The sequence below is a fragment of the Rissa tridactyla genome, chromosome 22 (assembly GCF_028500815.1).
Source record: "Rissa tridactyla isolate bRisTri1 chromosome 22, bRisTri1.patW.cur.20221130, whole genome shotgun sequence".
NCBI classification, from domain to species: Eukaryota; Metazoa; Chordata; class Aves; order Charadriiformes; family Laridae; genus Rissa; species Rissa tridactyla.
Window position 1 is genome coordinate 4523093 of NC_071487.1, and position 120762 is coordinate 4643854.

Sequence of the window (120762 nt, forward strand, 5' to 3'; positions counted from 1 at the left end):
TAAGGTTGGGAATCAGCGCCTTTCCTCTGTGTTGGGCAGTACGTGGCTTTTGGCAGTCCCTTTCCCGGTCTCCTGGTCCAGGTTTGAAAATCCTTTATGTCGTTGGGGAGAGGTCTCCTAATGTTGTGGGTTTCTGCTTTGTTTTCTCTCCTGTACCTTGGCAGGCTGCTCTGAGTACCTGGTTTTTACTTGAATATAAGCGTTTGTGGCCCGTCTTCTGTGTCTGGGGGTGACTGCGAGGGCTGGTTGCCCAATGGGAGCCCCATGGGGTTGTGTGTGGGGAGCGAAGGACCTTTGCTGGGTACATGGGCTGCAGCCCCAGGGGAATGGCCTTTCTGCAAACCAGGGCATGAATTTTTGGTGCTGGCTGAGCTGAGCCTGGGCTGCTGTGGGACCCTGGCATCCATTCCTGCATTTTGGTGAGCCCCTGGCGTGGGTGGCAATGTCACCTTGGTGCTGTTGCGTTGGCCCCCGTAGGGGACACTGTCAGCTTGGTCACTGTGGGGTTACATGAGGGGTTTTGGGGGCAGGGGGAAGTGGCCATGTGCACCCGGGGCCATAAGGGTGGCAGAGCGTGCCGGGGGCCTGGGTAACTTAGGGCAGGGCTTCAGCATCACCTCTGAGCCTTTGCCCCGGGCTGCTGGTGGTTTCGGCCTCTTCCCGATTGATGATGCCGCTGTTCTGCATCAGCGCAATAATTTCAGAGGGGGGCTAAGTCAAGGCTTCCTTTCCAATGAAAAAACCCGTCTTCTCCTGATCTTAGGGGCCATGCCATGAGGCAGCCCAGCCGGGTGGTGAATTTTGGCTCTGGGTGCCTGTTGTCTGGCGAGCCCCGCTTTTACAGCTCCTCGTGCCCATATCGACCACCGCTGCTCCTGTTCTCGACTCCAGCTCCTCATTTGAGGAGGAGCTGGAGGAGCTGGTGCTCACGGACCCCAGGCCTTCGTGGTCCTGGTGGTGTCTCAAATCCGGCTTCTTTTGCCATGGGAATATGCAAGGAGCTGATAGAGAGAGAGGTGAGATACCTGTTTCGTTTCTGTGCGGAGATGGGTGCCAGGTGCTTCATGCACAAAGCCAGCACGCCTCAGGCTGGCACGCAGTAAGCATTTATACATTTTCAAGCAAAAGCAGCCGTTATCAGTAGTTTCCAGTTACACTTAGCCATCCTCATTCCCGTCGGTTCTTGCTGTGCCTTGGCTCTGCTTGAAGTCACTGTGTCCTCTCTTTTCAGGGGGGGCTTTTGTTAGCAGGGGGCTTTCCCTACCCGAGGGTGGGTTTCTTACTGTGTTAATTAGGATCGTTCACTCATGGTTCAAGTGACTTCTTTGGCGTTAGCAGTTCTGTTCCCCTTGAGCTTATCTTGGTATTCCCTTATTTTGGCTAATGTACGGTATTGCCCTGTTCTTTCCCCAGGGCCACATCTCGTTACCCATTTACAGGGGTTAATTGTACCCTTTACTTCTGCTGTTTCTCCAACACTGGTGACATTCGGCGGGGTCGGGGGCCGGGGGGGAGCCCTGTTCCTAGAAGGCCCTGGTCTCCACTTTGGGGAGCCCCCACCCCGTGGTCCCTGCAGAGCTGGGCAGCAGCACGCTCCCCCCAGGGGAAACCCAGCCTGTGGGGAGCCCCCCCCACGACCACCCCCCGAGTGGGTTTGGGCGGAATCGTTGACAAAGGGAACTGACACCATGGGGGGTGAGGTGGTGGCACTGGGTCCCTGATGGCTACTGTGTGCCCCGGGGTCTCACCAGACCACCCCCCCTGCGGTCTGCCCCAAAAAGGACAGAGACCCTGAGCCGCCCTTTACCCCCTCCCCGCCCTTTACAAACAGGGCCGAATCGCTCAGGTTTTGTCCTGTGAAACCTCCAGGGTGTTTTATCCCAGTGAAACGGGGCCTTTCCCAAAATGGGTGGGTGGCGGACCCCGGAGCGGTGCCGCGGACACGGGGGCGTCCCTGGGACCAGGGGCTGCATTTGCAGCACGAGGCGTCGGGCTGTTCGCTCAGTCTCGCGTGAAAACCTGGGCTTTAGTGGTGCTGGGTCACGGTCCTGGGCTGCAGCAGGGCTCTTCGGAGCTGCTAAGAGCAACTGGAAAATGGTGGTTAAAGGGACCGGGGAGGCACCTCTGGCCCCTGCGACGGGGTTTTTTTTTGCCTCTGTGTCCTGAGAAAGTTTAGTAACGCCACGGTGCTTGATGGTGCCGTCTGCTTTTTGGCAGGAGTTCGGTGGAAAAGCGAATGGCGCTGCCCAGCTCTGGCTCGTGTGTCCTGGGTCGGGGTGGGTGGGGGGGAGGCGGCTGTTTTGTGGTCTGGTTTTGGGCTGGTTTTATTATTGTTTCTTGTAATGCTGTTTGGCCAGAAGCCAGCGCCCCGGGGGATCCTTCATGGGGTGCGGTGTGCCCAGAGCGGCTCCTTCGTGGCTGTGGTTACGCATGCCCGAGAAAAACAGCGCCTCGGTTCCTGCAGGGCTCATCACTTGTCAAATCCTGTGTAATGGGCTGGCTGGAGGTGACGGCACCATGCAGCCTCTGCCCCCGGGGCTTCACCTCCGCTGGCGATGGGCATTGCTGGGCTGCTGTGGCTGAGCGTGGGGGGGTTTCCCTCGGGGCTGTTTAAGGCCTGGGTGACACCACGCAGCGGGAGGGGACGGGACGCTGCGGGCCGGCGGTTGGCAGGGTGGCTCTGGCCTGCGTTGGCAACGGGGAGAAACGTTGCATCTTCCTCAGTGCTCCTTCTTGCACTGATGCATTGGGCAAGCTGTAAGCTGAAGCATAAAAATATAATTTCTCAATTTTCTTTCTCCCGCTGCCCCTAAATCGGGCGCTTTTGGCTGGAGAGGAGCAGGAGTGCTTGTGCGGAGGAAAGGGCAGCCGTCAGGCCCAGCAGCGGCTCAGGGGCAAATCTGTCTTTGCTTCTTGTGGCCTGGGGAGGGGGGAAGCGGGTGGGACATGACAAAATTCAGCAATTGTGGCGTTGACAAAGTGAAGTTTTTGCTCCTGATAAAGTAACCATTTCACAAACTAAATTCCCGGTTGGGCGCAGTGTGGGTCTCCTGCTGGCTGCCCCGGGCTCAGGTCCCCAGGGGACCAAGGCAGGAGAAAGGCTGATGAGGCGTAATTAGTGACGAGGCAAGGAGGGGGGCGAGCAGGAAGGATGTGCCCTCGCCTGTGGAGCTGTAAATCCCAGCAGCGAAGCCGGGGCCGGGCACTATCGGTGCCTGCGCGTGGGGTGGGTGGTCTGGGTCCTGCTCTGGACAAGGCAGCTCGGGGTCGTCAGGTTCTCCTCCCTCAGCGGTGGAACAGGATGGGGTTCTGCCCTTGGGAGGTGGTCCTGGGTCGATGCTGAGAACAGGAGGCTAAAGAGGTCTGAACGTGTGCCCTTGCTGCGCAAAGGGCTTTTTGATGACTGTTTCCAAAGCAGACGGGGCATTTTTCTATCTAAGAGCCAAATTGAACAGCAATTGCTGGGGAGAATGATGAGAAGCAGCTGAATCTTTTATTGCTGCAGTTCAGACTTGTTTCCAGTGTTTGGCACAAAATGTTTAAAGAGCTGAAAAGGAGACCGACAAACTCGCTCTTGCTGAGCAGCAACCACCAAGGCGTAGCGCCGAGCTGGGAGAAGAGGGGCCCAGGTGCTGCCAGATGCCAGTTTGCACACTGGTAGCAGCGGGGGCCAGGGGAGAGCATGAAGACAAGTAGAAGGACGGATGCTGGGGAACAGCCCCGATGCGTCTGCAGTGCACGGGGGGGAGTAGAGGCAGCGGGAGGCCAAAAATTTTCAGTGGTGCCCAGCAACAGGCACAAAGTGAAACATGGGAAGCTCCATCTCAACACGAGGAGGAACTTCTTTGCTGTGAGGGTGGCAGAGCCCTGGCACAGGCTGCCCAGAGAGGTGGGGGAGTCTCTGTCTCTGGAGACATTCCAACCCTGCCTGGACGTGTTCCTGTGCCACCTGCTCTGGGTGACCCTGCTGTGGCAGGGGCTTGGACAAGATGATCTCCAGAGGTCCCTGCCAACCCCAGAATTCTGTGATTCTGTGGCTGGTGCTGTGGGAAGCGGCCATGGAGGGTGCTGCTGCAGGTGTTGGTGGAACCGAGTCCAGGACAGATGCCTGAGGTCAAGCTGAGCCTCTTCATCTGCTTACTCTGCCCTTCCCCAATCCCAGCCCGGGGCCAGGTCACCGTGCCAGAGGCTGAGCCACCTGCGTCACTGCCGAGCTGGCCTGGCCCCCGCTTGGAAACAGCGGCTCCATAGCAAACGCAGGCGGGTGTCCAACCATAACATGGAGCGCATTGCGACACGGCATAGGGGATGCTGAGAAGCGCCGTGGTATGTGAGGGCTCCTTCCTCTTGGAAAGCAGCCCCGTGGGGAGGCTTGTGGGCACCAACCACCCCATAGTGTGCTCGAGCTCGGCCTTTTCTCCCTGCAAGCTGCTGCTGCTTTCTCGGCTCCTCAGCCCCTTTTCCCCTCTCTGCTCTCTTGGTGCCCCTTCCTCGGTGTGTTTCAGCTTTAGTTTTGGATCTTTAGTTTTGGGAGACCAGCTGCTGGGGCTGGGGTTTGACTCCCCTGCCCGTGGTGGCAAAGGTGTGTGGGGTCGGATGCTCCCAGCGCATCCCGGTCTGGCAGCGAGCGCCGGTGGCTGTGCCAGGGAGAGGGGGATGCTCGGCCTGGGCGGCTGCAGAAAGTCACGTTTGCAACAGCCCCTTCAGAAACGGGGTCTCCTGGTGTTGCTGGGAAGGTTCTCTGGGCTCTGTGGAGCCCCCGCGAGCAGGTTGGGCAGAGCTGGGTGCTGCTGTGCTGCTTCTAAGCTGAAGCTTTTCTAAATTAATTAGACCAGCCACGTGTGCCCTTCTGTTGCGCAGATGCAAGTTTTTCCTGGGGCTTGTGGTGGTGCCTGGAGCTCCCCTGGGAAACCGCTGTCCCTTCTGCCTTCCCTTTTGTCCCCAGGGCCGCAGAGGGCAGCGGTGCCAGCCCAGGGGCTGCCGGTCTGTGCTGTGCCATGTGCGGAGGGGCTTCTGTTCCCAGCAAACCCATGGGGAGGAGGAGGTGGTGGCGGTGGAGGCTCGTGGCGCTGAGAGGCAGCTCTTCTGTGGCCATGGTGTAAAAATGGAAATTCGAAGCCTTTAGAAAACAGCTCTGTAAAATAGCACCTTCCTCTCCCAGCGTGTTCTGGCTGACACGTCTCCCCGTCCTGCGCTGTTATTGCCATCAGTTGTGTTTTGGAGAGGATGGTGAAGGGGGAGCAGGGCAGGATGAAGGTAAGGGTGGCGCAGCAGGGACAGTCGCCTGAAGATCCGGGGCTTTGCCCGGCGCTGCCAAGTCAGGAGCTGGTGCTCCAATGGCCAGACCCCCCCCAGCTCGCTCTGCCGAGCAGCTTTTCTGGAGTGCCTGCGGCAAAGCCCGGACTGGGAAGTCATTACTGCTCTCAGCTCCTCTGTCCCACAGGGGCTGCTGCAGCCAGGGTGTGCTGGGTGGGATGGAAACCTGCAAAGGTCTCTTGCAAGCAGCTGTGAAAGCTTTTAATCTGATGTCACTGACATAATATTGGGTGCTTGAGAACCTTTGTTTGATGGAGCAAACAGGTTTCTAATCCTCTGCGTAGGAAACTCCGCTCTGCGCCGAGGAACCTGGCCTGGGGCATGAACCGGTCCAACCTGCCATGGTGGAGCTTTACTGTGACAGTAAAAAGACAGTTTGATTGCCGGTGGAAACGTTGCCTACAGTGGAAGGATTAATGACTAATCGTGGTTTCATTAATTCTAGAGCTTTCACTTTCAGCAAGGAGTTCATCTAATGATAGCATCAACTAATTACCTAGAGAGGTATCAACTAATTACCTGAGAGATCAGCACCATCTCCTGTGCTCGGTGGAAAATTGAGGCTCTTGGCCAAGTCTGGAGGGGCAGGAAAAGGTCCTGATCCCTGTAAGGTCAGACCCTGCGCTATGGGATGCCCGGGAGAAGGGAGGAGCCAGCGCTCAGGGGTTGCAGTAGGGCAAAAGTAGTTTCTGATTTGGGATGGAAAGTCTCACTGCAGAGGAAAGAGAAGGAAATGCAGTTTCATGGCAATAAACACGGCATTTATTCAGCTGAAATCAGCATCAATCTGAGAAGACGCAGGGCGGCTGTGTCGCGCTCAGGTTTAGCAATCTGCCTTTACAGAATCTGTTGACATAATTTTAAACATATGAAATGTTTTAATCAGGGTAAGATGTTTACATTTTAGAAGACAAATTGGGGGGGAAAAAGCTAAAATCTAGATGAAGTTTACAGTAGCCAGTCCCCCAAAATCTATAAATGAGTATAATTTTAAGCCTTTTCCAGAGAACTGACACTAACACTGAAGAGCCCTGCAAACTGCAGTTCCTGGTAGTCTTTATTTTCTGTTGGTTGTGTAATATTTGTATAAAATACTGCAGTGCCTTAAAAAAAAATATTTTCCTCAACGTCTGCATCGTTGGCAGCTGCCCATCGCATGGAAGTGGTTGTGGTAATAGTGCAAAGATTTGCCTCCAGACAAGAGAAAATGCCAAACACAATTTATTAAAGAAACATTTTTTCTAGTACATGTAAACATTTTTCCTTCATCGGTGGACAAACAGGTCCGAAGACAGACGTCACCTGTCGTGTTAATGCACTTTTCTGGTGTTCAGGTGTGGGAAGTACACCCCGTACATGCCTTGTTGAACCTGGTATAGATGTGACTTTCTTCTTAGGCAAAAGATGATCTGGTGGGAAAAAGAACAATGTTAATGGCAATAAATAAATAAAAGTCTTTACCCTTCCTTAGATGCCCTCAAACCATGTTGCCAGGTGGGGATGAATAAATCCCTCTGATTAAATACTTGCCTAAAGCTGCCTAGGCAGAGACTAGCACAACCCCCAGTTCTGAATCCGAGGTTTTTCCTCTTCTAAATCTTGCTGACTGTAACTTTCACTCCCGAACCTCTAAGGACAGTATCCCGTGTGCTCTGTGGATTTAGCTGTTCTCTTCTAGCTGGTGCCAAGCAAACGCAGCTGCTCTTGAAACAGTGCTGTTAAGGTGCTGTCCCCCGTCAAATGCCCAGCAGAGAGCAGACGCGGGCCTGCTCCTGCGTGCAGCCGGAGCCCTGCGAGGCTGCTGCACTCTGTTAAAAGCATTGAATACGACATTCTGAATGCGATTCCTGCGGGCTATTAGAAACGTGGTTTTCTGCACTCCCTTATCTACAACCTGATCCTTCTGCAGTCATTTGGACAGGGAAAAGGTTTAAATGCTGCAGGAGATCCCCCCCCAATTCAACCTGCTCGTCCCCTTGGCCTTACCTTTGGTTTTCTATTTTTCTCTCTCATTCATGATCCCGTGCTTCCCTTCCTAGAAATCTACTTTTAGGTGACTATAAATACCCTTCCCCAGCCTCCTGTGCACAAGTCCTAGCTTTCAAGCCGGCAGCAGCTGGAGGTGGGTTTGGCATGACCACGCGTGTCAGGTGCTGCTCCCGCTGGGCTGCTGGCGGATGTGGCCGAGTGTCCCTCCTGCAGGTCCCCGGGTGGCTCAGCCCTGCTGGAGCCAAGTTAGAAGTAGGGCGGCGAAGGGGCCACTTACCAGGAAGCATAACAAGAGGAGGAGAATGAAACCAATCAGGGTGAAAACGCAGATGAGGATAATTGCCCAGAACTGAAGCTCTGCAAAGGCAAAATAAGAGCACGTCAGTGTTTTTGGACTCCTGTATGTGGGACAGAGAGAGGGAGATCTTGCCCCGGTGAAGTTCGAAAGCGCTGCATAGGTGAGGCAAAACTGCTGAAAGGCAGCATCTGGCCTTCTCTGGCTGCGGGGGAAACGTGCCCTGGCAATGGGAAGACAGGCGGGATGTACAGAAACTTTGGTAAAATGGAGCGAGGGTCCAAGGATCTACAGCTTTAAATGCCACCTCGGTGAGCGTCAGAGCCCTCCCGTGGTTTCAGGGATGTTCAGAGAGACAAAGTTCAGGTTTTTTGGAGAAGGGGACAGGGCTAAGGGTGTCAGTAAAAGCTGTAGTTACTTTTGCCAGCATGTTTGTGGTGCTTGGAAAAGCAACAGTTCAGACTAATGATTTTTTTTTTCCTCCTGTTTACTGTCAGTTCCGGGGTTGTGGCTAGTGCTGACAACACTGTAGCTGGATTTTTTGGTAAATACTGCAGTTATCAAAGTTTAGTGGTGCCAGAGCTCCAAAAAAGCTTTCCAAATTGTATTGCTTTTGCCTGTCCTTCACTTCCATTTGCCTCAGGGTGGCTGGCTCTGATGGTACCTGTTCTTTGCTGCCAGGCTACCAAGAGCCCTGGATTTCTGGGCTGTTGCACGGGTCTAGTCGCCGTTTCGAGGTATGTGATGTTAACTTGCTACAGTTCAAGTATTCAGTGGCTGTGGGGTCGATCCCTCCCTAAAAGCACTTACCAGATCTTCCGGACTCCTGTTCATCTGTCTCGACTGGAGAGTAACCTGGAAATAAAGGGTGGGACAGGTGAGAAAGAGCGCTCTAGAGGTGACTAAAACACAACTAACAAACACGCATAGACTCATGGAATGGTTGGGGTTGGAAGGGACCTTAAAGATGATGGAGTTCCAACCCCCCTGCCCTGGGCAGGGACACCTCCCACCAGCCCAGGTTGCTCTGAGCCCCGTCCAACCTGTCCCTGAACCCCTCCGGGGATGGGGCAGCCGCGACCTCCCGCAGAGTCAGGGCAGGAGCTCTCACCTTCAACAACCAGGCTCTGCTCTTCCAGCTCGTAGCTGGGGCCCAGCTTGGTGAACCCGTGCGTCAGGCGTTTCAGCTCCTCGTACACCTCTTGCTTTTGTAAAATCCTCAAGAAGGGGTCCAGTGTGAATTTGCAGGTGGAGGTGACACTTGTGTAAGCTTTCCCACGGACAGGCCTGGGGGACGACAGCCAGAATCATCATTATGGGAGAAGGAGAGGAGCCGGGGGGGAAAGGTAGAGCTGAACAGAGGCAGGGAGAGGGATTCAGAATCAGGCTCGGGTTTTGCAGATGTCTAAGCGATGGGATCAGGGGGTTTTTTTATTAGCATGGGATCAGTTTTTTGCAGTTTATGCTAGATGAAACCGGAACTCATGCAGCCTTGTGAAATCCGTCCCCTGATTTAATCCCAGGCAAGGCATTTCTACGAGGTAAATCAGCTCAGCTTCTTGTGTTCCTCCAAAGAAGTGTTGGAGAAGGACACACGGAAGTAGATTTTGTTCTCAGGCTGGTCAGTTTGGATGAGTTTTAGCTCCTTCGGTATTTGTTTTACTCTGGAGTTGTTTATGCACGAAAACAGCTTTGCTAGCACGGAAACCAAACCACCTCTCATTTGGACAGAAACCTTTTGTGGCGAAGGCAAAACTGAGAGTGAATGAAGGTGCCTATGTGTCATCCTGAGCACAAAGGCTGGCAATGAGGCATAAACGCCATTCTGCGGCTTCGAACGCCTTCTCTGCTAACTGCTCTTTTGGGGACGCAAGAAAAAACACTTTTGGAGCAGGACTTACCCAAAGTTCTCAACAGTACACCCAGCGAAGTAGTCCTTCAGGCTGCTAGTTCGGAATACGTCAAGCTGGTGGGAAGAGACAAAACAGTGGAAAAATTGAGTAAATTTCATACATCTTTGATCTGGACAGGGAAATCAAGTTATTGCTGTTAATGTTTTACCCCTTTCTCAATTTTCTCTTTGTGTTCTCGGTACATCGGTGACCCGGAGTCCTGCAGCTCTGGGGAGTAGGGCAGGTTGGAGATTCTGAAGTTTAATCTGAAGTTTTCTTTCCCAGACTTGAGGGGTGTTTTGTGAGTTGCTGCCTCAATCGCTAGTTCCAAGCCTGGAAATTTAGAGGAAAAGTCAGTACAAATTCCAGCAGAGAGAAACAGAGGCTCTTCTGCCAAGCAGCACTGATCTGCAGGCTTTTAGCTGGGGAAACTTGAAGTCTTAACGGATTAACAGAACTTGCATTTGGGTTTGACGACAAATTCCCAGTCTTCCCTTTGAATCAGTCCTTCAGCAATGTACTTGGCCACTTATTTCTTTGGGAAGCTGTACATTTGAAAAAAGCTAAAAGCCTGTTTAAATGCTTGAAGTTGTGCTGAATAGTTACCCTTTCATTTTCTTATTATTGAACATCAAGACCTTAAGCCATTGAGGACTAAAGAGCTACACTGAGCCAGGCTGAAAGTGGCAAAGGACTTGTCCAACTCTGACCTGAGTTCAGTGATTTGACTTGATGACGTCGCTGTATTTCCACACACCCACAACACCCCCAAACACAGCCTCTGATAGAGAAGTTGGGGAATTCTGTGGATGCCATGGCCGAGCGGGTTGGTCTGGGTGGAAACCGGGCAGCTGTGGTTTGAGCTCTACATACCGTCTACTGCGAATCCTTGCAGCTGGTAACTGCTTCCCAGCCATAGTCCCGTTGCATTTGAAGTCCCGTCTTGAAAAGTCCTTTCAACCACGGCCCTGTTGATGCTGGGCTCTGGCTGGAAGAAGCAGTTGCAGTCGACCACTATGGATCCCGTCCTGTGGACAGAGAAACAGAGGTTCTGAGATAAATAGGCTGATGATCATAAAACTTCTTTGCGTGGGAAAGGGTTTCCTGAAGGGTTCCTGCTATTCTGTTAAGAGTTTTAAGCTAAGGTGATGCTATTCAGAGATGTGGAACAGGCTGCTTTGGGCGCTTCCTTTGGCCAGGGACAGCAAATGCAATACCATGAGCTCGTCTCTCTGCAAACTTCAGTTTTACTGCACACATACAATGAACGATCAGCACTTTTTTTAAAAAGCTTTCACCCTGTCTGAGGGTCCCTTGCCCAAGGCTCTTCCCATCTAGAGAGGGACACTCCAGCTATGCCTGGAGCCCACTTTTCAAACCTCGTGGAGCCCAAGTGGGGAGGAGGAGAGCAGAGGTTGCAGGATCACCATTTGGTCCTCATTAAGAGCTAAGATTGCTGATGGTAATTACTGGGATATTCAGAGACCTAAGAGTGCCTTGCAGAAATCCTGACTGAGCCTTAGAGAAATGTCGGTCCCTACGAAGTCAGGAAAAATTCAAACATGAATTCTGGGAAGCCTGGAAAGGGCTTCTCAGGGCATGAGGCAAGTAATTCCCAACATGAGAATGGAGGGGAGGAATTCTGCAGAGGACAGTGGCACTTGGCCATTAGGGAATGGTGCCAGGGTGTGGCAACCTTTCAAACAAAATCAGGTTGTGTCACAGACCTCAGCCCGGTGATACTGCAGTTCAGGAACTGGTCTCGCAGGTTGCTCTGACGGTACAGTTGATTCATCTGAAATAAAAATGTCATGTTAAATATTAATGAGCTCTGGGCCTCGTGGTAGATGCTTTAGGGCAGCAGAAGGGCCTCTAACTTTGGACGTAGACCAGATTATTTTGGGGGGGCTAGTTGGATTTCACAGGAGTTGGTTTTCACTTCAGAATATGCCTTCTGGTGGTGGAGTCTGACTTCCAGCGTGGCAAGCCTTTCTGTCTTATCTGAGCAAGCTGCCCGCGTTAAACAGCACGATCTGCTGACTGACGGCTGTTGCCTTCATCCACATGTCACAGGGCAGCCTCGGAACTCCAAGTACGGAATGTTATGGCTTCGTCTAAAAAGCAAAGCCTACCTAATTAGGGCTTTATTGGGTTGATATGTTGGCAGATTGGCGCTGAAGATTCTCGGCAATGAAATGTGTATGTGCTGACCTCTCAGCTGGCAGAGGTTTGTCTGCACCTCTGGAGACGGGACTGAAGTGCTGAGTGAGTGTGCATTTAACGGACGACCTAAACCTCTTTCATGTTTAAAATGTGTTTAAAACCCCCCACGTTTTTGTAGTGCACATCTTTGGAAAGAATTTCTTAAGATCACATGTAAAATAACAAAACCAAAAGTGATTCAAAGGCCAGTCTCATCTTTTTAGATTCTAGAACTTTTTGTTCTCAAATGCTGATTATTTTTTTAATTAAAAAGCCTATGGCAAGTAGATCAGCAAAATTCACCTGGTGCAGGTGTGACGGTATTTGAGCTGCATCTCCTTACCTTGTTACCGATGCTTTCCACTGCTGCTTTGTACTCCGGAGACTGAGGGTCTGGGTTAGTTAGATTTTCATTGACTATCCTAAAGCTCAGTCTGTAGCCCAGTTTGGCTGGAGCTTCAGTCACAACAGGCTTTCTGGTGTTAGCTGTGTCTGTGAGGGGGAAACCTAAACGAAAAAGGTAGAGTGCATTGATTTTTTTACGTCAGATCTTTCTGTACCCCAAAAGTAATATAGGAACCGAATCCCTGTTCAGCTTATATATGGTTTAAGGGACGGAAATGCTTCTGGAATGGCAATATCATGCTGGATTGGTTTTGTTATAGTATCAAACCCTACAGAATACCAGCAAGCCAAAGGTGAAGTTCATTGGTGCTCAAGCCCTGCTGCAGTGGAAGAATGAGAAGTGATCTCCGGGTGATCCCAAAATTACATCTTGATACTGGTCACGGATGCTTACCGTTGACGTACAGGCTGTTCCTCTCCAGGCTGTAGTGCCCTAGTTTGGTGACACCGTTTGTCATGGTGCTCAGCTCCTGATGAACCTTTTCTCTGTCAAACGTGGCAAGGCTGTCATTGGTTTTGTAGCTGCAGACAGCGTCTACGCCTGTGTTATCCCTGTCTCTCCCAGACCTAAGGAAAAATGTCAGATGTGTTCTTCAGGCCACTGCTGACGCTTACAGAACAAACACCCTCTGTAACTTGTATGCCCAGGAACAACAGGCACTGAAAGCTGTCGGTGCAATTGGGCACTGACACATCTTTCAGCAGATTCTCATGAATATTGTGGCAATGACATTTAGATACGGAAAGGATACCATTTAGATACCAGCAAGAAAATCATGAACGCACAGGGAGGTGTCACTGGCTTCTGTTTTCTGACATCAGAACATCTATTGTGACTTACCCAAATTTAAGGTGTATAAAAGCAGATAAAGAAACGGTTCATTCAGGAATCTTACCGAAATCTCATCACTTTGCATCCTGTGTAGGCAGAGCTTATGCTGCTGCTTTTGAAAAGAGGGTCAATCTATCAGAAAAAAAAAAAAAGTACAACTGAGAACTTGAAAGCATGTCCTGAGTTTAACGTGGGCAGATTAAGATCCCCACCGTAACACAAAACAGGCAGAACCAAAGCCAGACTTACGTAATGGTTGATAACTTTCACTGTGGAAATGAATTTGCGGGAACTTGGTGTCTCCAGATCCGCAGTGTAGCGGAGGTTGGTCAAGGTGAAATTCAGTGTGAAATGCCTGGATGTTGGGCTCGGTGCGGTAGTTATGCTCAGAGCTATAAGCAAAGGGGAGAAGGATTATGATCTTGCGATACAAAAAGCTATCGTCACTTTCAAAGCCATTCCCAACGCCAGCACACTTCAGGGCTACTCTGGAGAATCTCTTCCCCTCTTGTTTTTTTTGGAGTGTACCACTCCTTTGATAGCTTTCTCTGGAATGAGTTTGGCAAAACACTTACATGATCTCTCAAGTGGTTCGTTGTAACCTGGAAAGGAAAGGCAAGAGAAACCTTAGGTAAGAGAACTGTGCACTTAAGAGAATGAAAGAGAAGAGGGGATGATTACATGGATGGCTTGGGAATGAATCATCAGAACCTGTCCCCAAGGGTGTGAATCTATTAAACAAACAACCTACTGCTTAAACACAACAAGGCGCTTTCATAATAGTGAAGGCTACAGTGAGAAAATAGATGTGCTGCTGTTTAAATTAAATACTGGTGGGATAGAAATCAGGTGAAATGCTCATATGCAGGCGAGTGACTGAGGTCAAGGCTAAAGTTAAGTCACTCTTCCATGTAATAGAGAAATTAAAATCTTCAAAAATGTCCATGTGAAGTTGTTCTTGGAAGCATAGGCTGCATCTTATGCACATAAGTTATGCAGTAAACTTCAGTGGGACCACCTTTTTCTTAAGGTCAATATTTTTTTTTTTCTACGTTGACGTGCTCCCTGATGCCCAAGGTAGCCCCAAACTGCCCTAGTGCCTGGAGGAATGAGCAAATCAAGCACTTGCCATTGATATAGAGGCTCTTGTTGTCCAGGTCATAGATTCCTAACTGGGTGATGCCATTTGTCATGCTCCTTAGCTCTTGGTAAACCTCAGCTTGGTCAAACTTGGGCACTCGGGAGCCGTTTCCATAGTTGCAGATGGCGTCTACTCCTGTGTTATCCCCGTTCCTCACTGACCTGAGGAATTGAATATCATGAAGGTTCTGTTAGTTATTCCAAAAATCTGTGGTGGTTTTTTTTTTCTGATGTGATTAAAAAAAAAAAAAAAACAAACCCAAAACCAACACAACCCAAAACATTGCGAATCTGCCCATAGTTCTCAGAGATGAACTGCAGAAACTACTGAGATATGGTACTACAAAGAAAAAGGCTTTGTAAGACAAGGACCATACAAAAGCGCATAGAGCCTTTATTATAATGATACTGACTTCTTGAAAAAGGAACTCGTATTAGTTGTTTAAGTGTCAGTGAAACATAAGGAAACCCATATGCTAAAGTTCAAAGTTAATCTTTCAGCTACGTCGCTCACCTGAATCCTATCACTTTGCAGCCAGTGAAACGGGGGCCGATGCTGCTCTTCTGAAGCAGGGGCTGAATCTGGCAAGGAAAGGTCTTTGTGAGTACAGGGAAACCCAAAATACGGGGTGATTTCAGTGAAAAACAGTGTGACTGTGGCTTACGTAATGTTGCATTATTTTCTTAGTAGAATTGAATCTAGCAGAATTTGGTGTCCCCAGGTCTGTCGTGAACCTGAGGTTGGTTATTGTGAAGTTGAGTGTGAATTGCTCTGGTTTTGGTCCTGGGCTTTGGGTGGGGGTTGACTTCCCTGCTGTGAGACAGGACAAAAGTTACACTGATAAAGTAAGAATCTTCATATGACACAGTATTGTTACTGTTTTACCTTTGTTTAGAGCCGGAAAACACATGAACATGCTGGCGCATTTCGGATACTTTGTAATCTTATGAGCGTTTCCAAATCAGGGAAACAAAATCAACTTCTGCATTTGAGGAGCTTTAATGTGTATCTGTTTTTAAATACACTTACCTGACAGACTGTGTGGTTCGTTGTAATCTGAAAAAGAAATGAACAAATATTAGGAAAATAATCCAAGAAGGTCTTGGGAGGACTAGGCACATGTTTTGTTTTGTTTTTTTAATTACAAAAGATTCAGGATCATGATCACTAAATTCTAATTTAGTAACCTAAATTAAATCTAAACTAAATTACATGACTGTGTTAACTTAGTGACTCTGATTTTTTTGTCCTCTACTTTTTGTTATCTGTTTTAAGAGGTGTGCTTGATCCTCTTCTCATTCCAAAAGACTCTGTGTCAACATAAGGAGTGGTGCCTTGAGGCGGTCTCGGTACCGTTAACGTAGAGGCTCTGGCTGTTAAGGCTGTAGTGTCCCAGCTCGGTGATGCCATTTGTCATATTGCTCAGCTCGTGGTAAATTGTCTCTCTGCTGAACTTGGGATCTGAAGGCTCATCTCTGTAGCTGCAGATGGCATCTACTCCCGTATCATCCCGGTCCTTCTTTGACCTAGGGAATGAGGCATCGTTTTAGGATGTTTTGGTCATTATTGAGAAGTCTGTCTTCACTTTTAGAAGATCAAAGACGCATATAGGAAAACGACGAAGTGACATTACATTAATGTGTTGGATGCTGGGAAATGGGAAACAACTTCTTAAGAAGAAAGTAATGCAGACTTTTCCCAGACATGACTCTTACCTGAATGCCATTACTTTGCAGCCAAGATAAGCAGGGCCAATGCTGCTTTTTTGCAGTAAAGGATCAACCTAGAAATTTAATAATAACACTTAAGTAAAATGTCGTGGCAAAGGTAAGAGATTAGAGATATTAAAAGAACTGTGCCCAAGCAGGGCATCATTTTGCCGGACTCACATAATGGTACATGACTTTTTCTGTTGACTTGAATCTTTTAGAATTTGGCGTCGCCAGATCTGCAGTGAACTGGAGGTTGGTTATAGTGAAATTCAGTGTGAAGTTCCTCACTGCTGGTGCCAGAGGTTCTGTTCCTTGACCAACAGCTGTAATGAACAAAGCAAATTATTGCTTGAAAATACAGTTTATGATCGTCATCCCTAGAGGAAACGCTAAAAGAAAATACTCGGGTATTCTAGCGTGCTTCAGGGTCATAGCAGTTGCAGTTCCCTAACAGGCTCCCAGTTCCTTTTAACATTGTTTTATAAGTCTAGTAGTGCTCTTGGTTGGTTAGTCAACCTTCTTTTTTGGCTATTGCGAACTAGAAAATCTTCTTGCCCTTTCAATTGCTCTTTAAAGGTACTTACCTAGTCCAGGCTGCAGTTCATTATAACCTGTGAGGGGAAGAAAAAGGACAGTATTTGAGAAACTGGCTTACAATTTGGAAGGTCTGGCACACAGTGGAATGCAGAACTTGAATCACTTTTGTCTGAGAGATCCTGTGTAAACGTTTACCAAGAAGGACTGATTTGATGGCTGTCTAGGCATAAACGTACATTCATACCGCTGTATGTTGTTGGCAAGGTGCTGCTTTTCTTAGATAGTAGCTAACAGAATTCTCCCTTCCTTAGGGATGTTGAGAGGGAATTTACCTATGCTCTAAATCCAATTTAACTTCTGCACGGACAATTTAAGTATGACTTTGTCAGGTGGTGTCCAGTTCTAGTGCTGTTCCTCTGCAGGGGAACGCATTCCATAGTGCACCGGGAGTGGTCAATCCTTGTATTTTGTGGGGAATGACCTATGGTTTATTATATATTGTATTTGGCAAAGCTAGTTCAAAAGAATAACAAGGTGCGAAGGCTATGAGTGACAGTGCCTCCCCTGCTTCACTGACCATTTGCTCTTGCGCGCTCTCCAGATTTTATTGCTTCTGTGGTTATGTAGTAACTCAGTTCCTCCTAATATATCAGCAGTCAGGAGAGGATTCCCTCCTGACACCAGCTCAGACACTTACCACTAACATAAAAACTCGCTGCATCCAGCCTGTAGGGTCCTAGCTCAGTGCAGCTGGCTGTCATCTTGCTGACTTGGCGATAAACCTTGATTCGGTCGAATTCCGGAGTGGTAGCATTGGCTCTGTAGGTGCAGACGGCATCCATGGCAGTGCCCTCTCCGCTCTTCACAGACCTGAAAAATCACACGTGTGTTTGCAGGCCTGAATGATGCTTCTCTGCATTTGAGTTTGCTTGCACACTACCATGGAATTGGATTTCCCCTTCAAATAATGTAAAACAATGTAATTAAATGAAAGAATGCCCTCGAATTCTGGAAATTTAGTACTATGCTGGTTTATACAATTGGAACAGCACTTTTCTGATCTAACTGAAATGCATTTAAAATTAGTCAGATTACCCTCTTTAGTGCAAAATTGGTGTGAAATCAATGCAGGCATGATCAGAAGAGATTAAGCAATAACCACCTCATCACAAGGGATCATAAATGAGCTGTGATTCTACTTGTCGCTCTCTAGAACTTAACAGGCTCTACCAGGCCAGGAAGAAACAAAATCAGGAAGGAATTATATGTGAAGGAAAGATTTCTGCATAATCCTATTGTCAGCCCAAATTTGGATTGCTCTTGTCTTCCATAACACTTCCAGGATGTACCTACCTTAGTGCCACCACTGTGCATCCAGTGTAAGCAGGGCTAATGCTGCTGTTCTTGAGCACGCGATCAAGCTGCCAAGAAAAGAAGCCATTGATAAGTCACAGTGAATAAACACGAAAACCAACAAGAACATAGCCACAGGAGGAACCTGACTGACGCTCACCAGGTAGCCCAGAGTTTTTCTGGTAGCAATGAATTTTTTAGAATTCGGATTTCCGAAGGCTGATGTGTAGAGGAGGTTGGTCACAGTGAAGTTCACTGTGAACTGGCCCTCTCTTGCAAGAGGAGGAGGTGGAGATGTTGCTGCAAGAAAAGCAGAAGATTTGTGGCGATGAGAGAGGGGGGAAAAAAAAAATACTCATGAACCTGCTAAAGCCAAGGATAAGGAAGTTCTTGTCAGCTGAAATGGATGGGCACTACACTGAACAGCTCGGTATGGAATGATGATGGCAGCAGCAGCGCAGGGCATAGATCTGTGGAGCAGAGGAGGACTCTCCAGCTCATCCAGAGCCCTCCAGGAGGCCAGTCATAGCAGGCTGTAAACAGGTACCCGACCACTTCAGGTGAGGAGCTGAGGTTAACTCCAGCTCCCCTTTTATCCTGCTGGGTACAAACCCTCATGTCCTTTAACCACACTGGCCTGACGGTCTAGCTTTTTCAACCTCGGATTCTTTTTACACGTAGTGTTGCTGTTGGGAAAGACTGAACTGCGTGTCGCCGTCAGTAACCCTCCAGCCTCCCAAGAGTGTAACTGTGTGTTCCTGCAGACAGGTCTCCTCACACAGTTCCTGCTGACCTGATCTAATTCAAATGCTTCGTGAGAAAATTGATACCGATGGTGCTTAGTAGATAATTCCTCTGACTGTTAAATGTTTGCATTTTTACTTCTAGTTGCATTAAAAGGCTAAAAAAGACAAGATACCTGTACAGCCATTCATCTCTTTCTTGTATATTGACACTTAGGGCATTATGGCTTTTTAATTACTTAGAAGTACTTACGAGGCATGAGATGAGCTTCGTGGTAATCTAGAAGGAGAAAGGACAAAGTAATAATGAATTATGCTACTAATGAGAGACGGTTGAGTCAGATTATTGTACAGGTGAACAATGCCACAGAAGGACAATAGATTTGCTATTTCCAACCAGTCACTTAACCTATTTATGATAGTGCAGCAAGGTGTTATTTTGAAGAAGACTCCTAACTACTAGTGGAAGAAGGTTTCCAATTCATGCTGAAATTAGTTGCCTTTACTTTTAAGGTTTATATGCTGCTTAGCATGTTTTGGTCGTTTATCAGATGTTGTTTAAAATTTTTTAAAAAAAAAGCTGCAACTGACAATGCAACACCTCTGAAGGTAAATGGTGGTAGTTCGAGAAGAATTTGTGTAGGTGACAGCTTTGGGAATTCTGTACCACGTGCGTTGAGCCCAAGCATACGTGACGCAAATGCTGCTCCATCTGCACACTAGTCACGACTGTGCGTTAACTACAAGACAGCTGTGGACTATTAGCCAACGAATATCCCCACACCAACACTGTACCATTGATATACAGGCTTTCCTGGTCCAGGCTGTATATTCCCAAGGTGGTGATGCCGTATGTTTTGTTGCTCACTTCGTGGTAAAGAATCACTTGATCAAATTGGGAAGCAGCAGAATCTGGTTCGTAGGTACATACAGCATCTACTCCAGTGCCTTCAATTTTTTGTGCAGGTCTAGGGAAATTAGGATAATCCTGTTTTGTTCCAGAAGTCAATATTCATGACACATCATTGCCAGGTAGAAAAGAAAATATTACCCCACCCCCACCCCGATGATTCTTTCAAGCGTGTTATCAAAATGTTGAGAACATACTTGACCTTTCAGATGCTGCAAGCCTGAATTCAAGTAAGTTTATAAAGACGTAGTTGACAAAAAAGGTTAAAGATTTCTTGGCTTGCTTGACTCAGGTGATAAATTAAACGATGTAAAAGTGAATTAAGGGATTTGCGTATCACACTATGTCATGAAAAGGAAAAAATATATTTTCTAAATCTACATAATTATGCTTACCTGAAAGCCATCATTCTGCAGCCTGTATACACAGAATGAATACTAGTTGTCTTGAACAGCTGATCAAGCTGAAAAAGAATGCATTTTTAAAGTTAACCATATTTAGATGAGCAACATGGCATATCACAAAGGGGGAAAAAAAAAAAACAAACCCAAAACCCAGGAATATATCGCACTAACCAGAGCAGTCAGGACTCTTGCTGTAGCACTAAACTTGGTGGAATACGGATTTCTGAGATGACTAGAGTACTGCAGATTGGTTATGGTGAAGTTCATTGTGAACTGCCCAGTTGTTGGAGATACAGCTGTAGCAGGAAGCAAAACACAAGGAAAAGCGAATGACAAATTGATTTTCATTTTTCTTCTACAGTTAAGGAGTAGGATAATCATATAAAAAAATTAACATAGCTATTTAACATACACCATTTCAGTGGAAACACAGTGTCACTGCTAGGAAAAGGTATGACAAATGCTGAAATTTACATGCCACAGAACCAGTTCATATATGGATAATGAATATTTCATAAATTTACCTGGCAAAAGATAGGCTTCATGGAACTCTGAAAGGGAAAGACAAGTTCATTAAAGGAAAATGAAAACAAAACAAAGGGGGTCAGAGGCAAAAAAAAAACCCACAAAAAATGGAGGGGGAAAAAAAAGTTGACAGATAAAATAAGTGTAAGAAAAGATAGGTATAATGCAACAAGGTCAAATTTCCTGTATCAATGCTAAAACATCTATTGAGGAATATCAAATACTAAAACAGTAGGTGACACCTACCTAGTAACACCTACCAGAGAAAACTAAAGATACTGCGGACTCAAAGAAAAATAAAACCATATAGGTAAAAACACAAGTCCTTAATGATTAGAGGAAGAAATGAAAAAAATTATCTGCATAAGAAAACAGGAAAAAAAGATACTCACCGTTGACGTAGAGGCTGTCCTTGTCCAGGCTGTAGGGGCCCAGCTGCGTGATGCCTCTGGTCTTGTTGCTCACTTCGTGGTAAAGGCCCACCCTGTCCAAGGGCAGGGCGGAAGGCTCCTGCCTGTAGCTGCAGACGGCGTCCACCCCCGTGTTGTCCCCTTGCCTCACTGGCCTGGAAAACATAGCGCCGTGCCTGAGCACCCCTCCCCTGTGCCGTCCCGCTTTCAGGCCAGGCCTTGGGGCACCCGCAGCCATCTCGGCAGAGGATCGCAAGCCCGGCACTGCCAGCCCGTGTGTGCGTGGTGGCCGGCCACTGCTCTCCTGCCTGCAGTAACGCCCTGGGGGTGCTGAGGAAGCGCGGGGCCAGGCAGGGCTTTAGAGTCGTCTTGGGGCTGTGCCATCACTGTCCCAAGGCGAGAGGGCAGGAGCGAGGGGAGGCCGTAAGGCAGGAGGGAATCAGGGAAAAGGTCCAGAGGGAAAGGGGCATCAAGGAGAAGGTGCTAAGGCAGGAGGGGATCAGGGAGGAGGTCTAGAGGTAATGGGGCATCAAGGAGAAGGTCCAGAGGGATTGGGGCATCGAGGAGAAGGTCCGGAGGCATTGGGGCATCGAGGAGAAGGTCCGGAGGCATTGGGGCATCGAGGAGAAGGTCCAGAGGGAATGGGGCATAAAGGAGAAGGTGCTAAGGTAGGGGGGCACAAGGGAGAAGGTCCAAAGGGAATGGGGCATCAAGGAGAAGGTCCAGAGGGATTGGGGCGTCAAGGAGATGGTCTTAAGGCAGGAGGGAATCAAAGAGAAGGTCCTAAGGCAGGAGGGTATCAGGGAGAATGTCCAGAGGGAATGGGGCATCAAGGACATAGTCTTAAGGCAGGAGGGAATCAGGGAGAAGGTCCAGAGGGAATGGGGCATCAACGAGATGGTCTTAAGGCAAGAGGGCATCAAGGAGAAGGTCCAGAGGGAATCGGGCATCAAGGAGATGGTCTTAAGGCAGGAGGGAATCGGGGAGAAGGTCCAGAGGGAATGGGGCATCAAGGAGATAGTCTTAAGGCAGGAGGGAATCAGGGAGAAAGTCTGAAGGCAGGAGGGCATCATGGAGAAGGTGCTAAGGAAGGAGGGCATCAAGGAGAAGGTGCTAAGGAAGGAGGGCAGGAGGGAGAAGGTCCTGCCTCTGTAGGCTAGGTGGCCACCTAGTGTGATGGGCCCCCTGATCTGCTTGTGGCACCTGGAAAGGGAGACTCACGCGCAACCCATACCTGAAGGCTGTGGTTTCACATCCAAGGAAAGCGGGGCCAATGCTGCTTTCCTTCAGAAGGCGATCCAGCTGCCGAGGAGAGAGGTTTCACAGTTAAGTCCTGGCCATCCCCGTGCGCTCCCACCAAGTTTATGGGGCCAGCGGGGGCACTGCCATGGCCCTGTGGTGGGCTGCTTACCAAGGTGGCCATGACCCTCCTCGTAGTGCTGAACTTTGCCGAGTCAGGATTTTCCAGGTCGGAGTTGTAGGGGAGATTGGTGATGGTGAAGTTGATGGTGAAATGCTGGAGGGGTCCAGGTGTGGTTGGTGGGTGGCTGGGAGCTGCAAGAAGCACAGATGGGGAGTGAGGAGGTGCAAGAGCCAGGGTGTGAAGGCTCGGGGTGGAGAAAAGCAGAGGTCTTGTGCCAGCCACCCCTCCTTGGAGGCCCTGGTCGCAACGGGGAAGGCTTTCAGGCTGCCCGCTTCTCGCAGGGAGCACGAGCCCTGTCCCGCAGCAAGCTGTGCCCAGGAGAAGACCCCCGCAAGGCACTTGCTGCCTTCTGAGCACAGCCTGCTCCTGCAAGGTACTCACCGGGCAGGACTGGCTGTTCGTTGTAACCTGGGAAGAGAGAGAAAGAGAGAGGGGTGATGAGCTGGAGGTGGGGACAGGGAGGGAGCAGGGCTGGGGAAGGCTGCCAGGGGAGAGCAGAGGAGGCAGAGAGAGGAGCATGGGTCACCGTTGACGTAGAGGCTGTCCTTGTCCAGGCTGTAGGGGCCCAGCTGCGTGATGCCTCTGGTCTTGTTGCTCACTTCGTGGTAAAGGCCCACCCTGTCCAAGGGCAGGGCGGAAGGCTCCTGCCTGTAGCTGCAGACGGCGTCCACCCCCGTGTTGTCCCCTTGCCTCACTGGCCTGGAAAACATAGCGCCGTGCCTGAGCACCCCTCCCCTGTGCCGTCCCGCTTTCAGGCCAGGCCTTGGGGCACCCGCAGCCATCTCGGCAGAGGATCGCAAGCCCGGCACTGCCAGCCCGTGTGTGCGTGGTGGCCGGCCACTGCTCTCCTGCCTGCAGTAACGCCCTGGGGGTGCTGAGGAAGCGCGGGGCCAGGCAGGGCTTTAGAGTCGTCTTGGGGCTGTGCCGTCACTGTCCCGAGGTGAGAGGGCAGGAGCGAGGGGAGGCCGTAAGGCAGGAGGGAATCAGGGAAAAGGTCCAGAGGGATTGGGGCATCGAGGAGAAGGTCCGGAGGCATTGGGGCATCGAGGAGAAGGTCCAGAGGGATTGGGGCATCGAGGAGAAGGTCCAGAGGGATTGGGGCATAAAGGAGAAGGTGCTAAGGTAGGAGGGCACAAGGGAGAAGGTCCAAAGGGAATGGGGCATCAAGGAGAAGGTCCAAAGGGAATGGGGCATCAAGGAGAAGGTCCAGAGGGATTGGGGCATCAAGGAGATGGTCTTAAGGCAGGAGGGAATCAAAGAGAAGGTCCTAAGGCAGGAGGGTATCAGGGAGAATGTCCAGAGGGAATGGGGCATCAAGGACATAGTCTTAAGGCAGGAGGGAATCAGGGAGAAGGTCCAGAGGGAATGGGGCATCAACGAGATGGTCTTAAGGCAAGAGGGCATCAAGGAGAAGGTCCAGAGGGAATCGGGCATCAAGGAGATAGTCTTAAGGCAGGAGGGAATCACGGAGAAAGTCCGAAGGCAGGAGGGCATCATGGAGAAGGTGCTAAGGAAGGAGGGCATCAAGGAGAAGGTGCTAAGGAAGGAGGGCAGGAGGGAGAAGGTCCTGCCTCTGTAGGCTAGGTGGCCACCTAGTGTGATGGGCCCCCTGATCTGCTTGTGGCACCTGGAAAGGGAGACTCACGCGCAACCCATACCTGAAGGCTGTGGTTTCACATCCAAGGAAAGCGGGGCCAATGCTGCTTTCCTTCAGAAGGCGATCCAGCTGCCGAGGAGAGAGGTTTCACAGTTAAGTCCTGGCCATCCCCGTGCGCTCCCACCAAGTTTATGGGGCCAGCGGGGGCACTGCCATGGCCCTGTGGTGGGCTGCTTACCAAGGTGGCCATGACCCTCCTCGTAGTGCTGAACTTTGCCGAGTCAGGATTTTCCAGGTCGGAGTTGTAGGGGAGATTGGTGATGGTGAAGTTGATGGTGAAATGCTGGAGGGGTCCAGGTGTGGTTGGTGGGTGGCTGGGAGCTGCAAGAAGCACAGATGGGGAGTGAGGAGGTGCAAGAGCCAGGGTGTGAAGGCTCGGGGTGGAGTAAAGCAGAGGTCTTGTGCCAGCCACCCCTCCTTGGAGGCCCTGGTCGCAACGGGGAAGGCTTTCAGGCTGCCCGCTTCTCGCAGGGAGCACGAGCCCTGTCCCGCAGCAAGCTGTGCCCAGGAGAAGACCCCCGCGAGGCACTTGCTGCCTTCTGAGCACAGCCTGCTCCTGCAAGGTACTCACCGGGCAGGACTGGCTGTTCGTTGTAACCTGGGAAGAGAGAGAAAGAGAGAGGGGTGATGAGCTGGAGGTGGGGGCAGGGAGGGAGCAGGGCTGGGGAAGGCTGCCAGGGGAGAGCAGAGGAGGCAGAGAGAGGAGCATGGGTCACCGTTGACGTAGAGGCTGTCCTTGTCCAGGCTGTAGGGGCCCAGCTGCGTGATGCCTCTGGTCTTGTTGCTCACTTCGTGGTAAAGGCCCACCCTGTCCAAGGGCAGGGCGGAAGGCTCCTGCCTGTAGCTGCAGACGGCGTCCACCCCCGTGTTGTCCCCTTGCCTCACTGGCCTGGAAAACATAGCGCCGTGCCTGAGCACCCCTCCCCTGCGCCGTCCCGCTTTCAGGCCAGGCCTTGGGGCACCCGCAGCCATCTCGGCAGAGGATCGCAAGCCCGGCACTGCCAGCCCGTGTGTGCGTGGTGGCCGGCCACTGCTCTCCTGCCTGCAGTAACGCCCTGGGGGTGCTGAGGAAGCGCGGGGCCAGGCAGGGCTTTAGAGTCGTCTTGGGGCTGTGCCGTCACTGTCCCGAGGTGAGAGGGCAGGAGCGAGGGGAGGTCGTAAGGCAGGAGGGAATCAGGGAAAAGGTCCAGAGGGAAAGGGGCATCAAGGAGAAGGTGCTAAGGCAGGAGGGGATCAGGGAGGAGGTCTAGAGGTAATGGGGCATCAAGGAGAAGGTCCAGAGGGATTGGGGCATCAAGGAGAAGGTCCAGAGGGATTGGGGCATCGAGGAGAATGTCCGGAGGCATTGGGGCATCGAGGAGAAGGTCCAGAGGGATTGGGGCATCGAGGAGAAGGTCCAGAGGGATTGGGGCATAAAGGAGAAGGTGCTAAGGTAGGAGGGCACAAGGGAGAAGGTCCAAAGGGAATGGGGCATCAAGGAGAAGGTCCAGAGGGATTGGGGCATCAAGGAGATGGTCTTAAGGCAGGAGGGAATCAAAGAGAAGGTCCTAAGGCAGGAGGGTATCAGGGAGAATGTCCAGAGGGAATGGGGCATCAAGGACATAGTCTTAAGGCAGGAGGGAATCAGGGAGAAGGTCCAGAGGGAATGGGGCATCAACGAGATGGTCTTAAGGCAAGAGGGCATCAAGGAGAAGGTCCAGAGGGAATCGGGCATCAAGGAGATGGTCTTAAGGCAGGAGGGAATCGGGGAGAAGGTCCAGAGGGAATGGGGCATCAAGGAGATAGTCTTAAGGCAGGAGGGAATCAGGGAGAAAGTCCGAAGGCAGGAGGGCATCATGGAGAAGGTGCTAAGGAAGGAGGGCATCAAGGAGAAGGTGCTAAGGAAGGAGGGCAGGAGGGGGAAGGTCCTGCCTCTGTAGGCTAGGTGGCCACCTAGTGTGATGGGCCCCCCGATCTGCTTGTGGCACCTGGAAAGGGAGACTCACGCGCAACCCATACCTGAAGGCTGTGGTTTCACATCCAAGGAAAGCGGGGCCAATGCTGCTTTCCTTCAGAAGGCGATCCAGCTGCCGAGGAGAGAGGTTTCACAGTTAAGTCCTGGCCATCCCCGTGCGCTCCCACCAAGTTTATGGGGCCAGCGGGGGCACTGCCATGGCCCTGTGGTGGGCTGCTTACCAAGGTGGCCATGACCCTCCTCGTAGTGCTGAACTTTGCTGAGTCAGGATTTTCCAGGTCGGAGTTGTAGGGGAGATTGGTGATGGTGAAGTTGATGGTGAAATGCTGGAGGGGTCCAGGTGTGGTTGGTGGGTGGCTGGGAGCTGCAAGAAGCACAGATGGGGAGTGAGGAGGTGCAAGAGCCAGGGTGTGAAGGCTCGGGGTGGAGTAAAGCAGAGGTCTTGTGCCAGCCACCCCTCCTTGGAGGCCCTGGTCGCAACGGGGAAGGCTTTCAGGCTGCCCGCTTCTCGCAGGGAGCACGAGCCCTGTCCCGCAGCAAGCTGTGCCCAGGAGAAGACCCCCGCAAGGCACTTGCTGCCTTCTGAGCACAGCCTGCTCCTGCAAGGTACTCACCGGGCAGGACTGGCTGTTCGTTGTAACCTGGGAAGAGAGAGAAAGAGAGAGGGGTGATGAGCTGGAGGTGGGGACAGGGAGGGAGCAGGGCTGGGGAAGGCTGCCAGGGGAGAGCAGAGGAGGCAGAGAGAGGAGCATGGGTCACCGTTGACGTAGAGGCTGTCCTTGTCCAGGCTGTAGGGGCCCAGCTGCGTGATGCCTCTGGTCTTGTTGCTCACTTCGTGGTAAAGGCCCACCCTGTCCAAGGGCAGGGCGGAAGGCTCCTGCCTGTAGCTGCAGACGGCGTCCACCCCCGTGTTGTCCCCTTGCCTCACTGGCCTGGAAAACATAGCGCCGTGCCTGAGCACCCCTCCCCTGTGCCGTCCCGCTTTCAGGCCAGGCCTTGGGGCACCCACAGCCATCTCGGCAGAGGATCGCAAGCCCGGCACTGCCAGCCCGTGTGTGCGTGGTGGCCGGCCACTGCTCTCCTGCCTGCAGTAACGCCCTGGGGGTGCTGAGGAAGCGCGGGGCCAGGCAGGGCTTTAGAGTCGTCTTGGGGCTGTGCCGTGACTGTCCCGAGGTGAGAGGGCAGGAGCGAGGGGAGGCCGTAAGGCAGGAGGGAATCAGGGAAAAGGTCCAGAGGGATTGGGGCATCGAGGAGAAGGTGCTAAGGCAGGAGGGGATCAGGGAGGAGGTCGAGAGGTAATGGGGCATCAAGGAGAAGGTCCAGAGGGATTGGGGCATCAAGGAGAAGGTCCAGAGGGATTGGGGCATCGAGGAGAATGTCCGGAGGCATTGGGGCATCGAGGAGAAGGTCCAGAGGGATTGGGGCATCGAGGAGAAGGTCCAGAGGGATTGGGGCATAAAGGAGAAGGTGCTAAGGTAGGAGGGCACAAGGGAGAAGGTCCAAAGGGAATGGGGCATCAAGGAGAAGGTCCAGAGGGATTGGGGCATCAAGGAGATGGTCTTAAGGCAGGAGGGAATCAAAGAGAAGGTCCTAAGGCAGGAGGGTATCAGGGAGAATGTCCAGAGGGAATGGGGCATCAAGGACATAGTCTTAAGGCAGGAGGGAATCAGGGAGAAGGTCCAGAGGGAATGGGGCATCAACGAGATGGTCTTAAGGCAAGAGGGCATCAAGGAGAAGGTCCAGAGGGAATCGGGCATCAAGGAGATGGTCTTAAGGCAGGAGGGAATCGGGGAGAAGGTCCAGAGGGAATGGGGCATCAAGGAGATAGTCTTAAGGCAGGAGGGAATCAGGGAGAAAGTCCGAAGGCAGGAGGGCATCATGGAGAAGGTGCTAAGGAAGGAGGGCATCAAGGAGAAGGTGCTAAGGAAGGAGGGCAGGAGGGAGAAGGTCCTGCCTCTGTAGGCTAGGTGGCCACCTAGTGTGATGGGCCCCCTGATCTGCTTGTGGCACCTGGAAAGGGAGACTCACGCGCAACCCATACCTGAAGGCTGTGGTTTCACATCCAAGGAAAGCGGGGCCAATGCTGCTTTCCTTCAGAAGGCGATCCAGCTGCCGAGGAGAGAGGTTTCACAGTTAAGTCCTGGCCATCCCCGTGCGCTCCCACCAAGTTTATGGGGCCAGCGGGGGCACTGCCATGGCCCTGTGGTGGGCTGCTTACCAAGGTGGCCATGACCCTCCTCGTAGTGCTGAACTTTGCCGAGTCAGGATTTTCCAGGTCGGAGTTGTAGGGGAGATTGGTGATGGTGAAGTTGATGGTGAAATGCTGGAGGGGTCCAGGTGTGGTTGGTGGGTGGCTGGGAGCTGCAAGAAGCACAGATGGGGAGTGAGGAGGTGCAAGAGCCAGGGTGTGAAGGCTCGGGGTGGAGAAAAGCAGAGGTCTTGTGCCAGCCACCCCTCCTTGGAGGCCCTGGTCGCAACGGGGAAGGCTTTCAGGCTGCCCGCTTCTCGCAGGGAGCACGAGCCCTGTCCCGCAGCAAGCTGTGCCCAGGAGAAGACCCCCGCAAGGCACTTGCTGCCTTCTGAGCACAGCCTGCTCCTGCAAGGTACTCACCGGGCAGGACTGGCTGTTCGTTGTAACCTGGGAAGAGAGAGAAAGAGAGAGGGGTGATGAGCTGGAGGTGGGGACAGGGAGAGAGCAGGGCTGGGCAAGGCTGCCAGGGGAGAGCAGAGGAGGCAGAGAGAGGAGCATGGGTCACCGTTGACGTAGAGGCTGTCCTTGTCCAGGCTGTAGGGGCCCAGCTGCGTGATGCCTCTGGTCTTGTTGCTCACTTCGTGGTAAAGGCCCACCCTGTCCAAGGGCAGGGCGGAAGGCTCCTGCCTGTAGCTGCAGACGGCGTCCACCCCCGTGTTGTCCCCTTGCCTCACTGGCCTGGAAAACATAGCGCCGTGCCTGAGCACCCCTCCCCTGTGCCGTCCCGCTTTCAGGCCAGGCCTTGGGGCACCCGCAGCCATCTCGGCAGAGGATCGCAAGCCCGGCACTGCCAGCCCGTGTGTGCGTGGTGGCCGGCCACTGCTCTCCTGCCTGCAGTACCGCCCTGGGGGTGCTGAGTTAGCGCGGGGCCAGGCAGGGCTTTAGAGTCGTCTTGGGGCTGTGCCGTGACTGTCCCGAGGCGAGAGGGCAGGAGCGAGGGGAGGCCGTAAGGCAGGAGGGAATCTGGGAAAAGGTCCAGAGGGAAAGGGGCATCAAGGAGAAGGTGCTAAGGCAGGAGGGGATCAGGGAGGAGGTCTAGAGGTAATGGGGCATCAAGGAGAAGGTCCAGAGGGATTGGGGCATCGAGGAGAAGGTCCAGAGGGTTTGGGGCATCGAGGAGAAGGTCCGGAGGCATTGGGGCATCGAGGAGAAGGTCCAGAGGGATTGGGGCATCGAGGAGAAGGTCCAGAGGGAATGGGGCATCAAGGAGAAGGTCCAGTGGGAATGGGGCATTACGGAGAAGGTGCTAAGGTAGGAGGGCACAAGGGAGAATGTCCAGAGGGAATGGGGCATCAAGGAGAAGGTCCAGAGGGATTGGGGCATCAAGGAGAAGGTCCAGAGGGAATGGGGCATCAAGGAGATGGTCTTAAGGCAGGAGGGAATCAAAGAGAAGGTCCTAAGGCAGGAGGGTATCAGGGAGAATGTCCAGAGGGAATGGGGCATCAAGGACATTGTCTTAAGGCAGGAGGGAATCAGGGAGAAGGTCCAGAGGGAATGGGGCATCAACGAGATGGTCTTAAGGCAAGAGGGCATCAAGGAGAAGGTCCAGAGGGAATGGGGCATCAAGGAGATGGTCTTAAGGCAGGAGGGAATCAGGGAGAAAGTCCGAAGGCAGGAGGGCATCATGGAGAAGGTGCTAAGGAAGGAGGGCATCAAGGAGAAGGTGCTAAGGAAGGAGGGCAGGAGGGAGAAGGTCCTGCCTCTGTAGGCTAGGTGGCCACCTAGTGTGATGGGCCCCCTGATCTGCTTGTGGCACCTGGAAAGGGAGACTCACGCGCAACCCATACCTGAAGGCTGTGGTTTCACATCCAAGGAAAGCGGGGCCAATGCTGCTTTCCTTCAGAAGGCGATCCAGCTGCCGAGGAGAGAGGTTTCACAGTTAAGTCCTGGCCATCCCCGTGCACTCCCACCAAGTTTATGGGGCCAGCGGGGGCACTGCCATGGCCCTGTGGTGGGCCACATACCATGGTAGTTAGGACCCTCCTCGTAGTGCTGAACTTTGCCGAGTCAGGATTTTCCAGGTCGGAGTTGTAGGGGAGATTGGTGATGGTGAAGTTGATGGTGAAATGCTGGAGGGGTCCAGGTGTGGTTGGTGGGTGGCTGGGAGCTGCAAGAAGCACAGATGGGGAGTGAGGAGGTGCAAGAGCCAGGGTGTGAAGGCTCGGGGTGGAGAAAAGCAGAGGTCTTGTGCCAGCCACCCCTCCTTGGAGGCCCTGGTCGCAACGGGGAAGGCTTTCAGGCTGCCCGCTTCTCGCAGGGAGCACGAGCCCTGTCCCGCAGCAAGCTGTGCCCAGGAGAAGACCCCCGCAAGGCACTTGCTGCCTTCTGAGCACAGCCTGCTCCTGCAAGGTACTCACCGGGCAGGACTGGCTGTTCGTTGTAACCTGGGAAGAGAGAGAAAGAGAGAGGGGTGATGAGCTGGAGGTGGGGACAGGGAGGGAGCAGGGCTGGGGAAGGCTGCCAGGGGAGAGCAGAGGAGGCAGAGAGAGGAGCATGGGTCACCGTTGACGTAGAGGCTGTCCTTGTCCAGGCTGTAGGGGCCCAGCTGCGTGATGCCTCTGGTCTTGTTGCTCACTTCGTGGTAAAGGCCCACCCTGTCCAAGGGCAGGGCGGAAGGCTCCTGCCTGTAGCTGCAGACGGCGTCCACCCCCGTGTTGTCCCCTTGCCTCACTGGCCTGGAAAACATAGCGCCGTGCCTGAGCACCCCTCCCCTGTGCCGTCCCGCTTTCAGGCCAGGCCTTGGGGCACCCGCAGCCATCTCGGCAGAGGATCGCAAGCCCGGCACTGCCAGCCCGTGTGTGCGTGGTGGCCGGCCACTGCTCTCCTGCCTGCAGTAACGCCCTGGGGGTGCTGAGGAAGCGCGGGGCCAGGCAGGGCTTTAGAGTCGTCTTGGGGCTGTGCCGTCACTGTCCCGAGGTGAGAGGGCAGGAGCGAGGGGAGGCCGTAAGGCAGGAGGGAATCAGGGAAAAGGTCCAGAGGGATTGGGGCATCGAGGAGAAGGTCCGGAGGCATTGGGGCATCGAGGAGAAGGTCCAGAGGGATTGGGGCATCGAGGAGAAGGTCCAGAGGGAATGGGGCATAAAGGAGAAGGTGCTAAGGTAGGAGGGCACAAGGGAGAAGGTCCAAAGGGAATGGGGCATCAAGGAGAAGGTCCAAAGGGAATGGGGCATCAAGGAGAAGGTCCAGAGGGATTGGGGCATCAAGGAGATGGTCTTAAGGCAGGAGGGAATCAAAGAGAAGGTCCTAAGGCAGGAGGGTATCAGGGAGAATGTCCAGAGGGAATGGGGCATCAAGGACATAGTCTTAAGGCAGGAGGGAATCAGGGAGAAGGTCCAGAGGGAATGGGGCATCAACGAGATGGTCTTAAGGCAAGAGGGCATCAAGGAGAAGGTCCAGAGGGAATCGGGCATCAAGGAGATAGTCTTAAGGCAGGAGGGAATCAGGGAGAAAGTCCGAAGGCAGGAGGGCATCATGGAGAAGGTGCTAAGGAAGGAGGGCATCAAGGAGAAGGTGCTAAGGAAGGAGGGCAGGAGGGAGAAGGTCCTGCCTCTGTAGGCTAGGTGGCCACCTAGTGTGATGGGCCCCCTGATCTGCTTGTGGCACCTGGAAAGGGAGACTCACGCGCAACCCATACCTGAAGGCTGTGGTTTCACATCCAAGGAAAGCGGGGCCAATGCTGCTTTCCTTCAGAAGGCGATCCAGCTGCCGAGGAGAGAGGTTTCACAGTTAAGTCCTGGCCATCCCCGTGCGCTCCCACCAAGTTTATGGGGCCAGCGGGGGCACTGCCATGGCCCTGTGGTGGGCTGCTTACCAAGGTGGCCATGACCCTCCTCGTAGTGCTGAACTTTGCCGAGTCAGGATTTTCCAGGTCGGAGTTGTAGGGGAGATTGGTGATGGTGAAGTTGATGGTGAAATGCTGGAGGGGTCCAGGTGTGGTTGGTGGGTGGCTGGGAGCTGCAAGAAGCACAGATGGGGAGTGAGGAGGTGCAAGAGCCAGGGTGTGAAGGCTCGGGGTGGAGTAAAGCAGAGGTCTTGTGCCAGCCACCCCTCCTTGGAGGCCCTGGTCGCAACGGGGAAGGCTTTCAGGCTGCCCGCTTCTCGCAGGGAGCACGAGCCCTGTCCCGCAGCAAGCTGTGCCCAGGAGAAGACCCCCGCGAGGCACTTGCTGCCTTCTGAGCACAGCCTGCTCCTGCAAGGTACTCACCGGGCAGGACTGGCTGTTCGTTGTAACCTGGGAAGAGAGAGAAAGAGAGAGGGGTGATGAGCTGGAGGTGGGGGCAGGGAGGGAGCAGGGCTGGGGAAGGCTGCCAGGGGAGAGCAGAGGAGGCAGAGAGAGGAGCATGGGTCACCGTTGACGTAGAGGCTGTCCTTGTCCAGGCTGTAGGGGCCCAGCTGCGTGATGCCTCTGGTCTTGTTGCTCACTTCGTGGTAAAGGCCCACCCTGTCCAAGGGCAGGGCGGAAGGCTCCTGCCTGTAGCTGCAGACGGCGTCCACCCCCGTGTTGTCCCCTTGCCTCACTGGCCTGGAAAACATAGCGCCGTGCCTGAGCACCCCTCCCCTGCGCCGTCCCGCTTTCAGGCCAGGCCTTGGGGCACCCGCAGCCATCTCGGCAGAGGATCGCAAGCCCGGCACTGCCAGCCCGTGTGTGCGTGGTGGCCGGCCACTGCTCTCCTGCCTGCAGTAACGCCCTGGGGGTGCTGAGGAAGCGCGGGGCCAGGCAGGGCTTTAGAGTCGTCTTGGGGCTGTGCCGTCACTGTCCCGAGGTGAGAGGGCAGGAGCGAGGGGAGGTCGTAAGGCAGGAGGGAATCAGGGAAAAGGTCCAGAGGGAAAGGGGCATCAAGGAGAAGGTGCTAAGGCAGGAGGGGATCAGGGAGGAGGTCTAGAGGTAATGGGGCATCAAGGAGAAGGTCCAGAGGGATTGGGGCATCAAGGAGAAGGTCCAGAGGGATTGGGGCATCGAGGAGAATGTCCGGAGGCATTGGGGCATCGAGGAGAAGGTCCAGAGGGATTGGGGCATCGAGGAGAAGGTCCAGAGGGATTGGGGCATAAAGGAGAAGGTGCTAAGGTAGGAGGGCACAAGGGAGAAGGTCCAAAGGGAATGGGGCATCAAGGAGAAGGTCCAGAGGGATTGGGGCATCAAGGAGATGGTCTTAAGGCAGGAGGGAATCAAAGAGAAGGTCCTAAGGCAGGAGGGTATCAGGGAGAATGTCCAGAGGGAATGGGGCATCAAGGACATAGTCTTAAGGCAGGAGGGAATCAGGGAGAAGGTCCAGAGGGAATGGGGCATCAACGAGATGGTCTTAAGGCAAGAGGGCATCAAGGAGAAGGTCCAGAGGGAATCGGGCATCAAGGAGATGGTCTTAAGGCAGGAGGGAATCGGGGAGAAGGTCCAGAGGGAATGGGGCATCAAGGAGATAGTCTTAAGGCAGGAGGGAATCAGGGAGAAAGTCCGAAGGCAGGAGGGCATCATGGAGAAGGTGCTAAGGAAGGAGGGCATCAAGGAGAAGGTGCTAAGGAAGGAGGGCAGGAGGGGGAAGGTCCTGCCTCTGTAGGCTAGGTGGCCACCTAGTGTGATGGGCCCCCCGATCTGCTTGTGGCACCTGGAAAGGGAGACTCACGCGCAACCCATACCTGAAGGCTGTGGTTTCACATCCAAGGAAAGCGGGGCCAATGCTGCTTTCCTTCAGAAGGCGATCCAGCTGCCGAGGAGAGAGGTTTCACAGTTAAGTCCTGGCCATCCCCGTGCGCTCCCACCAAGTTTATGGGGCCAGCGGGGGCACTGCCATGGCCCTGTGGTGGGCTGCTTACCAAGGTGGCCATGACCCTCCTTGTAGTGCTGAACTTTGCCGAGTCAGGATTTTCCAGGTCGGAGTTGTAGGGGAGATTGGTGATGGTGAAGTTGATGGTGAAATGCTGGAGGGGTCCAGGTGTGGTTGGTGGGTGGCTGGGAGCTGCAAGAAGCACAGATGGGGAGTGAGGAGGTGCAAGAGCCAGGGTGTGAAGGCTCGGGGTGGAGTAAAGCAGAGGTCTTGTGCCAGCCACCCCTCCTTGGAGGCCCTGGTCGCAACGGGGAAGGCTTTCAGGCTGCCCGCTTCTCGCAGGGAGCACGAGCCCTGTCCCGCAGCAAGCTGTGCCCAGGAGAAGACCCCCGCAAGGCACTTGCTGCCTTCTGAGCACAGCCTGCTCCTGCAAGGTACTCACCGGGCAGGACTGGCTGTTCGTTGTAACCTGGGAAGAGAGAGAAAGAGAGAGGGGTGATGAGCTGGAGGTGGGGACAGGGAGGGAGCAGGGCTGGGGAAGGCTGCCAGGGGAGAGCAGAGGAGGCAGAGAGAGGAGCATGGGTCACCGTTGACGTAGAGGCTGTCCTTGTCCAGGCTGTAGGGGCCCAGCTGCGTGATGCCTCTGGTCTTGTTGCTCACTTCGTGGTAAAGGCCCACCCTGTCCAAGGGCAGGGCGGAAGGCTCCTGCCTGTAGCTGCAGACGGCGTCCACCCCCGTGTTGTCCCCTTGCCTCACTGGCCTGGAAAACATAGCGCCGTGCCTGAGCACCCCTCCCCTGTGCCGTCCCGCTTTCAGGCCAGGCCTTGGGGCACCCGCAGCCATCTCGGCAGAGGATCGCAAGCCCGGCACTGCCAGCCCGTGTGTGCGTGGTGGCCGGCCACTGCTCTCCTGCCTGCAGTAACGCCCTGGGGGTGCTGAGGAAGCGCGGGGCCAGGCAGGGCTTTAGAGTCGTCTTGGGGCTGTGCCGTGACTGTCCCGAGGTGAGAGGGCAGGAGCGAGGGGAGGCCGTAAGGCAGGAGGGAATCAGGGAAAAGGTCCAGAGGGATTGGGGCATCGAGGAGAAGGTGCTAAGGCAGGAGGGGATCAGGGAGGAGGTCGAGAGGTAATGGGGCATCAAGGAGAAGGTCCAGAGGGATTGGGGCATCAAGGAGAAGGTCCAGAGGGATTGGGGCATCGAGGAGAATGTCCGGAGGCATTGGGGCATCGAGGAGAAGGTCCAGAGGGATTGGGGCATCGAGGAGAAGGTCCAGAGGGATTGGGGCATCGAGGAGAAGGTCCAGAGGGATTGGGGCATAAAGGAGAAGGTGCTAAGGTAGGAGGGCACAAGGGAGAAGGTCCAAAGGGAATGGGGCATCAAGGAGAAGGTCCAGAGGGATTGGGGCATCAAGGAGATGGTCTTAAGGCAGGAGGGAATCAAAGAGAAGGTCCTAAGGCAGGAGGGTATCAGGGAGAATGTCCAGAGGGAATGGGGCATCAAGGACATAGTCTTAAGGCAGGAGGGAATCAGGGAGAAGGTCCAGAGGGAATGGGGCATCAACGAGATGGTCTTAAGGCAAGAGGGCATCAAGGAGAAGGTCCAGAGGGAATCGGGCATCAAGGAGATGGTCTTAAGGCAGGAGGGAATCGGGGAGAAGGTCCAGAGGGAATGGGGCATCAAGGAGATAGTCTTAAGGCAGGAGGGAATCAGGGAGAAAGTCCGAAGGCAGGAGGGCATCATGGAGAAGGTGCTAAGGAAGGAGGGCATCAAGGAGAAGGTGCTAAGGAAGGAGGGCAGGAGGGAGAAGGTCCTGCCTCTGTAGGCTAGGTGGCCACCTAGTGTGATGGGCCCCCTGATCTGCTTGTGGCACCTGGAAAGGGAGACTCACGCGCAACCCATACCTGAAGGCTGTGGTTTCACATCCAAGGAAAGCGGGGCCAATGCTGCTTTCCTTCAGAAGGCGATCCAGCTGCCGAGGAGAGAGGTTTCACAGTTAAGTCCTGGCCATCCCCGTGCGCTCCCACCAAGTTTATGGGGCCAGCGGGGGCACTGCCATGGCCCTGTGGTGGGCTGCTTACCAAGGTGGCCATGACCCTCCTCGTAGTGCTGAACTTTGCCGAGTCAGGATTTTCCAGGTCGGAGTTGTAGGGGAGATTGGTGATGGTGAAGTTGATGGTGAAATGCTGGAGGGGTCCAGGTGTGGTTGGTGGGTGGCTGGGAGCTGCAAGAAGCACAGATGGGGAGTGAGGAGGTGCAAGAGCCAGGGTGTGAAGGCTCGGGGTGGAGAAAAGCAGAGGTCTTGTGCCAGCCACCCCTCCTTGGAGGCCCTGGTCGCAACGGGGAAGGCTTTCAGGCTGCCCGCTTCTCGCAGGGAGCACGAGCCCTGTCCCGCAGCAAGCTGTGCCCAGGAGAAGACCCCCGCAAGGCACTTGCTGCCTTCTGAGCACAGCCTGCTCCTGCAAGGTACTCACCGGGCAGGACTGGCTGTTCGTTGTAACCTGGGAAGAGAGAGAAAGAGAGAGGGGTGATGAGCTGGAGGTGGGGACAGGGAGAGAGCAGGGCTGGGCAAGGCTGCCAGGGGAGAGCAGAGGAGGCAGAGAGAGGAGCATGGGTCACCGTTGACGTAGAGGCTGTCCTTGTCCAGGCTGTAGGGGCCCAGCTGCGTGATGCCTCTGGTCTTGTTGCTCACTTCGTGGTAAAGGCCCACCCTGTCCAAGGGCAGGGCGGAAGGCTCCTGCCTGTAGCTGCAGACGGCGTCCACCCCCGTGTTGTCCCCTTGCCTCACTGGCCTGGAAAACATAGCGCCGTGCCTGAGCACCCCTCCCCTGTGCCGTCCCGCTTTCAGGCCAGGCCTTGGGGCACCCGCAGCCATCTCGGCAGAGGATCGCAAGCCCGGCACTGCCAGCCCGTGTGTGCGTGGTGGCCGGCCACTGCTCTCCTGCCTGCAGTACCGCCCTGGGGGTGCTGAGTTAGCGCGGGGCCAGGCAGGGCTTTAGAGTCGTCTTGGGGCTGTGCCGTGACTGTCCCGAGGCGAGAGGGCAGGAGCGAGGGGAGGCCGTAAGGCAGGAGGGAATCTGGGAAAAGGTCCAGAGGGAAAGGGGCATCAAGGAGAAGGTGCTAAGGCAGGAGGGGATCAGGGAGGAGGTCTAGAGGTAATGGGGCATCAAGGAGAAGGTCCAGAGGGATTGGGGCATCGAGGAGAAGGTCCAGAGGGTTTGGGGCATCGAGGAGAAGGTCCAGAGGGTTTGGGGCATCGAGGAGAAGGTCCGGAGGCATTGGGGCATCGAGGAGAAGGTCCAGAGGGATTGGGGCATCGAGGAGAAGGTCCAGAGGGAATGGGGCATCAAGGAGAAGGTCCAGTGGGAATGGGGCATTACGGAGAAGGTGCTAAGGTAGGAGGGCACAAGGGAGAATGTCCAGAGGGAATGGGGCATCAAGGAGAAGGTCCAGAGGGATTGGGGCATCAAGGAGAAGGTCCAGAGGGAATGGGGCATCAAGGAGATGGTCTTAAGGCAGGAGGGAATCAAAGAGAAGGTCCTAAGGCAGGAGGGTATCAGGGAGAATGTCCAGAGGGAATGGGGCATCAAGGACATAGTCTTAAGGCAGGAGGGAATCAGGGAGAAGGTCCAGAGGGAATGGGGCATCAACGAGATGGTCTTAAGGCAAGAGGGCATCAAGGAGAAGGTCCAGAGGGAATGGGGCATCAAGGAGATGGTCTTAAGGCAGGAGGGAATCAGGGAGAAAGTCCGAAGGCAGGAGGGCATCATGGAGAAGGTGCTAAGGAAGGAGGGCATCAAGGAGAAGGTGCTAAGGAAGGAGGGCAGGAGGGAGAAGGTCCTGCCTCTGTAGGCTAGGTGGCCACCTAGTGTGATGGGCCCCCTGATCTGCTTGTGGCACCTGGAAAGGGAGACTCACGCGCAACCCATACCTGAAGGCTGTGGTTTCACATCCAAGGAAAGCGGGGCCAATGCTGCTTTCCTTCAGAAGGCGATCCAGCTGCCGAGGAGAGAGGTTTCACAGTTAAGTCCTGGCCATCCCCGTGCGCTCCCACCAAGTTTATGGGGCCAGCGGGGGCACTGCCATGGCCCTGTGGTGGGCCACATACCATGGTAGTTAGGACCCTCCTCGTAGTGCTGAACTTTGCCGAGTCAGGATTTTCCAGGTCGGAGTTGTAGGGGAGATTGGTGATGGTGAAGTTGATGGTGAAATGCTGGAGGGGTCCAGGTGTGGTTGGTGGGTGGCTGGGAGCTGCAAGAAGCACAGATGGGGAGTGAGGAGGTGCAAGAGCCAGGGTGTGAAGGCTCGGGGTGGAGAAAAGCAGAGGTCTTGTGCCAGCCACCCCTCCTTGGAGGCCCTGGTCGCAACGGGGAAGGCTTTCAGGCTGCCCGCTTCTCGCAGGGAGCACGAGCCCTGTCCCGCAGCAAGCTCTGCCCAGGAGAAGACCCCCGCAAGGCACTTGCTGCCTTCTGAGCACAGCCTGCTCCTGCAAGGTACTCACCGGGCAGGACTGGCTGTTCGTTGTAACCTGGGAAGAGAGAGAAAGAGAGAGGGGTGATGAGCTGGAGGTGGGGACAGGGAGGGAGCAGGGCTGGGCAAGGCTGCCAGGGGAGAGCAGAGGAGGCAGAGAGAGGAGCATGGGTCACCGTTGACGTAGAGGCTGTCCTTGTCCAGGCTGTAGGGGCCCAGCTGCGTGATGCCTCTGGTCTTGTTGCTCACTTCGTGGTAAAGGCCCACCCTGTCCAAGGGCAGGGCGGAAGGCTCCTGCCTGTAGCTGCAGACGGCGTCCACCCCCGTGTTGTCCCCTTGCCTCACTGGCCTGGAAAACATAGCGCCGTGCCTGAGCACCCCTCCCCTGCGCCGTCCCGCTTTCAGGCCAGGCCTTGGGGCACCCGCAGCCATCTCGGCAGAGGATCGCAAGCCCGGCACTGCCAGCCCGTGTGTGCGTGGTGGCCGGCCACTGCTCTCCTGCCTGCAGTAACGCCCTGGGGGTGCTGAGTTAGCGCGGGGCCAGGCAGGGCTTTAGAGTCGTCTTGGGGCTGTGCCGTGACTGTCCCGAGGCGAGAGGGCAGGAGCGAGGGGAGGCCGTAAGGCAGGAGGGAATCAGGGAAAAGGTCCAGAGGGAAAGGGGCATCAAGGAGAAGGTGCTAAGGCAGGAGGGGATCAGGGAGGAGGTCTAGAGGTAATGGGGCATCAAGGAGAAGGTCCAGAGGGATTGGGGCATCGAGGAGAAGGTCCGGAGGGATTGGGGCATCGAGGAGAAGGTCCGGAGGCATTGGGGCATCGAGGAGTAGGTCCAGAGGGATTGGGGCATCGAGGAGAAGGTCCAGTGGGAATGGGGCATTACGGAGAAGGTGCTAAGGTAGGAGGGCACAAGGGAGAAGGTCCAGAGGGAATGGGGCATCAAGGAGAAGGTCCAGAGGGATTGGGGCATCGAGGAGAAGGTCCAGAGGGATTGGGGCATCGAGGAGAAGGTCCGGAGGCATTGGGGCATCGAGGAGATGGTCTTAAGGCAGGAGGGAATCAATGAGAAGGTCCTAAGGCAGGAGGGTATCAGGGAGAATGTCCAGAGGGAATGGGGCATCAAGGACATAGTCTTAAGGCAGGAGGGAATCAGGGAGAAGGTCCAGAGGGAATGGGGCATCAACGAGATGGTCTTAAGGCAAGAGGGCATCAAGGAGAAGGTCCAGAGGGAATGGGGCATCAAGGAGATGGTCTTAAGGCAGGAGGGAATCAGGGAGAAAGTCCGAAGGCAGGAGGGCATCATGGAGAAGGTGCTAAGGAAGGAGGGCATCAAGGAGAAGGTGCTAAGGAAGGAGGGCAGGAGGGAGAAGGTCCTGCCTCTGTAGGCTAGGTGGCCACCTAGTGTGATGGGCCCCCTGATCTGCTTGTGGCACCTGGAAAGCGAGACTCACGCGCAACCCATACCTGAAGGCTGTGGTTTCACATCCAAGGAAAGCGGGGCCAATGCTGCTTTCCTTCAGAAGGCGATCCAGCTGCCGAGGAGAGAGGTTTCACAGTTAAGTCCTGGCCATCCCCGTGCGCTCCCACCAAGTTTATGGGGCCAGCGGGGGCACTGCCATGGCCCTGTGGTGGGCCACATACCATGGTAGTTAGGACCCTCCTCGTAGTGCTGAACTTTGCCGGGTCAGGATTTTCCAGGTCGGAGTTGTAGGGGAGATTGGTGATGGTGAAGTTGATGGTGAAATGCTGGAGGGGTCCAGGTGTGGTTGGTGGGTGGCTGGGAGCTGCAGGAAGCACAGATAGGGAGTGAGGAGGTGCAAGAGCCAGGGTGTGAAGGCTCGGGGTGGAGTAAAGCAGAGGTCTTGTGCCAGCCACCCCTCCTTGGAGGCCCTGGTCGCAACGGGGAAGGCTTTCAGGCTGCCCGCTTCTCGCAGGGAGCACGAGCCCTGTCCCGCAGCAAGCTGTGCCCAGGAGAAGACCCCCGCAAGGCACTTGCTGCCTTCTGAGCACAGCCTGCTCCTGCAAGGTACTCACCGGGCAGGACTGGCTGTTCGTTGTAACCTGGGAAGAGAGAGAAAGAGAGAGGGGTGATGAGCTGGAGGTGGGGACAGGGAGGGAGCAGGGCTGGGGAAGGCTGCCAGGGGAGAGCAGAGGAGGCAGAGAGAGGAGCATGGGTCACCGTTGACGTAGAGGCTGTCCTTGTCCAGGCTGTAGGGGCCCAGCTGCGTGATGCCTCTGGTCTTGTTGCTCACTTCGTGGTAAAGGCCCACCCTGTCCAAGGGCAGGGCGGAAGGCTCCTGCCTGTAGCTGCAGACGGCGTCCACCCCCGTGTTGTCCCCTTGCCTCACTGGCCTGGAAAACATAGCGCCGTGCCTGAGCACCCCTCCCCTGCGCCGTCCCGCTTTCAGGCCAGGCCTTGGGGCACCCGCAGCCATCTCGGCAGAGGATCGCAAGCCCGGCACTGCCAGCCCGTGTGTGCGTGGTGGCCGGCCACTGCTCTCCTGCCTGCAGTAACGCCCTGGGGGTGCTGAGGAAGCGCGGGGCCAGGCAGGGCTTTAGAGTCGTCTTGGGGCTGTGCCGTCACTGTCCCGAGGTGAGAGGGCAGGAGCGAGGGGAGGCCGTAAGGCAGGAGGGAATCAGGGAAAAGGTCCAGAGGGAAAGGGGCATCAAGGAGAAGGTGCTAAGGCAGGAGGGGATCAGGGAGGAGGTCTAGAGGTAATGGGGCATCAAGGAGAAGGTCCAGAGGGATTGGGGCATCAAGGAGAAGGTCCAGAGGGACTGGGGCATCGAGGAGAATGTCCGGAGGCATTGGGGCATCGAGGAGAAGGTCCAGAGGGATTGGGGCATCGAGGAGAAGGTCCAGAGGGATTGGGGCATAAAGGAGAAGGTGCTAAGGTAGGAGGGCACAAGGGAGAAGGTCCAAAGGGAATGGGGCATCAAGGAGAAGGTCCAGAGGGATTGGGGCATCAAGGAGATGGTCTTAAGGCAGGAGGGAATCAAAGAGAAGGTCCTAAGGCAGGAGGGTATCAGGGAGAATGTCCAGAGGGAATGGGGCATCAAGGACATAGTCTTAAGGCAGGAGGGAATCAGGGAGAAGGTCCAGAGGGAATGGGGCATCAACGAGATGGTCTTAAGGCAAGAGGGCATCAAGGAGAAGGTCCAGAGGGAATCGGGCATCAAGGAGATGGTCTTAAGGCAGGAGGGAATCGGGGAGAAGGTCCAGAGGGAATGGGGCATCAAGGAGATGGTCTTAAGGCAGGAGGGAATCAGGGCGAAAGTCCGAAGGCAGGAGGGCATCATGGAGAAGGTGCTAAGGAAGGAGGGCATCAAGGAGAAGGTGCTAAGGAAGGAGGGCAGGAGGGGGAAGGTCCTGCCTCTGTAGGCTAGGTGGCCACCTAGTGTGTTGGGCCCCCGGATCTGCTTGTGGCACCTGGAAAGGGAGACTCACGCGCAACCCATACCTGAAGGCTGTGGTTTCACATCCAAGGAAAGCGGGGCCAATGCTGCTTTCCTTCAGAAGGCGATCCAGCTGCCGAGGAGAGAGGTTTCACAGTTAAGTCCTGGCCATCCCCGTGCGCTCCCACCAAGTTTATGGGGCCAGCGGGGGCACTGCCATGGCCCTGTGGTGGGCTGCTTACCAAGGTGGCCATGACCCTCCTCGTAGTGCTGAACTTTGCCGAGTCAGGATTTTCCAGGTCGGAGTTGTAGGGGAGATTGGTGATGGTGAAGTTGATGGTGAAATGCTGGAGGGGTCCAGGTGTGGTTGGTGGGTGGCTGGGAGCTGCAAGAAGCACAGATGGGGAGTGAGGAGGTGCAAGAGCCAGGGTGTGAAGGCTCGGGGTGGAGAAACGCAGAGGTCTTGTGCCAGCCACCCCTCCTTGGAGGCCCTGGTCGCAACGGGGAAGGCTTTCAGGCTGCCCGCTTCTCGCAGGGAGCACGAGCCCTGTCCCGCAGCAAGCTGTGCCCAGGAGAAGACCCCCGCAAGGCACTTGCTGCCTTCTGAGCACAGCCTGCTCCTGCAAGGTACTCACCGGGCAGGACTGGCTGTTCGTTGTAACCTGGGAAGAGAGAGAAAGAGAGAGGGGTGATGAGCTGGAGGTGGGGACAGGGAGGGAGCAGGGCTGGGGAAGGCTGCCAGGGGAGAGCAGAGGAGGCAGAGAGAGGAGCATGGGTCACCGTTGACGTAGAGGCTGTCCTTGTCCAGGCTGTAGGGGCCCAGCTGCGTGATGCCTCTGGTCTTGTTGCTCACTTCGTGGTAAAGGCCCACCCTGTCCAAGGGCAGGGCGGAAGGCTCCTGCCTGTAGCTGCAGACGGCGTCCACCCCCGTGTTGTCCCCTTGCCTCACTGGCCTGGAAAACATAGCGCCGTGCCTGAGCACCCCTCCCCTGTGCCGTCCCGCTTTCAGGCCAGGCCTTGGGGCACCCGCAGCCATCTCGGCAGAGGATCGCAAGCCCGGCACTGCCAGCCCGTGTGTGCGTGGTGGCCGGCCACTGCTCTCCTGCCTGCAGTACCGCCCTGGGGGTGCTGAGTTAGCGCGGGGCCAGGCAGGGCTTTAGAGTCGTCTTGGGGCTGTGCCGTGACTGTCCCGAGGCGAGAGGGCAGGAGCGAGGGGAGGCCGTAAGGCAGGAGGGAATCTGGGAAAAGGTCCAGAGGGAAAGGGGCATCAAGGAGAAGGTGCTAAGGCAGGAGGGGATCAGGGAGGAGGTCTAGAGGTAATGGGGCATCAAGGAGAAGGTCCAGAGGGATTGGGGCATCGAGGAGAAGGTCCAGAGGGATTGGGGCATCGAGGAGAAGGTCCGGAGGCATTGGGGCATCGAGGAGTAGGTCCAGAGGGATTGGGGCATCGAGGAGAAGGTCCAGAGGGAATGGGGCATCAAGGAGAAGGTCCAGTGGGAATGGGGCATTACGGAGAAGGTGCTAAGGTAGGAGGGCACAAGGGAGAATGTCCAGAGGGAATGGGGCATCAAGGAGAAGCTCCAGAGGCAATGGGGCATCAAGGAGAAGGTCCAGAGGGATTGGGGCATCAAGGAGAAGGTCCGGAGGCATTGGGGCATCGAGGAGATGGTCTTAAGGCAGGAGGGAATCAAAGAGAAGGTCCTAAGGCAGGAGGGTATCAGGGAGAATGTCCAGAGGGAATGGGGCATCAAGGACATAGTCTTAAGGCAGGAGGGAATCAGGGAGAAGGTCCAGAGGGAATGGGGCATCAACGAGATGGTCTTAAGGCAAGAGGGCATCAAGGAGAAGGTCCAGAGGGAATGGGGCATCAAGGAGATGGTCTTAAGGCAGGAGGGAATCAGGGAGAAAGTCCGAAGGCAGGAGGGCATCATGGAGAAGGTGCTAAGGAAGGAGGGCATCAAGGAGAAGGTGCTAAGGAAGGAGGGCAGGAGGGAGAAGGTCCTGCCTCTGTAGGCTAGGTGGCCACCTAGTGTGATGGGCCCCCTGATCTGCTTGTGGCACCTGGAAAGGGAGACTCACGCGCAACCCATACCTGAAGGCTGTGGTTTCACATCCAAGGAAAGCGGGGCCAATGCTGCTTTCCTTCAGAAGGCGATCCAGCTGCCGAGGAGAGAGGTTTCACAGTTAAGTCCTGGCCATCCCCGTGCGCTCCCACCAAGTTTATGGGGCCAGCGGGGGCACTGCCATGGCCCTGTGGTGGGCCACATACCATGGTAGTTAGGACCCTCCTCGTAGTGCTGAACTTTGCCGAGTCAGGATTTTCCAGGTCGGAGTTGTAGGGGAGATTGGTGATGGTGAAGTTGATGGTGAAATGCTGGAGGGGTCCAGGTGTGGTTGGTGGGTGGCTGGGAGCTGCAAGAAGCACAGATGGGGAGTGAGGAGGTGCAAGAGCCAGGGTGTGAAGGCTCGGGGTGGAGTAAAGCAGAGGTCTTGTGCCAGCCACCCCTCCTTGGAGGCCCTGGTCGCAACGGGGAAGGCTTTCAGGCTGCCCGCTTCTCGCAGGGAGCACGAGCCCTGTCCCGCAGCAAGCTGTGCCCAGGAGAAGACCCCCGCAAGGCACTTGCTGCCTTCTGAGCACAGCCTGCTCCTGCAAGGTACTCACCGGGCAGGACTGGCTGTTCGTTGTAACCTGGGAAGAGAGAGAAAGAGAGAGGGGTGATGAGCTGGAGGTGGGGACAGGGAGGGAGCAGGGCTGGGGAAGGCTGCCAGGGGAGAGCAGAGGAGGCAGAGAGAGGAGCATGGGTCACCGTTGACGTAGAGGCTGTCCTTGTCCAGGCTGTAGGGGCCCAGCTGCGTGATGCCTCTGGTCTTGTTGCTCACTTCGTGGTAAAGGCCCACCCTGTCCAAGGGCAGGGCGGAAGGCTCCTGCCTGTAGCTGCAGACGGCGTCCACCCCCGTGTTGTCCCCTTGCCTCACTGGCCTGGAAAACATAGCGCCGTGCCTGAGCACCCCTCCCCTGCGCCGTCCCGCTTTCAGGCCAGGCCTTGGGGCACCCGCAGCCATCTCGGCAGAGGATCGCAAGCCCGGCACTGCCAGCCCGTGTGTGCGTGGTGGCCGGCCACTGCTCTCCTGCCTGCAGTAACGCCCTGGGGGTGCTGAGGAAGCGCGGGGCCAGGCAGGGCTTTAGAGTCGTCTTGGGGCTGTGCCGTCACTGTCCCGAGGTGAGAGGGCAGGAGCGAGGGGAGGCCGTAAGGCAGGAGGGAATCAGGGAAAAGGTCCAGAGGGAAAGGGGCATCAAGGAGAAGGTGCTAAGGCAGGAGGGGATCAGGGAGGAGGTCTAGAGGTAATGGGGCATCAAGGAGAAGGTCCAGAGGGATTGGGGCATCAAGGAGAAGGTCCAGAGGGACTGGGGCATCGAGGAGAATGTCCGGAGGCATTGGGGCATCGAGGAGAAGGTCCAGAGGGATTGGGGCATCGAGGAGAAGGTCCAGAGGGATTGGGGCATAAAGGAGAAGGTGCTAAGGTAGGAGGGCACAAGGGAGAAGGTCCAAAGGGAATGGGGCATCAAGGAGAAGGTCCAGAGGGATTGGGGCATCAAGGAGATGGTCTTAAGGCAGGAGGGAATCAAAGAGAAGGTCCTAAGGCAGGAGGGTATCAGGGAGAATGTCCAGAGGGAATGGGGCATCAAGGACATAGTCTTAAGGCAGGAGGGAATCAGGGAGAAGGTCCAGAGGGAATGGGGCATCAACGAGATGGTCTTAAGGCAAGAGGGCATCAAGGAGAAGGTCCAGAGGGAATCGGGCATCAAGGAGATGGTCTTAAGGCAGGAGGGAATCGGGGAGAAGGTCCAGAGGGAATGGGGCATCAAGGAGATGGTCTTAAGGCAGGAGGGAATCAGGGCGAAAGTCCGAAGGCAGGAGGGCATCATGGAGAAGGTGCTAAGGAAGGAGGGCATCAAGGAGAAGGTGCTAAGGAAGGAGGGCAGGAGGGGGAAGGTCCTGCCTCTGTAGGCTAGGTGGCCACCTAGTGTGTTGGGCCCCCGGATCTGCTTGTGGCACCTGGAAAGGGAGACTCACGCGCAACCCATACCTGAAGGCTGTGGTTTCACATCCAAGGAAAGCGGGGCCAATGCTGCTTTCCTTCAGAAGGCGATCCAGCTGCCGAGGAGAGAGGTTTCACAGTTAAGTCCTGGCCATCCCCGTGCGCTCCCACCAAGTTTATGGGGCCAGCGGGGGCACTGCCATGGCCCTGTGGTGGGCTGCTTACCAAGGTGGCCATGACCCTCCTCGTAGTGCTGAACTTTGCCGAGTCAGGATTTTCCAGGTCGGAGTTGTAGGGGAGATTGGTGATGGTGAAGTTGATGGTGAAATGCTGGAGGGGTCCAGGTGTGGTTGGTGGGTGGCTGGGAGCTGCAAGAAGCACAGATGGGGAGTGAGGAGGTGCAAGAGCCAGGGTGTGAAGGCTCGGGGTGGAGAAACGCAGAGGTCTTGTGCCAGCCACCCCTCCTTGGAGGCCCTGGTCGCAACGGGGAAGGCTTTCAGGCTGCCCGCTTCTCGCAGGGAGCACGAGCCCTGTCCCGCAGCAAGCTGTGCCCAGGAGAAGACCCCCGCAAGGCACTTGCTGCCTTCTGAGCACAGCCTGCTCCTGCAAGGTACTCACCGGGCAGGACTGGCTGTTCGTTGTAACCTGGGAAGAGAGAGAAAGAGAGAGGGGTGATGAGCTGGAGGTGGGGACAGGGAGGGAGCAGGGCTGGGGAAGGCTGCCAGGGGAGAGCAGAGGAGGCAGAGAGAGGAGCATGGGTCACCGTTGACGTAGAGGCTGTCCTTGTCCAGGCTGTAGGGGCCCAGCTGCGTGATGCCTCTGGTCTTGTTGCTCACTTCGTGGTAAAGGCCCACCCTGTCCAAGGGCAGGGCGGAAGGCTCCTGCCTGTAGCTGCAGACGGCGTCCACCCCCGTGTTGTCCCCTTGCCTCACTGGCCTGGAAAACATAGCGCCGTGCCTGAGCACCCCTCCCCTGTGCCGTCCCGCTTTCAGGCCAGGCCTTGGGGCACCCGCAGCCATCTCGGCAGAGGATCGCAAGCCCGGCACTGCCAGCCCGTGTGTGCGTGGTGGCCGGCCACTGCTCTCCTGCCTGCAGTACCGCCCTGGGGGTGCTGAGTTAGCGCGGGGCCAGGCAGGGCTTTAGAGTCGTCTTGGGGCTGTGCCGTGACTGTCCCGAGGCGAGAGGGCAGGAGCGAGGGGAGGCCGTAAGGCAGGAGGGAATCTGGGAAAAGGTCCAGAGGGAAAGGGGCATCAAGGAGAAGGTGCTAAGGCAGGAGGGGATCAGGGAGGAGGTCTAGAGGTAATGGGGCATCAAGGAGAAGGTCCAGAGGGATTGGGGCATCGAGGAGAAGGTCCAGAGGGATTGGGGCATCGAGGAGAAGGTCCGGAGGCATTGGGGCATCGAGGAGTAGGTCCAGAGGGATTGGGGCATCGAGGAGAAGGTCCAGAGGGAATGGGGCATCAAGGAGAAGGTCCAGTGGGAATGGGGCATTACGGAGAAGGTGCTAAGGTAGGAGGGCACAAGGGAGAATGTCCAGAGGGAATGGGGCATCAAGGAGAAGCTCCAGAGGCAATGGGGCATCAAGGAGAAGGTCCAGAGGGATTGGGGCATCAAGGAGAAGGTCCGGAGGCATTGGGGCATCGAGGAGATGGTCTTAAGGCAGGAGGGAATCAAAGAGAAGGTCCTAAGGCAGGAGGGTATCAGGGAGAATGTCCAGAGGGAATGGGGCATCAAGGACATAGTCTTAAGGCAGGAGGGAATCAGGGAGAAGGTCCAGAGGGAATGGGGCATCAACGAGATGGTCTTAAGGCAAGAGGGCATCAAGGAGAAGGTCCAGAGGGAATGGGGCATCAAGGAGATGGTCTTAAGGCAGGAGGGAATCAGGGAGAAAGTCCGAAGGCAGGAGGGCATCATGGAGAAGGTGCTAAGGAAGGAGGGCATCAAGGAGAAGGTGCTAAGGAAGGAGGGCAGGAGGGAGAAGGTCCTGCCTCTGTAGGCTAGGTGGCCACCTAGTGTGATGGGCCCCCTGATCTGCTTGTGGCACCTGGAAAGGGAGACTCACGCGCAACCCATACCTGAAGGCTGTGGTTTCACATCCAAGGAAAGCGGGGCCAATGCTGCTTTCCTTCAGAAGGCGATCCAGCTGCCGAGGAGAGAGGTTTCACAGTTAAGTCCTGGCCATCCCCGTGCGCTCCCACCAAGTTTATGGGGCCAGCGGGGGCACTGCCATGGCCCTGTGGTGGGCCACATACCATGGTAGTTAGGACCCTCCTCGTAGTGCTGAACTTTGCCGAGTCAGGATTTTCCAGGTCGGAGTTGTAGGGGAGATTGGTGATGGTGAAGTTGATGGTGAAATGCTGGAGGGGTCCAGGTGTGGTTGGTGGGTGGCTGGGAGCTGCAAGAAGCACAGATGGGGAGTGAGGAGGTGCAAGAGCCAGGGTGTGAAGGCTCGGGGTGGAGTAAAGCAGAGGTCTTGTGCCAGCCACCCCTCCTTGGAGGCCCTGGTCGCAACGGGGAAGGCTTTCAGGCTGCCCGCTTCTCGCAGGGAGCACGAGCCCTGTCCCGCAGCAAGCTGTGCCCAGGAGAAGACCCCCGCAAGGCACTTGCTGCCTTCTGAGCACAGCCTGCTCCTGCAAGGTACTCACCGGGCAGGACTGGCTGTTCGTTGTAACCTGGGAAGAGAGAGAAAGAGAGAGGGGTGATGAGCTGGAGGTGGGGACAGGGAGGGAGCAGGGCTGGGGAAGGCTGCCAGGGGAGAGCAGAGGAGGCAGAGAGAGGAGCATGGGTCACCGTTGACGTAGAGGCTGTCCTTGTCCAGGCTGTAGGGGCCCAGCTGCGTGATGCCTCTGGTCTTGTTGCTCACTTCGTGGTAAAGGCCCACCCTGTCCAAGGGCAGGGCGGAAGGCTCCTGCCTGTAGCTGCAGACGGCGTCCACCCCCGTGTTGTCCCCTTGCCTCACTGGCCTGGAAAACATAGCGCCGTGCCTGAGCACCCCTCCCCTGTGCCGTCCCGCTTTCAGGCCAGGCCTTGGGGCACCCGCAGCCATCTCGGCAGAGGATCGCAAGCCCGGCACTGCCAGCCCGTGTGTGCGTGGTGTCCGGCCACTGCTCTCCTGCCTGCAGTACCGCCCTGGGGGTGCTGAGTTAGCGCGGGGCCAGGCAGGGCTTTAGAGTCGTCTTGGGGCTGTGCCGTGACTGTCCCGAGGCGAGAGGGCAGGAGCGAGGGGAGGCCGTAAGGCAGGAGGGAATCTGGGAAAAGGTCCAGAGGGAAAGGGGCATCAAGGAGAAGGTGCTAAGGCAGGAGGGGATCAGGGAGGAGGTCTAGAGGTAATGGGGCATCAAGGAGAAGGTCCAGAGGGATTGGGGCATCGAGGAGAATGTCCAGAGGGATTGGGGCATCGAGGAGAAGGTCCGGAGGCATTGGGGCATCGAGGAGAAGGTCCAGAGGGATTGGGGCATCGAGGAGAAGGTCCAGAGGGAATGGGGCATCAAGGAGAAGGTCCAGTGGGAATGGGGCATTACGGAGAAGGTGCTAAGGTAGGAGGGCACAAGGGAGAATGTCCAGAGGGAATGGGGCATCAAGGAGAAGCTCCAGAGGCAATGGGGCATCAAGGAGAAGGTCCAGAGGGATTGGGGCATCAAGGAGAAGGTCCGGAGGCATTGGGGCATCGAGGAGATGGTCTTAAGGCAGGAGGGAATCAAAGAGAAGGTCCTAAGGCAGGAGGGTATCAGGGAGAATGTCCAGAGGGAATGGGGCATCAAGGACATAGTCTTAAGGCAGGAGGGAATCAGGGAGAAGGTCCAGAGGGAATGGGGCATCAACGAGATGGTCTTAAGGCAAGAGGGCATCAAGGAGAAGGTCCAGAGGGAATGGGGCATCAAGGAGATGGTCTTAAGGCAGGAGGGAATCAGGGAGAAAGTCCGAAGGCAGGAGGGCATCATGGAGAAGGTGCTAAGGAAGGAGGGCATCAAGGAGAAGGTGCTAAGGAAGGAGGGCAGGAGGGAGAAGGTCCTGCCTCTGTAGGCTAGGTGGCCACCTAGTGTGATGGGCCCCCTGATCTGCTTGTGGCACCTGGAAAGGGAGACTCACGCGCAACCCATACCTGAAGGCTGTGGTTTCACATCCAAGGAAAGCGGGGCCAATGCTGCTTTCCTTCAGAAGGCGATCCAGCTGCCGAGGAGAGAGGTTTCACAGTTAAGTCCTGGCCATCCCCGTGCGCTCCCACCAAGTTTATGGGGCCAGCGGGGGCACTGCCATGGCCCTGTGGTGGGCCACATACCATGGTAGTTAGGACCCTCCTCGTAGTGCTGAACTTTGCCGAGTCAGGATTTTCCAGGTCGGAGTTGTAGGGGAGATTGGTGATGGTGAAGTTGATGGTGAAATGCTGGAGGGGTCCAGATGTGGTTGGTGGGTGGCTGGGAGCTGCAAGAAGCACAGATGGGGAGTGAGGAGGTGCAAGAGCCAGGGTGTGAAGGCTCGGGGTGGAGAAAAGCAGAGGTCTTGTGCCAGCCACCCCTCCTTGGAGGCCCTGGTCGCAACGGGGAAGGCTTTCAGGCTGCCCGCTTCTCGCAGGGAGCACGAGCCCTGTCCCGCAGCAAGCTGTGCCCAGGAGAAGACCCCCGCAAGGCACTTGCTGCCTTCTGAGCACAGCCTGCTCCTGCAAGGTACTCACCGGGCAGGACTGGCTGTTCGTTGTAACCTGGGAAGAGAGAGAAAGAGAGAGGGGTGATGAGCTGGAGGTGGGGACAGGGAGGGAGCAGGGCTGGGGAAGGCTGCCAGGGGAGAGCAGAGGAGGCAGAGAGAGGAGCATGGGTCACCGTTGACGTAGAGGCTGTCCTTGTCCAGGCTGTAGGGGCCCAGCTGCGTGATGCCTCTGGTCTTGTTGCTCACTTCGTGGTAAAGGCCCACCCTGTCCAAGGGCAGGGCGGAAGGCTCCTGCCTGTAGCTGCAGACGGCGTCCACCCCCGTGTTGTCCCCTTGCCTCACTGGCCTGGAAAACATAGCGCCGTGCCTGAGCACCCCTCCCCTGCGCCATCCCGCTTTCAGGCCAGGCCTTGGGGCACCCGCAGCCATCTCGGCAGAGGATCGCAAGCCCGGCACTGCCAGCCCGTGTGTGCGTGGTGGCCGGCCACTGCTCTCCTGCCTGCAGTAACGCCCTGGGGGTGCTGAGTTAGCGCGGGGCCAGGCAGGGCTTTAGAGTCGTCTTGGGGCTGTGCCGTGACTGTCCCAAGGCGAGAGGGCAGGAGCGAGGGGAGGCCGTAAGGCAGGAGGGAATCAGGGAAAAGGTCCAGAGGGAAAGGGGCATCAAGGAGAAGGTGCTAAGGCAGGAGGGGATCAGGGAGGAGGTCTAGAGGTAATGGGGCATCAAGGAGAAGGTCCAGAGGGATTGGGGCATCGAGGAGAAGGTCCACAGGGATTGGGGCATCGAGGAGAAGGTCCAGAGGGATTGGGGCATCAAGGAGAAGGTCCAGAGGGATTGGGGCATCGAGGAGAAGGTCCAGAGGGAATGGGGCATCGAGGAGAAGGTCCAGTGGGAATGGGGCATAAAGGAGAAGGTGCTAAGGTAGGAGGGCACAAGGGAGAAGGTCCAGAGGGAATGGGGCATCAAGGAGAAGGTCCAGAGGGATTGGGGCATCGAGGAGAAGGTCCGGAGGCATTGGGGCATCGAGGAGATGGTCTTAAGGCAGGAGGGAATCAAAGAGAAGGTCCTAAGGCAGGAGGGTATCAGGGAGAATGTCCAGAGGGAATGGGGCATCAAGGACATAGTCTTAAGGCAGGAGGGAATCAGGGAGAAGGTCCAGAGGGCATGGGGCATCAAGGAGATGGTCTTAAGGCAGGAGGGAATCGGGGAGAAGGTCCAGAGGGAATGGGGCATCAAGGAGATAGTCTTAAGGCAGGAGGGAATCAGGGAGAAAGTCCGAAGGCAGGAGGGCATCATGGAGAAGGTGCTAAGGAAGGAGGGCATCAAGGAGAAGGTGCTAAGGAAGGAGGGCAGGAGGGAGAAGGTCCTGCCTCTGTAGGCTAGGTGGCCACCTAGTGTGATGGGCCCCCTGATCTGCTTGTGGCACCTGGAAAGGGAGACTCACGCGCAACCCATACCTGAAGGCTGTGGTTTCACATCCAAGGAAAGCGGGGCCAATGCTGCTTTCCTTCAGAAGGTGATCCAGCTGCCAAGGAGAGAGGTTTCACAGTTAAGTCCTGGCCATCCCCGTGCGCTCCCACCAAGTTTATGGGGCCAGCGGGGGCACTGCCATGGCCCTGTGGTGGGCCACATACCATGGTAGTTAGGACCCTCCTCGTAGTGCTGAACTTTGCCGAGTCAGGATTTTCCAGGTCGGAGTTGTAGGGGAGATTGGTGATGGTGAAGTTGATGGTGAAATGCTGGAGGGGTCCAGGTGTGGTTGGTGGGTGGCTGGGAGCTGCAAGAAGCACAGATGGGGAGTGAGGAGGTGCAAGAGCCAGGGTGTGAAGGCTCGGGGTGGAGAAACGCAGAGGTCTTGTGCCAGCCACCCCTCCTTGGAGGCCCTGGTCGCAACGGGGAAGGCTTTCAGGCTGCCCGCTTCTCGCAGGGAGCACGAGCCCTGTCCCGCAGCAAGCTGTGCCCAGGAGAAGACCCCCGCAAGGCACTTGCTGCCTTCTGAGCACAGCCTGCTCCTGCAAGGTACTCACCGGGCAGGACTGGCTGTTCGTTGTAACCTGGGAAGAGAGAGAAAGAGAGAGGGGTGATGAGCTGGAGGTGGGGACAGGGAGGGAGCAGGGCTGGGGAAGGCTGCCAGGGGAGAGCAGAGGAGGCAGAGAGAGGAGCATGGGTCACCGTTGACGTAGAGGCTGTCCTTGTCCAGGCTGTAGGGGCCCAGCTGCGTGATGCCTCTGGTCTTGTTGCTCACTTCGTGGTAAAGGCCCACCCTGTCCAAGGGCAGGGCGGAAGGCTCCTGCCTGTAGCTGCAGACGGCGTCCACCCCCGTGTTGTCCCCTTGCCTCACTGGCCTGGAAAACATAGCGCCGTGCCTGAGCACCCCTCCCCTGCGCCATCCCGCTTTCAGGCCAGGCCTTGGGGCACCCGCAGCCATCTCGGCAGAGGATCGCAAGCCCGGCACTGCCAGCCCGTGTGTGCGTGGTGTCCGGCCACTGCTCTCCTGCCTGCAGTAACGCCCTGGGGGTGCTGAGGAAGCGCGGGGCCAGGCAGGGCTTTAGAGTCGTCTTGGGGCTGTGCCGTGACTGTCCCGAGGCGAGAGGGCAGGAGCGAGGGGAGGCCGTAAGGCAGGAGGGGATCAGGGAAAAAGTCCAGAGGGAATGGGACATCAGGGAGAAGGTCCAGAGGGAATGGGTCATCAAGGAGAAGGTGCTAAGGCAGGAGGGCATCAGGGAGAAGGTCCAGAGGGAATGGGGCATCAAGGAGAAGGTCCAGAGGGATTGGGGCATAAAGGAGAAGGTGCTAAGGCAGGAGGGCATCAGGGAGAAGGTCCAGGTGTAATGCGGCATGAGGGAGAAGGTCCAGATGGAATGGGGCATCAAGGAGAAGGTGCTAATGCAGGAGGGCATCAGGGAGAAGGTCCTAAGGCATGAGGGCATCAGGGAGAAGGTGCTAAAGAAGGAGGGCAGGAGGGAGAATGTCCTGCCTCCGTAGGCTAGGTGGCCACGTAGTGTAATGGGCCCCCTGATCTGCTTGTGGCACCTGGAAAGGGAGACTCACGCGCAACCCATACCTGAAGGCTGTGGTTTCACATCCAAGGAAAGCGGGGCCAATGCTGCTTTCCTTCAGAAGGCGATCCAGCTGCCGAGGAGAGAGGTTTCACAGTTAAGTCCTGGCCATCCCCGTGCGCTCCCACCAAGTTTATGGGGCCAGCGGGGGCACTGCCATGGCCCTGTGGTGGGCCACATACCATGGTAGTTAGGACCCTCCTCGTAGTGCTGAACTTTGCCGAGTCAGGATTTTCCAGGTCGGAGTTGTAGGGGAGATTGGTGATGGTGAAGTTGATGGTGAAATGCTGGAGGGGTCCAGATGTGGTTGGTGGGTGGCTGGGAGCTGCAAGAAGCACAGATGGGGAGTGAGGAGGTGCAAGAGCCAGGGTGTGAAGGCTCGGGGTGGAGAAAAGCAGAGGTCTTGTGCCAGCCACCCCTCCTTGGAGGCCCTGGTCGCAACGGGGAAGGCTTTCAGGCTGCCCGCTTCTCGCAGGGAGCACGAGCCCTGTCCCGCAGCAAGCTGTGCCCAGGAGAAGACCCCCGCAAGGCACTTGCTGCCTTCTGAGCACAGCCTGCTCCTGCAAGGTACTCACCGGGCAGGACTGGCTGTTCGTTGTAACCTGGGAAGAGAGAGAAAGAGAGAGGGGTGATGAGCTGGAGGTGGGGACAGGGAGGGAGCAGGGCTGGGGAAGGCTGCCAGGGGAGAGCAGAGGAGGCAGAGAGAGGAGCATGGGTCACCGTTGACGTAGAGGCTGTCCTTGTCCAGGCTGTAGGGGCCCAGCTGCGTGATGCCTCTGGTCTTGTTGCTCACTTCGTGGTAAAGGCCCACCCTGTCCAAGGGCAGGGCGGAAGGCTCCTGCCTGTAGCTGCAGACGGCGTCCACCCCCGTGTTGTCCCCTTGCCTCACTGGCCTGGAAAACATAGCGCCGTGCCTGAGCACCCCTCCCCTGTGCCGTCCCGCTTTCAGGCCAGGCCTTGGGGCACCCGCAGCCATCTCGGCAGAGGATCGCAAGCCCGGCACTGCCAGCCCGTGTGTGCGTGGTGGCCGGCCACTGCTCTCCTGCCTGCAGTACCGCCCTGGGGGTGCTGAGTTAGCGCGGGGCCAGGCAGGGCTTTAGAGTCGTCTTGGGGCTGTGCCGTGACTGTCCCGAGGCGAGAGGGCAGGAGCGAGGGGAGGCCGTAAGGCAGGAGGGAATCTGGGAAAAGGTCCAGAGGGAAAGGGGCATCAAGGAGAAGGTGCTAAGGCAGGAGGGGATCAGGGAGGAGGTCTAGAGGTAATGGGGCATCAAGGAGAAGGTCCAGAGGGATTGGGGCATCGAGGAGAAGGTCCAGAGGGATTGGGGCATCGAGGAGAAGGTCCAGAGGGATTGGGGCATAAAGGAGAAGGTGCTAAGGTAGGAGGGCACAAGGGAGAAGGTCCAAAGGGAATGGGGCATCAAGGAGAAGGTCCAGAGGGATTGGGGCATCAAGGAGAAGGTCCAGAGTGATTGGGGCATCAAGGAGATGGTCTTAAGGCAGGAGGGAATCAAAGAGAAGGTCCTAAGGCAGGAGGGTATCAGGGAGAATGTCCAGAGGGAATGGGGCATCAAGGACATAGTCTTAAGGCAGGAGGGAATCAGGGAGAAGGTCCAGAGGGAATGGGGCATCAACGAGATGGTCTTAAGGCAAGAGGGCATCAAGGAGAAGGTCCAGAGGGAATGGGGCATCAAGGAGATGGTCTTAAGGCAGGAGGGAATCGGGGAGAAGGTCCAGAGGGAATGGGGCATCAAGGAGATAGTCTTAAGGCAGGAGGGAATCAGGGAGAAAGTCCAAAGGCAGGAGGGCATCATGGAGAAGGTGCTAAGGAAGGAGGGCATCAAGGAGAAGGTGCTAAGGAAGGAGGGCAGGAGGGAGAAGGTCCTGCCTCTGTAGGCTAGGTGGCCACCTAGTGTGATGGGCCCCCGGATCTGCTTGTGGCACCTGGAAAGGGAGACTCACGCGCAACCCATACCTGAAGGCTGTGGTTTCACATCCAAGGAAAGCGGGGCCAATGCTGCTTTCCTTCAGAAGGCGATCCAGCTGCCGAGGAGAGAGGTTTCACAGTTAAGTCCTGGCCATCCCCGTGCGCTCCCACCAAGTTTATGGGGCCAGCGGGGGCACTGCCATGGCCCTGTGGTGGGCTGCTTACCAAGGTGGCCATGACCCTCCTCGTAGTGCTGAACTTTGCCGAGTCAGGATTTTCCAGGTCGGAGTTGTAGGGGAGATTGGTGATGGTGAAGTTGATGGTGAAATGCTGGAGGGGTCCAGGTGTGGTTGGTGGGTGGCTGGGAGCTGCAAGAAGCACAGATGGGGAGTGAGGAGGTGCAAGAGCCAGGGTGTGAAGGCTCGGGGTGGAGAAAAGCAGAGGTCTTGTGCCAGCCACCCCTCCTTGGAGGCCCTGGTCGCAACGGGGAAGGCTTTCAGGCTGCCCGCTTCTCGCAGGGAGCACGAGCCCTGTCCCCCAGCAAGCTGTGCCCAGGAGAAGACCCCCGCAAGGCACTTGCTGCCTTCTGAGCACAGCCTGCTCCTGCAAGGTACTCACCGGGCAGGACTGGCTGTTCGTTGTAACCTGGGAAGAGAGAGAAAGAGAGAGGGGTGATGAGCTGGAGGTGGGGACAGGGAGGGAGCAGGGCTGGGGAAGGCTGCCAGGGGAGAGCAGAGGAGGCAGAGAGAGGAGCATGGGTCACCGTTGACGTAGAGGCTGTCCTTGTCCAGGCTGTAGGGGCCCAGCTGCGTGATGCCTCTGGTCTTGTTGCTCACTTCGTGGTAAAGGCCCACCCTGTCCAAGGGCAGGGCGGAAGGCTCCTGCCTGTAGCTGCAGACGGCGTCCACCCCCGTGTTGTCCCCTTGCCTCACTGGCCTGGAAAACATAGCGCCGTGCCTGAGCACCCCTCCCCTGCGCCGTCCCGCTTTCAGGCCAGGCCTTGGGGCACCCGCAGCCATCTCGGCAGAGGATCGCAAGCCCGGCACTGCCAGCCCGTGTGTGCGTGGTGGCCGGCCACTGCTCTCCTGCCTGCAGTAACGCCCTGGGGGTGCTGAGGAAGCGCGGGGACAGGCAGGGCTTTAGAGTCGTCTTGGGGCTGTGCCGTGACTGTCCCGAGGCGAGAGGGCAGGAGCGAGGGGAGGCCGTAAGGCAGGAGGGAATCAGGGAAAAAGTCCAGAGGGAATGGGACATCAAGGAGAAGGTGCTAAGGCAGGAGGGCATCAGGGAGAAGGTCCAGAGGGATTGGGGCATAAAGGAGAAGGTGCTAAGGCAGGAGGGCATCAGGGAGAAGGTCCAGGTGTAATGCGGCATGAGGGAGAAGGTCCAGATGGAATGGGGCATCAAGGAGAAGGTGCTAATGCAGGAGGGCAGCAGGGAGAAGGTCCTAAGGCATGAGGGCATCAGGGAGAAGGTGCTAAAGAAGGAGGGCAGGAGGGAGAAGGTCCTGCCTCCGTAGGCTAGGTGGCCACGTAGTGTAACGGGCCCCCGGATCTGCTTGTGGCACCTGGAAAGGGAGACTCACGCGCAACCCATACCTGAAGGCTGTGGTTTCACATCCAAGGAAAGCGGGGCCAATGCTGCTTTCCTTCAGAAGGCGATCCAGCTGCCGAGGAGAGAGGTTTCACAGTTAAGTCCTGGCCATCCCCGTGCGCTCCCACCAAGTTTATGGGGCCAGCGGGGGCACTGCCATGGCCCTGTGGTGGGCTGCTTACCAAGGTGGCCATGACCCTCCTCGTAGTGCTGAACTTTGCCGAGTCAGGATTTTCCAGGTCGGAGTTGTAGGGGAGATTGGTGATGGTGAAGTTGATGGTGAAATGCTGGAGGGGTCCAGGTGTGGTTGGTGGGTGGCTGGGAGCTGCAAGAAGCACAGATGGGGAGTGAGGAGGTGCAAGAGCCAGGGTGTGAAGGCTCGGGGTGGAGAAACGCAGAGGTCTTGTGCCAGCCACCCCTCCTTGGAGGCCCTGGTCGCAACGGGGAAGGCTTTCAGGCTGCCCGCTTCTCGCAGGGAGCACGAGCCCTGTCCCGCAGCAAGCTGTGCCCAGGAGAAGACCCCCGCAAGGCACTTGCTGCCTTCTGAGCACAGCCTGCTCCTGCAAGGTACTCACCGGGCAGGACTGGCTGTTCGTTGTAACCTGGGAAGAGAGAGAAAGAGAGAGGGGTGATGAGCTGGAGGTGGGGACAGGGAGGGAGCAGGGCTGGGGAAGGCTGCCAGGGGAGAGCAGAGGAGGCAGAGAGAGGAGCATGGGTCACCGTTGACGTAGAGGCTGTCCTTGTCCAGGCTGTAGGGGCCCAGCTGCGTGATGCCTCTGGTCTTGTTGCTCACTTCGTGGTAAAGGCCCACCCTGTCCAAGGGCAGGGCGGAAGGCTCCTGCCTGTAGCTGCAGACGGCGTCCACCCCCGTGTTGTCCCCTTGCCTCACTGGCCTGGAAAACATAGCGCCGTGCCTGAGCACCCCTCCCCTGTGCCGTCCCGCTTTCAGGCCAGGCCTTGGGGCACCCGCAGCCATCTCGGCAGAGGATCGCAAGCCCGGCACTGCCAGCCCGTGTGTGCGTGGTGGCCGGCCACTGCTCTCCTGCCTGCAGTAACGCCCTGGGGGTGCTGAGGAAGCGCGGGGCCAGGCAGGGCTTTAGAGTCGTCTTGGGGCTGTGCCGTGACTGTCCCGAGGCGACAGGACAGGAGCGAGGGGAGGCCGTAAGGCAGGAGGGAATCAGGGAAAAGGTCCAGAGGGAATGGGACATCAGGGAGAAGGTCCAGAGGGAATGGGTCATCAAGGAGAAGGTGCTAAGGCAGGAGGGGATCAGGGAGAAGGTCCAGAGGGATTGGGGCATAAAGGAGAAGGTCCAGAGGGAATGGGGCATCAAGGAGAAGGTCCAGAGGGATTGGGGCATTAAGGAGAAGGTCCGAAGGCAGGAGGGCATCAGGGAGAAGGTCCAGGTGTAATGCGGCATGAGGGAGAAGGTCCAGATGGAATGGGGCATCAAGGAGAAGGTGCTAATGCAGGAGGGCGTCAGGGAGAAGGTCCTAAGGCATGAGGGCATCAGGGAGAAGGTGCTAAAGCAGGAGGGAAGGACGGAGAAGGTCCTGCCTCCGTAGGCTAGGTGGCCACCTAGTGTGATGGGCCTCCTGATCTGCTTGTGGCACCTGGGAAGGGAGACTCATGCGCAACCCATACCTGAAGGCTGTGGTTTCACATCCAAGGAAAGCGGGGCCAATGCTGCTTTCCTTCAGAAGGCGATCCAGCTGCCGAGGAGAGAGGTTTCACAGTTAAGTCCTGGCCATCCCCGTGCGCTCCCACCAAGTTTATGGGGCCAGCGGGGGCACTGCCATGGCCCTGTGGTGGGCTGCTTACCAAGGTGGCCATGACCCTCCTCGTAGTGCTGAACTTTGCTGAGTCAGGATTTTCCAGGTCGGAGTTGTAGGGGAGATTGGTGATGGTGAAGTTGATGGTGAAATGCTGGAGGGGTCCAGGTGTGGTTGGTGGGTGGCTGGGAGCTGCAAGAAGCACAGATGGGGAGTGAGGAGGTGCAAGAGCCAGGGTGTGAAGGCTCGGGGTGGAGAAAAGCAGAGGTCTTGTGCCAGCCACCCCTCCTTGGAGGCCCTGGTCGCAACGCGGAAGGCTTTTAGGCTGCCCGCTTCTCGCAGGGAGCACGAGCCCTGTCCCGCAGCAAGCTGTGCCCAGGAGAAGACCCCCGCAAGGCACTTGCTGCCTTCTGAGCACAGCCTGCTCCTGCAAGGTACTCACCGGGCAGGACTGGCTGTTCGTTGTAACCTGGGAAGAGAGAGAAAGAGAGAGGGGTGATGAGCTGGAGGTGGGGACAGGGAGGGAGCAGGGCTGGGGAAGGCTGCCAGGGGAGAGCAGAGGAGGCAGAGAGAGGAGCATGGGTCACCGTTGACGTAGAGGCTGTCCTTGTCCAGGCTGTAGGGGCCCAGCTGCGTGATGCCTCTGGTCTTGTTGCTCACTTCGTGGTAAAGGCCCACCCTGTCCAAGGGCAGGGCGGAAGGCTCCTGCCTGTAGCTGCAGACGGCGTCCACCCCCGTGTTGTCCCCTTGCCTCACTGGCCTGGAAAACATAGCGCCGTGCCTGAGCACCCCTCCCCTGTGCCGTCCCGCTTTCAGGCCAGGCCTTGGGGCACCCGCAGCCATCTCGGCAGAGGATCGCAAGCCCGGCACTGCCAGCCCGTGTGTGCGTGGTGGCCGGCCACTGCTCTCCTGCCTGCAGTACCGCCCTGGGGGTGCTGAGTTAGCGCGGGGCCAGGCAGGGCTTTAGAGTCGTCTTGGGGCTGTGCCGTCACTGTCCCGAGGTGAGAGGGCAGGAGCGAGGGGAGGCCGTAAGGCAGGAGGGAATCAGGGAAAAGGTCCAGAGGGAATGGGACATCAAGGAGAAGGTGCTAAGGCAGGAGGAGATCAGGGAGAAGGTCCAGAGGGAATGGGGCATCAAGGAGATGGTCTTAAGGCAGGAGGGAATCAAGGAGAAGGTCCAGAGGGAATGGGGCATCAAGGAGAAGGTCCAGAGGGATTGGGGCATCAAGGAGAAGGTCCAGAGGGAATGGGACATCAAGGAGATGGTCTTAAGGCAGGAGGGAATCTGGGAAAAGGTCCAGAGGGAAAGGGGCATCAAGGAGAAGGTGCTAAGGCAGGAGGGGATCAGGGAGGAGGTCTAGAGGTAATGGGGCATCAAGGAGAAGGTCCAGAGGGATTGGGGCATCGAGGAGAAGGTCCAGAGGGATTGGGGCATAAAGGAGAAGGTGCTAAGGTAGGAGGGCACAAGGGAGAAGGTCCAAAGGGAATGGGGCATCAAGGAGAAGGTCCAGAGGGATTGGGGCATCAAGGAGAAGGTCCAGAGGGATTGGGGCATCAAGGAGATGGTCTTAAGGCAGGAGGGAATCAAAGAGAAGGTCCTAAGGCAGGAGGGTATCAGGGAGAATGTCCAGAGGGAATGGGGCATCAAGGACATAGTCTTAAGGCAGGAGGGAATCAGGGAGAAGGTCCAGAGGGAATGGGGCATCAACGAGATGGTCTTAAGGCAAGAGGGCATCAAGGAGAAGGTCCAGAGGGAATGGGGCATCAAGGAGATGGTCTTAAGGCAGGAGGGAATCGGGGAGAAGGTCCAGAGGGAATGGGGCATCAAGGAGATAGTCTTAAGGCAGGAGGGAATCAGGGAGAAAGTCCAAAGGCAGGAGGGCATCATGGAGAAGGTGCTAAGGAAGGAGGGCATCAAGGAGAAGGTGCTAAGGAAGGAGGGCAGGAGGGAGAAGGTCCTGCCTCTGTAGGCTAGGTGGCCACCTAGTGTGATGGGCCCCCGGATCTGCTTGTGGCACCTGGAAAGGGAGACTCACGCGCAACCCATACCTGAAGGCTGTGGTTTCACATCCAAGGAAAGCGGGGCCAATGCTGCTTTCCTTCAGAAGGCGATCCAGCTGCCGAGGAGAGAGGTTTCACAGTTAAGTCCTGGCCATCCCCGTGCGCTCCCACCAAGTTTATGGGGCCAGCGGGGGCACTGCCATGGCCCTGTGGTGGGCCACATACCATGGTAGTTAGGACCCTCATCGTAGTGCTGAACTTTGCCGAGTCAGGATTTTCCAGGTCGGAGTTGTAGGGGAGATTGGTGATGGTGAAGTTGATGGTGAAATGCTGGAGGGGTCCAGGTGTGGTTGGTGGGTGGCTGGGAGCTGCAAGAAGCACAGATGGGGAGTGAGGAGGTGCAAGAGCCAGGGAGTGAAGGCTCGGGGTGGACAAACACAGAAGTCTCCTACCATCTAATCCTATGCTTTCGCCCTGTTCTGACTTGTTTGATGTTTTCTGGCATCTTTTCTTAATCACAATTTTAATTTTCACAATTTTTAATTTTAATTTTAATTTTGACTTTTCGCATTTTCAGAAATGATATGATTGCTTTTTTTCATGTCATACATTTTAACATCATGGGTATAATTTCACACTTATATAGTGAATTATGTATTTCTTTAACCTTGATCTTGAGTGTCCTTTGTCGTCTTCTGCCTTTCAACATGGGGATTTTGTTTAAATTACGATATTACGGATACGGCCTTAAGAAAAAGGCCATGAAGCTACAATCCCTCCATAAGATGCAGTAAATGTTGACGACGTTCTCAATAAGAAGGTTTTATTTACATGTATGAAATGATACTGCTTTCTCAAGGAATGAGAGCTGCCTAAAGGAAAATCATAAAGCACCATTCAGTATATCGACCATATTAAAAAAAGTGATAGAAATGGAAATATTTAAAATCGATTTCTATGTAAAATTGAAAAAAAATTGGTTTAATTACTGAAGTAAACTTACTGAAAGACAACTTACTTGTTTTTCCAAAATTACTAGACATAATTAGAGTTGTGGTTTCACTGTAAACTGAATTTGTAAACTGAGAAAAACCAAAGTGTGACATCTGCGTTCTATCATGAGATGTGGTGGTGACAGGAGCAGCAGTGGATGTTCCAGCTGCGCTGGAAGTGGCTGCAGTGGTGGTTTCTGCAGTTGTGGTGGACTTCTCTTCTGTGGTGGAGAGGAGTGTGGAGATTGTCTGAAGAAGAGACGTGTGTGCTGGAGTGGAAGTGGGTGCAGCTGTAGTTTTAGGAGTAGATGTGGACTGGGGAGCCATGCTTGAGGTGCCCACCGTGGTGGAGGTGCCCACAGTGGTTGCCTCTGGGGTTGACGTGCTGGTACTGGTAGCAGTGGAGGTTGTCCCCAGAGTGGAGGTGGGTGTAGGTGTGCTCAGATTTGGGGATGTGTTGTCAGTAGCAGTTCTCCCAGTATCAGCCGAGGTGGTGACAGGAGGCGAGGTTGTCCCAGGAGCAGAGGTGGTGGTCCCCGTAGCTGTGGTGGTGACAGGAGCAGCAGTGGATGTTCCAGCTGTGCTGGAAGTGGCTGCAGTGGTGGTTTCTTCAGCTGTGGTGGAGGTTTCTGCTGTGGTGGAGAGGAGTGTGGAGGTTGTCTGAAGAAGAGACGTGTGTGCTGGAGTGGAAGTGGGTGCAGCTGTAGTTTGAGGAGTAGATGTGGACTGGGGAGCCATGGTGGAGGTTTGCACCGTGGTGGAGGTGCCCACAGTGGTTGCCTCTGGGGTTGACGTGCTGGTACTGGTAGCAGTGGAGGTTGTCCCCAGCGTCATGGTGGGTGTAGGTGTGCTCAGATTTGGGGATGTGTTGTCAGTAGCAGCGGTGAGAGTAACAGCTGAGGTGGTGACAGGAGGCGAGGTTGTCCCAGGAGGAGAGGTGGTGGTCCCCGTAGCTGTGGTGGTGACAGGAGCAGCAGTGGATGTTCCAGCTGTGCTGGAAGTGGCTGCAGTGGTGGTTTCTTCAGCTGTGGTGGAGAGGAGTGTGGAGGTTGTCTGAAGAAGAGACTTCTCTGCTGGAGTGGAAGTGGGTGCACCTGTAGCCTCTGGAGTAGATGTGGACTGGGGAGCCGTGCTGGAGGTTTCCACCGTGGTGGAGGTGCCCACAGTGGTTGCCTCTGGGGTTGACGTGCTGGTACTGGTAGCAGTGGAGGTTGTCCCCAGAGTGGAGGTGGGTGTAGGTGTGCTCAGATTTGGGGATGTGTTGTCAGTAGCAGTGGTGAGAGTAACAGCCGAGTTGGTGACAGGAGGCGAGGTTGTCCCAGGAGCAGAGGTGGTGGTCCCCGTAGCTGTGGTGGTGACAGGAGCAGCAGTGGATGTTCCAGCTGTGCTGGAAGTGGCTGCAGTGGTGGTTTCTTCAGCTGTGGTGGAGAGGAGTGTGGAGGTTGTCTGAAGAAGAGACTTCTCTGCTGGAGTGGAAGTGGGTGCAGCTGTAGTTTGAGGAGTAGATGTGGACTGGGGAGCCGTGCTGGAGGTTTCCACCGTGGTGGAGGTGCCCACAGTGGTTGCCTCTGGGGTTGACGTGCTGGTACTGGTAGCAGTGGAGGTTGTCCCCAGAGTCGAGGTGGGTGTAGGTGTGCTCAGATTTGGGGACGTGTTGTCAGTAGCAGTGGTGAGAGTAACAGCCGAGGTGGTGACAGGAGGCGAGGTTGTCCCAGGAGCAGAGGTGGTGGTCCCCATAGCTGTGGTGGTGACAGGAGCAGCAGTGGATGTTCCAGCTGTGCTGGAAGTGGCTGCAGTGGTGGTTTCTTCAGCTGTGGTGGAGGTTTCTGCTGTGGTGGAGAGGAGTGTGGAGGTTGTCTGAAGAAGAGACTTCTCTGCTGGAGTGGGAGTGGGTGCACCTGTAGCCTCTGGAGTAGATGTGGACTGGGGAGCCGTGCTGGATGTTTCCACCGTGGTGGAGGTGCCCACAGTGGTTGCCTCTGGGGTTGTCGTGCTGGTACTGCTAGTAGTGGAGGTTGTCTCCAGAGTGGAGGTGGGTGTAGGTGTGCTCAGATTTGGGGACGTGTTGTCAGTAGCAGTTCTCTCAGTATCAGCCGAGGTGGTGACAGGAGGCGAGGTTGTCCCAGGAGCAGAGGTGGTGGTCCCCGTAGCTGTGGTGGTGACAGGAGCAGCAGTGGATGTTCCAGCTGTGCTGGAAGTGGCTGCAGTGGTGGTTTCTTCAGCTGTGGTGGAGGTTTCTGCTGTGGTGGAGAGGAGTGTGGAGGTTGTCTCAAGAAGAGACGTGTGTGCTGGAGTGGAAGTGGGTGCACCTGTAGCCTCTGGAGTAGATGTGGACTGGGGAGCCGTGCTGGATGTTTCCACCGTGGTGGAGGTGCCCACAGTGGTTGCCTCTGGGGTTGACGTGCTGGTACTGGTAGCAGTGGAGGTTGTCCCCAGGGTGGAGGTGGGTGTAGGTGTGCTCAGATTTGGGGACGTGTTGTCACTAGCAGTGGTGAGAGTAATAGCCGACGTGGTGACAGGAGGCGAGGTTGTCCCAGGAGCAGAGGTGGTGGTCCCCATAGCTGTGGTGGTGACAGGAGCAGCAGTGGATGTTCCAGCTGTGCTGGAAGTGGCTGCAGTGGTGGTTTCTTCAGCTGTGGTGGAGAGGAGTGTGGAGGTTGTCTGAAGAAGAGAAGTCTGTGCTGGAGTGGAAGTGGGTGCAGCTGTAGTTTGAGGAGTAGATGTTGACTGGGGAGCCGTGCTGGAGGTTTGCACCGTGGTGGAGGTGCCCACAGTGGTTGCCTCTGGGGTTGACGTGCTGGTACTGGTAGCAGTGGAGGTTGTCCCCAGAGTGGAGGTGGGTGTAGGTGTGCTCAGATTTGGGGACGTGTTGTCAGTAGCAGTGGTGAGAGTAACAGCCGAGTCGGTGACAGAAGACGAGGTTGTCCCAGGAGCAGAGGTGGTGGTCCCCATAGCTGTGGTGGTGACAGGAGCAGCAGTGGATGTTCCAGCTGTGCTGGAAGTGGCTGCAGTGGTGGTTTCTTCAGCTGTGGTGGAGGTTTCTGCTGTGGTGGAGAGGAGTGTGGAGGTTGTCTCAAGAAGAGACGTCTGTGCTGGAGTGGAAGTGGGTGCAGCTGTAGTTTGAGGAGTAGATGTGGACTGGGGAGCCGTGCTGGAGGTTTGCACCGTGGTGGAGGTGCCCACAGTGGTTGCCTCTGGGGTTGACGTGCTGGTACTGGTAGCAGTGGAGGTTGTCCCCAGAGTGGAGGTGGGTGTAGGTGTGCTCAGATTTGGGGACGTGTTGTCAGTAGCAGTGGTGAGAGTAACAGCCGAGTCGGTGACAGAAGACGAGGTTGTCCCAGGAGCAGAGGTGGTGGTCCCCATAGCTGTGGTGGTGACAGGAGCAGCAGTGGATGTTCCAGCTGTGCTGGAAGTGGCTGCAGTGGTGGTTTCTTCAGCTGTGGTGGAGGTTTCTGCTGTGGTGGAGAGGAGTGTGGAGGTTGTCTCAAGAAGAGACGTCTGTGCTGGAGTGGAAGTGGGTGCAGCTGTAGTTTGAGGAGTAGATGTGGACTGGGGAGCCGTGCTGGAGGTTTCCACCGTGGTGGAGGTGCCCACAGTGGTTGCCTCTGGGGTTGACGTGCTGGTACTGGTAGCAGTGGAGGTTGTCCCCAGAGTGGAGGTGGGTGTAGGTGTGCTCAGATTTGGGGATGTGTTGTCAGTAGCAGTGGTGAGAGTAACAGCCGAGGTGGTGACAGGAGGCGAGGTTGTCCCAGGAGCAGAGGTGGTGGTCCCCGTAGCTGTGGTGGTGACAGGAGCAGCAGTGGATGTTTCAGCTGTGCTGGAAGTGGCTGCAGTGGTGGTTTCTTCAGCTGTGGTGGAGAGGAGTGTGGAGGTTGTCTGAAGAAGAGACTTCTCTGCTGGAGTGGAAGTGGGTGCAGCTGTAGTTTGAGGAGTAGATGTTGACTGGGGAGCCGTGCTGGAGGTTTGCACCGTGGTGGAGGTGCCCACAGTGGTTGCCTCTGGGGTTGACGTGCTGGTACTGGTAGCAGTGGAGGTTGTCCCCAGAGTGGAGGTGGGTGTAGGTGTGCTCAGATTTGGGGACGTGTTGTCAGTAGCAGTGGTGAGAGTAACAGCCGAGGTGGTGACAGGAGGCGAGGTTGTCCCAGGAGCAGAGGTGGTGGTCCCCATAGCTGTGGTGGTGACAGGAGCAGCAGTGGATGTTCCAGCTGTGCTGGAAGTGGCTGCAGTGGTGGTTTCTTCAGCTGTGGTGGAGGTTTCTGCTGTGGTGGAGAGGAGTGTGGAGGTTGTCTGAAGAAGAGACGTGTGTGCTGGAGTGGAAGTGGGTGCAGCAGTAGTTTGAGGAGTAGATGTGGACTGGGGAGCCGTGCTGGATGTTTCCACCGTGGTGGAGGTGCCCACAGTGGTTGCCTCTGGGGTTGACGTGCTGGTACTGGTAGCAGTGGAGGTTGTCCCCAGAGTCGAGGTGGGTGTAGGTGTGCTCACATTTGGGGACGTGTTGTCAGTAGCAGTGGTGAGAGTAACAGCCGAGGTTGTGACAGGAGGCGAGGTTGTCCCAGGAGCAGAGGTGGTGGTCCCCATAGCTGTGGTGGTGACAGGAGCAGCAGTGGATGTTCCAGCTGTGCTGGAAGTGGCTGCAGTGGTGGTTTCTTCAGCTGTGGTGGAGGTTTCTGCTGTGGTGGAGAGGAGTGTGGAGGTTGTCTGAAGAAGAGACTTCTCTGCTGGAGTGGGAGTGGGTGCACCTGTAGCCTCTGGAGTAGATGTGGACTGGGGAGCCGTGCTGGATGTTTCCACCGTGGTGGAGGTGCCCACAGTGGTTGCCTCTGGGGTTGACGTGCTGGTACTGCTAGTAGTGGAGGTTGTCTCCAGAGTGGAGGTGGGTGTAGGTGTGCTCAGATTTGGGGACGTGTTGTCAGTAGCAGTTCTCTCAGTATCAGCCGAGGTGGTGACAGGAGGCGAGGTTGTCCCAGGAGCAGAGGTGGTGGTCCCCGTAGCTGTGGTGGTGACAGAAGCAGCAGTGGATGTTCCAGCTGTGCTGGAAGTGGCTGCAGTGGTGGTTTCTTCAGCTGTGGTGGAGGTTTCTGCTGTGGTGGAGAGGAGTGTGGAGGTTGTCTCAAGAAGAGACGTCTGTGCTGGAGTGGAAGTGGGTGCACCTGTAGCCTCTGGAGTAGATGTGGACTGGGGAGCCGTGCTGGATGTTTCCACCGTGGTGGAGGTGCCCACAGTGGTTGCCTCTGGGGTTGACGTGCTGGTACTGGTAGCAGTGGAGGTTGTCCCCAGGGTGGAGGTGGGTGTAGGTGTGCTCAGATTTGGGGACGTGTTGTCAGTAGCAGTGGTGAGAGTAACAGCCGAGGTGGTGACAGGAGGCGAGGTTGTCCCAGGAGCAGAGGTGGTGGTCCCCATAGCTGTGGTGGTGACAGGAGCAGCAGTGGATGTTCCAGCTGTGCTGGAAGTGGCTGCAGTGGTGGTTTCTTCAGCTGTGGTGGAGGTTTCTGCTGTGGTGGAGAGGAGTGTGGAGGTTGTCTGAAGAAGAGACTTCTCTGCTGCAGTGGAAGTGGGTGCACCTGTAGCCTCTGGAGTAGATGTGGACTGGGGAGCCGTGCTGGAGGTTTCCACCGTGGTGGAGGTGCCCACAGTGGTTGCCTCTGGGGTTGACATGCTTGTAATGGTAGCAGTGGAGGTTGTCCCCAGAGTCGAGGTGGGTGTAGGTGTGCTCAGATTTGGGGACGTGTTGTCAGTAGCAGTGGTGAGAGTAACAGCCGAGGTTGTGACAGGAGGCGAGGTTGTCCCAGGAGCAGAGGTGGTGGTCCCCATAGCTGTGGTGGTGACAGGAGCAGCAGTGGATGTTCCAGCTGTGCTGGAAGTGGCTGCAGTGGTGGTTTCTTCAGCTGTGGTGGAGGTTTCTGCTGTGGTGGAGAGGAGTGTGGAGGTTGTCTGAAGAAGAGACTTCTCTGCTGCAGTGGAAGTGGGTGCACCTGTAGCCTCTGGAGTAGATGTGGACTGGGGAGCCGTGCTGGATGTTTCCACCGTGGTGGAGGTGCCCACAGTGGTTGCCTCTGGGGTTGTCGTGCTGGTACTGCTAGTAGTGGAGGTTGTCTCCAGAGTGGAGGTGGGTGTAGGTGTGCTCAGATTTGGGGACGTGTTGTCAGTAGCAGTTCTCTCAGTATCAGCCGAGGTGGTGACAGGAGGCGAGGTTGTCCCAGGAGCAGAGGTGGTGGTCCCCGTAGCTGTGGTGGTGACAGAAGCAGCAGTGGATGTTCCAGCTGTGCTGGAAGTGGCTGCAGTGGTGGTTTCTTCAGCTGTGGTGGAGGTTTCTGCTGTGGTGGAGAGGAGTGTGGAGGTTGTGTCAAGAAGAGACGTCTGTGCTGGAGTGGAAGTGGGTGCACCTGTAGCCTCTGGAGTAGATGTGGACTGGGGAGCCGTGCTGGATGTTTCCACCGTGGTGGAGGTGCCCACAGTGGTTGCCTCTGGGGTTGACGTGCTGGTACTGGTAGCAGTGGAGGTTGTCCCCAGGGTGGAGGTGGGTGTAGGTGTGCTCAGATTTGGGGACGTGTTGTCACTAGCAGTGGTGAGAGTAATAGCCGACGTGGTGACAGGAGGCGAGGTTGTCCCAGGAGCAGAGGTGGTGGTCCCCATAGCTGTGGTGGTGACAGGAGCAGCAGTGGATGTTCCAGCTGTGCTGGAAGTGGCTGCAGTGGTGGTTTCTTCAGCTGTGGTGGAGAGGAGTGTGGAGGTTGTCTGAAGAAGAGAAGTCTGTGCTGGAGTGGAAGTGGGTGCAGCTGTAGTTTGAGGAGTAGATGTTGACTGGGGAGCCGTGCTGGAGGTTTGCACCGTGGTGGAGGTGCCCACAGTGGTTGCCTCTGGGGTTGACGTGCTGGTACTGGTAGCAGTGGAGGTTGTCCCCAGAGTGGAGGTGGGTGTAGGTGTGCTCAGATTTGGGGACGTGTTGTCAGTAGCAGTGGTGAGAGTAACAGCCGAGTCGGTGACAGAAGACGAGGTTGTCCCAGGAGCAGAGGTGGTGGTCCCCATAGCTGTGGTGGTGACAGGAGCAGCAGTGGATGTTCCAGCTGTGCTGGAAGTGGCTGCAGTGGTGGTTTCTTCAGCTGTGGTGGAGGTTTCTGCTGTGGTGGAGAGGAGTGTGGAGGTTGTCTCAAGAAGAGACGTCTGTGCTGGAGTGGAAGTGGGTGCAGCTGTAGTTTGAGGAGTAGATGTGGACTGGGGAGCCGTGCTGGATGTTTCCACCGTGGTGGAGGTGCCCACAGTGGTTGCCTCTGGGGTTGACGTGCTGGTACTGGTAGCAGTGGAGGTTGTCCCCAGAGTGGAGGTGGGTGTAGGTGTGCTCAGATTTGGGGATGTGTTGTCAGTAGCAGTTCTCCCAGTATCAGCCGAGGTGGTGACAGGAGGCGAGGTTGTCCCAGGAGCAGAGGTGGTGGTCCCCGTAGCTGTGGTGGTGACAGGAGCAGCAGTGGATGTTCCAGCTGTGCTGGAAGTGGCTGCAGTGGTGGTTTCTTCAGCTGTGGTGGAGAGGAGTGTGGAGGTTGTCTGAAGAAGAGACTTCTCTGCTGGAGTGGAAGTGGGTGCAGCTGTAGTTTGAGGAGTAGATGTGGACTGGGGAGCCGTGCTGGAGGTTTGCACCGTGGTGGAGGTGCCCACAGTGGTTGCCTCTGGGGTTGACGTGCTGGTACTGGTAGCAGTGGAGGTTGTCCCCAGAGTCGAGGTGGGTGTAGGTGTGCTCAGATTTGGGGACGTGTTGTCAGTAGCAGTGGTGAGAGTAACAGCCGAGGTGGTGACAGGAGGCGAGGTTGTCCCAGGAGCAGAGGTGGTGGTCCCCATAGCTGTGGTGGTGACAGGAGCAGCAGTGGATGTTCCAGCTGTGCTGGAAGTGGCTGCAGTGGTGGTTTCTTCAGCTGTGGTGGAGGTTTCTGCTGTGGTGGAGAGGAGTGTGGAGGTTGTCTGAAGAAGAGACGTGTGTGCTGGAGTGGAAGTGGGTGCAGCAGTAGTTTGAGGAGTAGATGTGGACTGGGGAGCCGTGCTGGAGGTTTCCACCGTGGTGGAGGTGCCCACAGTGGTTGCCTCTGGGGTTGACGTGCTGGTACTGGTAGCAGTGGAGGTTGTCCCCAGCGTCATGGTGGGTGTAGGTGTGCTCAGATTTGGGGACGTGTTGTCAGTAGCAGTGGTGAGAGTAACAGCCGAGGTTGTGACAGGAGGCGAGGTTGTCCCAGGAGCAGAGGTGGTGGTCCCCATAGCTGTGGTGGTGACAGGAGCAGCAGTGGATGTTCCAGCTGTGCTGGAAGTGGCTGCAGTGGTGGTTTCTTCAGCTGTGGTGGAGGTTTCTGCTGTGGTGGAGAGGAGTGTGGAGGTTGTCTGAAGAAGAGACTTCTCTGCTGGAGTGGAAGTGGGTGCACCTGTAGCCTCTGGAGTAGATGTGGACTGGGGAGCCGTGCTGGATGTTTCCACCGTGGTGGAGGTGCCCACAGTGGTTGCCTCTGGGGTTGTCGTGCTGGTACTGCTAGTAGTGGAGGTTGTCTCCAGAGTGGAGGTGGGTGTAGGTGTGCTCAGATTTGGGGACGTGTTGTCAGTAGCAGTTCTCTCAGTATCAGCCGAGGTGGTGACAGGAGGCGAGGTTGTCCCAGGAGCAGAGGTGGTGGTCCCCGTAGCTGTGGTGGTGACAGGAGCAGCAGTGGATGTTCCAGCTGTGCTGGAAGTGGCTGCAGTGGTGGTTTCTTCAGCTGTGGTGGAGGTTTCTGCTGTGGTGGAGAGGAGTGTGGAGGTTGTCTCAAGAAGAGACGTGTGTGCTGGAGTGGAAGTGGGTGCACCTGTAGCCTCTGGAGTAGATGTGGACTGGGGAGCCGTGCTGGATGTTTCCACCGTGGTGGAGGTGCCCACAGTGGTTGCCTCTGGGGTTGACGTGCTGGTACTGGTAGCAGTGGAGGTTGTCCCCAGGGTGGAGGTGGGTGTAGGTGTGCTCAGATTTGGGGACGTGTTGTCACTAGCAGTGGTGAGAGTAATAGCCGAGGTGGTGACAGGAGGCGAGGTTGTCCCAGGAGCAGAGGTGGTGGTCCCCATAGCTGTGGTGGTGACAGGAGCAGCAGTGGATGTTCCAGCTGTGCTGGAAGTGGCTGCAGTGGTGGTTTCTTCAGCTGTGGTGGAGAGGAGTGTGGAGGTTGTCTGAAGAAGAGAAGTCTGTGCTGGAGTGGAAGTGGGTGCAGCTGTAGTTTGAGGAGTAGATGTTGACTGGGGAGCCGTGCTGGAGGTTTGCACCGTGGTGGAGGTGCCCACAGTGGTTGCCTCTGGGGTTGACGTGCTGGTACTGGTAGCAGTGGAGGTTGTCCCCAGAGTGGAGGTGGGTGTAGGTGTGCTCAGATTTGGGGACGTGTTGTCAGTAGCAGTGGTGAGAGTAACAGCCGAGTCGGTGACAGAAGACGAGGTTGTCCCAGGAGCAGAGGTGGTGGTCCCCATAGCTGTGGTGGTGACAGGAGCAGCAGTGGATGTTCCAGCTGTGCTGGAAGTGGCTGCAGTGGTGGTTTCTTCAGCTGTGGTGGAGGTTTCTGCTGTGGTGGAGAGGAGTGTGGAGGTTGTCTCAAGAAGAGACGTCTGTGCTGGAGTGGAAGTGGGTGCAGCTGTAGTTTGAGGAGTAGATGTGGACTGGGGAGCCGTGCTGGAGGTTTGCACCGTGGTGGAGGTGCCCACAGTGGTTGCCTCTGGGGTTGACGTGCTGGTACTGGTAGCAGTGGAGGTTGTCCCCAGAGTGGAGGTGGGTGTAGGTGTGCTCAGATTTGGGGACGTGTTGTCAGTAGCAGTGGTGAGAGTAACAGCCGAGTCGGTGACAGAAGACGAGGTTGTCCCAGGAGCAGAGGTGGTGGTCCCCATAGCTGTGGTGGTGACAGGAGCAGCAGTGGATGTTCCAGCTGTGCTGGAAGTGGCTGCAGTGGTGGTTTCTTCAGCTGTGGTGGAGGTTTCTGCTGTGGTGGAGAGGAGTGTGGAGGTTGTCTCAAGAAGAGACGTCTGTGCTGGAGTGGAAGTGGGTGCAGCTGTAGTTTGAGGAGTAGATGTGGACTGGGGAGCCGTGCTGGAGGTTTCCACCGTGGTGGAGGTGCCCACAGTGGTTGCCTCTGGGGTTGACGTGCTGGTACTGGTAGCAGTGGAGGTTGTCCCCAGAGTGGAGGTGGGTGTAGGTGTGCTCAGATTTGGGGATGTGTTGTCAGTAGCAGTGGTGAGAGTAACAGCCGAGGTGGTGACAGGAGGCGAGGTTGTCCCAGGAGCAGAGGTGGTGGTCCCCGTAGCTGTGGTGGTGACAGGAGCAGCAGTGGATGTTTCAGCTGTGCTGGAAGTGGCTGCAGTGGTGGTTTCTTCAGCTGTGGTGGAGAGGAGTGTGGAGGTTGTCTGAAGAAGAGACTTCTCTGCTGGAGTGGAAGTGGGTGCAGCTGTAGTTTGAGGAGTAGATGTTGACTGGGGAGCCGTGCTGGAGGTTTGCACCGTGGTGGAGGTGCCCACAGTGGTTGCCTCTGGGGTTGACGTGCTGGTACTGGTAGCAGTGGAGGTTGTCCCCAGAGTGGAGGTGGGTGTAGGTGTGCTCAGATTTGGGGACGTGTTGTCAGTAGCAGTGGTGAGAGTAACAGCCGAGGTGGTGACAGGAGGCGAGGTTGTCCCAGGAGCAGAGGTGGTGGTCCCCATAGCTGTGGTGGTGACAGGAGCAGCAGTGGATGTTCCAGCTGTGCTGGAAGTGGCTGCAGTGGTGGTTTCTTCAGCTGTGGTGGAGGTTTCTGCTGTGGTGGAGAGGAGTGTGGAGGTTGTCTGAAGAAGAGACGTGTGTGCTGGAGTGGAAGTGGGTGCAGCAGTAGTTTGAGGAGTAGATGTGGACTGGGGAGCCGTGCTGGATGTTTCCACCGTGGTGGAGGTGCCCACAGTGGTTGCCTCTGGGGTTGACGTGCTGGTACTGGTAGCAGTGGAGGTTGTCCCCAGAGTCGAGGTGGGTGTAGGTGTGCTCACATTTGGGGACGTGTTGTCAGTAGCAGTGGTGAGAGTAACAGCCGAGGTTGTGACAGGAGGCGAGGTTGTCCCAGGAGCAGAGGTGGTGGTCCCCATAGCTGTGGTGGTGACAGGAGCAGCAGTGGATGTTCCAGCTGTGCTGGAAGTGGCTGCAGTGGTGGTTTCTTCAGCTGTGGTGGAGGTTTCTGCTGTGGTGGAGAGGAGTGTGGAGGTTGTCTGAAGAAGAGACTTCTCTGCTGGAGTGGGAGTGGGTGCACCTGTAGCCTCTGGAGTAGATGTGGACTGGGGAGCCGTGCTGGATGTTTCCACCGTGGTGGAGGTGCCCACAGTGGTTGCCTCTGGGGTTGACGTGCTGGTACTGCTAGTAGTGGAGGTTGTCTCCAGAGTGGAGGTGGGTGTAGGTGTGCTCAGATTTGGGGACGTGTTGTCAGTAGCAGTTCTCTCAGTATCAGCCGAGGTGGTGACAGGAGGCGAGGTTGTCCCAGGAGCAGAGGTGGTGGTCCCCGTAGCTGTGGTGGTGACAGAAGCAGCAGTGGATGTTCCAGCTGTGCTGGAAGTGGCTGCAGTGGTGGTTTCTTCAGCTGTGGTGGAGGTTTCTGCTGTGGTGGAGAGGAGTGTGGAGGTTGTCTCAAGAAGAGACGTCTGTGCTGGAGTGGAAGTGGGTGCACCTGTAGCCTCTGGAGTAGATGTGGACTGGGGAGCCGTGCTGGATGTTTCCACCGTGGTGGAGGTGCCCACAGTGGTTGCCTCTGGGGTTGACGTGCTGGTACTGGTAGCAGTGGAGGTTGTCCCCAGGGTGGAGGTGGGTGTAGGTGTGCTCAGATTTGGGGACGTGTTGTCAGTAGCAGTGGTGAGAGTAACAGCCGAGGTGGTGACAGGAGGCGAGGTTGTCCCAGGAGCAGAGGTGGTGGTCCCCATAGCTGTGGTGGTGACAGGAGCAGCAGTGGATGTTCCAGCTGTGCTGGAAGTGGCTGCAGTGGTGGTTTCTTCAGCTGTGGTGGAGAGGAGTGTGGAGGTTGTCTGAAGAAGAGACGTCTGTGCTGGAGTGGAAGTGGGTGCAGCTGTAGTTTGAGGAGTAGATGTTGACTGGGGAGCCGTGCTGGAGGTTTGCACCGTGGTGGAGGTGCCCACAGTGGTTGCCTCTGGGGTTGACGTGCTGGTACTGGTAGCAGTGGAGGTTGTCCCCAGAGTGGAGGTGGGTGTAGGTGTGCTCAGATTTGGGGACGTGTTGTCAGTAGCAGTGGTGAGAGTAACAGCCGAGTCGGTGACAGAAGACGAGGTTGTCCCAGGAGCAGAGGTGGTGGTCCCCATAGCTGTGGTGGTGACAGGAGCAGCAGTGGATGTTCCAGCTGTGCTGGAAGTGGCTGCAGTGGTGGTTTCTTCAGCTGTGGTGGAGGTTTCTGCTGTGGTGGAGAGGAGTGTGGAGGTTGTCTCAAGAAGAGACGTCTGTGCTGGAGTGGAAGTGGGTGCAGCTGTACTTTGAGGAGTAGATGTGGACTGGGGAGCCGTGCTGGAGGTTTCCACCGTGGTGGAGGTGCCCACAGTGGTTGCCTCTGGGGTTGACGTGCTGGTACTGGTAGCAGTGGAGGTTGTCCCCAGAGTGGAGGTGGGTGTAGGTGTGCTCAGATTTGGGGATGTGTTGTCAGTAGCAGTGGTGAGAGTAACAGCCGAGGTGGTGACAGGAGGCGAGGTTGTCCCAGGAGCAGAGGTGGTGGTCCCCGTAGCTGTGGTGGTGACAGGAGCAGCAGTGGATGTTCCAGCTGTGCTGGAAGTGGCTGCAGTGGTGGTTTCTTCAGCTGTGGTGGAGAGGAGTGTGGAGGTTGTCTGAAGAAGAGACTTCTCTGCTGGAGTGGAAGTGGGTGCAGCTGTAGTTTGAGGAGTAGATGTGGACTGGGGAGCCGTGCTGGAGGTTTGCACCGTGGTGGAGGTGCCCACAGTGGTTGCCTCTGGGGTTGACGTGCTGGTACTGGTAGCAGTGGAGGTTGTCCCCAGAGTCGAGGTGGGTGTAGGTGTGCTCAGTTTTGGGGACGTGTTGTCACTAGCAGTGGTGAGAGTAACAGCCGAGGTGGTGACAGGAGGCGAGGTTGTCCCAGGAGCAGAGGTGGTGGTCCCCATAGCTGTGGTGGTGACAGGAGCAGCAGTGGATGTTCCAGCTGTGCTGGAAGTGGCTGCAGTGGTGGTTTCTTCAGCTGTGGTGGAGGTTTCTGCTGTGGTGGAGAGGAGTGTGGAGGTTGTCTGAAGAAGAGACGTGTGTGCTGGAGTGGAAGTGGGTGCAGCAGTAGTTTGAGGAGTAGATGTGGACTGGGGAGCCGTGCTGGATGTTTCCACCGTGGTGGAGGTGCCCACAGTGGTTGCCTCTGGGGTTGACGTGCTGGTACTGGTAGCAGTGGAGGTTGTCCCCAGAGTCGAGGTGGGTGTAGGTGTGCTCACATTTGGTGACGTGTTGTCAGTAGCAGTGGTGAGAGTAACAGCCGAGGTTGTGACAGGAGGCGAGGTTGTCCCAGGAGCAGAGGTGGTGGTCCCCATAGCTGTGGTGGTGACAGGAGCAGCAGTGGATGTTCCAGCTGTGCTGGAAGTGGCTGCAGTGGTGGTTTCTTCAGCTGCGGTGGAGGTTTCTGCTGTGGTGGAGAGGAGTGTGGAGGTTGTCTGAAGAAGAGACTTCTCTGCTGGAGTGGAAGTGGGTGCACCTGTAGCCTCTGGAGTAGATGTGGACTGGGGAGCCGTGCTGGATGTTTCCACCGTGGTGGAGGTGCCCACAGTGGTTGCCTCTGGGGTTGTCGTGCTGGTACTGCTAGTAGTGGAGGTTGTCTCCAGAGTGGAGGTGGGTGTAGGTGTGCTCAGATTTGGGGACGTGTTGTCAGTAGCAGTTCTCTCAGTATCAGCCGAGGTGGTGACAGGAGGCGAGGTTGTCCCAGGAGCAGAGGTGGTGGTCCCCGTAGCTGTGGTGGTGACAGAAGCAGCAGTGGATGTTCCAGCTGTGCTGGAAGTGGCTGCAGTGGTGGTTTCTTCAGCTGTGGTGGAGGTTTCTGCTGTGGTGGAGAGGAGTGTGGAGGTTGTCTCAAGAAGAGACGTCTGTGCTGGAGTGGAAGTGGGTGCACCTGTAGCCTCTGGAGTAGATGTGGACTGGGGAGCCGTGCTGGATGTTTCCACCATGGTGGAGGTGCCCACAGTGGTTGCCTCTGGGGTTGACGTGCTGGTACTGGTAGCAGTGGAGGTTGTCCCCAGGGTGGAGGTGGGTGTAGGTGTGCTCAGATTTGGGGACGTGTTGTCAGTAGCAGTGGTGAGAGTAACAGCCGAGGTGGTGACAGGAGGCGAGGTTGTCCCAGGAGCAGAGGTGGTGGTCCCCATAGCTGTGGTGGTGACAGGAGCAGCAGTGGATGTTCCAGCTGTGCTGGAAGTGGCTGCAGTGGTGGTTTCTTCAGCTGTGGTGGAGAGGAGTGTGGAGGTTGTCTGAAGAAGAGACGTCTGTGCTGGAGTGGAAGTGGGTGCAGCTGTAGTTTGAGGAGTAGATGTTGACTGGGGAGCCGTGCTGGAGGTTTGCACCGTGGTGGAGGTGCCCACAGTGGTTGCCTCTGGGGTTGACGTGCTGGTACTGGTAGCAGTGGAGGTTGTCCCCAGAGTCGAGGTGGGTGTAGGTGTACTCAGATTTGGGGATGTGTTGTCAGTAGCAGTTCTCCCAGTATCAGCCGAGGTGGTGACAGGAGGCGAGGTTGTCCCAGGAGCAGAGGTGGTGGTCCCCATAGCTGTGGTGGTGACAGGAGCAGCAGTGGATGTTCCAGCTGTGCTGGAAGTGGCTGCAGTGGTGGTTTCTTCAGCTGTGGTGGAGGTTTCTGCTGTGGTGGAGAGGAGTGTGGAGGTTGTCTCAAGAAGAGACGTGTGTGCTGGAGTGGAAGTGGGTGCAGCTGTAGTTTGAGGAGTAGATGTGGACTGGGGAGCCGTGCTGGAGGTTTCCACCGTGGTGGAGGTGCCCACAGTGGTTGCCTCTGGGGTTGACGTGCTGGTACTGGTAGCAGTGGAGGTTGTCCCCAGATTGGAGGTTGGTGTAGGTGTGCTCAGATTTGGGGATGTGTTGTCAGTAGCAGTGGTGAGAGTAACAGCCGAGTTGGTGACAGGAGGCGAGGTTGTCCCAGGAGCAGAGGTGGTGGTCCCCATAGCTGTGGTGGTGACAGGAGCAGCAGTGGATGTTCCAGCTGTGCTGGAAGTGGCTGCAGTGGTGGTTTCTTCAGCTGTGGTGGAGGTTTCTGCTGTGGTGGAGAGGAGTGTGGAGGTTGTCTGAAGAAGAGACTTCTCTGCTGGAGCGGAAGTGGGTGCAGCAGTAGTTTGAGGAGTAGATGTGGACTGGGGAGCCATGCTGGAGGTTTCCACCGTGGTGGAGGTGCCCACAGTGGTTGCCTCTGGGGTTGACGTGCTGGTACTGGTAGCAGTGGAGGTTGTCCCCAGCGTCGTGGTGGGTGTAGGTGTGCTCAGATTTGGGGGTGTGTTGTCAGTACCCGTGGTGAGAGTAACAGGCGAGTTGGTGACAGGAGGCGAGGTTGTCCCAGGAGCAGAGGTGGTGGTCCCCATAGCTGTGGTGGTGACAGGAGCAGCAGTGGATGTTCCAGCTGTGCTGGAAGTGGCTGCAGTGGTGGTTTCTTCAGCTGTGGTGGAGGTTTCTGCTGTGGTGGAGAGGAGTGTGGAGGTTGTCTGAAGAAGAGACGTCTTTGCTGGAGCGGAAGTGGGTGCAGCAGTAGTTTGAGGAGTAGATGTGGACTGGGGAGCCATGCTGGAGGTTTCCACCGTGGTGGAGGTGCCCACAGTGGTTGCCTCTGGGGTTGACGTGCTGGTACTGGTAGCAGTGAAGGTTGTCTCCAGAGTGGAGGTGGGTGTAGGTGTGCTCAGATTTGGGGATGTGTTGTCAGTACCCGTGGTGAGAGTAACAGCCGAGGTGGTGAGAGGAGGTGAGGTTGTCCCAGGAACAGAGGTGGTGGTCCCCGTAGCTGTGGTGGTGACAGGAGCAGCAGTGGATGTTCCAGCTGTGCTGGAAGTGGCTGCAGTGGTGGTTTCTTCAGCGTTGGTGGACGTTCCTGCTGTGGTGGAGAGGAGTGTGGAGGTTGTCTGAAGAAGAGACGTCTGTGCTGGAGCGGAAGTGGGTGCAGCAGTAGTTTGAGGAGTAGATGTGGACTGGGGAGCCATGCTGGAGGTTTCCACCGTGGTGGAGGTGCCCACAGTGGTTGCCTCTGGGGTTGACGTGCTGGTACTGGTAGCAGTGGAGGTTGTCCCCATAGTGGAGGTGGGTTTAGGTGTGCTCAGATTTGGGGACGTGTTGTCAGTAGCAGTTCTCCCATTATGAACAGAGGTGGTGACAGGAGAGGAGGTTGTCCCAGGAGGAGAGGTGGTGGTCCCCATAGCTGTGGTGGTGACAGGAGCAGCAGTGGATGTTCCAGCTGTGCTGGAAGTGGCTGCAGTGGTGGTTTCTTCAGCTGTGGTGGAGGTTTCTGCTGTGGTGGAGAGGAGTGTGGAGGTTGTCTCAAGAAGAGACGTCTGTGCTGGAGTGGAAGTGGTTGCAGCTGTATTTTGAGGAGTAGATATGGACTGGGGAGCCGTGCTGGAGGTTTCCACCGTGGTGGAGGTGCCCACAGTGGTTGCCTCTGGGGTTGATGTGCTGGTACTGGTAGCAGTGGAAGTTGTCCCCAGAGTCGAGGTGGGTGTAGGTGTGCTCAGTTTTGGGGACGTGTTGTCACTAGCAGTGGTGAGAGTAATAGCCGAGGTGGTGACAGGAGGTGAGGTTTTCCCAGGAGCAGAGGTTGTGGTCCCCATAGCTGTGGTGGTGACAGGAGCAGCAGTGGATGTTCCAGCTGTGCTGGAAGTGGCTGCAGTGGTGGTTTCTTCAGCTGTGGTGGAGGTTTCTGCTGTGGTGGAGAGGAGTGTGGAGGTTGTCTGAGGAAGAGACTTCTCTGCTGGAGTGGAAGTGTGTGCAGCTGTCGTCTCCGGAGTAGATGTGGACTGGAGAGCCATGCTGGAGGTTTCCACCGTGGTGGAGGTGCCCACAGTGGTTGCCTCTGGGGTTGACGTGCTGGTACTGGTAGCAGTGGAGGTTGTCCCCAGGGTGGAGGTGGGTGTAGGTGTGCTCAGATTTGGGGACGTGTTGTCACTAGCAGTGGTGAGAGTAATAGCCGACGTGGTGACAGGAGGCGAGGTTGTCCCAGGAGCAGAGGTGGTGGTCCCCATAGCTGTGGTGGTGACAGGAGCAGCAGTGGATGTTCCAGCTGTGCTGGAAGTGGCTGCAGTGGTGGTTTCTTCAGCTGTGGTGGAGGTTTCTGCTGTGGTGGAGAGGAGTGTGGAGGTTGTCTGAAGAAGAGACCTCTTTGCTGGAGCGGAAGTGGGTGCAGCAGTAGTTTGAGGAGTAGATGTGGACTGGGGAGCCGTGCTGGAGGTTTCCACCGTGGTGGAGGTGCCCACAGTGGTTGCCTCTGGGGTTGATGTGCTGGTACTGGTAGCAGTGGAGGTTGTCCCCAGAGTGGAGGTTGGTGTAGGTGTGCTCAGATTTGGGGATGTGTTGTCAGTAGCAGTTCTCCCAGTATCAGCCGAGGTGGTGACAGGAGGCGAGGTTGTCCCAGGAGCAGAGGTGGTGGTCCCCATAGCTGTGGTGGTGACAGGAGCAGCAGTGGATGTTCCAGCTGTGCTGGAAGTGGCTGCAGTGGTGGTTTCTTCAGCTGTGGTGGAGGTTTCTGCTGTGGTGGAGAGGAGTGTGGAGGTTGTCTGAAGAAGAGACGTGTGTGCTGGAGTGGAAGTGGGTGCAGCAGTAGTTTGAGGAGTAGATGTGGACTGGGGAGCCGTGCTGGAGGTTTCCACCGTGGTGGAGGTGCCCACAGTGGTTGCCTCTGGGGTTGACGTGCTGGTACTGGTAGCAGTGGAGGTTGTCCCCAGAGTCGAGGTGGTTGTAGGTGTGCTCAGATTTGGGGATGTGTTGTCAGTAGCAGTTCTCCCAGTATCAGCCGTGGTGGTGACAGGAGGCGAGGTTGTCCCAGGAGCAGAGGTGGTGGTCCCCATAGCTGTGGTGGTGACAGGAGCAGCAGTGGATGTTCCAGCTGTGCTGGAAGTGGCTGCAGTGGTGGTTTCTTCAGCTGTGGTGGAGGTTTCTGCTGTGGTGGAGAGGAGTGTGGAGGTTGTCTGAGGAAGAGACTTCTCTGCTGGAGTGGAAGTGGGTGCAGCTGTAGTCTCCAGAGTAGATGTGGACTGGAGAGCCATGCTGGAGGTTTCCACCGTGGTGGAGGTGCCCACAGTGGTTGCCTCTGGGGTTGATGTGGTGGTACTGGTAGCAGTGGAGGTTGTCCCCTGAGTCGAGGTGGGTGTAGGTGTGCTCAGATTTGGGGATGTGTTGTCAGTAGCAGTGGTGAGAGTAATAGCCAAGGTGGTGACAGGAGGCGAGGTTGTCCGAGGAGCAGAGGTGGTGGTCCCCATAGCTGTGGTGGTGACAGGAGCAGCAGTGGATGTTCCAGCTGTGCTGGAAGTGGCTGCAGTGGTGGTTTCTTCAGCTGTGGTGGAGGTTCCTGCTGTGGTGGAGAGGAGTGTGGAGGTTGTCTCAAGAAGAGACGTCTGTGCTGGAGTGGAAGTGGGTGCAGCTGTAGTTTGAGGAGTAGATGTGGACTGGGGAGCCATGGTGGAGGTTTGCACCGTGGTGGAGGTGCCCACAGTGGTTGCCTCTGGGGTTGATGTGCTGGTACTGGTAGCAGTGGAGGTTGTCCCCATAGTGGAGGTGGCTGTAGGTGTGCTCAGATTTGGGGATGTGTTGTCAGTACCCGTGGTGAGAGTAACAGCCGAGGTGGTGACAGGGGGTGAGGTTGTCCCAGGAGCAGAGGTGGTGGTCCCCGTAGCTGTGGTGGTGACAGGAGCAGCAGTGGATGTTCCAGCTGTGCTGGAAGTGGCTGCAGTGGTGGTTTCTTCAGCGTTGGTGGACGTTCCTGCTGTGGTGGAGAGGAGTGTGGAGGTTGTCTGAAGAAGAGACGTCTTTGCTGGAGCGGAAGTGGGTGCAGCTGTATTTTGAGGAGTAGATGTGGACTGGGGAGCCATGCTGGAGGTTTCCACCGTGGTGGAGGTGCCAACAGTGGTTGCCTCTGGGGTTGACGTGCTGGTACTGGTAGCAGTGGAGGTTGTCCCCAGAGTCGAGGTGGGTGTAGGTGTGCTCAGATTTGGGGATGTTTTGTCAGTACCCGTGGTGAGAGTAACAGCCGAGGTGGTGACAGGAGGTGAGGTTGTCCCAGGAACAGAGGTGGTGGTCCCCGTAGCTGTGGTTGTGACAGGAGCAGCAGTGGATGTTCCAGCTGTGCTGGAAGTGGCTGCAGTGGTGGTTTCTTCAGCGTTGGTGGACGTTCCTGCTGTGGTGGAGAGGAGTGTGGAGGTTGTCTGAAGAAGAGACGTCTGTGCTGGAGCGGAAGTGGGTGCAGCAGTAGTTTGAGGAATAGATGTGGACTGGGGAGCCATGCTGGAGGTTTCCACCGTGGTGGAGGTGCCCACAGTGGTTGCCTCTGGGGTTGATGTGCTGGTACTGGTAGCAGTGGAGGTTGTCCCCATAGTCGAGGTGGGTGTAGGTGTACTCAGATTTGGGGATGTGTTGTCAGTAGCAGTTCTCCCAGTATCAGCCGAGGTGGTGACAGGAGAGGAGGTTGTCCCAGGAGGAGAGGTGGTGGTCCCCATAGCTGTGGTGGTGACAGGAGCAGCAGTGGATGTTCCAGCTGTGCTGGAAGTGGCTGCAGTGGTGGTTTCTTCAGCTGTGGTGGAGGTTTCTGCTGTGGTGGAGAGGAGTGTGGAGGTTGTCTCAAGAAGAGACTTCTCTGCTGGAGTGGAAGTGTGTGCAGCTGTAGTTTGAGGAGTAGATGTGGACTGGAGAGCCATGCTGGAGGTTTCCACCGTGGTGGAGGTGCCCACAGTGGTTGCCTCTGGGGTTGACGTGGTGGTACTGGTAGCAGTGGAGGTTGTCCCCAGAGTGGAGGTGGGTGTAGGTGTGCTCAGTTTTGGGGACGTGTTGTCAGTAGCAGTGGTGAGAGTAATAGCCGACGTGGCGACAGGAGGCGAGGTTGTCCCAGGAGCAGAGGTGGTGGTCCCCATAGCTGTGGTGGTGACAGGAGCAGCAGTGGATGTTCCAGCTGTGCTGGAAGTGGCTGCAGTGGTGGTTTCTTCAGCTGTGGTGGAGGTTTCTGCTGTGGTGGAGAGGAGTGTGGAGGTTGTCTGAAGAAGAGACCTCTTTGCTGGAGCGGAAGTGGGTGCAGCAGTAGTTTGAGGAGTAGATGTGGACTGTGGAGCCGTGCTGGAGGTTTCCACCGTGGTGGAGGTGCCCACAGTGGTTGCCTCTGGGGTTGGTGTGCTGGTACTGGTAGCAGTGGAGGTTGTCCCCAGAGTCGAGGTGGGTGTAGGTGTGCTCAGATTTGGGGATGTGTTGTCAGTAGCAGTTCTCCCAGTATCAGCCGAGGTGGTGACAGGAGGCGAGGTTGTCCCAGGAGCAGAGGTGGTGGTCCCCATAGCTGTGGTGGTGACAGGAGCAGCAGTGGATGTTCCAGCTGTGCTGGAAGTGGCTGCAGTGGTGGTTTCTTCAGCTGTGGTGGAGGTTTCTGCTGTGGTGGAGAGGAGTGTGGAGGTTGTCTCAAGAAGAGACGTCTTTGCTGGAGTGGAAGTGGGTGCAGCAGTAGTTTGAGGAGTAGATGCGGACTGGGGAGCCATGCTGGAGGTTTCCACCGTGGTGGAGGTGCCCACAGTGGTTGCCTCTGGGGTTGACGTGCTGGTACTGGTAGCAGTGGAGGTTGTCCCCAGAGTCGAGGTGGGTGTAGGTGTGCTCAGATTTGGGGATGTGTTGTCAGTAGCAGTTCTCCCAGTATCAGCCGTGGTGGTGACAGGAGGCGAGGTTGTCCCAGGAGCAGAGGTGGTGGTCCCCATAGCTGTGGTGGTGACAGGAGCAGCAGTGGATGTTCCAGCTGTGCTGGAAGTGGCTGCAGTGGTGGTTTCTTCAGCTGTGGTGGAGGTTTCTGCTGTGGTGGAGAGGAGTGTGGAGGTTGTCTGAGGAAGAGACTTCTCTGCTGGAGTGGAAGTGGGTGCAGCTGTAGTTTGAGGAGTAGATATGGACTGGGGAGCCATGCTGGAGGTTTCCACCGTGGTGGAGGTGCCCACAGTGGTTGCCTCTGGGGTTGACGTGGTGGTACTGGTAGCAGTGGAGGTTGTCCCCAGAGTCGAGGTGGGTGTAGGTGTGCTCAGTTTTGGGGACGTGTTGTCAGTAGCAGTGGTGAGAGTAATAGCCGACGTGGTGACAGGAGGTGAGGTTGTCCCAGGAGCAGAGGTGGTGGTCCCCATAGCTGTGGTGGTGACAGGAGCAGCAGTGGATGTTCCAGCTGTGCTGGAAGTGGCTGCAGTGGTGGTTTCTTCAGCTGTGGTGGAGGTTTCTGCTGTGGTGGAGAGGAGTGTGGAGGTTGTCTGAAGAAGAGACGTGTGTGCTGGAGTGGAAGTGGGTGCAGCTGTAGTTTGAGGAGTAGATGTGGACTGGGGAGCCATGCTGGAGGTTTGCACCGTGGTGGAGGTGCCCACAGTGGTTGCCTCTGGGGTTGATGTGCTGGTACTGGTAGCAGTGGAGGTTGTCCCCATAGTGGAGGTGGCTGTAGGTGTGCTCAGATTTGGGGATGTGTTGTCAGTACCCGTGGTGAGAGTAACAGCCGAGGTGGTGACAGGAGGTGAGGTTGTCCCAGGAGCAGAGGTGGTGGTCCCCGTAGCTGTGGTGGTGACAGGAGCAGCAGTGGATGTTCCAGCTGTGCTGGAAGTGGCTGCAGTGGTGGTTTCTTCAGCGTTGGTGGACGTTCCTGCTGTGGTGGAGAGGAGTGTGGAGGTTGTCTGAAGAAGAGACGTCTGTGCTGGAGTGGAAGTGGGTGCAGCAGTAGTTTGAGGAGTAGATGTGGACTGGGGAGCCATGGTGGAGGTTTCCACCGTGGTGGAGGTGCCCACAGTGGTTGCCTCTGGGGTTGACGTGGTGGTACTGGTAGCAGTGGAGGTTGTCCCCAGAGTCGAGGTGGGTGTAGGTGTGCTCTGATTTGGGGATGTGTTGTCAGTAGCAGTTCTCACAGTATCAGCCGAGGTGGTGACAGGAGGCGAGGTTGTCCCAGGAGCAGAGGTGGTGGTCCCCATAGCTGTGGTGGTGACAGGAGCAGCAGTGGATGTTCCAGCTGTGCTGGAAGTGGCTGCAGTGGTGGTTTCTTCAGCTGTGGTGGAGGTTTCTGCTGTGGTGGAGAGGAGTGTGGAGGTTGTCTCAAGAAGAGACGTCTGTGCTGGAGTGGAAGTGGGTGCAGCTGTAGTTTGAGGAGTAGATGTGGACTGGGGAGCCGTGCTGGAGGTTTCCACCGTGGTGGAGGTGCCCACAGTGGTTGCCTCTGGGGTTGACGTGGTGGTACTGGTAGCAGTGGAGGTTGTCCCCAGAGTGGAGGTGGGTGTAGGTGTGCTCAGATTTGGGGATGTGTTGTCACTAGCAGTGGTGAGAGTAACAGCCGAGTTGGTGACAGGAGGCGAGGTTGTCCCAGGAGCAGAGGTGGTGGTCCCCGTAGCTGTGGTGGTGACAGGAGCAGCAGTGGATGTTCCAGCTGTGCTGGAAGTGGCTGCAGTGGTGGTTTCTTCAGCTGTGGTGGAGGTTTCTGCTGTGGTGGAGAGGAGTGTGGAGGTTGTCTCAGGAAGAGACTTCTCTGCTGGAGTGGAAGTGGGTGCAGCTGTAGTCTCCGGAGTAGATGTGGACTGGGGAGCCATGCTGGAGGTTTCCACCGTGGTGGAGGTGCCCACAGTGGTTGCCTCTGGGGTTGACGTGCTGGTACTGGTAGCAGTGGAGGTTGTCCCCATAGTGGAGGTGGCTGTAGGTGTGCTCAGATTTGGGGACGTGTTGTCAGTACCCGTGGTGAGAGTAACAGCCGAGGTGGTGACAGGAGGTGAGGTTGTCCCAGGAGCAGAGGTGGTGGTCCCCATAGCTGTGGTGGTGACAGGAGCAGCAGTGGATGTTCCAGCTGTGCTGGAAGTGGCTGCAGTGGTGGTTTCTTCAGCTGTGGTGGACGTTCCTGCTGTGGTGGAGAGGAGTGTGGAGGTTGTCTGAAGAAGAGACGTCTGTGCTGGAGCGGAAGTGGGTGCAGCAGTAGTTTGAGGAATAGATGTGGACTGGGGAGCCATGCTGGAGGTTTCCACCGTGGTGGAGGTGCCCACAGTGGTTGCCTCTGGGGTTGACGTGCTGGTACTGGTAGCAGTGGAGGTTGTCCCCAGAGTGGAGGTGGGTTTAGGTGTGCTCAGATTTGGGGACGTGTTGTCAGTAGCAGTTCTCCCATTATGAACCGAGGTGGTGACAGGAGAGGAGGTTGTCCCAGGAGGAGAGGTGGTGGTCCCCATAGCTGTGGTGGTGACAGGAGCAGCAGTGGATGTTCCAGCTGTGCTGGAAGTGGCTGCAGTGGTGGTTTCTTCAGCTGTGGTGGAGGTTTCTGCTGTGGTGGAGAGGAGTGTGGAGGTTGTCTGAGGAAGAGACTTCTCTGCTGGAGTGGAAGTGGGTGCAGCTGTAGTCTCCGGAGTAGATGTGGACTGGGGAGCCATGCTGGAGGTTTCCACCGTGGTGGAGGTGCCCACAGTGGTTGCCTCTGGGGTTGACGTGCTGGTACTGGTAGCAGTGGAGGTTGTCCCCAGAGTCGAGGTGGGTGTAGGTGTGCTCAATTTTGGGGATGTGTTGTCAGTAGCAGTGGTGAGAGTAATAGCCGAGGTGGTGACAGGAGGCGAGGTTGTCCCAGGAGCAGAGGTGGTGGTCCCCATAGCTGTGGTGGTGACAGGAGCAGCCCTGGATGTTCCAGCTGTGCTGGAAGTGGCTGCAGTGGTGGTTTCTTCAGCTGTGGTGGAGGTTTCTGCTGTGGTGGAGAGGAGTGTGGAGGTTGTCTGAAGAAGAGACTTCTCTGCTGGAGCGGAAGTGGGTGCAGCAGTAGTTTGAGGAGTAGATGTGGACTGGGGAGCCATGCTGGAGGTTTCCACCGTGGTGGAGGTGCCCACAGTGGTTGCCTCTGGGGTTGACGTGCTGGTACTGGTAGCAGTGGAGGTTGTCCCCAGAGTCGAGGTGGGTGTAGGTGTGCTCAGTTTTGGGGACGTGTTGTCACTAGCAGTGGTGAGAGTAATAGCCGAGGTGGTGACAGGAGGTGAGGTTTTCCCAGGAGCAGAGGTGGTGGTCCCCATAGCTGTGGTGGTGACAGGAGCAGCAGTGGATGTTCCAGCTGTGCTGGAAGTGGCTGCAGTGGTGGTTTCTTCAGCGTTGGTGGACGTTCCTGCTGTGGTGGAGAGGAGTGTGGAGGTTGTCTGAGGAAGAGACTTCTCTGCTGGAGTGGAAGTGGGTGCAGCAGTAGTTTGAGGAGTAGATGCGGACTGGGGAGCCATGCTGGAGGTTTCCACCGTGGTGGAGGTGCCCACAGTGGTTGCCTCTGGGGTTGACGTGCTGGTACTGGTAGCAGTGGAGGTTGTCCCCAGAGTCGAGGTGGGTGTAGGTGTGCTCAGATTTGGGGATGTGTTGTCAGTAGCAGTTCTCCCAGTATCAGCCGTGGTGGTGACAGGAGGCGAGGTTGTCCCAGGAGCAGAGGTGGTGGTCCCCATAGCTGTGGTGGTGAGAGGAGCAGCAGTGGATGTTCCAGCTGTGCTGGAAGTGGCTGCAGTGGTGGTTTCTTCAGCTGTGGTGGAGGTTTCTGCTGTGGTGGAGAGGAGTGTGGAGGTTGTCTGAGGAAGAGACTTCTCTGCTGGAGTGGAAGTGGGTGCAGCTGTAGTTTGAGGAGTAGATATGGACTGGGGAGCCATGCTGGAGGTTTCCACCGTGGTGGAGGTGCCCACAGTGGTTGCCTCTGGGGTTGACGTGGTGGTACTGGTAGCAGTGGAGGTTGTCCCCAGAGTCGAGGTGGGTGTAGGTGTGCTCAGATTTGGGGATGTGTTGTCAGTAGCAGTGGTGAGAGTAATAGCCAAGGTGGCGACAGGAGGCGAGGTTGTCCCAGGAGCAGAGGTGGTGGTCCCCATAGCTGTGGTGGTGACAGGAGCAGCAGTGGATGTTCCAGCTGTGCTGGAAGTGGCTGCAGTGGTGGTTTCTTCAGCTGTGGTGGAGGTTCCTGCTGTGGTGGAGAGGAGTGTGGAGGTTGTCTCAAGAAGAGACGTGTGTGCTGGAGTGGAAGTGGGTGCAGCTGTAGTCTCCGGAGTAGATGTGGACTGGGGAGCCGTGCTGGAGGTTTCCACCGTGGTGGAGGTACCCACAGTGGTTGCCTCTGGGGTTGATGTGCTGGTACTGGTAGCAGTGGAGGTTGTCCCCATAGTGGAGGTGGGTGTAGGTGTGCTCAGATTTGGGGATGTGTTGTCAGTACCCGTGGTGAGAGTAACAGCCGAGGTGGTGACAGGAGGTGAGGTTGTCCCAGGAGCAGAGGTGGTGGTCCCCGTAGCTGTGGTGGTGACAGGAGCAGCAGTGGATGTTCCAGCTGTGCTGGAAGTGGCTGCAGTGGTGGTTTCTTCAGCGTTGGTGGACGTTCCTGCTGAGGTGGAGAGGAGTGTGGAGGTTGTCTGAAGAAGAGACGTCTGTGCTGGAGCGGAAGTGGGTGCAGCAGTAGTTTGAGGAATAGATGTGGACTGGGGAGCCGTGCTGGAGGTTTCCACCGTGGTGGAGGTGCCCACAGTGGTTGCCTCTGGGGTTGACGTGCTGGTACTGGTAGCAGTGGAGGTTGTCCCCAGAGTGGAGGTGGGTGTAGGTGTACTCAGATTTGGGGATGTGTTGTCAGTAGCAGTTCTCCCAGTATCAACCGAGGTGGTGACAGGAGAGGAGGTTGTCCCAGGAGGAGAGGTGGTGGTCCCCATAGCTGTGGTGGTGACAGGAGCAGCAGTGGATGTTCCAGCTGTGCTGGAAGTGGCTGCAGTGGTGGTTTCTTCAGCTGTGGTGGAGGTTTCTGCTGTGGTGGAGAGGAGTGTGGAGGTTGTCTGAAGAAGAGTCTTCTCTGCTGGAGTGGAAGTGGGTGCAGCTGTATTTTGAGGAGTAGATGTGGACTGGGGAGCCATGCTGGAGGTTTCCACCGTGGTGGAGGTGCCCACAGTGGTTGCCTCTGGGGTTGACGTGCTGGTACTGGTAGCAGTGGAGGTTGTCCCCAGAGTCGAGGTGGGTGTAGGTGTGCTCAATTTTGGGGATGTGTTGTCAGTAGCAGTGGTGAGAGTAATAGCCGACGTGGTGACAGGAGGCGAGGTTTTCCCAGGAGCAGAGGTTGTGGTCCCCATAGCTGTGGTGGTGACAGGAGCAGCAGTGGATGTTCCAGCTGTGCTGGAAGTGGCTGCAGTGGTGGTTTCTTCAGCTGTGGTGGAGGTTTCTGCTGTGGTGGAGAGGAGTGTGGAGGTTGTCTGAGGAAGAGACTTCTCTGCTGGAGTGGAAGTGGGTGCAGCTGTATTTTGAGGAGTAGATGTGGACTGGGGAGCCGTGCTGGATGTTTCCACCGTGGTGGAGGTGCCCACAGTGGTTGCCTCTGGGGTTGACGTGGTGGTACTGGTAGCAATGGAGGTTGTCCCCAGAGTCGAGGTGGGTGTAGGTGTGCTCAGATTTGGGGATGTGTTGTCAGTAGCAGTTCTCCCAGTATCAGCCGAGGTGGTGACAGGAGGCGAGGTTGTCCCAGGAGCAGAGGTGGTGGTCCCCATAGCTGTGGTGGTGACAGGAGCAGCAGTGGATGTTCCAGCTGTGCTGGAAGTGGCTGCAGTGGTGGTTTCTTCAGCGTTGGTGGACGTTCCTGCTGTGGTGGAGAGGAGTGTGGAGGTTGTCTGAAGAAGAGACGTCTGTGCTGGAGTAGAAGTGGGTGCAGCAGTAGTTTGAGGAGTAGATGTGGACTGGGGAGCCATGCTGGAGGTTTCCACCGTGGTGGAGGTGCCCACAGTGGTTGCCTCTGGGGTTGATGTGCTGGTACTGGTAGCAGTGGAGGTTGTCCCCAGAGTCGAGGTGGGTGTAGGTGTGCTCAGTTTTGGGGACGTGTTGTCACTAGCAGTGGTGAGAGTAATAGCCGAGGTGGTGACAGGAGGCGAGGTTGTCCCAGGAGCAGAGGTTGTGGTCCCCATAGCTGTGGTGGTGACAGGAGCAGCAGTGGATGTTCCAGCTGTGCTGGAAGTGGCTGCAGTGGTGGTTTCTTCAGCTGTGGTGGAGGTTTCTGCTGTGGTGGAGAGGAGTGTGGAGGTTGTCTGAAGAAGAGACGTCTTTGCTGGAGCGGAAGTGGGTGCAGCAGTAGTTTGAGGAGTAGATGTGGACTGGGGAGCCATGGTGGAGGTTTCCACCGTGGTGGAGGTGCCCACAGTGGTTGCCTCTGGGGTTGACGTGCTGGTACTGGTAGCAGTGGAGGTTGTCCCCATAGTGGAGGTGGCTGTAGGTGTGCTCAGATTTGGGGACGTGTTGTCAGTACCCGTGGTGAGAGTAACAGCCGAGGTGGTGACAGGAGGTGAGGTTGTCCCAGGAGCAGAGGTGGTGGTCCCCATAGCTGTGGTGGTGACAGGAGCAGCAGTGGATGTTCCAGCTGTGCTGGAAGTGGCTGCAGTGGTGGTTTCTTCAGCTGTGGTGGACGTTCCTGCTGTGGTGGAGAGGAGTGTGGAGGTTGTCTGAAGAAGAGACGTCTGTGCTGGAGCGGAAGTGGGTGCAGCAGTAGTTTGAGGAATAGATGTGGACTGGGGAGCCATGCTGGAGGTTTCCACCGTGGTGGAGGTGCCCACAGTGGTTGCCTCTGGGGTTGACGTGCTGGTACTGGTAGCAGTGGAGGTTGTCCCCAGAGTGGAGGTGGGTTTAGGTGTGCTCAGATTTGGGGACGTGTTGTCAGTAGCAGTTCTCCCATTATGAACCGAGGTGGTGACAGGAGAGGAGGTTGTCCCAGGAGGAGAGGTGGTGGTCCCCATAGCTGTGGTGGTGACAGGAGCAGCAGTGGATGTTCCAGCTGTGCTGGAAGTGGCTGCAGTGGTGGTTTCTTCAGCTGTGGTGGAGGTTTCTGCTGTGGTGGAGAGGAGTGTGGAGGTTGTCTGAGGAAGAGACTTCTCTGCTGGAGTGGAAGTGGGTGCAGCTGTAGTCTCCGGAGTAGATGTGGACTGGGGAGCCATGCTGGAGGTTTCCACCGTGGTGGAGGTGCCCACAGTGGTTGCCTCTGGGGTTGACGTGCTGGTACTGGTAGCAGTGGAGGTTGTCCCCAGAGTCGAGGTGGGTGTGGGTGTGCTCAATTTTGGGGATGTGTTGTCAGTAGCAGTGGTGAGAGTAATAGCCGAGGTGGTGACAGGAGGCGAGGTTGTCCCAGGAGCAGAGGTGGTGGTCCCCATAGCTGTGGTGGTGACAGGAGCAGCCCTGGATGTTCCAGCTGTGCTGGAAGTGGCTGCAGTGGTGGTTTCTTCAGCTGTGGTGGAGGTTTCTGCTGTGGTGGAGAGGAGTGTGGAGGTTGTCTCAAGAAGAGACGTCTTTGCTGGAGCGGAAGTGGGTGCAGCAGTAGTTTGAGGAGTAGATGTGGACTGGGGAGCCATGCTGGAGGTTTCCACCGTGGTGGAGGTGCCCACAGTGGTTGCCTCTGGGGTTGACGTGCTGGTACTGGTAGCAGTGGAGGTTGTCCCCAGAGTCGAGGTGGGTGTAGGTGTGCTCAGTTTTGGGGACGTGTTGTCACTAGCAGTGGTGAGAGTAATAGCCGAGGTGGTGACAGGAGGTGAGGTTTTCCCAGGAGCAGAGGTGGTGGTCCCCATAGCTGTGGTGGTGACAGGAGCAGCAGTGGATGTTCCAGCTGTGCTGGAAGTGGCTGCAGTGGTGGTTTCTTCAGCGTTGGTGGACGTTCCTGCTGTGGTGGAGAGGAGTGTGGAGGTTGTCTGAGGAAGAGACTTCTCTGCTGGAGTGGAAGTGGGTGCAGCTGTAGTCTCCGGAGTAGATGTGGACTGGGGAGCCATGCTGGAGGTTTCCACCGTGGTGGAGGTGCCCACAGTGGTTGCCTCTGGGGTTGACGTGCTGGTACTGGTAGCAGTGGAGGTTGTCCCCAGAGTCGAGGTGGGTGTAGGTGTGCTCAATTTTGGGGATGTGTTGTCAGTAGCAGTGGTGAGAGTAATAGCCGAGGTGGTGACAGGAGGCGAGGTTGTCCCAGGAGCAGAGGTGGTGGTCCCCATAGCTGTGGTGGTGACAGGAGCAGCAGTGGATGTTCCAGCTGTGCTGGAAGTGGCTGCAGTGGTGGTTTCTTCAGCGGTGGTGGAGGTTTCTGCTGTGGTGGAGAGGAGTGTGGAGGTTGTCTCAAGAAGAGACGTCTTTGCTGGAGCGGAAGTGGGTGCAGCTGTAGTCTCCGGAGTAGATGTGGACTGGGGAGCCATGCTGGAGGTTTCCACCGTGGTGGAGGTGCCCACAGTGGTTGCCTCTGGGGTTGACGTGCTGGTACTGGTAGCAGTGGAGGTTGTCCCCAGAGTGGAGGTGGGTTTAGGTGTGCTCAGATTTGGGGACGTGTTGTCAGTAGCAGTTCTCCCATTATGAACCGAGGTGGTGACAGGAGAGGAGGTTGTCCCAGGAGGAGAGGTGGTGGTCCCCATAGCTGTGGTGGTGACAGGAGCAGCAGTGGATGTTCCAGCTGTGCTGGAAGTGGCTGCAGTGGTGGTTTCTTCAGCTGTGGTGGAGGTTTCTGCTGTGGTGGAGAGGAGTGTGGAGGTTGTCTGAAGAAGAGACTTCTCTGCTGGAGTGGAAGTGGGTGCAGCTGTATTTTGAGGAGTAGATGTGGACTGGGGAGCCATGCTGGAGGTTTCCACCGTGGTGGAGGTGCCCACAGTGGTTGCCTCTGGGGTTGACGTGCTGGTACTGGTAGCAGTGGAGGTTGTCCCCAGAGTCGAGGTGGGTGTAGGTGTGCTCAGATTTGGGGACGTGTTATCACTAGCAGTGGTGAGAGTAATAGCTGACGTGGTGACAGGAGGCGAGGTTGTCCCAGGAGCAGAGGTTGTGGTCCCCATAGCTGTGGTGGTGACAGGAGCAGCAGTGGATGTTCCAGCTGTGCTGGAAGTGGCTGCAGTGGTGGTTTCTTCAGCTGTGGTGGAGGTTTCTGCTGTGGTGGAGAGGAGTGTGGAGGTTGTCTGAAGAAGAGACGTCTTTGCTGGAGCGGAAGTGGGTGCAGCAGTAGTTTGAGGAGTAGATGTGGACTGGGGAGCCATGCTGGAGGTTTCCACCGTGGTGGAGGTGCCCACAGTGGTTGCCTCTGGGGTTGACGTGCTGGTACTGGTAGCAGTGGAGGTTGTCCCCAGAGTGGAGGTGGGTGTAGGTGTGCTCAGATTTGGGGACGTGTTGTCAGTACCCGTGGTGAGAGTAACAGCCGAGGTGGTGACAGGAGGTGAGGTTGTCCCAGGAGCAGAGGTGGTGGTCCCCATAGCTGTGGTGGTGACAGGAGCAGCAGTGGATGTTTCAGCTGTGCTGGAAGTGGCTGCAGTGGTGGTTTCTTCAGCTGTGGTGGACGTTCCTGCTGTGGTGGAGAGGAGTGTGGAGGTTGTCTGAAGAAGAGACGTCTGTGCTGGAGCGGAAGTGGGTGCAGCAGTAGTTTGAGGAATAGATGTGGACTGGGGAGCCATGCTGGAGGTTTCCACCGTGGTGGAGGTGCCCACAGTGGTTGCCTCTGGGGTTGACGTGCTGGTACTGGTAGCAGTGGAGGTTGTCCCCAGAGTGGAGGTGGGTTTAGGTGTGCTCAGATTTGGGGACGTGTTGTCAGTAGCAGTTCTCCCATTATCAACCGAGGTGGTGACAGGAGAGGAGGTTGTCCCAGGAGGAGAGGTGGTGGTCCCCATAGCTGTGGTGGTGACAGGAGCAGCAGTGGATGTTCCAGCTGTGCTGGAAGTGGCTGCAGTGGTGGTTTCTTCAGCTGTGGTGGAGGTTTCTGCTGTGGTGGAGAGGAGTGTGGAGGTTGTCTGAGGAAGAGACTTCTCTGCTGGAGTGGAAGTGGGTGCAGCTGTAGTCTCCGGAGTAGATGTGGACTGGGGAGCCATGCTGGAGGTTTCCACCGTGGTGGAGGTGCCCACAGTGGTTGCCTCTGGGGTTGACGTGCTGGTACTGGTAGCAGTGGAGGTTGTCCCCAGAGTCGAGGTGGGTGTAGGTGTGCTCAATTTTGGGGATGTGTTGTCAGTAGCAGTGGTGAGAGTAATAGCCGAGGTGGTGACAGGAGGCGAGGTTGTCCCAGGAGCAGAGGTGGTGGTCCCCATAGCTGTGGTGGTGACAGGAGCAGCCCTGGATGTTCCAGCTGTGCTGGAAGTGGCTGCAGTGGTGGTTTCTTCAGCTGTGGTGGAGGTTTCTGCTGTGGTGGAGAGGAGTGTGGAGGTTGTCTCAAGAAGAGACGTCTGTGCTGGAGCGGAAGTGGGTGCAGCAGTAGTTTGAGGAGTAGATGTGGACTGGGGAGCCATGCTGGAGGTTTCCACCGTGGTGGAGGTGCCCACAGTGGTTGCCTCTGGGGTTGACGTGGTGGTACTGGTAGCAGTGGAGGTTGTCCCCAGAGTCGAGGTGGGTGTAGGTGTGCTCAGTTTTGGGGACGTGTTGTCACTAGCAGTGGTGAGAGTAATAGCCGAGGTGGTGACAGGAGGTGAGGTTTTCCCAGGAGCAGAGGTGGTGGTCCCCATAGCTGTGGTGGTGACAGGAGCAGCAGTGGATGTTCCAGCTGTGCTGGAAGTGGCTGCAGTGGTGGTTTCTTCAGCGTTGGTGGACGTTCCTGCTGTGGTGGAGAGGAGTGTGGAGGTTGTCTGAGGAAGAGACTTCTCTGCTGGAGTGGAAGTGGGTGCAGCTGTAGTCTCCGGAGTAGATGTGGACTGGGGAGCCATGCTGGAGGTTTCCACCGTGGTGGAGGTGCCCACAGTGGTTGCCTCTGGGGTTGACGTGCTGGTACTGGTAGCAGTGGAGGTTGTCCCCAGAGTCGAGGTGGGTGTAGGTGTGCTCAATTTTGGGGATGTGTTGTCAGTAGCAGTGGTGAGAGTAATAGCCGAGGTGGTGACAGGAGGCGAGGTTGTCCCAGGAGCAGAGGTGGTGGTCCCCATAGCTGTGGTGGTGACAGGAGCAGCAGTGGATGTTCCAGCTGTGCTGGAAGTGGCTGCAGTGGTGGTTTCTTCAGCGGTGGTGGAGGTTTCTGCTGTGGTGGAGAGGAGTGTGGAGGTTGTCTCAAGAAGAGACGTCTTTGCTGGAGCGGAAGTGGGTGCAGCTGTAGTCTCCGGAGTAGATGTGGACTGGAGAGCCATGCTGGAGGTTTCCACCGTGGTGGAGGTGCCCACAGTGGTTGCCTCTGGGGTTGACGTGCTGGTACTGGTAGCAGTGGAGGTTGTCCCCAGAGTCGAGGTGGGTGTAGGTGTGCTCAGTTTTGGGGACGTGTTGTCAGTAGCAGTGGTGAGAGTAATAGCCGAGGTGGTGACAGGAGGTGAGGTTGTCCCAGGAGCAGAGGTGGTGGTCCCCATAGCTGTGGTGGTGACAGGAGCAGCAGTGGATGTTCCAGCTGTGCTGGAAGTGGCTGCAGTGGTGGTTTCTTCAGCGGTGGTGGAGGTTTCTGCTGTGGTGGAGAGGAGTGTGGAGGTTGTCTGAAGAAGAGACGTGTGTGCTGGAGTGGAAGTGGGTGCAGCAGTAGTTTGAGGAGTAGATGTGGACTGGGGAGCCGTGCTGGATGTTTCCACCGTGGTGGAGGTGCCCACAGTGGTTGCCTCTGGGGTTGACGTGGTGGTACTGGTAGCAGTGGAGGTTGTCCCCAGAGTCGAGGTGGGTGTAGGTGTGCTCAGATTTGGGGATGTGTTGTCAGTAGCAGTTCTCCCAGTATCAGCCGAGGTGGTGACAGGAGGCGAGGTTGTCCCAGGAGCAGAGGTGGTGGTCCCCATAGCTGTGGTGGTGACAGGAGCAGCAGTGGATATTCCAGCTGTGCTGGAAGTGGCTGCAGTGGTGGTTTCTTCAGCGTTGGTGGACGTTCCTGCTGTGGTGGAGAGGAGTGTGGAGGTTGTCTGAAGAAGAGACGTCTGTGCTGGAGTAGAAGTGGGTGCAGCAGTAGTTTGAGGAGTAGATATGGACTGGGGAGCCGTGCTGGAGGTTTCCACCGTGGTGGAGGTGCCCACAGTGGTTGCCTCTGGGGTTGACGTGCTGGTACTGCTAGTAGTGGAGGTTGTCCCCAGAGTGGAGGTGGGTTTAGGTGTGCTCAGATTTGGGGACGTGTTGTCAGTAGCAGTTCTCCCAGTATCAACCGAGGTGGTGACAGGAGGTGAGGTTGTCCCAGGAGGAGAGGTGGTGGTCCCCATAGCTGTGGTGGTGACAGGAGCAGCAGTGGATGTTCCAGCTGTGCTGGAAGTGGCTGCAGTGGTGGTTTCTTCAGCTGTGGTGGAGGTTTCTGCTGTGGTGGAGAGGAGTGTGGAGGTTGTCTGAAGAAGAGACGTCTTTGCTGGAGCGGAAGTGGGTGCAGCAGTAGTTTGAGGAGTAGATGTGGACTGGGGAGCCATGCTGGAGGTTTCCACCGTGGTGGAGGTGCCCACAGTGGTTGCCTCTGGGGTTGACGTGCTGGTACTGGTAGCAGTGGAGGTTGTCCCCAGAGTGGAGGTGGGTGTAGGTGTGCTCAGTTTTGGGGACGTGTTGTCACTAGCAGTGGTGAGAGTAATAGCCGAGGTGGTGACAGGAGGTGAGGTTGTCCCAGGAGCAGAGGTGGTGGTCCCCATAGCTGTGGTGGTGACAGGAGCAGCAGTGGATGTTCCAGCTGTGCTGGAAGTGGCTGCAGTGGTGGTTTCTTCAGCGGTGGTGGAGGTTTCTGCTGTGGTGGAGAGGAGTGTGGAGGTTGTCTCAAGAAGAGACGTCTTTGCTGGAGCGGAAGTGGGTGCAGCTGTAGTCTCCGGAGTAGATGTGGACTGGGGAGCCATGCTGGAGGTTTCCACCGTGGTGGAGGTGCCCACAGTGGTTGCCTCTGGGGTTGATGTGCTGGTACTGGTAGCAGTGGAGGTTGTCCCCAGAGTCGAGGTGGGTGTAGGTGTGCTCAGTTTTGGGGACGTGTTGTCAGTAGCAGTGGTGAGAGTAATAGCCGAGGTGGTGACAGGAGGTGAGGTTGTCCCAGGAGCAGAGGTGGTGGTCCCCATAGCTGTGGTGGTGACAGGAGCAGCAGTGGATGTTCCAGCTGTGCTGGAAGTGGCTGCAGTGGTGGTTTCTTCAGCGTTGGTGGAGGTTCCTGCTGTGGTGGAGAGGAGTGTGGAGGTTGTCTCAAGAAGAGACGTGTGTGCTGGAGTGGAAGTGGGTGCAGCTGTAGTTTGAGGAGTAGATGTGGACTGGGGAGCCGTGCTGGAGGTTTCCACCGTGGTGGAGGTGCCCACAGTGGTTGCCTCTGGGGTTGATGTGCTGGTACTGGTAGCAGTGGAGGTTGTCCCCAGAGTCGAGGTGGGTGTAGGTGTGCTCAGTTTTGGGGACGTGTTGTCAGTAGCAGTGGTGAGAGTAATAGCCGACGTGGTGACAGGAGGTGAGGTTTTCCCAGGAGCAGAGGTGGTGGTCCCCATAGCTGTGGTGGTGACAGGAGCAGCAGTGGATGTTCCAGCTGTGCTGGAAGTGGCTGCAGTGGTGGTTTCTTCAGCTGTGGTGGAGGTTTCTGCTGTGGTGGAGAGGAGTGTGGAGGTTGTCTCAAGAAGAGACGTCTGTGCTGGAGCGGAAGTGGGTGCAGCAGTAGTTTGAGGAGTAGATGTGGACTGGGGAGCCATGCTGGAGGTTTCCACCGTGGTGGAGGTGCCCACAGTGGTTGCCTCTGGGGTTGACGTGCTGGTACTGGTAGCAGTGGAGGTTGTCCCCAGAGTGGAGGTGGGTGTAGGTGTGCTCAGATTTGGGGATGTGTTGTCAGTACCCGTGGTGAGAGTAACAGCCGAGTCGGTGACAGGAGGCGAGGTTGTCCCAGGAGCAGAGGTGGTGGTCCCCATAGCTGTGGTGGTGACAGGAGCAGCAGTGGATGTTCCAGCTGTGCTGGAAGTGGCTGCAGTGGTGGTTTCTTCAGCTGTGGTGGAGGTTTCTGCTGTGGTGGAGAGGAGTGTGGAGGTTGTCTCAAGAAGAGACGTCTGTGCTGGAGTGGAAGTGGGTGCAGCTGTAGTTTGAGGAGTAGATGTGGACTGGGGAGCCGTGCTGATGGTTTCCACCGTGGTGGAGGTGCCCACAGTGGTTGCCTCTGGGGTTGACGTGCTTGTAATGGTAGCAGTGGAGGTTGTCCCCATAGTGGAGGTGGCTGTAGGTGTGCTCAGATTTGGGGACGTATTGTCAGTAGCAGTTCTCCCAGTAACAGCCGAGGCGGTGACAGGAGGCGAGGTTGTCCCAGGAGCAGAGGTGGTGGTCCCCGTAGCTGTGGTGGTGACAGGAGCAGCAGTGGATGTTCCAGCTGTGCTGGAAGTGGCTGCAGTGGTGGTTTCTGCAGCTGTATTGGACATTTCTGCTCTGGTGGAGAGGAGTGTGGAGGTTGTCTCAAGAAGAGACGTCTGTGCTGGAGTGGAAGTGGGTGCAGCTGTAGTCTCCGGAGTAGATGTGGACTGGGGAGCCGTGCTGGAGGTTTCCACCGTGGTGGAGGTGCCCACAGTTGTTGCCTCTGGGGTTGACGTGCTGGTACTGGTAGCAGTGGAGGTTTTCCCCAGAGTGGAGATGGGTGTAGGTGTGCTCAGATTTGTGGACGTGTTGTCAGTAGCAGTTGTCCCAGTATCAGCCGAGGTGGTGACAGGAGACGAGGTTGTCCCAGGAGCAGAGGTGGTGGTCCCCATAGATGTGGTGGTGACAGGAGCAGCAGTGGATGTTCCAGCTGTGCTGGAAGTGGCTGCAGTGGTGGTTTCTTCAGCTGTGGTGGAGGTTTCTGCTGTGGTGGAGAGGAGTGTGGAGGTTGTCTCAAGAAGAGACATCTGTGTTGGAGTGGAAGTGGGTGCAGCTGTTGTCACAGGAGTAGATGTGGACTGGGGAGCCGTGCTGGAGGTTTCTATGGTGCTTTGTGTCGTCGTGCTTGTTGTAGGTGTTGACGTGCTTTTTGCTGTGGGTATCCCTGACAGAAATACATGTAATGAAAGTTAGAACAGACATGTATGGTTTTTTTACAGTAAGACTTTTATTTTAAGACTCTCTTGCAATATATTTGGAAATTTTCCATGTATTATCATTCTTTATTTCATCTTTTATTGCAAAGGTGTGACAGTATAGCTAAGGCAGATATCTGTGAATGTTGACTTTTACAACACAGTCTCAGTTTACTGCTCAGTATTAATTCTCTTTTTTTTTTTTTTTTTAAATTGTATTTTGCAGTCCATTTTACAGTCAAGTCTTAGGATTTCCTGTATTCCCCTTAGCGTTGCCAGTGGGTTGAGGGAGGTGTTTCGTCCCCTCTACTCCATTCCCTTGAGACTGCACCTTGAGTACTGCGTCCAGCTTTGGAGTTCCCAAGAAGGACATGGACCTGTTTGAATGGGTCCACATTAGGCCACGAAGATTATCAGAGGGCTGGACTACCTCTCCTATGAAGACAGGCTGATAGAGTTGGGGTTATTTAGCCTGGAGAAGAGAAGGCTTTGGGAGACCCTATAGCAGCCTTTCTTTACCTAAACGGGGCCTATAGGAGAGATGGGGAGGGTCAGTACTGGGACCTGTGCTGTTTAACATCTTTGTTGGTGGTGTGGACAGTGGCATTGAGTGCACCCTTGTAAAGTTTGCCAATGACACCAAGCTGTGTGGCGCAGTCAACACGCTGGAGGGAAGGGATGCCATCCAGAGGGTCCTGGTCTTGAGAGGTGGGCCCGTGCTAACCTCATGAAGCTCAACCAGGCCAACTGTAAGGTCCTGCACCTGAGTCATGGCAATCCCAAGCAAAAATACAGGTTGGGCAGAGAATGGATTGAGAGCCGCCCTGAGGTGAAGGACATGGGGGTGTTGGTCGATGAAAAGCTTGACATGAGCTAGCAATGTGTTCTCACAGCCCAGAAAGCCAACCGCATCCTGGGCTGCATCAAAAGAAGCATAGCCAGCAGGTTGAGGGAGGTGATTCTACCCCTCTGCTCCGTTCTCATGAGACCCCACCTTGAGTATTGTGTCTGGCTTTGGAGTTTACAGCACAGGAAGGACATGGACCTGTTGAAGCGGGTCCAGCGGAGGTCCATGAAGATGATAAGAGGGCTGGAGCACCTCTCCTATGAAGACAGGCTGAGACAGTTGGGGTTTTTCGGCCTGGAGAAGAGAAGACTCTGGGGAGACCTTATAGTGGCCTTCCAGTACCTGAAGGGGGCCTACAGGAGAGATGGGGAGCGACTCTTTATGCGGGAGCGGAGCGATAGGATGGGGAGTAATGGTTTTAAACTGAAAGAGGGGAATTTTAAATCAGATATTAAGATGAAATTCTTTAGCGTGAGGGTGGTGAGCCCCTGGCCCAGGTTGCCCAGAGAAGCTGTGGCTGCCCCATCCCTGGAGGGGTTCAAGGCCAGGTTGGATGGGGCTTGGAGCAACCTGGGCTGGTGGAAGGTGTCCCTGCCCGGGGCAGGAGGCTGGAACTGGGTGATCTTTAAGGTCCCTTCCAACCCCAACCATTCTATTATTCTGTGATTTTGTCTTTTGAAAACTATTATGCGAATCATTGGATCTTTGATAAACACTTGATTAAATTCTTTTTATAACTGAGGGTTTCCCTTTGGCCAAAAGCTCTTGTCAAAACAGAAATGAGATTGGATCAACGCAATTTGTCCTTCTTAACACTTTCGTATTTCATGTGGCCTCGTTAATTTTTAGTATGAATTCTACTTTTCTTTTGCTTATTACATTAAAGATCGTTAGCTGAGAATTCTTTATAAACCACTTTCAGTCCTTTGCAATAAGAAATCATAGACCTACCTGTCCCCAATTCATTTTGATCTTCCTAGTTTTCTATAAGCCACGGAAAAGAGAGTCGAAGCCTGACTGCTCAGAGGTTGCTAGAATAGTTTCTTGAGAACTCTGAGTTATTTTTAATTTTTTTTTACGGAGGGACATGCTGTTAAGTGGTGTCTGTTATTGTCAGATTTCAAAACAGTAGTAGATACCTACTGGATCATAAAGGGGTCAAGAAAAACATTCTTAAAAAGTCTAACACTTTTCAAGCTGCTTTTTATGTAACGAATATATATTAGTACTATAATATTTTTGCAGATTTTTTGGGTTGGCAGCACCTGAGAAATCTGCTATTCATCCATATCTACTTCACTGAATGACAACACAGTATCTATGTGTTTGACAGCCTAATAGAATTACCTCTTCCCTTGAGGGATACGCAAATGTTCAAAATCATCTAGATCGTTATGTGTCTAAGGAGGGGCTCATTCTATTAATAATCCTTTACAGGAATCATACACCCCATGCCTCCACGGTCTCTCCTCTATCAGGTTGGCTGTGTCACCTCAAAAGATTCTCTCCTTGTGAGGCATACCAGCCTGGTGAGGTAACACTTGTGCTTGACATCCACCAGGAAACAAATAGGGCTGGTGTTCTGCCTCAGTTAGTGCCATTACAAAGAGAAAGGATGGGGGAAAGAAGAGGTACTCAGACCAAGCCATATCAAAATATGATATCCCAGCATCCTAGCGGACAATTTCTTTGTTGGCACAATACGCTTGAGGGAGAACTGAAGAGTTCATGTGGACTTTTGCACGCAGATGTTTGTTCTGCCTGTGCTGATGGAAGACCCGAGCTTGCTGTGCACCCACCTGGAGCCACTTGGCTGTGAGCCGCCTCCACTCCGGAGGCGGTATTGCCCCATTAACATGCTGTGCAAAGCAAACTAATAAACACTCTGTCTTAGCATGACTTGGTAGCTGTGATCCAGTGCTAAGCAAAGCACAGCTCTATCCCTTATACACAAAAATAATGCCCTGCCCCTTCCCTGTTCCTTTATATTTGTTGTCTTTTTAGATTCCAAACTCATTCAAGTGAGGCTGTAGCATTTTTGTCATGAGAGGGCTTGGGAGGCTGTAGAATATTAGAAATAACAAGCATGGTAATACCAACGCTTCCAATAAAATCAAGCCTTGATAGTTCAGAGGCACGAGTCAATGAAAATATATTTCTTATCAGAAGAAAGGGCAAATCTGTATAAACATCAGGAATACTTTTTTTTCTAAAATGTACGACACTGGGATCCCTGTACCCTGTTGTGTGTATGTTTATATATACCAAAAAATGGGAAAATTCTTCCTTTTTTTCTCTACTGTCTGGGGGTTTTAATCCATTCCTGGCAATGTCTAATAGATTTGCTACATTTTTTCAGAATACCAAAGGAGGGAACCAAACACAACGAACTAATTTTGTCTTCTACCTTTATTTGGTGTAGCTGCTAGACAGTGTATCTGTGCCTCTGTATTGGTGTCTTTACGATGTTCCTGTACCGTAGAACAATGTTTGCTCTCTGTACAATGGGATGTATGATTTGGTTTTAGGCTGTGCAAGCAGCTCCTGGCAAAGAGGTACAGCTAACCTCTCGATATCCCAGCCAAGTCCCCCAGCCAGCAAACTGGAAGGACATGTTCGTCTAGGAGTAATTGGATATATTCATATTTAAATTGTAATTTTGCATACGTTGAAATACTGCGATTGAATTACAAACTATAGAACCAAGGATGTGATTACCTGTCCTTCTAATGGAGCAGTATTCAAAAAGAATTCACCAAAATTCCAAAGTCTCATCCCAGCGTGCATACTGCAATTCACCGTGGATTTCCTGGCCTTAGTCAGAAATTCGTAGGGCACTAGAATATTTTTCGTACTGTAAATCAAAGCTGGGATTTTTCGCGATGCAGTGGCAAAAGGCAAATATTTGCACAGCAAATAGCGAAATTCTACTCATTTAAAATCTGTCTCTGCGCTGAAATCCTCATGCAGATTGCTATACACCAGCTAAGATGAAAACAACAAAAAGGCTACCAGGAGAGATCTAAATTAATACAATTTTTGTATTATGCAAGTCTTTTGGAGTCCATATCATTTCAAGCTATGTTTAGCTCCTGTTTCCCCTCTAATTCAGAATTTAAATGGCCTTAGTTACCTTTATTTTAAAACTAACTAATATCAATTAAGCCACTGGTTGTTCGAACAAAGGGGTTTGATATGTTTTTACCAATGCACTTGACATTTCTTCTCCATTAATTTGAATTAATTCTCCATTTGTTCTTGGACAGCTCTGTAAGTCCAGTGACTTAAACTCCTAAATGTCTTATTTGTTTTAGAAAATGGGATTTATACTCCTTTGAGTAACCACTACCACAAAACTGCTTTTCCATATAGAAATCTAGTAATTCAAAGTTGAATTTAAAAAAAATCTTGAATTTTTAGATTATTAAATGCCTTCTAGATTTTAAATTCAGAGGTTCTTACAAAGCTAATTTTCATTTTATAAGAAATACCGTTTCAGGGACTTGAGCATTCCACAGCCTCAGACCTTTGTCATTTTGTTGCCATTGAAAGTGTCATTTTTGATTTTCAGATACTACTTTTTTAGGGGTAAAAAATACGCAATTTGAAAGCATTGTAAAATTTTCAAGATATGTCTAGCTTAATTATTTTCTAGAAACATTTATGCTCTGGACATTTTTTTTCTCTTTTTATGAATTAAAAACTTTACTGAGGATTGTACACGTGCACTTTATCAAGTAAATGTTAGCGTTTCACTCATTCTTTTAATAAAACATAAGAAATTAACTTTGGTTGCTAAAAACAAATGTAATAGTTTATATTATGGCTTTTGCTAACTGAAATTAGATCAGCTCAGCTTTTGTTATCACCACCCCATTTATATCCACTAAAGCTGGAAAACCATGTGTCTTCATCTCTCTTATTTTCTCCCTTTAACTGATGAAAACTCGAGTAAATGTGACTGCTAAAAAATGACAAGGCAACGAGCAAGATCAGCACACCACTCAAAAGTGTATGGCAAAGGGTTTTTCACTTGTACCGCAAGGTAAATTCTGAATAAATTTAATCCACAGTATTGTTGAAGTACTTACACAGATACAAACAAAATACGTTATCTTTGGTTATAGTTTTTAGTGGTAGTAATTTCATTTGAAAAGTATGTAAACTTTTACAGAATATACTGACAAAGTTTTTCCATCAAAGTAGCAAATAAATTCAACTTACCTGAAAAGCAGCATAATGCTATGAGAATATATATGAACTTGTGCTTATATTGAGGTAAATTTGTTGTCCAATCCATCTTTTTTCTTAAAAGATTATAGTTTTACCAGCTGAGTCCAAAATTCCCTTCAGTGTCTGCTGCGCTCTTGGTAGCTCTCACAACCAAGTGAAAAAGATGAGTCTGATGGTCAAGGTGAAATGTTCTTAAACTAAAGCACCTTGCATAATGCCAGCGCTTTGTTGAGGGTTTGGTGAGTGACACACCTGCTTGTACCTTACAGCCCAAGGATTTTAAAATTAGAATATGGTACTTTCCCTCTAGGCAAGGTAAATAAGAAACTTGCTGCTTGAAAAGGTCAGTGTGTGTTAATCTGAGCATGAAATGATCAAGAATGGGGACGAGTCTACACCCTTAAGAAGGCCACAATCACATATTCATCTCTTAGATATTTAAGTTCAGGGTGGACACGTAACAGAAAGGAAGACAGTAGCGTTGCTGAGTTTTACGTTTCGGAATTACAAGTTTTTAATGGATAAAATAGCATCATTGGCCTCATCCTTCCTAGCTGAATCATACAAATTCTTTGGGGCCAAAGTTATATCTTGCTGCCAGAACTGCAGAGAGACGACTTTTCTTAGTGGTCCCCTGGAATATCTTCCATTGCGGCTGAATGAGGGAATGGACAAAAGGATTCAGGAGAACATCTTTGAGGGAATACACAAAAGTAGGCAGATGGATCAAGTGGCAAAATTCAGCGAATTCATGTGCTGCTATTGCTCGATAGCTAAAGCATTAGATAATAGTGTAGTTTAAGGAAGAAGGACTGCCACATCCATGAATTCACATGATCATTAAAAAGCTTTCCAACTGTTTTGAACCATTGCCAATATTGAATGAGTTTGATGCTTTGTGCCTCTTGAATTCTTTATCATGATTAATCTACAAAGGGTATGAAAACCTACAGGTGTAAATTACATCCCAGACTCTTTGGCTTTGCGTTCCTTCATCCCTGAGGTCCTGTCCTTGTTGTCTTTTCAGAATCCCATTTCCCTTTCCTCTCAAGCTTCTTCCAAACCTGAAATTTCTTATTCAAGATGACCCAGAAAAAAAATATAAATTATCTTATCTGCATTTTCGGTTAGATTCTAGTTATCAGTCCTCATTAAACCCTGTGTTTTGGCTAGGGAAAGGGCTAACGCCTTTTTAATGCCTGCTCTCTGATGGAGAGGCTTCATTACCAGCTCAGTTCTAGGTTTAGAGTTTTCAAATTTTCAATTTTCAAAGAGTAACTAGCAAGGCCTGTAGAAAAGTAGATGTTTGTCTGTATAGAGACTAGAAAGTCTCTAGCATACAATTATCATTTAATCAGATGGTTTATGAGTATTAGTGAAATGTTTAGTTTGATTGGATTGAAAATATATTTGCGTTATATTTGCTACATTGTACAACTGGCAGGGTACAGTTCTGCTTTGAATATCCAAAGTTTTCCTGAAAATGCTTGAGATAGTTTACATGAAAAATGCTCTTTTCACAGGTGAAGAACTATTAAACACTGGCCGATATATCCATGACATAACCAAAGTGAATTCAGTTTTCCTACTTGAATAACTAAATAGTTCTGAAAAGCCTGCATTCATTCACATAAATATTATTTCTCTGTAAAATGCAATTTCCGTTTGTTTATGTAACGCAAAGAGACGCTTAATGGCTTGATTTGCACTGGTTGGATAACATATAGACATTAAAAGTTCCTCCCAAAATTTCTGAAATTACGGCAAGCGCATATGTCATGGTCTGAGAGACTGACGTGTGTGTGTGTTCTTGCCTGGTTGTGCAAGAAGTTAAGTAAGTTGAACGCACGTCCTTGACCTTTCCTCAAGTGTTAGTAAGGGAGAAACAATTTGCGATTCACAATTCATTTCTGCTTGGTTAGCCACTGTCTTTAACGCAATCTTGCTTTTGCTTTATCTTCCTGCATAAAAAGAGTTAAAAGTGGGAGTTAAAAATCTTTCTTTTGCTTTATCTTTATGCATAAAAAGAGTTAAAAATGGGAGGGGGGGGTAGAATCCTCCCAGCTTGCTGTAGAGTCATTTGGAGAGAGAGATGTAGTATTAAAAACCATGGAGGTAAATAAAATTGAAACAAAGGAGTTTGGGGAAGAATTCTGAGAATCTTAAAGGTGTATGCAAAAAGGCACAACCCCCCTCTTTTCACTTTGAATTTGAAGTACAAATAGCCAGTGGACTCTGCCTATTGTTTTAGCCTAGCCTAGCCATCGAAATCCTAGATGGGAGAGCTGCACAGACACATACACCAAGAGACAGGCCTGATACTATTAAAAAGTAATGGAATTTGCAGGCAAAATGTACTCATTGAAATAGGTATTGGCACAAACATCTTTGTGATATAAAGGCAATGCTCACTCCATGGGATGAGAAGCGATCCCTTGTTAAAAAAAAAAAAAAAAAAAAAATAAAAAGTGTTATTTTCATAACATCTCTCTAGTAACGTTTGCATAAGCCGGCATCATTTCCTCTAAGCAGCACTCAGGTGTTTGTGCCTGCCAGGGAGGAACACCTAGTTGCGTACACTCCGTATTTTGCACGTGTAAATGAAAGTGAAGGGAAAGGTCTGACTAGTTTGGAAAGAATGCAGCACCTTCAGAAAGGCTGTTGGTGATTTCCTTTTTAAGCCTCGCCATTTTAACCAGGCATGAACTTTCTTAGGAGAACTTCAGTTCTGAAGCAGGAATAATTCTCGCACTTCTGGTGTGGCAAAGGAAACCTTAGTGCAAAATCATAAGAACTTTTCTAAACAGCTTGAGTAATAAATTTCATTCTTTGACTGTCCTGCGTTAATGGATACTCACTATAGTAAATTATGATCGATTTATCAGGTTTTACCAGTCTGTTTTGTAACTGAATACTTCCTTCTGCTGGCATTAACGAAGAACTGCATTTTGAACACAAACCAGGTAAGGGCTGTGGGAGGAAGTAATTTCCCCTAATTCCGTACTATTTTATTTTTATTTACTTCTGGATTAGGGTATTGTTTAAGCTGTCTGAGCAGATATCCTCTCAACAGCTCCTTTGCCAAGTTTACCCTACACCCAAAACCCAAATCTGACGCAGGTGGCTGTCAACAAGCAGTAAGAGAACGTAGCACAGCATTGATGGAATATCAAGTTAAAAGGACAAAAATAATAGAGAATTTGGACGTTTCCTGTAAGTGAATGCTCAAACAAAAACCTCTTTCCTGTCAAAGGGCATAAATCTGCAGCCCAAACTCATGCTCTGAAGGCCTGACTGACTGGAGCATTCCTCAATGTCTGCATCGGGGGGAATACTGCAATGGCAAATAAAAATAATTCCACGGCACAAACAAGAGTTTCGAAGGAGTAAACAGACATATATAATGCATCACACAGGAAAACCTTCCAGAAAATGATGTAAAAATCTCCCTAGCATGAGGGATATTAGTGCATTTCAGATGACACTGGCGGAGAAGGGAAAAAAAAAAATCTCTGAAAGAAGACGATCTGACCCAAAATGAACTGTTTCAAAGTAATAAATCAGAGAAAAGAAAAAGCTGATCGCTTTTACCCTATAGATCTGTAAAACCTCTTACCTGCAGCAGTGGTGCCCAGCCGCGCCGTGCCAGCCATCCCCCCCATGGCCATGGAGGTCGGTGTCCCGCCAAAGGTAGCCCTCGTGGAGTGAGCGAGGCCGGGCGTCCCTGTGGGGCCGAGGACTGAGGTGGTCCCTCCAGGCTCGCCTGTGCCCCCTGCACTGGGTGCCCCAAGATCTGCTAGAGCCAAAATGGCGACTGCGGGAGGGCCTCCTGTGCTGCTCCTGTCAGCGGGGTCGGACGTGTGGGGGAAACCCGAGCCTGTGGCTCCTGAGGAGCTGCCTGAGGCCGGTGGGGGAGAGCGGCTTGCAGTGCCGGGGGCTGCCTGGGGGGAAGCCTGTGGAGAGTTCGTGCCTTCGTCCTCATGGACGGGGGAGCGCGGTGTGTCTGCCATGTCTGTCATGGTGGGCTCCGTGGGCACTGCTGTGGCAGTGGTGGCTCGGTGGCCCAATTCATCTGCAGCGCCTCGCCTGAGGAGAGGTGGCCTGGGAAAAACTCTGTCTTCTGGGGTTGTCTTTCTGGTTGTTCTGGGGCCATGGTTCTCCCCCGAAGTTGCCGCTGGTCCCAGTGCCCTGGGTTCGGCCTCCTGCCGCGTTCTCCCCACGGCTGCTGCTTCATTTGTGCCGTGTGCCGCGCTGCTTGCACCTGCTGATGACATAAATAGGTCTCAATGCTTAGCAAAAATTAAGAAATGCATCAGGTTTTTGTTTTGCTTTTTTTTGTTTTGTTTTGTTTTTTTAAAAATCCTTTTTTCTGTGAGACTTAAGTGTGCTTTGTATTCTTTTGATATCTACTTTCTTTTTTGAACCGGGACTTCTGGCCTGTCTGCTCCAAACAGAGCCGCTGCGTGTAGCAGAGCCAAGACCCTTCCAGCCAGGGACCCCCACTCCAAGCCCTCTCTGCTCCAGCAATTCTCCAGGACACAGAGCAGGTGGCTCAGCAGGTCCGACGTGCGGCACCCTCGGCAGAGGGAGCATCTCCTCCGCGGGCCCCAGGAGGTAGAAAGTTTCCCTCCAATAATTCCAGTACTTCAACTTTCTCTGCTTTAAAACTCACGTAGAGAGTTTCTTTTTTTTTTTTTTTTTTCCCAAACTGAATTTCCATGGTTGTTGCTTTTGTCACCTAACTCTAGTAATTTGAGATGTCAGCTATTGGTACAATGTTTATTTGAGGGCAATTTGGATGTTTTTTGGCTTTAAGGTTTCCTTTAATGGTCAATAGATAAGTACCAGGTTGAATAAAGGACCTTCTGGACTTCCGCAGCACTTCTACAGAGCATCTGTAAATGACGCAATGAATATTGAAACCCTTTTTTCTAGAAGTTTCTTCTTATACCACAAATTAGGTTTGTATTCTTAGACTCAACCGCAAACTTACACTTTAGTGCTTGCCCTGTGCTGAACTGGATTAGGGAATGTTATGCGTGCAGAAATTGCAGATGCATTTTCTTTCTTCTGCTGAACTCTCAGATATCAGATATTTGTGGTCTGGGGTAAAAAAATGCTGGACCTAGTTTTTTGCTGTTTACACAACTTTGGGTACAATCCTACTGCGTGTTAAAACCATCACTCACTGACTTATTACTAGAACTTGGGCCTTGCTGCTACCTGAACCACGTAGATTCAGGTGTCCTTCCTTTTCATATTTTTATTACAAAAGGTGCAGCTTTGATTGTGTACGTGACTGTATCAGTCACCATTTGTTCAAACTCCTTCGCAGTTACTGCCCCCACCTACAGCTGGTTAACAACATGCAGTAAACCTTACTTCTCGTCACAGGGCATATGCCACAGGCTGCTCAAGTTTTAACTATTTTGGACTTTTTTCCTCTCTCATCTTCATGCCCAGAGTAATACGCAGTTACTAGAAAGTATCTCAACTATGTTCTGCCTCTGCCCTGTATGCACGTGTTAGGTATAAAATCATAGGAACATTTAGGTTGGAAAAGACCTTTAAGATCATTAAGTCCAACCATAAACCTGACACTACCAAATATTTTCCAGGAAATTTTTTAATATGCTCTGCTACTGTTAGTCCTAGCTTAAATAGAGTTAGACACAGATGTATAGATTTGACATATAGATGCACATTCACAATTCCCCTTAAAAAAAATCTTCCTCCTTCATTATAAAAGCTTACAATTTCCCTGGAGCATTCTATGAAATAATTAACACAAGGTGCATCCTACCTGTCGCGCGTATGTTGAAATAAAATGCCCAGACTACGAATATATTCTGTATAAAATACCGCACAGAGCAATGTTTCCAGGTCATTTTGTTGCCTTGAGACTACTTTTCCAAACGAAAGATTGCTTCAGGCTCCTCGCAGCTCTGCTACCTCTGCAGGCAAATTCCAAATGTTATGGAAGTAACTCGGGTAATGTTGCTCTGTTAGCTGAGCAGCTGACACACCTTAAAGTCCTGCTTAGTTTAAGAAGCTGTTGTTATCTGGGCAAGAAGGCTGTGGACCCAATGTGTTAATTTGTAGTTACAAAAATGCAGTTATGTTTGTGCATCCATTTAGAACTTTCACGAGGACCCGTATCACCTAGCTAAGCCTTTGTATGCAAAAATGGACTTGTGGCAACATGTGTGAAAAAAGCATTTGGATTTTAAAAAATAAATTAAAAATAACGGATTTATTGAGTTGAAGTTTAGTTATCAAGTTGGGAAGAAGGGAGGTCTCCAAAAGCAACGTCACCAGGAAATGAGGAAATGTGTCGATGACACGTAAGTGCCTAGACGGTGGAAGGAGAGACAGGCTATCACTCAGGTGGTCCCTTACGACCCAACTCTCACTCGGAGAGGATTTGGGTTTGCAGGAGAAATTCCTCACACCGCCTTTTGCTCAAATAAAGGAAACAGCTAATTAAAAATAAAAATCACTCCTGTGTGGTTTTGTGATTATCAAATCGGCCTCAAACAGTGCCCAGCCTCCAGGCAGGAAAGTGCTAACCCTGCGATCCTAGGAGAGAGGAGATGCACATTGGCTCTTCTTCTGCTCCTATACTGGCAATAGAGGAATGAATTGAGATTATTGTTGCACGGATATGAACCACATTGCCTCCTGATTTCCACTGTTGCTGCAATGAACCTAATGGACCGTAACTATCCCTTTGCCATCGCTTAGGTGATGTTCAGGTACCCAGAAAGCTGATTGTCCTAGCAGTGGACTGGAGATGTTCAAAAGTGTCCTTTGGGGACTAGGATGAAATCACTGATCTCATTACATACCAAAGCGATACTACTATCCACAAACCTTTCACCTGATCGAGTCCCTGCTGTCCTGATTAGGCAATGGTTTTGCAAAGACAGCTTTCTTAGAGAGATGAAATAAAATTATAATCTGGAAAATACTCTGTGTTTGTTTCCAGAACGAAAAATTAATCTCATAAATTAGTATTCTATTTACTGTTTGACATGGGGAAGGAGTTGTTGTCTGGAGATTGTTTAGTGCCAGTCTGGTCTGTTTTCTTTGCAAGGCTCGTGTTTGCCTCCACGTCCTTGTTGTGTGCGAGCCCTGCTAAGTCAAACAGAGCAGAGTCTCTCCTTGCGCATCGTGTGGGCCACTAGAGGCCATCCTACACCTCATAAAATAAAGTAGCAAAGCATATGGGAATAAAGGACAACAGCAAGGAATCGTAAAAGATTAATTAAAGTCTAGATATTTTTAAAGCAAGGCACCTTTATGAGATTGGTGTGGTCTTTCCTGAGGTATTTGCTACTGATGGAGCAAGGGTGCTGCACGGCACTAGGTTGTTCAACGGTCTTTCGGTACACCTGGTATTGTTGCGATTTCATAGGAGAGTATTTAAAACCTTTATCATCTGACCATGCCTTTCTGTCTTTCTGTTTAACTACAGATTAAATTCTGTATTGAATCTATTTCTCCTTGTGGAGGTTGCCAAATGGTAAAGACTAAGGTCATACGGAGCACCTCGGGGCGTGAAGGAGGCAAAGGAAAAGCTAACAAGGTACGGTCCTTCCATGTCTTCCCTCCTAGCAACATGTAAAACACAAAAGCCTTTGTAGTAGGAGGGGAGGGAGAGGTCAGCCCTTGTCACCATGCAGCAATAAAACACAAGGTATTCAGGCTTTGTTGGAGCAATTCAGAGTGAAAGGGGCAAACATTTACCATAAGGAAAAAGCAACAAGGAACCTAAGCTGAGTTGGACTTTATAATGAAGTCTTCTGGTAGCATTTTACGTCCAGTTTTTACAGGCTTAACTAAAAATTCAAGTGACTGTGCAAACCCCATGGTTCCTTTTGAAGCCAGAGCTTGGTTGTTGTTTTCCCTAATGCGTGACTGGCGCAATGGCAGATGGAGGTGGGCAAGGGACGAGGCAACGCGCTGCCTTGTGAGCGTCCCTCTGCCAGAGCCCAGGCTTGACCGTGGCACTGTTGTACTTCAGCGAGGCTTCAATACCTACCTAATTAAACATCTAAACATCTTCTAAGTGCTCTACCAAAGGCATCCATTCTAAATTAGGATCCTACTGGTGATTTTATAATTAATAATATTAAGTAAAAGGGAGAAAAGTAGACTTACAGAGAAGAGACAATTCGTAGGGTGGGGGGTTCCCCTCGGTGTATTTAATATGGTGATTCCTTAGCTCATGGCAAAACAGACCGTCAGATTTGGTAGAAAAAAATGTCTTCATTATACTCGACATACAAGTCCTATAGTACGGAGGTGGTGGGATGAATTATAGCTTTAAATACCAACCTATGCCTGGCTCTTGCGCACAGTGCCTAAAGGCAGAGTGCCAAGGTACAGACTGGGTGACACACATGCTGGCGTTGAACAGGCTGGTTTTCACACCACCCCCTGGAATAAGCTTCATGTTTGAAGGGTTTTTTTCAAGCATCTTGTGGTATAAATGTAGGTCTTGGTGAATTTCTTTGGAGAAAATATAATGTGGAAGAGCAAAGGTTTGTTTACTTGAAAAAACCTCAATGTAAAATACAGCCTTATTATTGTACAAGTGGGGGAGGTTGGGTTTTTGTAGGTGCCATCTTCAATTCTTAAATCTTTAATTCTTTTTATTCGTTTAATATCAAAACTTCTGTCTTATGGAGGTTTTTTTCCCACTAGCAGTTTTTCTCCTGGTTGAATCATTAACCTTGACATCTTTTGTATAGAATATTAAATGAATTTTTTTTTTTTGCCATCATCTGGAATAATTAATGGTAAGAACACTTTGTCTAATGAGTTAGAACAGCACAGTTCAAAACGCATTTGTGACATCATTGTATTAGCTGGATCCTTCCAGTCTGTTGCAATGAAATATAAAATACCAGGTTGTAAGAGCTGATGCAGCAGCGATTCCAGGCTTAGTCTATACTTGACAAGCACACAATAGAAAATTCAGTTCTCTTCTGTAATTGAGTTTAAAAGAAGGCTGGGATACTCTAAGTTGATAGGGGAATCGGAGAGCTGTCTCCTTTGTACAATAGGGCTGTCATTAGGAACTGGTCTGAACACTCTCCTCCAAGTTAGGCTTTTAGCCTCCCTTCAGGGAGTTTCCGGAGGTGAATTCTTGTATATTTTCCTGTACGAATATGTTTAGATTAAAATGTTGGTTTCTATATATTTCACGTTCTCTTCAGCTTTTGCAAAGGAACTAATGGAAAGTAACCCTAAAAAGTAGTAGCATCCTTTGTAAATAGGACATAAGGAAAAATACACTTGGAAGCTTTATGGCTACAAAGGCAAGAGTTACCTGCCTTATCATCCTTCCATATAGGTAGTTAGTAGAATTGAATTAATAAACATATTTTTCAGGACAACTGTCCAGCTCATAAGGATAATTTATTGCAACATCTGTTTATTTTTGTCTCCTCCCGTGGAAGTCCCATTCTTACTGGGTAGTGAATAATAACTAAGTTGTTTCCAGAAGGCGCTACCCCTGCAGAGCTGGGTTCTCTCTCAAGTGGGAATGGGAGTGGGAATGCTCAGCACCACCCGGTTGTCTTGCTGGGGTGGCAAAGGTGGTCGGTTCTGGCTGAAGGTGTTACGAGTGTGGTCAGCTCAGCAGTGGCTGCGTTCGCACAGGAAGCGTCTGCTTTCCAGCGTGGTAATTAACCAAGGGATTGTTGCTTCAGTTCTGCGAGTTTAATTGCAGAGGGAGCTGTGTCACTACTGAATGAGGGAGAATGTCCTCCTTTGTTTCATATCCCTGCACTTTTCAGCACATGGATGTATTTTCCCTCATCCTTGAATATTTGGTAATGTTTCTTAGCTGAGTTTTTAATTGCTTTCCCGTACTGACAGCACTTACAGAGGGATGCGTGTATTTTCTGTGCTCTGATTCCCTGCTGTCTTGGTTTTATTCCATTTGATATCTTTAACCTAATTGTGAATTCAAAGAATACTATTTCTTTGAGAAGCTTAAAACTGGCATTATTTTAGACGGCTGATATTCTTTACTAAGGCTGGTTGTGAATTTGACCTATTATTTTAGGCTTCTAGCTCTCATTACCTCTCTGAAACAAGAGGGGAGATTTTTTCATCCGAATGTTACTAGTGTCGGAATGCAAACAGTTTGAACTTCCCTGCACTGTTCTTCCCGGGAGCCTTCTCTCGTCTCCGAGGAGGAGCCGTAAGCCAAGCAGCCGACCTGCTGATGGTTGTGCTGGGCCCACACTCGCACCTCCGTACCACGCAGAGCTCTGCTGCCTGCCTGCCGACGGATGGGACATATGCACAGAAGCTTCGTGTTGTGGTTTGGCTTGGGTTCTGCCTCCCTTCCTAGTTCCTCAGCCTATTTTTAACTCTCAGTAGGCTAAAACTAGAACTCCTTCAACGCGTACATGACTGTTTCAAGGTCTGGTTGGGCTCTAAGTGGATCTGATGAAGGTGTTGCGGTGGAGCGAGAGGCAGGTTGGAGTATCAGCCCTGCCATCAGTTCATCCCAGCGTTGGTGGTCTGTAACAAAGACTCAGAGGCTGCGGAGGCTGCAATGTCACAGAGAGATCTGGGGGATTTAAATGCAAAATTGTGGATAATGAAAGCAGCGGAAGCTGGTAGTGTAGCCCACCATGCAGGCCCATTTATCCCTATCTATATCAGATTCCTGAATCTGTGTCGGTTTTTTATACTTTTGCTTTGTGTTCTTCTCATGCCATTCTAAGGCTTGTCTTGGACAAGTGTTGTCCATTCAGCTCAGCTGGTGCAAGTCTGAGAATAAATAAATATAGAAGGCAGTGCGTTCTCCAAATGTAAGGGTTCTGCTCAGAGAATATCGAAGAAATTCTACTAGCTGTGCCTTTTCTGAAATTAGTGTATGCACTTATATTTCTTCCCCCTTGCAGTTGTTATAATAGCCAATAATTCAGCAATTACGTGCTTTAAAAGTATAAGAAAAGCAATTAGTCAATAGATCTGTTTTGTATTGTTTTCATCTCCCATTTTACGTTTTCAAATTTTAAAAGTGGGGGTTTTTTAACCTCATTAAATGAACTATAAATTCAGTTCAAAGAAGAGTGTTTCTAATGTGGGAATGATCCAAGAAAGAAGCAGGAAATGTATTAAAGGCTTCTCTGCAGTTTCTTAGCATTATTTACTTAGGGGATAAAAGCAGTATCAAAGGATGTTTGTTCCTCTCTGGTTGAAGAGCAATCTGGCTTATGTCACATTAGTCTTAGACTTCCGCTCATACAAACAGAAATTAGTCCAAGAAAACCTCTTCCCACAGAGTCATCAGCTATGCTTCTTCTGTTTCAGACCACAAGCTTGAAAAAAGTGGGACATAAAACATTCAGGTTCTGTATTGCCCTTTATTTTGGCTAGTTACGTGTATTTACTTTGAAATTAGTCTTGATGAGGCCGGAACACAATGCTGTTTATTTGTCAGGCTGCCCAAAAATCAACAACACAAAAACTCTTCAATGCTTTGGCCTAAACACACCTTCAAAATCTAGAAGTTTTGGGGGTTACATCTGGAATGGAAGCACAAGATTTACTTGGGTTTTTTCTTAGTTTTAAGGAAATTTGTGCACGCGTTGATTGCACAGCTGTTAATATAAATGCCATCTGAAAACAATTGTTCAGTTATGAAAACAAAACAGAAAAAGTTTGTCTTGGTCCAGTCTTTCCCTTCAGAGGAAAGAAATAACCGTCACGAAACTGCAATATTATAAATTCAAATATTTGTCTTGCACTAAGCTTCCGTTGAATCTTGCCAGTACATCTTTGTTCTGGCTAAGATCTACGGATCGTGGGGCCCCAGAAAAGAAGCTGCTTCTATGAATTTTAAAATAGATGAGAAATAATCTGTCCTCCATGCTGCTGTTAACACATTGTCCGAGACTTTTCTTCCCCTAGGCCAAGGGCCAGCTCAGCAGAGACCTGACGACTGTGCTGTCAAATGCAGCTCTACAAAAGAGGTGCACAGACCTTTCCAGCCACTTCATGCCTTGAGGTCAGCAGGGAAAGAATCCAAAATTGCAATGAATTTTGTTGGTGTCATCAGCTAAGCAATGCAGATAAATAATGATATTTTACCAGAGCGTTAGAACCAGTAAGGACCACTTTAGCTGGAGGCAAAGACTGTTCCTTGAACTCCTCTGGGCCATGGCTTTGCACACATAGATGTACTTCCTAGTGTACGTGCTTCTGACTGTACTAATTTCCCTTTTCTAGTACATTTAGTGCTGTTACCTGCTCTGCAGTGAGAAGAAGTATTTAAAAACGCACTACCGTGTGAGATTCTTACATAAATATAGACTTGTTGCAGACAGAGCTAGCGTGAATGATCATTACAGCAGTCATGCAAATACGAGTAATGCATCTGCTGCTCTTCTCCCTTGGGAGAAGGTCCAAGCTCACGTATGGACTTTGGGATACTTCAGAGTGGAGCAAAACAGCTTTAATTCTTCCCAAACAAGTAGGTGAACCCATGTTTCTCAGTTAGGGGGCAAATGCTCTGAACACTGGGCTGTCGTTGAAGGGAAGGGTAAAAACACACCAGAGCAGGGATTGTCAGGAGAACAGGCCAGGACTTCAGTGTCTGAATCCTGTGTAAATTTGGTTTTCAGAGCCGGGGCTGGTGAGGCAGCAGTGCCCGCAGTGCAGTGCATGAGAAGGGCTGTCGTTGCCTCTCTCAGCCGTGGAGGATTTGGCACGGTCCCAAGAGTGAGGAGGTTTTTTTCCTTAATGCTCCGGTGACCATCCCGAGGGCAGGGGAGTTATGTGACCAATTCACCGACCAAATACTAAGAGATTTAATAGCAAAGGAGACAACAGAAGGATTAGGAATCTTTTGTTATCTGGCTTCCTTGTTCGGCTCTGGTTCTGTGGCTGTTTCTGGGCTTAGGTGAACTCATTTCAGGGTGGAATGACTCTGGGAAAACCAAGCCAGAGGTTAGTAGGCTTATGCTAGCTGGGAATTCTCTTTTCTCCTTGTCAGTGGATGGTTTCTTTTGCCTAGAGGGATAGACTAATTTAAGAAAGAATTTGAGAATCCCTTTGGCTTCCTTTCTAACCTAATATCTCCAACTAGAACATCTCAGTTCCCCCAGCGTCAGACCTTTGGGGAGAAAACATCCCTAACGCCAGTTTGTGATTCCCCTGTGCACCACGACTTTGACAGCATAACTCCACAAAGCCATCGGGCTTGGCATCTGGAAGATACTCCTTTTAGCATCTGAGAAGCGAGGGTACATCAGAGGACTTTCTTGGAAACGTGACTGAAGGCAATGGACCTTCGAGGCTGCTTTAGTTATGCTCCAGGTCCCAGAAATGTTTTCAAGGACTTCACAGCAGCGTGGCTCTAGGGACCTCTCTGGGCCTACATCCGTGCTGTCCCTTAGGAGACAGGTGAAGAGTCCTTTCAGTGAAGTATCTCTAACAGCCAAGGCTGCAGTGAGACCTGTGGGCTAAGAGTGGCTCAGGTTTCTACATTCATTTGACCAGCAAAAAAATTATCATCAGAGTTGTTGTTTTGTTCATGGAGGGTCGTTTTGACACGAAGAGTAACGAAGTAACTCCATTATGAGTTATCTCATATGAGATGAAAGATGAGATTCTCATATTTTCCGAACATCTCTGAAAATTTATACTAAAGCTTCCCAAAAGCATATTTCCATGCCCATAGATGATGTGCTGGAAGGGCCGAAGTTTTAAGGCAAAAAGCTTATTCTTTTTATCTTTCAGAAGCTTGTTTTTACAGATAAAGAACAGTAAGACAACAGGGAGACAGTGCTCTTACAGTAGGAAGACAGTGGTTGTGTCGTGTGTTGATGCATTACCAGGGCTCCAATATGCAAGATATATTTTCTTTAAGAGTCTTTGTAGCCTTTATTTGAGATTTATTTACATTACAACAATACGGATTTTAATAATCTAGTACTCTACAAGATGCTGATGGCGACCTTGAAATTGCCAGTAGCGACACTGATTTCAATCAGTCATTTGAAAAAAATCTGTTTCTGGATATTTTTAACTAACATGTCTGATCAAAATGTAAATATTTATTTAATCTTACCTCTCAGTATCTATGCAAACATGACGTATAAGCACCAAGCTTTCAAAAGTTTACTACTAAGTACTTAAAAGGAATCACAGATGGGAATATTGTTCAAGGCTGAAAGGTTTTAGAAGCAAATTGGTCCTCGATTAAAATATTTAAATGCTCCTTCCTGCTTTTTTGGTAAACCATAAACAGTTATGCATACATGGATCAGCCCATCATAAACCCCTGAAGCTTTTCCCACAGCATTGTATGCGATGTTACTCTTTTCTGGCCACTTAATAGCCGATTGCCAAACAGTGGGATTTTGTTGACAAATTTCTCATACACCAATTTTGCAATTATTCGAAACTCCTCTATCAGAAAAGAAGTTACAGTGAAGCAAAGTCGCATTCATTAGCTGCCAGCGCTATGGGGATTATTTGCAGGTAACATATATTTAGAAATTAATTTCTTGATTTATTTTTCTTTAAATGCGTGTGGGCAAATACTTTAAGAAAGTGATTATGCAGGAAAGTTTTGGTAAAAGAAAAATTATTTGATTGTAACTTGCCAGTCTAACTACTCAATGAATTAAAGGAAATCATTGAGATAAATCCATTTCTTACCTGCCATTTGAAACTTGATTTGAACTAGCAGCACCAGCAGCCATAAAGGGTTCCTGAGATCTCGTTTTCTCCGGGCCATTCAAAGGGTAGTAATGATATTGCTGCTGAACATGGGAGATCACAAAAGTCTCTGGTAGGCTTGGTTCTGCAGTACCTACCCCCGTAGCACAAAAGGATATCAAATTTGCATTCGTAGAGCAAAGATAATCTCGTGGAGTTCATTGTACTGCAGCTTGGAAGCGTGAAGCTGTGGTGGAATCGGTCTAGAGGTTCCTCAAGACACATTCAATGAATTGGGGACATGAATATCTGGGATGCAGAATAAATGTTTTATTCTCAGCTGATCTTTGAAAAAGAAAAATTAGGATAATGACAAGAGTCTTCTCTTTCTATTAGGGGTTTGCCATGGAGCAAAAGCTGCACTGGAGGCCAGCTGACAAGGTGTTTTGCCCTGGGATGGCATTGCACACCTGGCAACGTCAGCTGGGAACAAACTGGGAGACCGTGGGGCAGCTGCCCCACACTGCGAATGGGGAGCACAACCCACAGCGCTGCACCGTGTCTCCACTGGGCAAACCACCTCCATCTGCCTTGGGACAAGGCAAGGGGGTGAGTTACAGGGCAGAGGAGATGTTCCCAGTATAACTGGTCACAGCTCCAGCTCTTTTCATCATAGTCATTGCTTGTGGAAGAGTCGCTTGATTGGAAGAGGAGGAGCGAGAATGTGTTGCAATCACCTGTGTCCCTTACAAGAAATCAGGTGTAAACTTTGCAGAAACCCCGAGAACCATTTCATAACGGTGTTAATTAGCTCAGTTCAGCTTCTGAGTCGCTGGCTATCAAAGCCAGGTATGTCTGGGTGTCACACCTCCGCAACAGGAGATTTCTGAAAGGTTAGTGCTGACGCAGTTCAGTCAGCGTGAGGAGGGGCTCTGCATTGTCTCACTCAGGAGCTGCTGGGTGGTTCTTTTTCCTCCTTTCAGTTTGTAAATAATACGACTAAATCCCATAACTGGTTAAGAGTCCAAAGGACTTTTCTGAAAGAAAGCGGTACAAATGCCTGGATTTCTGTTAGACTGCCATCCCACAGATGTGATTAACTCTTTTACGGGTGCATTTCAAAACCCTCTTTGCAGAAAGGGTTGGCTTTACCCCGGGCACAATCACACCGTACAATGCACTTGCTGGCGGATGCATGAGCCCCGTGTAGTAGCGGAGGGCTTGAAGCCAGATGCTGAGCTTTCACTGAAAACTATGACCCATAATGCCAGGTAGATCTCTTGGTTTTGCAAGTGTCTCCTCTTTCTCTGCTGGATCATGCTGAAACCCAGACCTAGACACCTCTGTATTTTACAAATATGGAAATTCAAGGCCTGATCTGGATTTGGCCATGGGGCTTTACACTCCTTAGCAAGGAAATGGTTAAGAGAGGAATAATGAAGGGAGATGGTTGTTGGGAAGACAAACGCCGGCACAAGGAAAGAGCAGCCGGAGCGGCTTTCTGGTTCATTGCACAGAGGAAAGAATAGCACCTGCGGCATGAAGTTATACTGGATGCCTATACAATTGGGGTGTGGTGAGAAGCATTAACGTGAAGGTCAAGTGTTCAAGGCTATATACAGATCCTGTATGCCTGCATTTTTAGCATTGCATTCTTTAGAAGGGGTTTTCTTTATTGATAATGGAAATCTCCTGGTTTGGGTTTTTTGCCGCCAGGTAGGGGTGCGTTCTTATGATTACAGGAGCCTGAGGGGTTCCCTTGTTGGGACGTCCTTTAAAGAAGTACAGGGATGGAATCAGAAACTGGTTTGTGTTGGAAGGGACCTTGAAGCCCACCCAGTGCCACCCCCGGCCCTGGGCAGGGACACCTCCCACCAGCCCAGGTTGCTCCAAGCCCCGTCCAACCTGGCCTTGAACCCCTCCAGGGATGGGGCAGCCACAGCTTCTCTGGGCAACCTGGGCCAGGGGCTCACCACCCTTACAATAAAAAGCCATTAGCACGTCTTTACCTAAAGCATAAGTGTGCTAGCAGGCCCTGCTGCGCTGCAGAGGATTTGGAGGTGCCTCGCTTATTCCCGTAAGGCGTGCAGGGAGACTGTGGCCACATGAAATGCAGGTGCAGACATCCTGGCTCAGCTTAAAAAAAAAAAAAAACAGATCAGATTCCCCTTCCCGCACCCAGCTCTTACCCGCCACAGCGGGGGATGTTCCCTGCAGGGAGAGGAAAATCTGTCATCCCTGTTGCTCTCCATCAGCAGGAATGGCTCCAGATTTCACTGAAGGTTCTCCAAGCAGCAGGGAGACAACAGTACTAATGTCACTGTATCAGTGTCACTGCCCTCATAGTTTATGGTCTGTGCAGTTTATGGCCTGGCTTTTCGGCTTTTGCATCTCCTTGCAGACATTCCTGGAGCAGTCTGATCACTGCATTGTGCTACCTCCCATCTCTCTCTTTCTCCAGCACAGAAATTCTTGCCTACGTGACCCTGCGTGTGATGTAAAGTTAATACAAACCATCATCAACCCAAATTCCCTTCTTGGATGCGCAGGAGAGAGCACAAACTGCAGAACGTCGGCAGTTGTGTGGTATAGTCCTGTGCTGAGCTGCCCGTTCTGGCTGGGCAGGATGGCTCCGAGCGACAGAGAAACCATCCTCGTCTGGTGCTCCTCATACTCATTTTCCCAGTTCCTCATCTCTGCAGAGAGGCTAAAGAAGTAGGTAAACCACTGCCCGCAAAGCCTTGCCAACCCCTCTGTGCTCACTCCATTCATCTGCCTTGGGGGTATCTGAGGGCTTGGAGGTGGCCCAGCCCGTGATGGAGTTTGGGGGGGGGTGTCAACGCCCGCAGCACGTCTGAGCTCTGTTACACCCGGCATGCGCAAGGAAGGACAAAGTTCAGTAACCCCAGCACAGCACTGAGCCCTTGCCCAAGCCAGATCACCCTTGGTGTGGAGCAAAAGATGAGGAGTGAGAGGCCGACCTTGGTGAGGAGGGACAGATAATGGCAAATATCCTTGGAGAAGCAACAACAACAGGGTTCATCGGGCTGTGAGTCCCCAGGCTTGGGGAAGTGTGGCTGGAGAGCTGCCTGGCAGGAAAGGACCTGGGGGCTCTAATTGACAAGCGGCTGAACATGAGCCAGCAGTGTGCCCAGGTGGCCAAGAAAGCCAATGGCATCCTGGCTTGTATTAGAACTAGTGTGACCAGCAGAAGGAGGGAGGTGATTGTCCCCCTGTGCTCAGCACTGGTGAGGCCACCCCTTGAGTATTGTGTCCAGTTCTGGCACCTCAATACGAGAGAGATCTCGAGGTGCTGGAGTGAGGCAGAGGAGGGCAACGAAGCTGGTGAAGGGCCTGGAGAATAAATCTGATGAGGAGCGATTGAAGGAGCTGGGACTGTTTAGTTTGAGGAA

The 120762-nt window shown here is 53.8% G+C and overlaps 1 protein-coding gene across 1 annotated transcript; it reads right to left on the reverse strand.

Moving 5' to 3' along the window:
• Positions 1–7052: 7052 nt before the first annotated feature.
• Positions 7053–84168, reverse strand: MUC16 (mucin 16, cell surface associated; the record flags this gene model as incomplete). Its single annotated transcript, XM_054182330.1, has 98 exons — positions 7053–7124; positions 7583–7662; positions 8411–8455; positions 8712–8887; positions 9502–9566; positions 9662–9825; positions 10366–10520; positions 11220–11287; positions 12038–12201; positions 12494–12666; positions 12996–13063; positions 13181–13323; positions 13507–13533; positions 14061–14233; positions 14586–14653; positions 14737–14885; positions 15102–15128; positions 15426–15598; positions 15788–15855; positions 15962–16107; positions 16369–16395; positions 17019–17191; positions 17675–17742; positions 17835–17974; positions 18671–18697; positions 19213–19385; positions 19723–19790; positions 19903–20027; positions 20256–20282; positions 20649–20821; positions 22112–22220; positions 22616–22788; positions 23661–23716; positions 23925–24067; positions 24463–24635; positions 25658–25713; positions 25922–26064; positions 26460–26632; positions 27953–28061; positions 28457–28629; positions 29652–29707; positions 29916–30058; positions 30454–30626; positions 31499–31554; positions 31763–31905; positions 32301–32473; positions 33496–33551; positions 33760–33902; positions 34298–34470; positions 35523–35578; positions 35787–35929; positions 36325–36497; positions 37550–37605; positions 37814–37956; positions 38352–38524; positions 39845–39953; positions 40349–40521; positions 41544–41599; positions 41808–41950; positions 42346–42518; positions 43571–43626; positions 43835–43977; positions 44364–44545; positions 45568–45623; positions 45832–45974; positions 46370–46542; positions 47595–47650; positions 47859–48001; positions 48397–48569; positions 49622–49677; positions 49886–50028; positions 50424–50596; positions 51619–51674; positions 51883–52025; positions 52421–52593; positions 53226–53281; positions 53490–53632; positions 54028–54200; positions 55193–55248; positions 55457–55599; positions 55995–56167; positions 56740–56795; positions 57004–57146; positions 57542–57714; positions 58377–58432; positions 58641–58783; positions 59179–59351; positions 60554–60609; positions 60818–60960; positions 61611–61674; positions 64117–64167; positions 68296–68343; positions 71113–71160; positions 71539–71589; positions 72220–72267; positions 74656–74706; positions 78418–78483; positions 84130–84168. Coding segments are annotated over 98 exons (11049 nt in total), but the record flags the coding sequence as incomplete, so codon positions are not given.
• Positions 84169–120762: the final 36594 nt, after the last annotated feature.